Here is a 139,957-nt window from a genome sequence, read left to right on the forward strand (position 1 = left end):
GGATATCATAATGGCATTGATTCTAGCAGAAGATTAGATGGAAAAGGGCAATATTAGCATATATAAAATAAAAACTACTACTCTGAAAAGCTTAAACTGTCAGGAAATGAGATGCTTAATTAGATGTATAATTGAAACACAATGGAAGACATGCAGATTCTTCATGCTCTTTTGGTTTGTGGACAAGAATTGCATTCATTCTATTATTCACAGTTACTATTGATGATACTTATTTTCATTGTCAGATAATTTGAATACTAGAGGAGGAGGTAAGAATGGAGTACACTAGGAAATGAGGACTCCTTTCCATGCTACTAGAAATAAATATACTCGCTCTAGCATTGATTCTGGCACTTGCACTGTTAATTTTAAATGAAAATTTTTAATAGTAGCCTAGTTTGCTTTAATTTTCTTATGGGTCTTTGATTAACATAATTATTTGGGATTGGGCCATGCTTATCCTTATAGATCCAAATGAATGACCCAAATGGGCCTAAAGGAACTGTAGGCTGACTCAAGCAAAGCTTAGAGGATTGCTCCATTACTAGATAATCTTTTGGATGATTTTGTTCCCAATATAGATAAGTTTAATCATCATGAATCTATTCATTTTGGTATGCGTGATCTGTGTCATTATTTAATCATCATTACTTCATGCTTATGAGAAGTTCTTTGGAGAATATATCATCCAAAGAAGAGAACTAATTTGAGTGGGAAACAAATTTATCCCTCATTATTTCTACCTCTCTTTGGATCTCTCTCATATATATGTATATCATCTTGTGTTGTTTACCTTGTCACTATTACTACTCAAATCCTCCAACCACACCCTGATTCCTTGCTTAATATGTCGAAAATATAATAATAATACTCTTCTTATTATTCATGTGACAAGAGAGAGCAAGATCACCTCAAAAGATTTTGATGGATAAACTACAAAACACTGGAATATTTTTATCAGTATGACGCATATTTTCGAGGTTAACGAAGGGTAATTAACATGGGAAACGCCAATAACCTCCATCAAGGGAGAACTTTGTTAATTAATCACATGGACACATTTGGATTTATCTAGGCTGTTTGGGAAACATGGATTCATTATTTATTAAAATGAGGCCTCCATGGCTTGATTGCAAAGTTTAACACCATGCAGTGAACCAAGGGAGCATCCATGTCTCAAAATCCACAAGAATCCATATGAGAAATCCATAGATACTCGCTTATTATTATTTAAATAAATCAACACATGCATCAAAGTCTTTGAATTCTTTCTTATAATGTGAAAGATTACTTCTACCATACCATCGTTCTCTAACAGCTTAATGATATGTAGACTCAACGGCATTCACCGCTTTAAATAGTAATCTATTTGTTTAATGGAGATAAATAATGAACACTTAACCACATTATTATAAAAATAAGAAACAAACAAATGATTTAGAATCACATGCCAATAAGTAATTGCAACTCTATCAACATTCCGTTTAATGATAAATCTTCGATCAATTGCGCCGCTCTTGACCTAATTAATCTTGTATAAACTTGTGATTTTCCGTTTGATCTTATCCTTTTGTTTTTCCTATTCTCTCATGATTTTTTTGTCAAATTTGCCAGCCATTATTTTGTATAAGGCATGAGGATAAGGCAACTGTGGTTGTGATCAAACCTTGGATTTTATAATTTTTTTCTCAATTCATTCAACAATTTTGTACTTCATGTACTACTTTTTCCTTGTTATTAATTGTCTTGACATTGCAATGCCAACCATTCCTTTGAGAAGAAAGAGTTGATTTCTTTGTTCACAAGGGTCAAACTTTAATATAGTTGTTCATCTGAAATAATGCCTTCATTTTTTTTTCTTCTCTCTCAACCAAGCAGTTCTTTGTCTACTCTTGTTGCTATCATCATCATGCATTCAAAGGTCAACCACTAGCTTAGTTGGTTCCTTCATCTCCTTCCTTACATTGATCATCATAATAGATAACTCCATGTATGAATATGACTTTTACTAGGTAATTAATTAGAGTTTGTTTTTATCTATCCTATGTCAAAAGGATTTTACTATACCGATTTCGAGTAATTACACATAGACTCTTGAATTATCTATCACTCATTTTCACATAGATCTTCTAAATATATTTTCTGTTAGCCAAAGAAAATAAAGGGAAGTTTTGAGAGTAGGATGTTCATTTAACTTTTTCTTCATCTATATTGTCAAAGAGTGGGAAATAGATGAGGGGGAGTTTATATAAAAATAGGCATTATTTCACAAAGAACTCAAAAGCAAGTAATATTTTAGCAAATTATATTTTCAGAGAATCTCTTCAACTCCAAGAGAGAGATCCACACAATAGATAATACTAACTTGGGTCTGATGATTAATAATTTGCCTTCTTACTTAATTATGTTGATCAAATGTGCTTAATAAGCAATAGCTCTCTCTCTCTCTCTCTCTCTCTCTCTCTCTCTCTCTCTCTCTCTCTCTCTCTCTTTCTCTCTCTCTCCTTTTCTTGTTCTAATAAGCAACTTGAATTTGACTAGCAATTTGTGGACTATATCAAACTTTATCTTGTAGAACTCAAGTTATATTATGTTGAATTATATATATATAAATATATATATATTCTCAAGGATCATAAAATTCCACATAATATTATCTTATTTCAGCTCGATAAAGATGTCTGATATCAACCTGTCAGTGAATTAATTTTGATATATATGTCAAGTAACAATGTATATAAAAGTATATCATCTAAGAGCACAAAAACACCCCTTTATTTATTTTTCTCTTTATTATTATTCACACTCTACATTTTGCTTCAAAAATAAATTAAGTTAATTTTACATTAAAAAAATTAAGGAAATAAAGAAGTATTCTGCTGCTTTTAAAAATAAATTAATAGAAAAAATTAAAACACTCTTATTTGACTTTGAGAATCTAGTTCTCTATTTATCTTATCTTAACTTTAAAAAAAATTATTCAAGGGTAAACTAGTATTTATATGACATGGTGTGAATGATAATAATACAAAATATAAGATTAAAAATAGTTGGTGAATTATAGAATATTTCTCTATTATGCTGGTAAGATGTTATTTTCTCCATGATCACAAACATCTTATTAATATCATCATGCTCATAATTTTTGCTCTCTATCTCATATAGCTATTATTAATAATAAATAAGTTGATGATTTATATTACTAGGCTTAGTATTATTAAAGCCTTACTACCACTCATTATCATTTGACTAATCAAATTAAAGTTTTAAAAAGAAAGATGTCATGTATCCACAAGTAGTAAATAAAGAGTTTTTTTTTTCAATTTTGACTAAATTAGTCTTCTTCTAAATTTAATTTATTCCTCAAATAAAATACTATTATATTTTACTTACGACTATAATAAAAATTATTATTATTTAATTAAAATTTAAATATATTTTATTTTGGTAAAGAATCTTTAACAACTATTCCCAATGACTTTCTAAAACAGGAACATACATGGTCCCACATTTTTTTTATTGTATTATTATATTTTTCTATTAGACATGGTCCCACGTTGATGACCGGTGGTTTACGTTGGTACGCATTTAATGATATATATATATTAATATTCCGATGCATGACGTTTCCTAATTCCTAAATCATAATATTATAAATTATATTTGTTATTCTAAATTATTGATCATTTTCAGGCTGAACTATTACTAATCTTTTATGAAGGGGTTAAAATTATCATAAAAAGGATTTAATTAAAAAAAAAGAGGTTATAAAATATAATCAACCTTAAATAATAATATTATTCTCGTTCTTAATCACGAATATTAGGGGAAAAACAGAGGAATTATTGCGAGGGCCACCCACTAATCTATGCAGGCCAATCTGAGAGCATTAATATGTGGACATTGAAAGCCACGCGCTCCCTAATTTAATTGCTATTTTTGGGTGCCGGAAATCCCTTCTATTTCTGCGGCGCCTCCTCCCATCTTTTTGGGAAAGGTTTTCAGACAAGAGTTAACTGTATTAATATTAATTTTTAAATTTAAAATTTTTAAATTTTAAAAAATTTAAATTTTGGAAAGATTTTCTTCTCTGAAGAAAGGGAATCATAATCAGCAGTAACATTTGGAGACAGAGATATCATGAGCTCCTCTCACTTTCACTGACAAGAATTATTTTTGAACATCAATGCCACCAAGTTGCCAAATTGCCCAACTTGGTTTTAAGTCTGGGCCCCACTTCTATCTGCCCTTTTGTGGTTACCAGTTACTCTCTCATGCCAAGCTTTCAAGTCAATAACGTGGGCTAATCTAACACCCTTGCTATTAATGTCATAAATCTCAGGATCCAATAGCCTATTTATCTTCATATTTATATATATATATATATATTATATATATTAAATAACATTCTCTATATGTTAGTGAGCCTACTTAGAGCCTTTGAAAACCTTTGCAAATCTATCCACTAGCCCAAGTAAATACTATTTTATGTATAAAATTTATATATATATTGGTCATCTAGAACAAGAAACATTTGCAACAAAAGCCCTAATAAAAGAAGCCCACTTGCTCTTACCTTTTTTTTCTCTCTGACAAAGGTAATTAGAAGTCCATAATCCCGTCAAACACTATTATATCTTAATAATTTGGGATTAATTAGGTTAATCGCGACAAGTACACGTGTCGCTTTCGTCGTTTGGGAGATTACCTTTCGGACAACTACTCTTCGTATTTATTTGGATATATCTCTGTCCCTAATGTCGGGTGTCTGAATCTGGGCCGTTCAGTACCTCCCATATCGGGCAAATATCGTACATCGCCAGATTAATTAACTTGTCGTCTAGCTAATATTAAATCGGTATTAAATGGATACGTCCTTGGCTAATAAGTGGTGGTTATAAATAATTATCCAGCCTACTTTCACTTATCCGGGAATTATTTTGATTAAAAAAAAAAGAATATATTTATCCAAACTTCGTAACCACGTGGACGGCTACGATGAACTTGCACCGTATATTCCCAACATGCCTTTAAAGCTCGATCGACTCCCGAGGTTAGATATTTAATTTATGACTCCACTAATTATTATTAATTTTTTTTTAAAAAAAAGTAACTAATTAAAATGGAGGGAAACAATAAATTATTTCTTAACACGAGCCACGCACTTCATAATAATAATAATAATTATTATTATTATTTGGATCTTATGATCTCTTCGGATGCACGTAATTAACTAGAATACTTATTATAATTTCTCTCGTTAAATTAATTAATTTTAATTAAGCTAAGAAGAGGATTTGTGACGTGTCGAGCATTCGTACGGGTTACGTGGAGCCATAAGCTTACGTGGCAGAAATAGTAAAGAAGCACATGGGGGGGGGTGGGGGGCGATATCAGAATGCCCCTGCGGCGGCTACGGGTTTAAAAGCCGTCAAATTAAGGTACTTAATTGAAAATTTTATGGTATATTTACCTTTATACCCCTGGACTTTTATTATGCTGCACTCTTTTTAGTGGGCATAGTCAACTCCTTTATTCCCTAAGACTTAGGCTTAGAGTTAATTACAGTTTAAACCCTAAAACTTATGGACAGCTTGGATAATTAATGAGATTAGTAGGGAGAATGGGCTTTTATTAATTAAAAGGGACTTAAATTACTGTTTGTTGCGGCTTCTAACCGTGTGAATTAGTTTATATAAAGTAAGTAAATAATAATTAAAATGATTAATAAGAGTTTTAAGCAAGAAGGGAGGGGGGGCAAAAGTGGATTATAGTCTCCGATCTGAGCACCCTCCTGGAAGCCGGGCATTTATTTTTCTGGTCCACACGAGACGCGGGCGAATCCAACACTGCTTTGGATTTTACCGCTTCCCCACCTCCGCGGTTATATTACCGCGCTGGAAAGCAGCGTTGTAGTTCCAACTCCCTCATCGTCGTCCACCGATATTTACCCCTGGAGAGATCGCCTTTCACATGCCCAACTTCCACTAAGAGGGAGGAGGAGGACCACTTTGTAGCTTTTATATTATAACTTTATATCTCGCCCTGTTTCCAAGTGCCCACCCTCCATAACCTCTCTGCTCTCCTCTCTCTCCTCTCTCTCCTCTCCATCTTATCTGCTCTGTTGCACGAAAACTTGGCGAAGGTGGGAGCTTGAATGGAGTTGTAGCTCGAAGTTTGGAGGAGGAAGAAAAGAAAAGAAAAGAAAAGAAAAGAGGAGGTTTGTTAGCTTACTTTTTTTTTTCTTTCTTATCTCTCTCCTAAAAGCTGGCTTCTATTCTTGTAGACTTTTTTTTTCCCCGTCCTGCTGGTTCCTTTTCTGGATTTCAGTGCTTTTTTGGTGGCTATGCTTTGATCTCTGCTGCTGTTGCTTGTTCTTTTGTTGGGTTCCATCCTTTTTACCATTTGGGTTCTTTTGGGTTGGTTCGGGAGGTCGGTTGGGATGCTCTAATGGCGGCAGCCAGGAGAAAGGTGCTTGGGAATAGCCAGTAGAGGTGGATTTCGAGGTTTTTCTGATTGACCCAATTGGCATCAATGTTCCTTACACGTTTTAGTCAACGATTTGAGCTCAACTTCGATCTGGTTTCGTTGATTGAAAGACAGTTTCTGATGCTTTAAGACGTTTTCCTTCCCATTGGGTTTTGGGTGGAGCTTGGAGTACGCGTAGGTAGGAATCTGTCTTAATTACCTCCTAACTATTTCGGTCTTAGTGTTGGCTTATTTCCTTCCTTTTTTCACTTGGTTTTTGAGATCACAAACCTTGGTCCAAAACTTCTCTGTTTCATCACATCTATCAATGTTTGTTCTTAACCTCTGATCATGGAGTTTCTTATCAGATCTATGGCCTAATTTAGCTGCTGCAAAATTATTTATTTATTTATTTTGTGCCTAAATCTTGATTCCAGTGTTTGTTGGCGATGCTTTATTTCTACAGTACTACAAAATGTTATAAGTAGTTCATTTTCCAAGATGGGTCATGAAAATGTTGTCTGATTCTTTCCTTTTGTGCAACACTTCTTTCTTTCTATTTCTATATCTTCTTGTGATAAATGAAGTCTTGTCTTCCTTTCTTGGAATGCTAGTGTTGGTGGGTACGGAATAATATTAATGGAAGTGGTTTTGCTTCGCTATGTTTAGTTATTTCAGCTTCCATTTCTGATCAAATATTTGATTCCTATAGGAAACTGTTTTGGAATTTGTCCAACAACTTGTCTAATGCTTTATACTCCATGTGCCATGTTTGGAGTGATTAGTCCTTTTGCTTTAATTTCTGGGACATGACTCCCTTTTGCTGGATATAGATAGTATGCTAAGATTCAAAAGGATAACAGAGCTCCTTTTGCTGCTTAACTTTGGTGATTAGGGTCATTCCTTTTTTTCTTCGCACGTAGGTTTTATGAGATCAGACATGGGTATACGTTTCATGGATCCATCCCCTTGCTCTTTTAACATTCTTTGGTCTAGATAGTTAGGCGATGATCATTCGATTCGCATGAGTTGCAGATCCATCATAATACTAGTTTTCTGACGTGATACCTAGTTCCCTGTTTTTATCTTTCATTTCATAACTGTTCTACACTATATAAACAGAATGATCTCGACATAATTTTCTGGTTCAAATTTTATTTGCCCATTTTAAGACTTGAGCTACAACCAAACGGTCTTTGTATTAACTTCCTTTGGTTGTGTGAATCTGAATATATGTATTCAGCTATTAATGAAATTGTAGTAGTTAATACCTTTACCTCCTTTGAATTTATTTGGCATTTAATGGTACATAATGAATAAATGTTTGCTTTGCATACATGGCACCCTCTGAGTGTTCTCTGATATTCCAGTTGCAGGACAATACTATATCTGATTCTGATTCTGTGCATACAGACCTGATTGCTTGTGCTGTTAATAATGATGGGTGGTCTACTAATGGAGGGCATGGTCTATCCTGGAGGTCATAACTTTGTGCAATTTATGTCGCCCAACAACGAGAAAAATCTATGTTACAATCCTCTCCTGCATCAGCCCTCTGCTGGTGATTGTATCATGGGAGAGGGAGATCTGGTCGACCCTCCTCCGGAGAACTTTGCTGAGGCTGTTGACGAAGAGAGCGATGACGATATCGACATAGAAGAACTCGAGCGCCGCATGTGGAGGGACCGGATGCGGCTGAAGCGATTGAAAGAGCAGCAGCAAAACCGCAACAAGGACCAAGGGGATGCGTTGAAGCAGCGGCAGTCCCAAGAGCAGGCGCGCCGAAAGAAGATGTCCCGAGCTCAAGATGGGATACTCAAATACATGTTGAAGATGATGGAAGTCTGCAAGGCCCAAGGATTTGTTTATGGGATCATCCCGGAGAAGGGCAAGCCTGTCAGTGGTGCCTCGGATAACCTAAGAGCTTGGTGGAAAGAAAAGGTTCGGTTCGACCGCAATGGACCTGCAGCTATTGCCAAATACCAGGCTGATAATGCCATCCCTGGATCCAACAATGAGATGAACTCTGGAACTGCAAGTCCTCATTCACTGCAGGAACTGCAGGACACAACACTGGGCTCTCTCTTATCTGCTCTCATGCAGCACTGCGACCCTCCACAGCGAAGATTTCCTCTGGAGAAGGGAATTGCTCCACCATGGTGGCCTACTGGGAATGAGGAATGGTGGCCTCAATTGGGTATTACAAAAGACCAAGGTCCCCCGCCTTATAAGAAGCCTCATGATCTGAAGAAGGCTTGGAAGGTTAGTGTGCTGACTGCTGTTATCAAGCACATGTCCCCTGACATAGAGAAGATCCGAAGACTTGTGAGGCAGTCCAAATGCCTCCAGGACAAGATGACCGCCAAGGAGAGCTCAACATGGCTCGCAGTGGTCAAGCAAGAGGAGGACGCGTACATGAAGCTCCACCCGGATGCCTGCTTACTTCCATCCTCTGGGAGCGGACTCACAGGAGCCATATCTTTTAGCAGCAGCTGCAGTGAATATGATGTTGAAGGTTTTGATGAGAAGAGTGAGGATGAGGGCAATCACAAAAGAGCTGCTGCTGATGGAAATACTTACAACTTGGGTGTCACTGCAAAGAATGACAAATTTGTTGTATCAGCGCCAATGAAGGAAGAGACTGATGTGGAATTTGTCCAGAAAAGAAGTGCTATCGAGCCTGATCTGATGCTGAACAAGCGCATCTATACATGTGATAACAGTCAGTGCCCACACCATGATTTCCGCCTCGGTTTCTTGGACAGGAACGCGAGAAACAGCCATCAGTATATATGTAAGTATCAGAAATCCGGGCTACAGATGGCAGAGAATAAACCTGCTGTTTTCTCTGTTCCCTACAATCCCCAGGCAAATCAGAATATGCTTGGGTCCAGCAGCAATCCTATCAGTTTCTCAGATTTCGGTCTTCCTGTTGATGGGCAGAAATCGATCAATGATCTGATGAATTTGTATGATAGTAGTGTCAACGCCAACAAGAGCATGAACCAGGAGGGCGTGACGATTATGGATGGGTCTAGTCCTCTTCAGTCTAGAGTTCAAATGGATGACAATTTCTTTGGCCAGGGGACTGCGATTGGTGGCGGTATCTTTGAAGAAGTTAATAACTTGATCCAGCAACCGCAGTTCTTTGTTCGTGACAGTCTGATGCCACCCGAGCAACCATTTGCAAACGGAACCAACTGGTTCTACTGAAAGGTGCTAGATCATATGATCAGAAGTTTGATTGCCTATTACCCGAAGTAGAGAGAAGAACTAGCCAACTTTGTGCCTTGGGGAGATATATATCCTCTGCGCACTCGGTTATAATTTCTTCTTTCTTTTCTTTTACCCTTTAGAACATATGTGCTTATATTCTAGAGATAGCTCCCTGGGAGTTCTCATGAGAATTCTCCATGGATGCATCTCATAAGACTTGGTAAAAGTATAGGTTTGTTGGGTCGCAGTAGCTTTGCTAGGTGATGAATGTGTAGGTTATATATAGTCCAATCCACCGATGAACTTTCGTCGAATTGTAATGTTTAAACTCTCTATGATATGTTTAATTAAAGATCTACTGCTGTTTAAACTTGCGCCTTATTCTATCTGCACTGGATATGCGATCCTCGTCAACAATTCGATAAATGTATATATCTTTTGCTAATTAGTTCTTTTGCAAATTGTTTCTCATGTACTGTGTGATATGACTACAATTTATTCTTGCAAAGGAAAAAAAAGTTGGTTATGGATTTTGATAAGCTTCTCTGGTGGTGTGTACTCGGATGAAAACGTTGCAGATCAAAAGATCAAATAAAGTGCCTTTTTGGAGGCCTAAAAAGCTATTCTTGGTCACAGGTCCCTTCTCTTTATGCAGATGCATCTTCTCATCTGTAACTCCTCCCATTGCTCACACAGTCACACTGGGCACAAAATGGTCAAAAGTCATGAGACTTGGCAAAAGACTAATCCCTCAATTTCCACCTCTTATGACATCCAATTGCAGTCCAAAGGATAGCAACTATGAATATTTTCAGGAATATTCTTCTCTTCTCTTCTCTTCTCTTATCCTTTTCCTAACTCTGTCTGAATGAACTAGGGTAAACTTTTTCTAAATTATTTCAATTAGTACACATATGTAACACTTGAAGCTTTTTTCACAATTAAATGAAAAATGCAGTGTTACATGCAAAAAAAAAAAAAAAAAACAGAAAATCTTAGAAAAGAAAAGGAAAAAGTTTAAAACAAAAATGTGGCCATTGTTGTTGGCTCCAAATCCTCCAAGAGTTTCCACACTCTCTTATGTCTACATCTTATGAATTAATGAGCTACTTTGCGCCTATAAATATTCTTAAAAGCATGCAAGTGGAATGGATTGGTCCATGCTTGTCCTTTGGGTGTGTGGAGAGAGAGAAGTTATGGAGAAGAAAACAATTAAAGAGAAAGAGTACCTCTCACCTTGGTGAGGAATGAAGTGACTGAAAGTGTTAGACAAGGATTCTTATACTCGTTCTTTTACTTGATTTGCACATAATAATCCTCTTGGTCCAGACTTCAAAATAGAAGCAAATTTTTGTGCTAGACTAATTAAAATTGATCACCATCTCCAGTAGATGGAAAAAAGAAGAAAGAATTGATTTGATGTGTTTGATAAAGATAGAGGATAAGATAGAGATTGGAGCAGAGCAGGTCAAGATCAAGTATGAATGGAGTTTGACCCAATTGGGTGGAGTAGTGGTTTTGGTTCTTTTCAATTTGCTCTGCAGTAGAGTGACTTGGAATCTATCCAAACATTTAACATGGAATTGCAGGATGTTTTAATCTGATTGAGATTCGATGATGCAGGTTAGTGCAACAACACATCAATCGCTCGCATTCAATTAGGTTAGTTCTTTTCTAACTGCTCCAGGATCCAAAGAAAGCTGGTTAAGTACAATGCAACTCAAATTCATTCTGATGTAGTAGAGAAAGAATAATGCTGAACTACCACTTTAAATCTAGAAAAGGAAGAGTGCACCAACCAAGTTGCTGTGAGATGTGAAAGGTGGTTAGTTTCTCCCCTTTCCAATTAAAACTTTGGGTTGTAAAATTAATGGGTCTGGCAGCAGAAGTTGGTCAAGAACTCACAATGAGACATCCAACTGATCTCTGCAATTTATTGACAGGTTTTCTTTAAAGTCCCCAATTGAAGAACCTTTTAATCTCTCTCTCTCTCTCTCTCAATGAATTGGTTGGGAAAATCTTCTGGTGATTAGTTGGTAGTGAATCAGAATTTGCAAGAGAGACTTGTGATGCCATGGCATGCATGGCTTCACAAATTCTATGGTGGTCCAGTGCTTCATTTGAGATGTCATCCTCCTACAATTGGGCTATGATTGCATGATTGATTTGATTTAAGGTCTTATCTACTATTCTACCTTTATTTTTGTTGGACAACTTCTATCCAATTCTTTCTTTCTCCATTAACTATAGACCCTTTAAAGGAAAAATAAATCAATGTTTTATTCAAAAGAGGATACAAATAATTATCACCAAGTACAACTTAGCACTATCATATCTCAATTTAATTTGGTAGTCTGGATCACTTAATTCTTGTTAGTTGTTGATTTGCTTTCAGTTTTATGTAGATTGTAATTAGGCTGCTTTAAGATTTGATTAAGAGTAATATATATATATATATATATATATATATATATATATATATATATAATATATATATATATATATATTATGAGTGTTTTCTTATTCAAATTATGTTATGTTATTTTCAAGACTGTAAAATATAATTAGAATTAATGAGTAGGGTTATTTATAAATAAATAAATAAATAACAAAGTACAACCTGCATTGCATATCATCAGCTATCATTTCATTTGCGACTTAGGAACAAAATTGGCTTCATAATTATTCTATTATCAGTAACTAAAATTAGAGATTCGCAATAAGAGAAAATAAATCATCATTCACACTTGATGTCATGATACGTTTTATCTCTTTTGCCTTGCTAGAAATAATCTCCCCCAAATTTCTATAAAAAAGAAGGAAAAATAATCTATACCATCTTCACTTGACCAGAATCAATAAGAAGTCTCATGTTTAATGTCCTCTAGAAATTTTTAGAGATTAACCTTATTTATTTAATTTTTTAATTTTAACTTAGCAAATTACATAACCACTTTGAGAAAGGAAATCAAATTCTTATTAAGCACACAATTAGGTTTGCTGCGGATGTAGACTTGAGTTCACTCCTTTACAACAGTGTGTTGATACTGGATTGAAATTGGTGTGGGTTGATCATATTTGAGTTAGTTCAGGACATCGTCAAATGCATATCAATATATCAGTTATGTACATTCGACACTATGATTAAGCCCACACTCAAATCCTGTAACTCCTCCATCTAGTATTCGTTATTAAATGTGATTGAGAATGTCAAATGTATGCGATCTGTGTGCCAACGTAAATTTGACAATACATCAAGACTGATCCAAATGGGTTGGTACCCACTGAATCCTTGTCTCATGCTAATGATCCAGGTCGTATTTGACTAGCCAATTCTTTCTTAAATAAGGTCTAGTCTAGTCGGGTCTCGAACTACTTTCGAATTGAGTCAAAGCCTAATCTAGTGCTGCCCGTTTTCATATTTGAGCATATAGATGGGTCAATTGGGCCACCCGCCAGCGACTCTAAGGTTCATTATATAAGCAAATTTATGATATTAAATTTGCACGTAATTTTTTAAGATGTAATGTTTAGGTGTAATATTGTCTTAGTTAACAAAATTTTTTTTACCAAAAATGTATATAAATCAAGAGGCTAAATTCTCTAATAAATATTAGAATTTCCTAATAAATTTTCTTTCTATGTTGACAACTTCCATCTAAATAAACTTGTATAGACATTCAAAATTGTAAATTCCTACCATGAGCGAATACGCCAACATATACGAACTCTAATTAGACGATCCGAGAACTATGCTAGGCCGCTTTAGACCTCCTTACTCAAGTCAGTCCAATAGGCTTTTGAGTCAGGTCGAACTAGCCCAAGTGTGCTCAGGTTGAGTTTGGCCCAATTTTGTCAGGTTAGACATGAACGAGCTTCGAGCCGAGCCCGCTTTGGGCCTCCGAGCTTTTTGAGCAGCCCTACTTCCTCAAAGGTGATTCTCCTGTGGTTTCCCATGCATGCTTTTTAGGTTTTCCCATGACCATAACGACCCCCGATGGATCAGGGGATGATCAGCCCACCCAGTTAGACAATAAGACACTAGCAAATAATGGAAATTATTTTGTCTTTTGTCCCAGATCCATTCATTTTAGGTGGGACACAATTTGGTAGATGCTAAGTTTTATTGCACCATTCAAGATGTGTGGGGGGTCACAATGTCTGTATGCATGTACGTACGTACGTACGTACTTACGTATGTATGTATGTATGCATGCATGTAGGGCTATGAGCCAAATTATTTCTAGATCGAGTGTAGTCCAGGGGGATGTCACATGTCATGGGGTCATTATACGACATGGTAGCACTATCGCGAATCTCGAGGCAAGGACCAATCTTGAGCATGCAGATCTTTTGGGATATGAGAGTGCAGCCTTTTCTCCTCTGGGTTGGAATTTTGGATCTACTCGTATCTAACATCGGATACTGTTTTAGATTTGGGTCCATGGGGTAAAATATATTGAGGTAATATACGTCATAGAGCTAACAAAAGTGCCGCTGATTTGACCTACCTAATGTTAGTAAAGTTTTATATATATATATATATATATATATATATATATAGATTATAAGATAATTATAGGTTAATTAAAGATGCTGCTATTTGTTTGATGTTTAGATTATATAACAGAGTCAACCCTTAAAAAGAAATTGAGGTTAAATGAGTTGAAATCATAGTCATAGAGTGTAATAGAAAATTCACAGGTATGAAACCTATTACAACAACAAGTACATGCACGTACACTCTTACCCGGTCTACCTCATTTGAACCGGACGCCTAAGCCGGTCTGAGTTGGACCGGGCCACTTTCCTACTCTTTACCTTCCCAGGTTCGACTGCGTAAACCGCTGATGCCGGACTAGACCGGTCTGGTCCAGTACGAACCGGACTAGGCCCAACGTTTACTGCCTTCTCACACCGACAACTGAGCAGCGAACCGCCGCCGCCACGCCTCTTGGGGGCGGCGCCGCCTGTATCGCCGCAGCTGGATGCGGAGGTCGAGAAGTTCGCCACGCTTCCGCGGTCGAACCCCTCCGCTGTCGTTACGCTCCACTGCACGCTCACCTCGCTCGGCGCGTAGTTCAGCTCGCTCGGCGCCGAGTCTTCCACCACGTTCCACCGGAATGCGGCGCCGTAGCTCGCCGCGGCGCGCTCGAGGAGCTCGTCGATGGAGTCGCGGCGGCGGTAGCACGACGCCGTGGGGCACGAGGTGGAGAAGCTCTCGATCTCGAAGAGGTCGGAGCTCGCGTCGCTGCACTGGTCGTCGTCCTTTTGGCGGAATACCTCCAAGGAATCGCGTGGCGACTCTTCTTGCGGTGGTTTTAAGATGGGGAAGGAGAACCCATTTGGAATTTTGAGCGGCTTGCCGGTTTCCGCTGGGAAAGGCGTCTCCTTTAGGGAGAAGAGAGTGGAACCGCGGATAAAGTCGTCGCCTTCGGTATAATTCCCGGGAGTTATCCTCATCTTATTCACCTCCTCGATACCAACTTCGAGATTTATCTCTTTGGCTGCGGAGATTTGTATCCTTCTACTGACGCAAGCTTCCCCGGTTTCGTCCTTTGAGCCAATTGGGCTCTTGGGTTCGGAGTACTCCTCGACGTCGATGGATTTCTCGCCAGAACAGGGGCAATTACGTCCAAGTAGTCGCCGGCCGGTGGAATAGGTCCCCCTCGCATGGTCCTTTATAGATAAGCCTCTCACAGGTTTGCTGAGGAGGCCGGATTGGCTATTCCAACTCGCCTCAGAAGAAGAAATCGGAGTCCCAAAAGACCCAGTTGGGTAACATCTTCCGTACCCATCGGTGGAGGAGATGGAGGGGTCTCTCAGGCTGGTGGAAAGCTCGCACCTTTCCGCCGCCATTCCATGGAGGACTATGGTTCTCCTCATGGAGATGTCTCGGGAATCGTGCTTGTCGCTGAAGTAGCTCTCTGCTTCAAAGATGCTAAGCTCCGTGTCGTCGTTCCAACGGCTAATCCGACCGCAATTGTCAGAGATGGGGAGTTCTCGGACTTTGGTCTTTAGAGAGAGATGAGAAGGTAATCTGGATTGGAGTGGTGGCCTTGGTGGAAGGCCATTGTTGTAGCTCTGTGTTGCTCGTCTATATCTCTCCATCTCTCTCTCTCTCTCTCTATCTATCTATTAGGAATGAATGATGAAGAACATTAGAAATGCAGCTTCTCAGGTGTATAAGTAGTAGTTTGTCATCCTAACGCTGTAAACAATACGTACATGGTAAATAAGAAACAGAGGCTACTTCTCTACTACAAGATCCAGTATAGAGATCGCATTCTAACAAGGCAGTAGCTTTAAATGGTAAACAAGAAGGTCAAAAAGATAATTTATATGGCAAACAAGAAAGCATGAGATTATTGCCCAATTTTGTTTTCCCTGTATCAAGGGATATGCACTGCTCCATAGCATCTCCAGAAAGCTAAGTGCGCAGCTAAATGGGCAAAGAAATAAATTGATGTGGGCAATTCTACCTACTCTTATGTGCTCAAGTTGTCCCCAGCATTCATTTGTTCTGCAAGTATATGCCCTTAATCTAGGTGACTATATTGTTCCACGTTTATATATTTCTATGCAAGATCAATGCATTCATGACAGCAAAGCATATTTGGACCAATTGCAAAATGATAAAAAGAAAAAGATATAGAAATAAACATACACAAAATAGAGAAGAAGAAAAAAAAAAGAAGCTCATAGCAAAAACACAAATGCATGCAGTATCCCACACAAGAGAATCTCAAACCATCTACACACCTACAATAAAAAAAGATATCACCATTGCACATCAAAGCTTGTGGTGTTCTATGTTCTCTTGTGTTGTATGTCAGAAGTTGGACATAATATAAGCATGTGGGGAGATATGTCGTAGAGAAATATGAGTAACAAGCTTTGTCCATTTCTTGTAATACTATTAAGACATCAGGATCACCCAAAAAGAAATATTGATTGATACTTGTTTGTTCTTTTCCTTCCGTAGATCCCGAACCACGAGATCTCTTCCATGCTTATCCTAATGTGGCGTTCTTGTTTTCTCCACATCTCAATGCAAACATGTTTCATATTTAGGGACCCCTGCTGTTATTATAAATAATGGTGGAGAAGCTTTACCTTTGGTCTTCTAATTATCATATATAACCCCCAGAGAGATAATAACTATTAACAAAGAGGCACCAAATTAGTATCTCAGCTACTGTAGATTCTTGAAGAATAATACATCTAGATGGCATGTTCTTGTACAGTAGCATCAGTGTCGGATATGTTGCAGATTTGTACTATTGCTCATCCAATATGGTATGTACTTTTTTTTTTTTTTGAAGCAAAGGAGTTGAAATAGGATTTGTACTTTATCTACAAGATCTCTTTTTTATTTCCATGACCATGTCAACTTGGTGTCAAATAAGAACAGAGAAAAAGCCCTAATTTTTATCTTCAATACCATTGTCCAAAGTCCATCTTCCTGCAAAATTTTGTCAGCAAAATATAATGATGTGGAAGGCAAAGAACATCATGGATATCTTACCCCATTATGAGATGGTAGCAAATCTGTAGAATTTCAATGAAGACATCAGAAGCCTAGAGGAAGTGAAGTAATATAAGCTTCTTCTATCTTTAAAAGTTTTCAATGCAGTACAAAGTCTCTGGAAGAGGCCAAGATGTACATAGATCCTATCTCCATTTCTGGAGAAACTATTTCTATGATAAAAAACTTGCACCCATAGGATGAATAATTGTAGGTCTTAAGGTTATATTATGTGACATGATATGAGCACCTTCTTACTTATTCTCAATTCACCATAACATAATGCAGAATCTTGGGAGCACAATTTCCTAAAGGCATCATTTCAAAAGTTAACAGTCTTCCAGATATTAGCATTCACAAAATTTTGTGGGGGTCCAAATGTGCTCCTCATAAAGTAACACTTTATCTTTGAGTACCTTAAAAAGTACTTAACATAATCTCCAAGCACAACCACTCACCTTTCTTTTTCCTTTCAAGAAAGTCCAGACAATTCTTATTGAGATTTAAAGCTTCCATAAATCATTTGTCGCCCTAAACTTGGTCCCAATTCACTTCACATATGATAATATAGTATCATATTGTCAATGCTATAAAGATGGAAAAGGATTGCACAATAATTCATCAATTATCACCAGTTCTAAATAAAGATGGAAGAGAAATTTGCACAACAACATAATCACCAGTTTGAAGTGGTATTTCAATAGTTAGAACTGAAAACTGCAATTGTGGAAGGGCAAGCAATATGCTATTGAAAATTATTTTATGAGGCCACACACCACAAGTATTTAGACAATCCTTTTTCTCCCTTGTACTTGAAATAACATGAACCAAGTGGCTCCCTCTAATCAATCTAAAAAGAAGTCTGAGGGTATTATTGAGATTTAACAAAGAACTATATCCACGCAAAGATTATTTAACATGTATCTGCATCCAAATGCTAATACGGACCCATCAAACATAATTTGAGGGCTATCACATGAGAATCATTTTCTTTGAAACCTCTACCATAAATATTCAGATAAAGTACAGAATCTGCATGCTGTTATTTAATAGTCATATACTATTTGGAAGAACTGTTTGCATGTGAACTAAACCGAAAAGGTAGCATAGTAGATAACGCTTCGTATAGGTTTTGAATTATTGGGGGTAGTCAGCAACAGTGGTCATATGGGATTTGTTTGTACTCCAATTGCTCCATCACATATCTCATGCCCTCCAATCCTATTGTATTTTGGAACCTTATTTCACCCAGAAGGTTCAAATGACACAAAACAAATCAAACAACAAAACAATCTAAGAAAATTGTGATAGTATCTCAAGGATGATATAATATTAAAAGCTGAAGAAGGGAATAGGTATCTGCAGCTCTGGCTGCAGGAATTCCCTGAAGATGGGTTACTCTGCTGCCCCTATTGGCTGCAAATCATCACCAGTTAGAAGTAAATAATTATACCAACTTTGTAGCCGATCATAGGTCACAAAGTATTTTGACCCTAATAAATTCCTGAGGTTGAGGCTGCAGATGGTCCATTGCGAAAGATTAACACAAGAGATTCAGAGACAGAAATACATATCAATAAAGTACCAAAATATGGTTGTCCTCCTAATATGTATCAAAAGAGACAAACACAGTCAACAAGCCTACTATTTAATGCTTGTTTGTGAAGTTTCTTTGGATGGCCTTCATTGTGCAATGAAGCACAATGAGCAAACACTACTAACAATAGCCCACTATTAGGACTGTGTTATAGCAACTGAGAATAGCATCATTTGCAGATGCAATCAAGAACATATTTAAGATGGATCCAAATGTCAGCACGTCTTACATGGGCACGGGGGCATTCACATACCAGTAAGAAGTTTTCTAGCTTCAACTTGAAAGTGCCAGATTTAAGTGAAGACAGGAAATAAACTGTGAAACAGATGCTAAAAAGTTGGACATGATGACAACTAAATGGAAAAACAGGACTTCTAGCTGAGCCTGGAGAATGGAATGAACAGTCTGATTATTGTTGTTTAAGGATAAGAATGAATCAGCACACAGATTTGACAGTGAAAAAAGTTATAGCCATATTTACTTCTTTGCCTGATACCGTTAATAAACTATGTAATTTTATTTGTTTAATATGGAAAAAGATACAAATCTGGTGTTGGATATCCAATCTGACTTGTAAAGCATACACATGAATGTGACATAACTAAGATCTATAATTTCAACCTTCGTCACAATAGCCCCAACATCGTTCTATAGATGCATTGTGCCTATAGCCAGCCACAACGTGACTATTGTTCGGATGATATCAGTATCTATGCATGAGGGACCACTGACAAAGATCAGTACTCAAAGTAATGAAATAAAGATAGTGACTGATATCAGTCATATTACATGGAAAGAGCTAACAGATAATTGTTCATAGCATGCTTTATTAGAGCCTAATGTAAAGTCGATCCACAAGTTGCCAGCAGAGCACTTGCTCAATCCTATTACAGGAGAGTTGAAAAGAAAAAAAAACTATACCAACAAGCGTTTTTAAGTATTTTCATAAGGCCTCCCTATGAGTAACCTGATTGCTCCATTGATTAAGAACCTGGAAGTAATTCAAGACAATCACAATCTCCTGGTCAAACTTATGATCCATAATATCAGCTGAAGAACTCAAATGAACAGCACAGGACAGACATCACGAATTGGAAATTATGTAGGCCAATTGCAAGGAGACAGAATCAATCGCTGAAACAACTTGTAGCCATTGACACTTATGCACCATGTCAAAATCATGTCACGGTGAGTTAAGCTAAAGATGACGCCAAATCAGCAACTGACCAGTAATATCATAAGGGACTGCAACAGATGAAGATGACATCTAGGTAAAGATGTAGTAAACCAGTACTTTGTTATCGCTTGACCCATTGGAAGCTCTTCCTTGCTTTCGCCTTCCCAGGCTTCTTTCTTTCAACCACACGTGGGTCTCTTGTCAAGTATCCAGCTGCATCAAACCAAACACGCCATGTAAAACAATTCTAGTTCAACACCTAGTAGAGGAACTGATAAAAATCCCAGGTAAAAGTAACATAAGAATAATATTAGTACGATTGATCTAGTTTCTTGACTTTTACCTGATTTGAGATATGGCCGAAGCCCTGGTTCCCAGTTTTGCAAGGCCCTGCTGATTCCTAAACGAATTGCTCCCACCTGACCTGCAATTCAAAAGAAACAATCTCAAGACAAACTGCCTGACCATCATGCCACGGTTCAGCTTCTATGAACACTGCAGTCTTGATTAGCAAGGAAATAAACTGGTAAAATAAATAGTTATGGATCAGCTTGAAGATACTAGTTGGTAGGCTTAAAATCAGAGTTGAAAGAAACAAATGCAGAATTTTCAAATGGTGCCAACATTATCATCTGAGCTTTTTCCTCCACATCATGGTATCAACTTGAGGATAACACAAAGACGAAAAGTCTCCAAAGAGAACAGATTTTTAAAATGTCTGTTAACCTAAAATCAACCTCTAGAAATACATACCAAGCTTCCAACTGAAGAGAAATTAAATAATAGAGACTTACTGTAAAAGCTATAAGACAAGTTGATAGTTAGAATAGTTTCTTCCCACTCATGAACACAAACTAAAAACAGTAGAACTACATCACACCATTATTTACAGTAGAAAACTCATATATTACAACAACTTTCACAAATGTCATTCTACGGAAACCTAACATGAGTTTCTTGAGTATCTATTCTTACCTGAAAAACCACCACCTTTCACAGTACAGGTCACATTCCAAAGACCTAAAGTCTTTGTCTCTGTAAATGGACGGAGGAGTTCAGCTCGATGATCTATAATAGGGAAGTATATATCAAACTGCTTATCATTGACAATGAATTCTCCATTGCCAGGTTGAATCCAAACACGTGCTATACTGCATTTCCTTCTTCCAGTTCCATAAGCCCTTCCTTTTTCATCGACTTGTCTTACCCGTGCTTTCGCAATTTCCTCCTGTTTCTTCCGCTCAATTTCAGCTCTGCTTGATGTAGCATTCATTCTTGCTATAGCTTTATCTTCTATTTCTCGTAAAGGAGGCAATCCAGGAATATTTCTTACATCCTTTAAGAGGATCAAACTGTCAATCATATCCTCTGTGATTCCAGATGCTGCAATCAGATCTCCAAATGCTCGATTTGGACCTGCAATTATAAGATTGAATCCACAGAATATAAGATTGTACCTCTGCACATTGTAGTGAGAAAGCGAGATATATTACACTCTTTCAAAAGACACCAAGTATTGTTCATCTTCTTGATCATATTTAATCAGTTTGTATTCTAAAAGTCAGCTCTGTGATTGTTTGATAGATGAGGCTTACAAAGTTCTATAACCAAGTTCAGGTCTAAGAAGCACAGACACGGATACAGGACATGGATACAACACGATACGGATACGGGGATACGACAAATCCTAAAAAAACAGGACACGATACGTTTAGGACACGGCAAAATAAATAAATAAAAGCATTATATATATTATTGATACGTTTAAAGAAATATTTTTCTAAACTTATAGTATAAATACACGAGCATGCATAAATTATTCATGAGAGAAAAACAAAACGTATACAATACTACATAGCCAAAAATGATAATGCTAATACGTGATAATACAATTCTATATTATAAGAATAAATATCTAACTACCTGAGAATAAATAACTAACTACCATTATTTAACTACAGTGGATGGCATAGGCGAATCTGTGATTTTACAATAATTTGCATTAATATTAATTTTCTTGTATGTACTAACTTGTGATTGTTGCATTATATTTCTATAGCATATGCGGGAATTTTCTAAAATTGATAATTTATGTTATCAACTTTTATAGTATATGATAAATCTTATGTCCAAAAAGTTTTTCAAGGGTGTCTAAAAGTGTCTAAGGAGTGTCCGAATTTATTCTATAATTTTTTAAATATGGGATATGTTGTAGAAGTATCCGACACGTGTCCAATAAGTGTCCGACGAGTGTCGGTGTCCGACAAGTGTCGGACATGGACACGGCATGCTATTTGAAGTGTCCGTGTTTTATAGGTTCAGGTTTACAACTACTTAAGACGCTGTTAAAAACATACAAATAAAAATTGTATTACTAAAAAAAACTTCTTATAAACTTATTTAGGCAAGTTGCAACCAAATTACTTGCATCTTTTGGGGAAAAGTATTATAGATAATCAAGAAGGCAACTCCTAATAAAAAGAATTGCAAAGATGTTGCATCTTAGCGATACACAAATTAGAATAAAGAAAATAATCAAATATAGAATTGCAGAACAAGAAAACAAATAACCAGCATAAAGAACAATGCTCTACAAAATATCCTCAAATACAATAAGTACAAGTATCCCCGGCTTACCCACACTTCATAGTTCATATAGCATGATAGCTAGAAGTTTGTCAACGAGAATAATTTATAGAGAGAACATATCTGAAGGTCAGAATAAACTGAAAAGGAGCATGTGGAGAAGTTCTACAACAAAAATATATGATATCTTGTTTTCTTGAACGATGCCTATGAGGCCAAAGATCTGACCAATTGATCTTTGGCTTAATAAGACCAAATTCAATCATTTTATTCTCCATCCAGAAAAGGCAGGTCTACTGGTCTACCTAGAAACATGAAATGTTTATTAAAATAGCTACATTTCTTTGTAACAAGGCCAACATATAAGGCTACACTCTACAAGAACTTAATTGTTCGTTTGTCAGATTTAGGTGCCAGGTAACCAAGCCATGTTGTTACCATGTGTATGCTCAATAAGGACAGAATTCTTGTGATCTTCTGATTTAGGATAAAATAATATGTCCAATTATCAGGATACCAGATGTCAATATATTACTAATAGAATATAAATTGATTTGATAAAACCAAGAAAGAAACTCAGAAATACAAAGAAGCATGAATTTAGGCAAATTAACCACCATTACTAATCAAAGGATTCAAAAAGGAAAGTATGCACAAATTATCCAAGATAACCTAGAAAAGTAGCTCCTTTAAGTGTTCAACTTCCAATTGGATCCAATAAAATTTAGGTCTAATGCGCTTCTATGGTATTTCTCGTATTCCTTGCTTATATCCTAGTAGACCATGCTTCATCTTTTTCTATTCATATGGTGTTTCAGTTTAACAAATCAGAATTCAAGAAATCATAGAAACTTATATCTGTAAGATTTTATTACCTTTAAGCGTTTCTAAAAGCTCTTGCTCTTTCTTCTCTAACTGCTGCTTCTCATCAGCACTCTCCTTCTCCACATCCTCAACCTGGCCACTGCCGATCCCATCAATCCCTACCTCCCCCTCCTCTCCAGCACCAAAAAGATCAACTTTTTCCTCCGCCTCCCCCAAAGACCACGGCTTTTCCCCATCACCCGTTTCCCACTCTTCTCCTCCCTCGTTAGAAGCGAACTCCTTATCTATATCACCGAACACATCCCTCTTCCGCTCCGCAGTGGAATCCTCCTCCGTCCAGGGATCGCCTCCGGTGGCCACCGATCCCAAGGTGTCCTCCCCACCCTCCGCGATCCCGGCGAGGCCGCCGTCGTCCTCGCCGAAGACGGAGTCGACATCACCAGACTCCGGCGATATCTTCCAGATGCCACCGTCGTCATCCCCGCCGTCGCCGCGAGAGGTCGAGAAGCATCGGAGAGTCGTCGGGAGGAGGAAGCGACGACTGGGATCAAATGAGGAGAGGGGAAGAGGAGGAGGGAGTGGAGGGGGAGAGTAATGGGAACGAGAGGAGGTGGTTAGGGTGAGGGTCTGGAGGCGGAGGTGAAGATGGCGCGAGAAGAGGCGGCGGAGCATTCTTGGAGGAGGAAGGTGATGTGGAGATCCACTAGGGTTTTAGAGGGTTTTTTCCGATTAACATCCCGGATTTTGCCACCCAGCTCTCTCTTTCTCTTTTCTCCATAATTTTAATACGGCATGCCGAGTTAACTGAACTCATCGATCATTTTAGAGAAAAATATATTTTCATTTAAAGCCCTTGATTCATTAATTTTTTTTTACCCATATACACTCCTCCAGAACTTTTTATTACTTACATATACATCATTATAAAAATAATATTCACATATACCCCCCTTGAACTAAGATTTTTTTTTTTAATTATATACACTTTTAAACTAAAAAATTTAGTTAAAGAATATATGTAGTAAAAATATTTAGGAGGTAGAAGTGGCGTTATTTCTAAAAAATATATCAACTATATATAAGAATACTAGAGCTTAAGTATAATATTTGAAAAAGATAATTGTAGTTAGACCTCTAAGACTAAAATATCCTCTTGAGAAAGTAATAGTAACTTAGTAAACTAATTTTCTTTTTCATTTTATTAGGTTTTTATTTATTTTTTATTTATAAGTTAGCACGTACAAATCACATAAACAATTATATAATATTATGATCCTATATTCTCAGTTGATAGCCAAACCCCACCAAATATAGTATAACTACGATTAATATTTTTATGATATTACTGATATCATATATCTTTTATCTTTATTTTTTTATTCTAATTTAAGATGGAACATGGAAATATTCATCTATCCTAATATTGCAAGCAAACAAAAAAATTATACCTTTCCTCTAAATATGAGTAAAAAATAAGTATAATATTGTCTATGAATTACTCTATTCTTCAATTAACGAAAACTTATATTTTATGTTTGAGATATTTTTCAATGCTTTAGGAGTCTATGTGCTACCTAAAAAAAAATAAAAATAAAATCAAAAAATAAAAATAAAAATTAAAGGAGGTATGAGAAAATAGTTTTGATAGTCTTAATGGCAATTAATGCTCAAATTGGAATAGAATAGAGTAATTAAATCTAGAAAGATATTTTTTAATTTGGTGGTATAGATTAGGGTGTGATATAACTTTAAAAAGGTGAATCAACATTAGAAATGTTTCAAAACTATTTTAATAATTTAATCAATTACATAAATTATAAACTAGTATTAATGGTAATTAGTCAAAGTAATAGTAAGGTGTTATACTAAAATTACAGAGAAAAGAAAAGAGAATCTAACTATAAAATCTTCAAAATAGGGTGTTAATCCGAAAATAATAAAAATATAGGGTGTCAATTGAAAAATACTGATCAAATGGTAGTTGGATTTAAATATTTTTCTCTTGAATTATCAAAAATAAAAATTGCTAATATTTTTTTTTCCTCTTAACATGTGATTATTAAATAACTGTGTTGAGTTTGAATCGAGTCAAGAATAAGGGTATTTTTCAGTAAATTAGTAGGTGTGATTAAGTTAACCAAGAATTTAAGTTGAAATTGGATGCACGAATTAACCGAATACCTAGAAAAATATGGGTTCAATTTGCAAATAGTAGAAATTATGGCTCGAATGGCTTAATGCTGTGATTTTGGAAGTTATCACCGTGATCAATTGGTTAATTAGCTGATTAGATATGGCAACATATATAAACATGCTTAATCTAGGCTTAGGAAAGGCTTTGTGCAATGTATCAAATAATATATTTATACAAACATTTGCTGGTCATACTTTCAACAAAGGTTATTAAGTCAATTAATATTAAAACAAAACCACCGAAAAAGATGCAATTTTTATCTTGAATGAATCTGGAAGAGAGAGAGAGAGCAAGTAACAGACACAAAAGATCAGAAATTACACTGGAAGAACAGAAGAAGATTAACAATGTTTGTTGTTAGAGTTCACCAGTTCATCATACTTGATGATCACATCATCACATAACATTCACCAGTTGAGACTTAGAACCAATTGATGCATAGCGAATCTGCCTTATTCTAGGGGCACCTTCTTGTGTGCACCAATTCTCTATAGTTCTGCATCCACTCACAGAGAAGTGCAAGAGATTATTAGGCAGTATTTCCTCCATCCTTGAGCTCAGATTTGGAACATCATGAATTTCAAGGTGTTCGACGGATCCCAGATGTTTCAGGCAGCTCGGTAGATTTTTGAGGCGAACACATGAGTGCATTCGGAGGTATTTAAGTTTCGATGGCAGCCCCAACTCGGAAAATGAAATAAGTTCTGGGCATGAAGATATCTCTAGGCTTTCAAGAGAAGCAAGATCCTGCAAGCTTTCATTACCAGCCAGCGATAGAAGCTCGCGGAATTCATTAATCTTCAATCTTTTGAGAGAAGCCAATGGTCGTAGCGAGCTTCTGGTTATATGTCTGGTATCAGCAAAACGCGTCAAAGTTAGCATGCAAAGAGAGGTGAGGCAGCCAATCCATCTGATGATGTTCTCATTGCCCTCTTCAACAAATAAATCACGAAGGCGAGGAAGCCAAGGAAGAGAAGACAAGCTTTGACAGCTTTTTATCTCCAACTTAGCAAGTGTCGTTGGAAGGTGACTGAGTTCACACAACATGGGACAACGCAAAATGGAGAGAGCATGGAGTTTATGAATCTCGCCTTCTTCTGTATCAACGCATCTTGTAAGGTTAGGCATATCACATAAGATGAGAGTCTCTAGAGATTGAAAGCCTACAAGTTCTATGCTTCTCACTTCATGCATTCCTTCGACATGCAGATTCTTGAGCTGAGGTAGCTTACCCAGAAGAGGGAGACCACAATTTTTGCAGTAAGAGAGTCTTACAGTGTCTAGATCTGAGAAAGACTGGTCCTCTATCCATGCAGGAAATCTTCTGCCAGGGTAGTTGTCAATGCGGAGATACTTGAGCTTCTTAGGAGGGCGGAGCCATTCCATAATGCCCTCACTATCATTTGTACACGTACCATCACTCCATCGCAACATCAGATTGTTGATGTATTGCTTTCCATTCAATCTGGACTCTTTTACATTCTCCACATCAACTACATTTTCTAATTTCAAGATGCAAAGCTCTCCTTTAAGGTTCAGATCCTTCAGCTCATGTAAGTTGCAGTTGCTATCAGAGTTCACAATGAATCTAGAGAGTGTCCGAAGAGAAGTTAACTTGTTGATTCCATGTGGCATCGAAGTTAGATCAGTTACTCTCTCCCAGTCAAGATGCAAATCAAGATGCCTTAGGTTAACCAAGTTGCTCAATTTTTCTGGTAACTCCACAAGTTCATAGCACTCACTGAGCATCAATGTCTGCAAATTGCAGAGGTCACTCACTGATTCAGGAAGCCTTTTGATTCTGGTATTGGAAAGGCCAAGGTACCTAAGGTGTGTCAAATCACCAACTGAAACTGGCAACTCTTCTATTTCACTATGATTCAAATCCAATGTCTGCAAATTGAAGAGGTCACTCACTGATTCAGGAAGCCTTCTGATTCTGGTATTGGAAAGGCCAAGGTACCTAAGGTGTATCAAATCACCAACTGAACCTGGCAACACTACTATTTCACTATGATTTAAATCCAACACCCGCAAGCATCTTAGTTTGCAGAAAAGCTCTTTTGGAACTTGCTTTAGACGCAGGCAAAATTCACCACATATCTTCAAGGTCCTTAGATTCTCATATTGGTAAATCTTCTCAAATGCGAGCTTCTCATTGTTTTGACAGAACAAAGTTGCATATCGAGCTTGTGCAGGTTCAACATTTGAGGTGACTTGGTTGCCGCTTAGAAGTACATGTTCTGAAGTAAATCGGGCTAGATCATACATTAGGCGTGGCATTCGGAATTTCTCCTGCTTCTGGTAACCAGATCTCTCAATAAACGATTCCAATAGAAGATAATCAAAATGCCTACTACCTGTTGCTTCCAATCGGCTCCTCCCATTCAATTGAATCAAACCTTCTGCCATCCACAATCTGACCACCTCATCTTTGTTGAATTCATAACCACTAGGAAATATAGAACAGTAAGCGAAACACTGCTTTAGATCAAATGGCAAGTGATGGTAACTTATCTGTAAGCTAGGCAAGATATCATTTTTTGCTTGCTCAAGTACTATGATTTCGTTCAGTATGTTTGCCCACTCTTCTTCTTCTTCACAATCATACAAGAGGCCCCCGATTGATTTGGCAGCCATTGGAGAGCCTTCGAACTTTTGGACAATCCTCTTACCAATCTCCACCAAATTCTCATGCTCATCACACTTCCCTTCCTGGAAAGCTCGGTCTTGCAGCAGCAACCAACAATCGCTCTCCTCTAGACCCATCAAACGGAAAGGAGGTAGCAAATGGGTCATCCTCCTTAAGATGCTCTCATTCCTGGTAGTGATCAAAACCTTGCTCTCAATTTTCCCGGCAAGCAAAGGAACCCAGAGAACTTCCCAGAATTGGTAATTTTCAAGCCAGAAATCATCGAGAACTAGCAAGAACTTGTTCTTGCAAAGATGCTCAGCAAGACGACTCTGCAGTATGTCTAGGCTTAAATGATCACATCTTTTGCTTGTAATAGCTTCAATGATCAGCTTTGTTGCAATGCTCACATCAGAACAACCGGACAAACAAACCCAAATCATCAAATCAAAATATCCCATCACCTGGGTATCATGGTAGACTAGTCTTGCAAGTGTCGTCTTCCCAATTCCTGCGACGCCGTAAATGGGGAGAGCAGGAGCGACAATTCCCAAATCACAAGTCAACCGTTGCACGATCTCCTTCTTCTCCTCTGCTCGACCGACGATTCGGGTCCCCTGGTTACAAGCAGCAGAGCGAGAAAGGCGCTGCCTCTGACTCGATTCACTCCTCCTCCCGTCTTCAGACCTCCATCTAAAATTTTGGCGGGAATCAGCGATCTCCTTGAGCCTTTGATCGAGGTCTGCGATCTGGGTCGCGATTTTTCGACGTTTTAGAAGCTTCACGTCGAATTCGAGCCACGAACGCTTCCGTTTGCGAGATGGGTCACCATTGGTTTGCTTGGAAACGAGGAGGTGGGTTTGGTAGCGATCTATGAGCTCGTCAGCATCAAAGGCGACGCCTTTGAGCTCGCGAAGCCAGTGCATGACCGACTCGTCTTCAATTTGGCGGTTCTCTTCGGCGTCAGTGAGGAGGTTACGGATTCTGCGAGCTTGTCGCTTGAGCCTCTCGATATCTTCTTTGAGGCCGCGTAAGAGGGAGACCTCGTCGCGAAAGCGGGAGAGAACCAGATCGGCGACCTTATCGGAGAGGATTGGGATGGTAGCTGCTTTGTAGAGAACATTTTTAAGCTTATCCATAGCAAGAGGATGGAAGAGAGAACGGGACGGGGGAGAGAAGGGAGTTGACTTGGAGAAGAGAATTCACGTCGTTAGTTTGTAGTTTACCCGTTGTACGGAACCATTACGCTGCTCTGAGAATAACAGCGTGGATTTTGCACTATAATTCAGGTTGGGCTATCCGACCATGAGGAGAGAGAAAATTTACAAATTGCTTCTACAATGAAACTATTCTTCCTCCTATAGTTTAGACTATAATATAAAACTATTATCTTTTCCATCCGAAATAATAGAGAAGTATAAAAAAAAAGTTAAAATATCAACATAGAGAGTTTTCTCACCATAATAATTATTAAAATATCATAATTGTTTTTCTCCTTTTTATTAAATATTCAACATATTCTATTCTTCAAATTTAAAACAAAATGGACTTTCGACCTCTTTTATCTTCTCCAATCTAAGATTGCAACCCTCAAATTTTAGCTAATATCTAACTATCAATATTTTTTTTCTTTAAATATATAGTAGCAATAGGGATAACTGTATATGTCAAGTATAATTTGTACATATAAATTGGCAAATTATGTCTCAGACATAATTTTATCTATATAAAATGTCTAGATTTTATGTATTGGTTTTAACATAAGTTATGAGGTATTTGATAAAAAATCAATTTAGAGCACGTATAACAGACGTTCAAAAGCATGTACATATCAAGAATTTTCTAAAGGTTTGAGAGTAGTTTTGATATTTTATGGAGGAGATATGTAAAAACTTCATAAAATTACCCTAGGTTATCTCTTTAGTATTATTTGAGTATTCACTGAGTTTTGAAATCAATTATGAAAAGCTATGAAAAGCAATACATCTTAGATTTGAGCAAGTACGACCTTACAGATATAATCAGAAGTATTGACGAATGGTCTATAAGTGAACTGTTACATTTGGTTTAGTCATTGATACAGTCATAGATATGATCTATAGTTTTTTGCCCTAGTTTTAGAGGAATTTTCATGTAAAATATATGTATTTGAGATTGTCATTCTACACCTGTTATTTTACATTTATTATTAATAACATACAGCGGATTCAATCTCCTAGGGATTTTTTTTTTTTTCAATTGGTATTGGAGTTGGTCATCTTAGGATTAATCACTTTCATATTGGTTAAAATGGGTGAGATCTTATGTTGTGCTATCTTACTATTTTAGTTACTTGTATGCTATCTTGGTAAATTAATTTTGTGCAATCTCTATTTTAAATCTTGATTTTGTCGTCTTGATTCATGTTTTGTTTTCGAGCTATAGTTATGTTTATTTGTGTATGATTTAATAGATTTTTTTAATCTTTAATTAGGTTTTATTTGTACTTATGTAATTGACAAATTGTATTTCAAAACATAATTTGTAGTCCTTATTTTATGTATGAGCATATACATAAATTATAGTAAGACATGAGATATTTGCTGAAAGATATTTATGTGAAGATTAATTTTGAAGTCAAAATATTTGAAACGATACTAGAATTAATATTAAAGTGCTCAAACGATGTTATGATAGCTGAAAAAGTATAAAATATTATCCAATGACGCAGGAACAACCACTCTACATTTATTTGTCTTCTCTGCCGTTTGAAATGCGTTCAAACGCACTTTGGCACTATTTGAACACACCCTAGAATGTTTGCAGTGCATCCACACATACAAAGGAGCATTTTTGACCATTCGAACGCAGTCGTGGAACTTACAAATTTTATGGTTTTTGTGAGATCTAATTTGACTTAAATTTAGCTTTATCATTATAAGACATATAAAAGCTGGGATACCCTAACTCTAGAGAAGGTCGATCATTGATTAGAAGAGGTATTTATCTTATTTATAAAAGATATTTCTCTTGTCTAAGAGATATTTACTATATATTTAAGATATATTTATATTATCTCTAAGAGGTATATAAACGTGTTTAATCTAACCTTAGATTAAGGCCGTCAATTATTATTTTGAGATCATATTTTTAAAGTCATCTATCATTATTTGGAGATCATATTTTGAAGGTCATTGGAGATCATTTCTCTATTTTAGACGGAACGTGTTGAATTTAACTCATCTCAATACATTTATATCAGATCTAAAAAAACTATATTTTGAGAGTCACTGAGATGGAATGATCAACCTCGAGAGTCACTGATGTTTGAACCTATTTGGGAAGCAATATGTTGTAAGTCTAGAGAGCGAGGTTGATATAGATTGAGTTGTGGAAATTGACGAATAATCTATAAGCTTCTTATTAATTACTATAAATTTTAGTAATTGATTACCATCTGAGTTTAGATTTATGCTTTTTTACCCAGTTTGAGATTTTTCTACTTAAAAAGTTTTATGTTTGTGATATCTTTTTCACGCTTTATTTTTCGCATATTATTATAAATAGCGTATGATAAATCTAATCTCCTACGATGTTATTATGTTTTTCAATTTGTACCCTAGCATACTTAAAGATTTAGGTAAGTAAATCATTTTCTTTTCTCTTTTGCTTATATCATACTTGTTGATATAAATTTTTAAGTGCACATATACACTAAGTATATACCATGGAGTTCATATCTTTGTCTGGTTTTGGAGTGAATTCATTCAGTTACTTTGTTTGATCTGGTTGTTGTTTCTTATTTTTGATATCTTAGATTATTCTAGTCTCTATGTGTGATCTAATGTATGACAAATGTTTTTCATAATTCCTCATAGAATCTTATATCATTTTTGGCCCTCCTTTGGTTTCACATAAATTGTGATTTGAGCATAATTTAGTTTCTTTATTAGGTGCATTTATTTTGCATTTCTTTAAGCATTTGCTATGAACTTTTTGAAAATGTCATCTACCATGCTTTTAAAGATCATTTATCTTCCTTGACTAGTGTACAAGGTGAGTTATATTCAAATCTATGCAAAACTATGAGTACTAATCCAAATGAGTCCTTCAATGTGCAAGTTGCCTAAATAAAAATGAAAAGACTTAAGGGTCTTATACTGCTCTGCATTCATCCTTGTTACAATCAAATTATTCTTCTAAGATGTCACATGTAGATGAAGAGCAAAACTTAATTCACATGATGAAAGCTTCACGAATATTCAAACCGCCAACAATTTCTTGGTGATAGAATTTTGTGAATTGAAGAAGCCAAATTTGAAGCTTGCAGGCAAACTAAAGAGCTTGGAAAATGAAAATGTTGAGATGAAAGAGCAATGAGCTAAGTTGACCAAAAAAGTGGAGCGACTCAAAGAAGTAAAAGAAAAGTTCCAAAAGGATTTAAATATTCCTTTTATCTCTCATGATTTAGCTCTAACATTTCTTTTATCTCTCTCATGATTTAGCTCAATAGCATCAGTAGATTTGATCTCCTAGGATGTTATTTTTTTTCCGTATATTTTGTAGAACTTTGACAGATTAATATATTATAGAGGCACAAAAAAGAGTCAGATCCCATTATAGCCATTTCATATCAGAATGAACCTTTATTCATTTGGATCTAACTATATCTTTTACCAATTGTATGATAATACAAAGCATGCATAAAAGAATAATCCTCAAAAGAGAAAAATGCATAGCAGACTCAGCAACTTCCTTTATTTCTTTGAAATGTTGGTGACAATAAAGCCTCATCAGAGATTAATCAATGGCATCTCAAAATCCAATGCACAATTGTAGCACTTGTACAAAGGAAAACAAGAAGATAAAATAAAACAAAATTTTCACAAATGAAATGAAAAGGAGAAATTTTGCTACTCAAGTTATCAATCAGATAGCCGCTTCTTATTTTGCGGAGTCAGTTCTGGTTCTCAGCTGATTCAGCTACCACATATTAAATGAGGAATGTGTTGTACCTTATGCCAGTCAGCTCCATTTCTTTGGCAACTCAATTGTAGCAGTGGGCATCCGGTAATAGTCAGATGCCGGAGTGAGGCTGGAACTCCATCTGCAGGCAAGGATGTGACCAATGGAACAGTGTGAATTTCCAAATACTGAAGGAATGTCAATAAATGTAGTCCCTCAGGCAGCAAATCAATCTTGTTGCAAAATGAAAGCCGGAAGTCATTAATCCTGACAGGTAGTCCACCATGAAAAGATACAAGTTCTTGGCATGATGATATCTCTAAATATTCAAGATTAGTGAGATCTTGCAAGGCTAGAGAGATGAGCGTATCACATTCATGAATCTTCAGGGCCTTGAGAGATCTCAAGTCCCGAAAATGGTCTCCTTGCATGGCATTGAGATGTACAAATCGTGAAATGGTAAGTGATGATAGAGAGGTGAGGCTACCAATCCATGAGAACATTCTGACTTCACCGCCATCCACTACTAAATCTTGAAGGGACGGGAGCAAAGGACCAGTCAACACTCTCGGGCAGTTTTTGATGTCAAGCTTTTCAAGTGACCTTGTGAGATGAAACAGTTCATGTAACTGGGGGCAATCTGAGATGACAAGTGCCTTGAGGGAAGGCATTTCACCTTCTTCTACTTCATACCAACTCTCCAGATTACTCATGTCTGATATGAAAAGCTCCTCTAGTGATTGAAAATTCTTGACAGAACTGTTACTAGAGACCACATGACCCATATGCTTTACTTCATGTAGCCTTTCCAAGTAGACATATTTTAGTTTTGGCAATTTTCCGACAAGTGGGAGAGCTCCACATTGACTGCAGTTTGAGAGTCTCAGTGATTCTAAATATAAGAAAGATGGATCTTCCAGCCAATTTGGAAATCTGGTGCCACTGTAGTTCTCTATCCGTAAGTATCTGAGATTGGTATGAGGACGCAGGTTCTCGATTACATCCTCCACTCCACTTTGTGAGTTAGAGAAGCTCTGATCACTCCATCGCAGCATCATAGCATTAATATACCTTTTGTTCTTCAAATTGGCTAATTTGGCTTCTGTTGCATTACCTACATTTTCCAGCTTTGAGATGCAAAGTTCTCCTCGGAGATGCAAATCCTTTAATTCCCCAATCCCACAGCCACTCTCCAGTGAGATGCTAAACCTCGACAGTGTCCGAAGAGAAGTTAATTTGCCGATTCCTGGTGGCATGGAAATCAGATCAGTCCAACTTTGAGTGTCCCTCTTCCAGTCCAGATGCAACCCTAGATGCCGTAAGTGAACCAAATTTCTCATGCCTTTCGGTAGCTCAAGAAGCTTTGTGCACTCGCCAAGTTCTAGTACCTGCAGGTTATAGAGGTTACAGATTGATTCAGGCAACCTCTCTATTTGGGTACCACGAAGATTGAGGTACCGAAGGAGAATGAGATCACCAATGGAATCAGGCAATAACACCAACTCATTATCGCTCAGATCTAAGGCACGCAAACAACTCAGATTCAGAAACAGATCACGAGGGATCTGCACAGGGGGAACACCAAGTTTAGCACTCATTATTAAGGCTCTTAACCGTTTATGCTTGTAGATCATCTGATACGTTGCATGATCCACATTGCGTCGACATGCCAATGCATAACGAGCATTCTCTGGCTCATCCTTTGCTGCAGCACCATCCAATCTTAGACATTCATAGCTAGAAACTGACTGTGCTAACTCATGGATTAGGCCAGGCATTTTATATTTCTGTTTTCGGCTGTGATTACCATCAGAAATCTGGAAAAATGATCTCCAGAGCAGGTAATCAAAATACTTGGCACCAATGTTCTCCACTGACCTCACTCCCCTAGGCTTCACAAAACCTACTGCAATCCACAGCTTGACCAACTCATCTCTATCGAATTCATATCCACTAGGAAATATTGAACAGAATGTAAAACACTGCTTCAGATGCAATGGCAAGTAGTCATAACTCACCTTCAAAGGCAATAAGACTTTGTTCGCGTTGTCCTCTGGATTCGGCAGATCACTTAGCACACTTCTCCATTCCTCTTCATCCGTGATACCATGTAGCAATCCGCCAATGAATTTAGCTGCCAAAGGTGAGCGCGGACAATTGCGAATAATTGTCCGACCGATTAGCTCCAAGTGCGGATACAGATTCCAAGACTCCCCCTGTAATGCTTGTTGCCGAAAAATCAACCAGCAGTCATCCTCATTGAGACCAACTAAATGAACAGGCTGCGATATGCGCATGTTCTTGGAGACCAGATCACTCCTAGTAGTCACTAACACTATGCTTCCTTTTATTCCCTTCAGCAATGGAGCTCGCAATGCCTCCCAAAAGAACGGGCTCTCATTGCACAAATCATCAAGAACAAGTAAGAACTTCTTACCTGTAACGAGATTAGCGAGCATCTGCTGCAGCAAATCCCAGCTTTCAAGACCGCAACTTTTTCCCGTGATCCCTTCAATGATCTCCTTTGTGATCGTCTTCACGTTAGATCCACGAGAGACACTGACCCAAATTTTCGGTTTGAACCGTTCCTTTAACCCACCATCGCCAAAGACGGACCTTGCAAGCGCCGTCTTCCCCATTCCTCCAGCCCCAACAATGGAAACAACCCAAACACCATCACCTTGATCCAAACTCAACAACCCATAAACTCTTTCCCTCTCTGGAACTAAACCCACGAGTGGAAATTCAGTTCCGAGTGAACCCGCTTGAGGAGGAAACCATTCTTCTCTCCCTTGGACCTTCCGCTTCGCGTCCCCCTCCTTCAAGTGGAGCTTCTTCTTATCCATGGCAATCGCATCATACGTCTCTCTAATCTCCGCAATCCTCTTCGAAAGTATCCATCTTTGGGCGACCAAGTTTCTAGTGTCGGCTATATAGCACCATGCTCGCTTCCGCTTGCGAGATCGGTCGCCGGAGGCGACATCTTGGAGCAAATTGGAGGCGTTGACCCTGGTCTGGAACTTATCGAAGAGGTCGTCGGCGTCGAATGCAACGTCACGGAGCTGGCGGAGCCACAGGAGGACAGCGCCATCCTCGATATATCGGGTCTCCTCTGCGTCTTTGAGGAGTAATTTGATGCGGTTCGACGTATCCCGGAGCTTTTCGAGCTCGGCCTCGACGGTGAAGACTTGGTTGATGGATTCGTAGGCCAGCGCGGCGCCAGAAGCACCTGCTTCAAGGGCCTTGTCGAGGACCTTCTCGAGTAAAGGGTTGAGAAAGCCTGTGAGGCCAAAGAGGTCTTTGAGTAGTTTCCATAAACTCGCCATTAGCGCAAAGATTGGTGTGGGAGAAGAGAGAGAGAGAGAGAGAGAGAGAGACGCGAAACGAGAGACAAGAGGACGAGAAGCGTGTTGACTTTTCAAAGAGGGTATGTGGCAGACAATAACTGGCCGTTTGACCGGACGCAAATCCATTATCTCTCCTGTCGGATTTGGACCCGATAGGAGAGTGCAATAACGGGTCGGATTTTGACCCAAGTTCTATCCAAGTATTTACTTTTTACCCTCTCTTACTCTCCAAAGGATCTTACTACCTAAGCTAAAAATACCTCAATCTCTAATCCTGATTAATGTATTCTTTCATGCAGCATTTAATGGTCACTACATTTGATGACCAACCTCCTCATAAAGCCAAAAAAATTAAAGCTAGTTGCTATTAATGATTTCCCCCGGCTACAGCTATCACATTCACCTCTTTATTGAATTAATTAATAAAATCTACCAGTACCACCATGGTAGCTACTTGAAAACGGCGTAGATCTGGAACTTTCTCTTATTGATTTTAGGATTTAACTATTTTAAGGAGTTATAAATCGACGTCATGTCTGTTTCATTATATTAATTACTATCAGATCATGCACGGATCTAAGCCTCCCGTATATAATAAGATCACGTAGCTGGGACGAGTAGCCCTTCAGAGAACTAATCGTTCGTGTAGATTAGTTGGCTAATTATAATACAACTATTGGCTATAGTTGTACGTGGGATAGTTTTTTTTTTCTTTTTTTGATTTTTTATAATTGTTTGCCTCCGATTCTAACGAATTCTTTTATAACCTTGAAATTTAGTTTATAAAAAAAATTAGGAAAAAAAAAGATCACGTATGATACATAGTATGCTCTCTCTCTTTTTCCTTAACATTGTAGGGAATTATATGGCCATCTAATTAATAATAGAATACAACTTCATGCAAAGATTGAGAAATTCAAGATTGGATCTATCATGTAATTAGTTACTTATTACTATCTATAACTAGTTGAAGATGATGACATATAAATTGATGAATTCTGTCGTGAATTGTCGACATTTATTAGTTGATGAGTATATGACACCTCCCCTTACTAATATTACTGTGCAGTTCATTATCATATATTTTCTCCTATTTCATAAAATATTTAAAAAAACACTTTTTTATTAGGTTAACACTAATATCATCTGAGCATAATACATAACTTTTATTATTTTTTAGCCATAAATTACATAGCGAGAAGATGAATTTGGTATAGTACACTAAGGGTGTAAATGAGTCTAGCCTAAGCGAGCTGACTCCTGCTCAAGCTCGACTTGAAATTAAATTTGAGTCTCTTTATTAGGCTTAGGCTCAGCTCGTCTCAACTCGAGCTGGGCCTGATCGAGATCGAGCCGAGCCTGAATCTAAAATAAACCTATTATCAAGCTTGCCGAGCTGGCTCGAGCTGGACCGAGCCAATTCGAGCCCAAGTTGAGCCACAACTTATTTTAAGTGAAGGAGGGTGAGCCGGAGCTTATAGGACAAGGCGGCACCGTGGGTCCATGGCAGCTTGACGAGGTGGCACCACGGCAGCTTGGCGTCTTCTCGAAGGAGGAGGAGGATGCAGTGGTTGCTTGGAAAAGGAGGGTGAGGTGAAGCTTAGAGGACGAGGTCGCACCATGGCCGTGGATCCATGGCAGCTAGAGAGGCAGCACCACGCCAGTTTGGCGTCTCCTCAAAGTAGGAGGACACAATGGCTGCTTGGAGAAGGAGAGCGAGGCGAAGCTTAGAGGATGAGGTGGCATCGTGGCCGTGGGTCCGTAGCGGCTTGGCGTCTTCTCAAAAGAGGAGGAGGAGGAGTCGGCGGTAGCTCAAGGAGACGAGCTCAAGGGAATGTGGGGGTAGGATTAGATTTGGGAATTAAGGTTTCAAACTTTCAATGTATTATAAATTATCACCCATAACCGAGCCTATCGAGCTGCTCAGCTTGATATTAATTTCAAATCTCTATTAGCGACTTAGGCTCGGCTCACCTTTGACCGAGCTGAGTCGAACTCGAGCTTCAGTTGAGCTGAGCCCAAGCCGCTCTTCAAGCTTGACACCCCTATAGTACATTGTAAATGAAAGCGAGATAGTCCCAACCTTCATACCGTATTATTTGTCTTAATCTAACTTAGTCTGGGAGCTTGTTTATGTTAAAAAAATGTAAGACTGTTAAATGTAAATTTTCTCTACTTTTTGTGAATGAGACTTTGTGATACATGTGAGCAACAAAAGGGAAAGATAAAAGAAAAGGAGAAAAAAGACCTTGTTAAAAGAAAATATGTGCGTCAACAAGGTAGATGATAAATGAAAAGCAATTAATGACATTGGAGGTAGTCACAGTATATAAGTACTGAATCACATGTTAGTGAGACACCTGTGAACAACAGAGGCAAAGGTTTAGTCGTAGATAGGAAAAGGAGAGGAGGAGTTTTAATGTTTGAGATAGCCTAAATATTAGCTTAGTTAATTAGCAATGGGAAGGCCTCCTTGTTGTGATAAGCTTGGTGTTAAGAAAGGTCCATGGACTCCAGAAGAAGACATGAACTTGATATCCTACATCCAAGAGCATGGGCCTGGAAACTGGAGATCAGTCCCTCCGAACACAGGTAATGCCTTCAAATCTTTGTCCACTTCTTCTCTTATGTCTGCATGCATGGTTTTATGCCAAATTATTCCAATGTGCTTTTATTTGCGTAGGGTTGATGAGGTGTAGCAAGAGTTGCAGACTGAGATGGACTAACTATCTCAGGCCTGGAATTAAGAGAGGCAACTTTAATCTCCATGAAGAAGAGATGATCATCAACCTCCAAGCCATGCTTGGCAACAAGTAAGTAAGCTTGTTCCATTGATCATGGGTTTTAGTTTATATATGGAGCTCACCAGGGTTTTAATCATTCCATGCAGGTGGGCAGCCATAGCTTCCCACCTGCCACAAAGGACAGACAATGATATCAAGAACTACTGGAACACCCATCTCAAGAAGAAGGTCAGGAGGTTTCAGGAAACAAGCAGCAGTTGTACAACAACAACTTCCAACAACTCGAATATTATTCCAGCATGCCATAAATCCGTGTCAAATGGCAACGCCACCACCTACGCTTCGAGCACAGTGAACATCTCCAGACTCCTTGAAGGGTGGACGAGATCATCATCATCAACGACATCGTTGAAACAAGAAACTAGTGATCAAGCGAAGCGTAGTGCTCATGATGGTCACATCAACCGTGAAGAGCTCAACTCAGTGGTTCCATTCAGCGACAATGGTGGCACGGAGGAGGAGTCTCAACCTTCATTTTATATGCTAGAGAAGTGGCTGCTTGACGAGGCATCAGAGCAGATGGACGGGGTGCTCATGGAACTCTTTGCTGATGATATCACCGCAGACCAAATCTACTGAGTCTTACTCCATGCATGACAGCTTTCAACCTAGCTTGCTGTCAAATCCTAAGTTTCTGCTAATTATTTACAGTGTAATAATGAAAATTAGTTGTGAAGTTAAGAAAGTATAGGTTATTGCTTACATACCTTTTTCTTCTTCGCTTTTTTCAAGCTTTTTCTATGAAATATGTAAAGGAAATCTGGTGTTCAATTGTATATTTCTTTTCTAGTTTTATGTGTTTATGATTAGTTCCCTCTTTTGAGGGGAGTGAACAGTAGAGGATGAATCTGACAAGCAAATCCAAGAGAGCTCTAGGCACGAGAATGAAATGCTCCATTAAAGTTTGACAGCATTAATGCCTGGGCTCTGGCCATTAATTACAAGAAACTTGGTTTCCAGCCTTTTCTTTTCTAATTATGCAGGCATATCTCTGTGGAAGGGGACTCCCAAAAATAAGGACTACTACTAGCTTGCCCTCAGAGGTCACTCTATTTGTTGAATTGAAAGCTCAGATGGAAGACTAATTTAATTGCAGTAGTCTCCCAATAAACATCCCACAGTAGCATCACATTACATATAAACAATGTTAATAGTACAAAATCAAGTAAATATCATTGTTAAACCTGACCACTCAGCTATTGTCATGAGCTAGTAAAATCCGACCACTCAGCTATTGTCATGAGCTAGTAAAAACTTGACCACTCAGCTATTGTCGGCATGATTAAAAAATTTAAGTTAATAAAACATTTATTTCTCAAGGAATCAAGTTATATAAGGTTTATACTAATGTTAGAGAATTAGTAGACCTAAAGCTTAAGTTGTAAAGCCTGAACTCATGACACCTATAAAAATTAGCTTTAGTACTATAGTGTTAGATTTATGATATATAAATTATAGTTAGAATTTGCTTAAAATATTGTTCTTGAAGATCTTGTATGACAGTGATACAAATAAAGATAGTAATTAAGAAGTTCTTTTTCATTCAAGGTCTGCTCACCAAAACACTCTACCCAAAGTAAGTGAGTCCAAAACTTATTTATGAGTTTAGATTATTTATAATTAATAGTGGGTGCTATAGTGGGTGCATTGGAAGCTACGCCCAGGAAAAATACTTTGGAAGATAGTAATTTTATTTTATAAAAACTGCTAACTCGATGAAGTAAATTAGATGATTACATGTTATACAATTTACATATATCTTGTGGGTGCTTGACGGTCCTTTCAGGTAGTATCTTCAATATCTTAAGTTGTTCCAAAATCACTTTTATAGAGAAAGCAACTTATATTAAATAAATTGCTAACTTAGATAGCAATTTTTGTATATATATATATATATATGTATATATATATATGATTATTTTAAGTAGCATTTAATGTTTCGTTGTTTAGTGTGCAGACTAAAAATAATAAAAAGCTTCTACAGCAGTTTGAATTTTGAAAGGTTGGCCATCCAAGGCATCAACCTTTCAAACTACTGTAGAAGCTCCTTTCCAACAACTATCATTGATTAACAACCTTTAAACAGCATACTCGTTTTCCTTGCTTTTTCTGTGACACCTGTTTATTAATAGTACGTTGCAAAGAAGCATCAATCGCAGTTTGAAAGGTTGATACTTACCAACCAATTCTATTAGATCTTGTGGATACCTTACGACCAAGGATGCTTGTTACTAATGTGGTCATGAGTTTAACTTTAATCTTAGATAATATTACGGAGAATTATTTGATGGTTGGTAGTTTGATAGCTTAACTCAATTTGATTGATGGTTCGACAAAATAGTTTGGTAACGTAATAGCTTGGAGTAAGTCTCGACGGCGTTTAGTTTAAAGTAATTGTTCGACGATGCATATGGCTTGAAATCTAGATTAGACAGTTAAAAGCTCAGTGGAGCCTAAAGTGCCTCTATATCTAAGGAGGGTTGACCCTTTGTCTAACCCATATATAGCCTTCGGACTCATGAATGATAAAAAAAAATTAAGCCACCATCAAATTCCATCGAGGTTTAAAAAAAAAAAGAAGAAAGGTTGATGCTTTCGAGGGCCAACGAGTAGTAACTTTGCCTTTTTTTATTATTTATGAGTTCAAATACTAGATATAAATCGGACAAATGGCCAATCCTCTTTAGATACAGAGGCATTTAGGCCCCACCAAGCTTTTAGCTGCTTAATCTAAGTTTCAAACCATATACGTTGTCAAATAATTACTCTGAATCAAACGTCGTGAAGATATGCTCCAAATCGTCGTACTACCAAACTGTTATTCTAAATTAACCGCACTATTAAACTATCAATCAAATCGAGCTAAACTACAAAAACCACTAAATAATTTTTCCACGATACTGAGTCTCCTTTTTTTTTTTTGTTCATTTTACTCGTTTAATTGAATTTGAAATCTAAATACTTCTAGATGAGTTCTATTGTCCGACTGGGGATCTCCCAGCTTAGCAAAGTTGATGAATTAGATGAAGGTTTCTATTACTAAATTCCTCATCCAGTAGGTGAGTTATATAAAAATAACTTATTCTATAAGTAAAAGCAACTACGATAAGAATAAAAATGACTAAGAGGCTCTCTTACATAAGTAAATCACTAAGATTCAGCTATTTATAAAACACGTTAATCGAGGCAATGATTTATTAAGGAAAGAAATTTGCATATAAATTACCAATCGCTGACTGGATAAATGATTTACCAATAAAAATTTGCCATCTGGATGCCATCCAATCCGACATGGTAGAAACTCGTCTACTTTTATACTTATGGATCTATGTGTTATGTTGAATGTCACAAAGATGAGTAAATAAAATGAAAATATTAGAGCCAATTCTAACAATCACATTTATAATTCAGAAAAACCTATATATTAATCTCTTAGTTAGGTCTTAACTTATTTCACCCACTCTAATTTTATTTGTGACACTTTATCTTAAATTTAAAGATACTTATTAAAGATAAAGTTATAAATAATTAACTAAGGTTTTTAATGCATATAAAAGTACTAATGGAATTTCAAATAATAAATAATTAAACATATTTCTCTCTGCCTAATAATCTAATACTACGAAACTAAATCTCCTCCTCTGCTTACTATCTCTCACTCTCATTCAAGATTCTTTAATCTTCTATTAATAAAGAGTTAACCGTAGAGAAATAGAGGGAGAAAGAAAGTAACAGAGGAGCCAAAACAACGTATCAAGGAGAGAGAGAGAGAGAGAGAGTTTATTTCTTTATTTCATCGGTTACAGAGCAACAAGAAGACATGCTCTGAATCCATCGACGTCCTTTTGCATCCTTACACCAAACTAAAACCCCTCCTTTATTTCTTCCATCCTACCATCCTCGTTCTCTCTCTCTCTCTCCTTCTTTCTTCGCATGCTCTGTGAATAGAAAAAGGAGACCAACATCCTGTTTAGAAGAACAGAACGTCAGGTGTGATAATAGAAAATTAAAAAAATAGCTTCCAACTATCATCCATAAATAAAGAGAAAGAGAGTGGGGAAAAGAACATACTCTTTTTATATTTTTAACGTTACAAATATGCTCATATTCTACTATGCTGTCTACCTGAATTTTGAGATTTTATTAACAAATTTAAAGAAGAATAAATAAATATTTGATGTTGTAGTTTATGCCCGATATTATAGCTTAGTATATTATTTTTATTTACTTTAATCTTATAAATATTATAGATTGAATGTTATATTCTTTTTCATTTTTATTTTTATATTCTCTTTCGTCTAAACTGCAAAGGACGGAACGGCGGAGTAGGAGAAGCAGCAGTTCCAGTAGAGATCTCCAAAGCCTGCCATCATAGCAGAGAGAGATGATAGAAAAAAGACCAACTAGTTTAGGAATACTCTGTTTTAGCCGACCCACTTGGCAATTCCTCTCCTTTCGCTCCCTTCGGGAGATGCCCGGAGAAGGAGGGGAAGAAAGGTGAGAACTTTTTAAGATGACATGCAGGCGGCGGAGGAGATGTTGGTAGAGGTGCATGCACGACGACGAGGCCAACGTCGACACCGGCAACTATGAGCTAAGCTGCAAGATCTTCTCCATCCTACAACACCACAAGCTCTGAGTGTCCAAGGCTCACCCGGTCCGCCGACTGCAGCATTGCAGCGTTTGATCAAAAACCAGAGGGAGAAGGTATGCATCCTCTGCATCAATGGCGGATTTGAAAATGGACTCGTTTAAGACTTATGGCTTGGCTCTAGCTCAGTGGAGGCTCGGCTCATTTATGCATCCTATCTTGCAGTACCAAAAAAAATCAAGGGTGAAAATGTCTTATTATTATTTTTTTATTATCCTTATAGTCTTATTCTTTTTTCCTTTTCTTTTTTTAGTTGGCAATGAGACTCTTCAAGCCCGCTTCTATAGTTAGACCCGAACCTCCCGGATGATGGGGAGAAGCAATCAAAACCAAAGATCACCATCTTCTTCATCTTATCAACATTTAGATCGGAAGATCTATTTCCAAATTTGAGATTTTTTTTTTCTTCGTGGTTTTTTCCACGCATCTTTCTTGAATCCGAAATGGGTTATAATCTTTTAGCTCTTGTAGTTTGCTGATTGCTTCAAGGATCCTTGGAGAACCCGTAAGTTCCCCCCAACTTGGTTTGGGTTCTTATGGGAACAGCACCAAGATGGCAACCGCTTGCCGCAGACCCTTCTTTTGTCTCTTTGCCATTGCCGCGCTCTTGTTCTTCGTTTCTTGGTCCCTCCTCCTGGACTCAACCGGAACCTCGAACCCAGCCTTTGATGCGTTGCCCCACCAAAAAGTCGCCTCCTTTTTGGACACCAACTTAGCCCAGGTTAAAGAAATCGACAGGTGTGATCCTAAATATGCAATCTTGAAGGTTTTCATGTACGATTTGCCACCTGAATTCCACTTTGGGTTATTGGGTTGGAAGCCGGAAGGCGAGAGCGTGTGGCCGGAGTTAACCAACAAGATCCCGGACTACCCTGGTGGACTAAATTTGCAACATAGCATTGAGTACTGGCTCACGTTGGACCTTTTGTCATCGAGAGTTGCTGAGAGGACCAGCCCCTGCGCTGCCGTGAGGGTGATGGATTCCCGCAATGCTGATGTAGTGTTCGTGCCGTTCTTCTCGTCTTTGAGCTTTAATCGTTATTCGAAGGTTATCCCCCCTGCGAAGGTCAGCAGGAATAGGATGTTGCAGGATAAGCTTGTGGAGTTCTTGACTTCTAGAGAGGAATGGAGGAGGTCTGGTGGCCGAGACCATATAATCTTAGCGCATCATCCCAATAGTATGTTGGATGTGAGGTTGAAACTGTGGCCCTGCATGTTTATACTTTCGGATTTCGGGAGGTATCCGCCGACCGTGGCTAATGTAGAGAAAGATGTCATTGCTCCCTATAAGCATGTGATTGGGAATTTTGTGAATGATTCCTCCGGTTACGACGATCGTCCGACTCTGCTGTATTTCCAAGGAGCTATCTACAGGAAAGATGTAAGTGATCACCTTATCTTAATTTATCTTTTCTGTTGTTATGATAACTAACATAGATTTGATGTCATTTAAACTCAGTGTGAATGAAATATGTTGGACATGAGTTACTACATCATTAGGCAATCCGCTTAACAATAATCCAAATTTTCACATGAATGTTCACTCCCAGGATAGTCTGAAAGAGATCTATTGCTCTTTCTTATGTTCATGTAGTAATCTGCACTGTGCTATCCAACAAAAGAAGAATTTTTGGCTTATCACAGGTAAGCCGAAACGAATTCGCTTGATCAAGTTCAGTTTTACTTTTATTTGACTAAGAACTTACATATTTGCTGGCCTTCAATCTTTTACAAGGTTGTTAGTTAAGGCAAGTGTTTAGAGGAGTATATACAAGTAGTAGATGTTCTAGTTGGTAAACAGTTTTGTCTGTCATGGCCTTGCCATATACTCACATGCCATTCGGGTGAAAGAAAATTCTTACAAGGATCTATGCTCCTTCAGATATATTCCTCCAACTCCTTATTGCTTCAACAATGTAACTCTATGACATAATTTATAAACTTCTTATGAATTCCCTATCTACAGGGTGGGATTATTCGTCAAGAGCTGTATTATCTTCTTCGAAATGAGAAGGATGTGCATTTCTCATTTGGAAGCATTGTCGGGGATGGGATCAGGCAAGCAACAAAGGGAATGCACTCATCCAAATTCTGCCTTAACATTGCAGGCGACACACCATCTTCCAACCGCTTATTTGACGCCATAGCTAGCCACTGTGTTCCTGTCATCATTAGTAATGACATCGAACTCCCATTTGAGGATGTTCTTGACTACAGCAAGTTCTGCATCTTCGTGCGTGCGTCCGATGCAATCAAGGAGGGCTTCCTTATAAAGCTGATCAGAGGCATAAGCCGGGAGGAATGGACCAGTATGTGGAAAACGCTGAAGGAAATCGAGGGGCACTTTGAATTCAGATACCCGTCTCAGAAGGACGACGCTGTTCAGATGATTTGGCAGGCAGTGGCTAGAAAGGTACCTGCAGTTCGTTTGAAAATGAATAGATACAGAAGGTTCTTTCGGTTTCCACTCAAAGAAGGAAGAGAGACTTTTCCCGAGTCTTCTTCCTGGTTAAGGACTCAGACTCCCGATTTGTAGGATGTCAAACTTTGTTTTGGCTGGAATCTCGATCCTTTTCTTTTTTATCTCAAAAATTTTGTTGAAAGTACTCGCAGGAAATTGATAAATCCATTACACCCAACACCTATTGATATTTGCCAACCTTCAACATCTTCTACCTTTTCTTATTATCCCCAAGTTTCTATTTGAGCTTTTTTTGCAAAGCTGCAGCTCAGGAATGGTAAAAGTCATATTTTGTGTCTGCTTTTGCTTCATTGAGTGGACAAGGATAATGGCACAGTTGTTCTAAATGTTTTGCAGTCTCTGTTAGGAATCAACATTTTGGCTTCTTCTTTTGGTAAGTAATTCGAAGAATTTGTTTCATTCCTTGATGATTCTGACAGCTCCTAATATCAGCTGGCGTAGTATGATATTTGTTCTCTCTTTAGTGATCCTGATGTATATTACAATTAAAACAAGCATGGTAAGTGGATTGTTATTCTTGGAGTGAAGTTGAATAATGATTAGGGATGCCAAAATAAACTCGGGGTTGGCTTGGCAAGCACGGAGCTTTAGCTTTGTTTAAACGTTTGATTTTAATTTTAAGCTGAGCTTAATCCGGAGTCTGCTCGATAGGCTTGGCTTAAATATTATATATATATGCAGCTTGAATAATATGTTTGGTTCATTCTAACTTGGAAATAGCCTAGTTTCATATTTGGGCTCATCTCAAGCTCTGTCCGGCCGAGCCTAATCCCAAACTATGCTTAAAATCGATTTCAAGCCGAGCTAAGCTCGTTTACATCCCTAATAATGACCATGATAATCCATAATAAAGTATATCAAATATGATTAAGTTGTATTCTACCTAAATACAAGCACACACCGGGGCATTATGGCAGGCAAATTGCATGATTACATCTTGCTCGCCTTGACAGTTAGTAGTTTCTAAAATATTTTATAAATGTGTTGTGTATCAAATAAGTTCCTTCACAATCCAAGTCACTAAACTGGGTTCATTAATCATTTGGATGCAAAAACATATTGAATATATTCCAAAGACAGTCCACCTTGAAATGAGACCAAAACATAGGAATAGAACGAAGTCTAATCGCTTCTGAGAGTTGTTAAGTAGCTTCATAGCAATCTGAGCTTGGACCTATAAAAATTGTGGGAAAATTTCAACAGGATTGGGGGTCCAAATCATAACTTCAGCGCCAGTAGTATCGCCCCCTTTCTCCTCCCCTCCACTCGAAACTTAGGAAGAAGAAAAGAATCAGCAGTCTATAGATGGAAGGGGACATTCTCCCAGTAATATTAGCTTTCAAAAGAAAAGTGTTCCATTTATTGCCATGGTGGCCGGACTTCAAAAGCATCAATGGACAAGGGAAATGGGTTCTTTTATCAGACACGGATCCCAAGTTCGGACAATCCCACAAGCTTCTTTTCTAGCTTTCGTCTTTGATCTTTCAGTTCAGAAGCCATAGAAGCCACCTGAAAGAGACAAACATTAGGGGTAGAAATGCAGGGAAGATATTTTATGTGAATGAATGAATCACACTTGCCTCAGCTCGAAGCTCCAATGACTTTCTGCCAGGGATCGTCCGTAATTGATGCATTAAATCTACAATGTTTTCCCCAAATATTAATGAAGTCGGTACAAAAAGATCAACCAAGAAGCCAAGAAATACAAGCACTATAAAATACTCATTAAAGTTCAAGCTACCACAAGGTTGTTTTGTCTAACCATAAGTTTGATGTGAAAATCTCTAGACATTGTCAAGCCAAAAGAACATGGGGTCAATGTGAAGACCAAGCAAACAAGATTTTTCAAAACAAGCAAGTGAACTGAAAAGGAACAAGTACCTGCAGAGGTGGATTCGACCTTGTAGATGGAATTAACAAGCCGCTGGATTTCAAGTCCAGATGATCTGCAGAAATGTTTTCAACAATCAGCACTGGCATCCATTTACCATAAAGCCGAGAGAAAAATGAGACAGCTTAGCTCATCCAACCAAAAGAGTGGACAGGATTATTTGCAGATTACCTCATATTAGTGAGTCCCCGCTGCAAATGTTCTTCAGCAAACCCTGCTCTCACACGCGCATTCTTACCGTGTTTCTTCAGCATTTCAACAGAATCAGTGAACTCTTTCAAACTTGATTCAGCTTCAGAAAGAAGCTGCTGTATAATTACAACCAAAAAAAAAAAAAAATGTTTGATAAGTGCCTCAATAGAAGTGATACTAAGGAATCATGATGCATAATAGAGTCAAATGATATTAGTTGGAAGATGAAGCATGCATTGCAGTCATATTACAAATTAAACATACTCTGAAAAAGGAGAAGAATAGTGAAGAGACAAAACACAAACTTCTGGAACAATATGAAAGGACAGATACAATTGAATGAAAGGTTTGAAATTTGGTTTGCAGGATTACCCTTCTCATTTTATAATATGGTTTGAAGTTTAGAGAGGCAAGGGAACTGCAATGTGATGGTTACAAACTTTGGGGAAAAAAAATGTCATTCAGAAGGCATCATGATGAAGGCCTCAATATTCTAGAATTATATCTGACATGGTCAGATCTTCCAGTTGATCTTTATTACATATTACTATATTACTATATTACTATATTTCATGCATACAAGTTTTCAGTTAGTATCACCAGTAAACAAGGGCTAGACACTAGATATTAAAGTAACAATCAAGGCTTAGGAATCCAGTCTCTCTGTATATTTTCACAAAGTCGTGCCATTGAGGGCTGGAGGAATCCAAGGTTTTTCTAGATAATAGATACACAACAAAGTAAAAGAATAAACTACAAACTAGTGCCTGTACCTAGGAACATTTGTAGCACGGACCAAATGCAACAGTGCTGATCTTGCAACCAAAACAGCACAGGATCAATAGAATCACAATATAGGAGTGTTATATGAAACATTCAGCCTGATTTACAATTAACACACACAAGAACTTATGAAAATTAATTTTCTATAAAATATGATGATCAAGATACAAAATATGGAAAATTACCTCTCCAAAAGAGAAAAATCAGGTAATAAACATCAAACAGAGAATATGATATTTGTTCATTTAAGGAAAGTTACCTTCTCAGTTTTAAAGCGCCCTAAAGTATGACGGAGCAAAAATCGTCTAGGCCCTGAACCCACACAGAAAGAAAACATAAACATATGTATACACAACGGGAAGGGACACCGGAAACAATAAAGACATAAAAACAATGTTTTATTTCCTGGCCATGCTCTTCTACAGGTTTGAAGCAATTGAAATATTCAATAGATTTCTGATGCATCTAAAAGTTCTAGAGAAATCATATTTACATTAACATGCAATTGTAGCTTGATTTCTCTTTACAGGTGACAAACCCACTACTAGTGATATCTTTAAGGATGCATAATATGCAATTCACATTCTACCTGCAACACTAATCAACATAACTCACCTGTTATCCTCCACAGTTTGTTGTTTGGTGCATATGTAGAAAAACTAGAAACTTTGCTCAGGCACAGTGGTAGTCCTTTTGTAGTAAGATCTTTTGCTTTCTGCCTTTCCCTTCTTTATTTTGGTTAAATTTATAGGTTATAGTGGGCTTGCAAGACAGGCCATCCCACCACATTACAACTCTCGTTCAATAGGAAAACTGGAAAACCTTTGGGGATGGAATAATTTATGGTTCAGAACAGAAAAGGTAGAGATGACCGCGTCAAGCCTTTTCTTCTTCTTCTTTTTTTCTTTTTTACAATAATGGCATGAAGATTATGACTCAGAAAAACTTTCCAAAGATACACTACTGACCAGTAGGTAAATAGTACACAATATTTAGTTATGATAAACCATACCTCGCATGAGGATGATTCCTGCTCCTACAGCAAATCCACAAGCCTCAACAGGGTGTTCGCATGCAAGCAATATCTTATCTGAAAAGATAAAGAATTGAAAAGTGTTATTAACAATTAACAATAGAAAAATTCTGATCAGGAAACACATAAAATTAACACTGAGGATGTTGAAGACTTGAAGCACTCTCAAGTTTAGGAATAATAACGAGATGAGTATTTGCCTATTTGGTCATATTGCATGAGAATATGTTTCCTTTAGATGGAAGTTATTCACCTTTCACCTTCTCAACGACAGCATCTTCATAAACTCTGTACTGTGACCTCACTGTTGGCACTAAATTCTGTTGGACAGAAAAGTAGTTAGCGTTCAAGATATGTCATCAGAAAGTTGATGCTTACTGACTCAGGAATTAATGCGGTAGTTAGAAAAGTTACAACATAACATTTATGCATTTGTCCATCCATATGTATGTCAAAATTTAACCATATAACAAACCTACACTACTCCTACTATATTGTTAACAGGCTTAAAGTTCAGTCGCATCACCAAATCCATCTGGAAAAGGAACTTGCGCTCTTATGCCATGTTCTCTTTCTTCACTTTACAAGTGACATTAAACAATGAACGCAACCCTTGCAAAAATGTTCCCAAAGAAACTTTTAGAAGGAGAGGTTGTCATCCATCGCTCCTATCAAATACCTTATTCTATATTATTATTATTATTATTATTTTTACTTTCTCCTGAGATTTAATATTTGCAAATATTAATGAGAATTTCTCATAATTATTGCAATGATATGAATACACCATCTTTATCAAGCTTCAGATAAAAATATGAAAATTGTCCTCATGGTTCACCTTTTCTATTGTGCACTTCAAAGTCTATCATTAATTGGACGATGCGGAAAGTGTCAAACTTGAAGATCGAATAGAGTCGTTTAGAACTTTAGATATGTCAACATTTCAAGGAAGTATTGGAAACAGGTGTTTCAGATCTTCATTGTTCCTTCAACATACCTTTTATCTTCGTAGTAGTTCCTTCTCTTCCCATTCTTTCCTTACTCTGTTAGGCCCATTGCTTATTCTGTATGCAGTTTCGGTATCGCCATTAGCCATTAGTAATTTGTAGCTACTTGAAATTTATAGGGTTTATCTCCAGTTAGTTCGCCATTATCATGTCAATTTAATGTGAAGAAGGACAAGATTTTGGGGAGTATAAATTTTAGAAGAGGTTCTAATTAGTGCATATATAGAATTGCTATAATTGATAGCTCAGGTTAGGTTAGTAATTCCATATATTAATTGGTTAATACTACGGGAGTCAAATCCAACATTTATATATGGATTATGGAACAAATATCTCAAATAGAAACACACCCAAATGCCAAAAGACGAAATTTTACATAAGGAGAACAAAAAGATGAGATTTTGATGGGCGGAGAATACCTGCAGCTTCTGGAGGAGCCAAGAGGCGTCTTCTTGCGGAGATCGCGCGGATCTGAGAGCAATCCATGATTTCTGCCTCCCTTCTTGGCCCGATGAAGGCAAAGGAGAAGAACTAGGGTTAGGAGTGAAATTAGAGGATGCACCCGCCATCATCTCGCGTACTCTATGTCGGTGGCGATGATAGAATCAGAATTCAGAAGACGATCGAGAGCTACCAAGAATCCAAATATGAACGCAAGACAGTGAAGTTCGAGATAGAGGGGGGTTTTATATCTTAGAGAACCCTCGCTAATTTCTGAAAAGGTCCTCGGATTTATCATCTTGCTAAACAAATATGCGCTTTAAACCCCGCGTAGTTTACTATTTGCATATCACACCTTGCTATTTTAGATAATTGCCGATTTCAAAATATCATAATTGTCCTTCTATTCTTTACTAGAGTCGGTCGTTATAGTTAATTTTTATAAATTAACATAATATAAGTAACAAATTATTATTAAAGTTGATAAATATATACAAATGATTAAAATACCTCTTTTTAAGTTTAGGTTATAAAATATTTATCAATAAATCTCATCTCATATAAAATAAGATATGTTTTGTTATATTATGGTATTGGGTATAATATTGAATAGTTTCAAAATTATCTTTAATAATTTATACATAGGTAAGAGAGTCTTTTTCATATCTAAATTATATTTTAATTATGATTAATTAGATTTAACTACTAAAATTGTATTTTTATAAGAGCACAATGATTTCGGACTCAATTATGATATTCTGAAGAATGCATCACTCGTCTATTATTTCACTCTGCAAAACTATTTAATTATTGTTTTATTTACGGAATCCATAAATAGTAGATACAGAATTTATACGTAAAATAATAATAATCCTATGATGTACAGCTGAATTTATATGTAAAATAAACCCTGTTCCAGTTCAGTTTTATAAAAGCAAGACTAAATTTAATCTTCTCCAAAAATCCATCTTCCCAACCACTGCATATATCTTAATATAAGCATAGCTTCATTCAAGGACTGATGAGCCTGGAGATGGAGGTCCATTTCAGTGAAAGATACAGCTGCAGGGGATGTTTTCAAGTGGATCACCACCTAAATCAACATGACAATTGATCTTGCACAGAAACAACCAAGATAAGATCAGCACATGAAGAATGCCAATCTAAAAGAAAAGATACAAGATTATCAATTAAACTTCAACAATTCAAAAAAAACACACAAATAAGCAGCACTGGCAAAAACCTCATTGTATTACTGTTACTATTAATATTACCACCATCTAGACAACTAACAAAAAAAGGGATCTGGAAAGAGCCTAACAAAATTGTCCCTACAAAATTCTGTTTTTCAAATCATCTGATCTCACTTCACTGTCAGGATTTTAATAACAGAAGCAACACCGATTCGGTGCAATGCTACTATCGAATCTCCTGTCTTGCAGAGTTGTAAGGTCTTTGCATGCTCTAAGGCGAATTCAATTGCTTCCTCAGTGGATTCTGTATCAGATGCCTTTGCAGTGGCTCCACTCAGTACTGGAATCAAGCCTCTAACAATAAGGCTGTGCCTTGCGGGAGCCTCATCGCTGCAAGTCCAGTCGAAATTATCCGTCTTTAGCTCAGGAACAACTACTGATAATATCGGCATGGATGGCCTATACTTGGCCACTAGCCTTGCAGTGCTTCCACCCCTGGTGAGAACTAAGATAATTGATGCTTTAGCAGAGTTAGCAGTTCGGACTGCTGATGATGCAAGACTCTCTAATGGGCTCATAGGAACTGGCGCTGCTGCCATAAGTCCTTTAAAGACTGCTCCATAGTCCACATATGACTCTGCCTGCAAGCAAATCTTGGCCATTGTCTGCACTGCTAGCTCTGGATATGCACCTGCAGCAGTCTCTCCACTGAGCATTACACAATCAGTGCCATCCAGGACAGCATTAGCAACATCAGTTGCTTCGGCCCGAGTTGGGCGAGGAGACTTGATCATCGATTCTAACATCTGGGTGGCGGTCACGACAGGCTTCCCTTGTATGTTGCACTTAAAGATCATCACCTTCTGAGCGTAGAAGATCTTCTCGATAGGAATTTCCATCCCTAGATCTCCTCGTGCCACCATGAAGGCATCCGAGTTTGCAAGTATATCATCAAAGTTAGCTACCCCTTCTTGATTCTCAACCTGCGAGTAATGACAACAGTCGCTTAGAACAGGTAAAATTGAGAAAAAATTACTAGAGATTAACTGACCTTGGACATCAGGATGATTGACTTGGCATGGGCACCGAGAAGCTTTCTGACCTCAACAAGATCTGAACCTTTGCGTACAAAGGATAAAGCGATCATGTCAATCTTGTTTGGAACACCCCACTGTAGGATATCTTCCTTGTCCTTCTCTGTAAGTGTAGGTAGATCCACAACGACCCCAGGAAGGTTCACATTCTTCCTCTCACCAAGGACAGCAGAATTTTCGCATCGGCAGCAAACGGTGCCTTGCTCCTTATTGCAGGAAAGCACTGTGAGAGTGATAGTTCCATCGGCACATAGTATTACACTTCCTGGATTTAAATCATTAGCTAACTTTTTGTAGCTCATCGAGATGATATTCTCATCACCCTTTATAGTATAGTCTGTGGATATGGTGATTTCTTGACCCTTTTTCAGCTGGACGGATTTGCTATCTTTCAGAAACCCAGTTCGGATCTCTGGACCCTAAATGCCAAGCCATCCATCGAAAAAATAGAATCAGTGAATTATGCACCCCTAGTTACTGCAAATGCCTCCCCCTCCATGCAAGCATGGAAGACTCAAAGGTGATCCTTGAACTATTAGCAGAAAAACTATGTGCCAAAATAGATATACTGCAAGAAATTTACCACAAGAAAAGATATACTGCAAGAAGTACAATATGCAACCATCATTTCATGCAAATTGAGGCCCCAACTACTCTCTGAATCAGAAGATAAATCCTTTCTAAAACTTCACCTAATAAGGGAGATATTTTAGATTTTTCTTGCACTCATCAACATCATACTGACATGGTGCCCTTCTGCTCAGAGTATTCAAGCAATATCCATATCCTTTAATTTATACTTAACAAATTAAATAGCTGGTACTATCCAAGACGTATCTGACAAGTGTACTTATATAGTTATATGTATAAATATGTGTTGGACAGAGACAAGGATAATAAATTGCGATATGCACTTTTGTTAGCTATACATGGACCAGAAGATTGATTACAACTACTTTCTGTATTCCAGGAGCAAATCATTTTACATTTGACACACATTATTATCTTGCAAATCCAGAGAACAAGTCCAAGTAGAAAAACAAACTAACCTGTCTTACTAGCTAGAATAATCACTGTGCAGAATATGTTCTGTGTTCTACAAGATATATATATGTGTGTGTGTGTGTGTGCGTGCGTGTGTGTGTGTGAAAATAATCTTAAGGAATTAAGGATTTATTATAGAAAATTCAAACATATACAAACATGATAACTGTGAACCAGAAGCATACAAAACTAAGTGGCATAAAGAACTTGTATATCTGTTTGAAAATTGGATTTGCAGAGACAATGACAAAGTCCTTGACTACCCTCCTCTGTCAGAATGCTGTCTCATGCTCTCCATTAGATATCATGCAAGGTCACCCAATCATTTACTGACAAACAGATGCATTTATCTTTTTACACCGAATGCAACAAAAAGAACTAGTTTAGAAATTGTAATACTTTATACACTCGAAAGAAATTTGATTATCAACTTCAATAAGAACCACCAGCCAGAAGATGACGTTCTGTCCAGGTCGAGCCGGTCGGGCTAGAGCAGGTTAGGTCTAATAAACCCGTATCTCTTAAATTTTGAAGGACTATCCAAGTACTTAGCAATTTGTGATGCTATCAGTAAATAATGCATCGAAGTTAGTTGAACGCAATCACGTATATACCTAGGCATGTCCCGGGAATCATTCTTCTGGTCAAAAAGAAGGAAAGCGGATGCAATAATTTATACCATCTTAAAGATAGCATGCAACTTCAGTGATTTGAGGAGCAACTACACGACGACCATTAAAGATTCTACGAATAAATCTGCTAAAAAAGATCAAAGAGAAAACTTTCCTTCGAAAATCATCACACAGTAGCAAAAGGGACAAAAATTAAATAAACATACTATAATAAAGCTTGAACAAAGAAACAAATTGAAGGCACACAAGCAAAATAATAAAAGAAACAGAAACAGGAGACCCCAGAGAAAGAAACGAGAAAAAAAGAAAGAAACATTCGCCTATTCAACCCATTAAACAAACTCAAGGAAGAGGAAAAAAAGAACAACCTTGGTATCTAACATCACGGCGCTGAGGATCCCGGTGTTCTCCATTGCGGCCCGGAGATTGTCTAGGGTTTCTTGGTGGTACTCGTGAGACCCATGCGAGAAGTTGAACCGCGCCACGTTCATCCCAGCCCTAAGAAGCTTCTCAATCATTTCCACTGACCTCGACGCCGGCCCAAGAGTGCACACGATCTTGGTCTTTGGCCTCTGTTTCACTTCCTCCATCGCCATTGCAACTCCTTTCAATCCAAAACCCTATGCAAAGGATCGAGGAAACCAGTACCGATCGAAAGAGAAAACCCTAACGAGATAAACCAACAAAGATTTCGGCCGGAGAAGAAGAAGAGAAGGAGAAAAGAGTTGCCTTTGCGTTGGATATTAGAAACCGCGAGGATTTTATAATGTTATAGCGGGTTGCGTTAACATGCTCCTGCGGAGAAGCGTAAGTTCGGGGCTCTGTAGATTCGATGGAGGGCTACGAACCGTCGAAATTTTGGGATTGATGGATCTAACGGTTAAAAGAGCGAGTCTGGGTTAGAAGTAGGGTGTCCTGCGGAACAGTAGTACGTGAATACGAGCACGAAATAAGATTGGTTGAACGTGAAGCATGGGTATCGAATAAGATTTCCATTAAGATTTAAAACTTATCTACATATAAATAAACATATATTTATTTAATGAACGTAATTAAAAAAAAAAAATCCAAGGCCAAAACGTGAACAATAACCTTCAATGTGGATATGCTCATATAGAGTGATATACTATGGTCAAGTTGGTGATTCGATTAGCAAGAGCTAATCACCTTCGCAAAAAAAGAAAAAAAAAAGAAAATGAAAAGAAAATTATATTCTCTTATTTAAATTATATTTTTAGGAGAAAATTCGAGAGAAAAAGGGAGAGAAAAATAACATCTAACATCCACTTTTTCTTTTTCCTCTCTAAGAGTGAAGTGAAAAAAGAAATTATGGACTCTATTTTATTATACTATTTACTTGATCTTTTAAAATTCTATTAACAAATTTACTAGCATGTGCTGATTTATTTTAATAATTAAATATCAGATGAAGTGCATGATCTTAAACATGTTATTTTCTTAATATAGTTCTATAATCTCTTTCTCCACTAAGTAGACTGCTTTCCCGAGATTTATTTCTATCCTTTCATTTTAATATGTTTTTCTTGTATACAAAAGCATTCATTTTGAATAGATGCTTCTTTTTAAGGAGAAGTTTATTCTTGGAATATGTGATCATTGGGGGGGAACAAAGAGAAGAAAGGCACAATTGGTGGACAACACCAGTTGTTCCACAGGTGGAGAAGCAGAAAGCAAAGCACCATCTGCGTGAGTTGTAAGTTGAAGGCACATACACCCAGAATAGGTTCAAAGTGGAACCCCAGATTTAGGGTATCAAGAAGAGCATGAGAACCTCCTCATGAACTCTTCATGGCATTGGAAAAAGTTCTACAAAATATCATTCAGAATAATACACTAGTTTAAGATGGAGTAATAAGAATGTTGAAAAGTTCGATGTGTGTCCTTTTTCTTCAGGAGCTAATCTTCTACAAAAATATCATTCAAAATATAAGAGTCCATAAGAGTAGCGGTGTAAGCAAGCTGGCTTAGACTTGGCTCAAAATTAATTTCGAACCTTAAAATTAGGCTCAAGCTCAGCTCAGCTCAACTTGAGTCGAGCCCGAGCAAAACCAGACCGAGTTCAAGCCTAAAATGAGCCTATCAAACCTCATTTAAGCCGAACAAAATCAAGCCAGATCAAGTCCAAGCCGAACCGAAGGAGGAGGAGGAGGAGGAGGCGGGCTGGCGGGGCACCGCGGCTGCTTGCCGCTGCCGAAGGAGGAGGCGGCAGCCGCGGCACTACTGTTGTAGAAGAAGGAGGAAGAGGAGGCGAGACATCGCGGTGGCTTGCCGCTACCGAAAGAGGAGGTAGCAGCCGTGGCACCGTTGTTGTAAAAGAAGGAGGAGGAGACAGCCACAGCACCGTTGCTGCAGAAAAAGGAGGAGGAGGAGGCGGCACACTGCAGCAGAGGACGACGCGGCACCTTTACTGAGCCTATTGAGCCGAGCCTGAGCGAGCCAGCTCCCGCTCAAGCTCGGCTTAGCTCTGACTGAGCTGAGCCCAAACTGCTCATCAAGCTTAGCAGCCCTACCTAAGAGTGTTTTAGAAATATACCTAGGGTGGAAGATGAGAGAATTCAATCCTGCTTTTGTTCAATGCAATCACTCAACTACAGGAGAACAGTGCTCTGCTTTGATGAAAAATAATCAGAATATGGATGATTGAGATATAATACGTTTTGATCACAAAAAGACTTAAATAAGGCATTACAGTAGGTTTGTGATGTTCATCAGTACAAGCATTTCTGTTCCAAGCTTCACAAGTTTGTAATATTGCTTAGTAATCAACCCCTGGGCTGAAACTGCCCTGCTCTCAAGCTTGTTTAATTTTCAGTACTGTTCGAGTAGAATGAGTTAGAGACTTAGAGCTCAGCATGAGTTGAGAGCCAGGATTAAGCTATTCATCCAGTTTCTGCTGCAATTTCCTGTCATATCCACCAGAATTTGCTATAAATCAAACTGCAAGAAGGAAGGGCAATGGTGCACAGAAAGAGTACCTTTTCTTCTAGATGAAGCACAAGAGTTGATAGTAATAAATTAATAATAGCTACACGTCTCATGTTGGAAATCCTGGCATTTGTTTGGTTCATCAGCACCAGTTGACTAGTTGAGTTCATTAATATCAAACCACATTTAAGTCTATCCTGCATACGAATGTGGAATATTGAGAACCAGGAAATATCATTTAAAACTGGCGCAACCATGGCTGATGAGATGACAACCATCAAACAGTGTAAGATCTTCTACTTAGCAAAATATTATATAGAATTCTGAATATCCACCATGAGATGCATATGGATCCAAGATATGTTTGATGAGCCTAAAGATAGTACGAACGATCAAGTTTGGAGAAAATGCATGTTAGTTTATTACTTTATTGTTGATATTGAACAAATGTTGACCTAGATAACATTCAGTTGTAGGTAAGCCTTCTGTACTTATTATAATTCTCTTTTTCATTTCTTCTCTTCAAGTTTCAGACTGAAAGTTGCTTCAACTTGTTGAGCCAATCCGATGAAAGATTTCTAGACTCAATGGCCATCAAGATGTAATCTGTTATATGAATGAATTCCTGACTATGTGTCACTAAAATATTCGGCCACTCTAGCTGTAGAATTACAAGCACCATAATTGGATCAAACCAACTAGGTGGTGAACATGAGTATTGGATTCTAATGACTCCACAAGATAAAAGGAGGACGCAAAATCAATTTAAAACTCTAGAAAGAGCAATAGATATAGGATATTCTTCTATTCTAGTCTGATTACTTTAGCACAAGAACAAGACTTGAATGTGTGCGGCAGTAGAGAACATGAATATTGCATGACAAAACATTGGTTGAGAATAATTTTGTTATGATCCATAATAATGTTAATTGCAATAGGTTCAACCAACAGCAGCATGAGCATTTAAAGTATTTTGCTGCTTAGAATTTATACAAGCACCATCCATCACAAGCCCAGACATCTCCCATTAAACCTACTGTTCATCTGGACTTCGCAAGCAAGGCCAGGTCTACAAATTATCCTTTCGGCCTCAGAAATGGGGCTTGACTCTACAAAGTGAGACTCAGATCAAACTGCTTTTTAGGCCCACATCTCATTCTTTGGCAGGATGATTCTTCACATCTAGCTGAGTTGTGTGTGCATGTGTGAGAAAGAGTTACTGCCAAGATAACAATACCTTATAAAAAAGAGTGGGATAAGGGGAAAAAAAATGTTATTCTTTCCCATAAAAGTGTGGGAATATATCTTTGTTATATTTATAATTCCATTCATTTGGCTGAGATTGCATGTTGACATAAGCCATAATGACTACTTTGGAGAATAAACCATGCGATAAGAGCACTTAACAATTGGATGCAATCTTCAGAAAAGCTATTCTATGGCCAGCAAACATATTCTCCTAGGTATTGATGAGGCAAATTTTATAATGGAAGGAGAATCATTCTGCATGATAGCCTACCTACGTCAAAGAATCCAATTACAATTAGACATGATACATATGCAGCAATTGTCTCACTTGAAATGGTGAACAACGTATGGTTACCACATACCAGTTACATGTCACCGTTTTTTCTCTGTTAGTGATGTCTGAAAACATTTAAAAGGAGAAATTAGTACTTATTCCACAAGCAATACCTTAATAAAAAAAAAAACTCCAAGTATAAAAACTAGCATCCTAAATGTATTGTTCTCATTAAAAGAAAAAAAGTCAGTAGATAATTGATTGATATCATACTCCTCAACATGGATAATGAAGTTGCAGAGATTTTGCATAACAAGAGGGGATAACTAGTGACCAACAGAGAGTACAAAAAACAGAGTATCTCAATATACCATTATGGACAAGAGTACGGAGTTCTATTAAAACTTAAAAAAGTTCAATACCTGTGTGAGTTATTTAATTTTAGACAATAAGCATAATTAAAAAGTGATGAAAGAAGTATACGTAAGAATGATGTCATCATTAATCTGTCTTTGCAATTCTTGCCTTAGTCTTGTGTCAGCTTCACGCTTGAGATATCGAACCATCCTGCAGAATAATTAGTTGATGATATAAAGCTTGCCCACAATTGAGCACTACCTTCAACTAATGAATGCAACAGTTAATAGCCACATGCAAGAAATAGCTTTCAAGCATCTGGATTTCTGTGTAATTTGGTGAAGGAAAATAAAGTAACAAGAGATCAATGACCTTTAAATGTGGAAAATAAAACATTCCCTTCAGTTCCCTTTTTTATTTTTTCTCCCTGTGGAAAAAAAGTTGGCATTAAAGCATCAGCTTCATGCAGATAGATAGCCTCTGAGTTCCCCATCTGCTTTTCTTTCTTGATAGTTGAATAAGTGCCAAACTTAACAGAGGAGACAAAAGGGAATGATATGCTTATTCCGTATTCCAGTAACTTGCTTTCAAACAGTCCAAGGAGGCATCACATATAGATGGCATGGGTTCTTTCTTTTTCTGAAAAAGCTATAAGCAATTCTGCTTCTGAATGCAGCAGTCAAATGGAATTTTAAACTCTGTCCTTCTACCAACTTTAAACTTATACCGGTTGGAATAACTTCAGCTATATCTCACCTTCTAAGGAATAAGGTCTTCACGTGCAATGGGCCCGCAATGAGTTCTAATGAACAGTGCAGGTATCAGGAAATTCTCAAATTCTGAAGACAGTATTCAGCAGAGCTTGAGGACTTCAGGTCAGAAAGTTCCCCCAAGCATAAGATTCCTTCTTTTTCCTACATGGACAGATATATTAAGATGTAGAGGCTTCCCTTTATCCTCTTGCCATGTGACAAGTGAAAGCAGTGCCAAGTAAAGTTGCTAGTGCAGAATCAGAATGGAGTCTGGCCTCAGAATGGATGAAATAAAGTTGTAGCACTGGGTCCACATGTACGCAAAGAAAGAAGGATAATATCTCTTTTGAGTTGCTGTTAAGATTGGATCGAGTTTGAGCATTCATTCCAATGATTCCAAATTCCTCCACATTTCCATATAAGCTGGTTCTCTGCAACACTTCCTCACCATCATGAGAAGCAGGAGCTGAAGCTCAGTTCCCACAGAACAGGAACATTTGGATATATGATCGGCAAGTCTCATCTTTCCCGAAATAGTGGAACTGACAAAGCTGGAGCAAATCAGGCTGTCAGAATTTTAGTAAATGGATAATAGGACCTAAAGAAAGGAAGCTGAAAGAGGTAAGTACCAAGTGGATTCTCATGGTTTTTATTCTTCTTTTTTTTTCAAACTCTTTTCAAGTTGATCATAATTTGAAGCCTTTCCATACACAGAAGATGTATCATCACCATCATCATAGCCAAAACAACCTTCTTTCTTCCCGTTCAACCTTCTCTGCGGAGAGGCAATTACTTTTGCAAAGCGGAAATGCTCCAGGGGAGGCAGGACTAGTTCTCTCTACTGATGCAAAGCCTAGATTAAAATGGACAACAGAGCTCCATGAGCGTTTCGTAGAGGCAGTAAATCAACTCGGCGGAGCAGATAGTAAGTGTAATGATGTATAACTCAGCATTTTCTATAAGATATATGCAAAGGTATCAGCTAATATTAAACATCCTCATGCAGAAGCTACACCAAAATCAGTCATGAGGCTCATGGGCATTCCAGGACTAACTTTGTATCACCTTAAAAGCCATCTTCAGGTATTAATGAAATACAATTCTAGCCTGATTTATGCAAGCTTAAAATAGAAACTAAGTTGGCCTTTCTGATTCCTAGAAATACAGGCTTAGTAAGAATCTTCAAGCACAAGCTATTACTGGAAATATGAAAAATGGTAAGAGTAGTTCCATTTAAGTTCAAACTAGATTTTGAAAAAAGGTAAAGATTACAAATATACTTTATGTGCCGGTTACAGGTTGCACTTTGACAACAAATAGAACAACTGAAGCCAATGGATCATCAACGAGCCACTTGAACATCGCAAACCAGACAGACAAGTAAGAAACAGCAAAACTATGCCCCATCATTGCGCCATGGTATAATTTACTAATGACATGCTCATTTCAGAACCATGCAGATAAGTGAAGCGCTACAAATGCAAATTGAAGTGCAGAGGCAACTGCATGAACAGTTAGAGGTACCTAATAGAGCTCAATGTTAATATTGTTTAAGAAATTTGGTTTTTCATATTCATATATCCTTGGAAAGATATTAGAAGCTGAACAAAGTATGACATTCTTTTCTTGGGAAATATCATGCTAAAAATAAAGATCAAAGAGTCAGGAGTGCACTAATTTAAGATGCCAATAATATCTAGTAGTGACTGGTCAAATAGAAGTAAGAAATGAAATTAAAAGGTTAAAAGTTCACTTGTGAATTACTTGTATAGTTGAATAAAAAAGATGTTACAGGGAAATGCATAGATTTCCTAGAAAGAAGCAGCCATTCACCAAATTTTCAGATACTGATTACCTTGTATTTTTACCAAACAATATCACTGAGTTCTACTATTTCTGGACTGAATATTTTAATCTTAGAGTTCCGACTAAAAGATTGACAATATGAATTCAGTGAAGGCACCATTTTTTTTAAATTTTGTCAAGAAGAACAAAGTCATAAACGATCGTTAAGGTTCTGAAAAGTTACAGGTTACAATGAAAAATATTCTTATTACAACATCATATTTAAAGAAATGTTTAAATAATGTTCTAAGTGAAGATTATTCTGTTGGATTGGGTTTAGGTGCAGAGGCACTTACAACTCCGAATAGAAGCACAAGGGAAGTACCTACAATCAGTGCTGGAGAAGGCTCAAGACACTCTTGCAAAGCAAAACTTTGGTTCTGCCGGGCTAGAAGCTGCCAAACTGCAACTGTCTGATCTGGTATCAAAAGTCTCAACAGAATGTCTGCAAAACACATTTCCTAATTTTGAAGAGACTCATGCCTCACATACCCTACAAGGAAAGACAGCACAACTTGGTGATGGTTCAGTTGATAGCTGCTTGACCTCATGCGAAGGATTGCAAAAGGAACAAGACATATATATACACTGCAAACAACAAATGCATTTCAGGCTTGAGCAGACTCAACCTGAACTTTTCAGAGATTCAGATGAGCAGAAGCTTTTTTGTTCATCCATAGTGAGAGATCCAGACATGACAGATTACCAAATCCAGAAAGACTCTGGGATACTATCGATCGGCCTTAAGGCTCAAAAAGGGAAAGGAGTTAGAAGTAACATATTCGAGAAACTACAACACGAAAGAGATGGTGAGAATTTATTTCTTGATCAACCAAACAGCAGAAGACCTTCGAGCCAACAAGAAAGAAGGCTGCAATCAGAGAGCTTTGGGCTGCCATTTCTGACAACAAAACTAGATCTGAATGCCACTGATAAGGATGATACAGCTGAAAATTGCAAAAATTTTGACCTGAATGGCTTCAGCTGGACCTAAAAATATAAAGAAAAAGGCTCTTCTGCGAAGGATCACACCAGCTGCATGATCATCACTATATCATCTACATGGCAAGCAACAAAATCTATCTTATCGGCCATCAAAGTTCACTACAATAAATTTCTCTCACCAGTCATGTAAGAACGAGTATCAGGATAACATGGCAGCGACGATATGTTCAATGATTTTCTCCATATTGACACCATAACCATGTATTATATTAGAAACAAGCAGGAGAATGATATTTGACCTAGTTTTGCATAGCAAAATTGCAATTCGCCACATTACTGAATTTTAAAACTATTCTAGTTTGTGCTTAACACCACCATCACCATCACCAACAACAATAACAATGAGAGAACGAAAGGAGAGAGAAAGATCTTCTCACCAATGAAGGTATGAATGAATCTGGCGATCTCAAGTTGGAACACATAACAAAGTGAAAATTGCAAACTTACAAGGGATTATTAAACTAGATTTGCATTGACAGGAAATTTTCTGAACACAAGAATTGCAGAAACCTACCAATCTCAACTCCTAGATAAATAATAAGAATAGGGAATATATAGATCATAATTTCCAATTTCCCAAAGATTGCTTAGAAAACCCTGTAGACATCAAAAATTCTTGATCTTCTACAACCTTCCCTTTGCTTGTTAGAGAACGTAAAATTAAAGAAACAGAGAAGTAAAGAACAGACCAAGACGTCAGAGGATTCATCCGCACGAAGAGAAATTGTTGGTCGAGAAGAATTTTATCCTTTCGCTCCCATTCTTAGTTCTAAATTATCCAGAAACAAAACAGTAACATAATTAATTTGCTTATTTCACTACAATGAACTGTCTGTCCAAGAAATTGGATCCGAAATCCGTACAAATTTCTAGTGAAGGACAACAGTACCTATAAAAAAACAAATGGGTCTTAATTAATTGGTTTTAGTATGAGGAAAAAAGAATCTGACCAATATCCGATTAATATCTCTATCTGTTTCATTCGAATTCGTAATCGTATTCAGAGTAAAAAATATAAATCTGAGTGCGGTCAACTAATATATAATCCGTATCCTATTAGTTTTCACCCTATTTATAGTTTGTTTTCTGAAGGCTTTAGAGTAATCCAATGAGATGCGGATCCAATGACCACTTGATAAGTTATTATTTATCATTGTTTATTCTAAGTGACTAGCTTAGGGTTTTAGGGGTGTAACTGAGCCGAACTTGATTGTGACTATATTTGTGATTAAGTTTGAATTAAAATTAATTTTGAGTTTATATTTGTATTTAAATTTGAATTAAAATTATTTCAATTCAAGTTAATTATGAGCTATTTTTGAACTCGAGCATAAATAAGCTGATTAATAAATAATTTTAAGCCTTAAGCAATACAAGCTAAATTTTAAGCCCGATCAAACTTAAATTAAATTAAGTTTGATTTAGGCTTAAATCGAACTTAAAATAAGATCTAATTCAGAAATATAAACTAATAAAAATTAAAATTTAGAACTAGACTATATAAGATCAGACTACATAACAATCTACTTAAATAAATTTTAAAATATAATAAAATTATAGTATAATATATAGAATATTACTTATTTATAATCATTTCAAACTTTTTCAGTCTTAACAAGCTTATATGATCGAGCATGCTCACAATCAAATTTGATTTAAAATTATTTTTGAGCCTATTTTAAAAAATCAACCTCGGTCGTAACTTAGAATAAAAAAAAAAGAAACTTTGATTAGAATGAATAAAAAATTAGGAAAAATAACTGTACATCTTGTTTCTATTTTTTATTTTATTTCTCCTGTCAAGATAACATTCTACCAAGTCTAGTTGTTCTTAATTGGGAAAAAATTGTGCTCAAATACACTTCCTCCTAGTATGTTTCCCTTTCCATTTTACTTTTACTAAACCAATCTTGTGGTTCACTACTTTGTACAACTGCTCCCTGAGCTTTAGTTGTTACCGAAGGTATTCTTATGGTTTTCTAGAATTACTCTCTTGAGATTGCAAGTTTTTAAATTTTATTTTCTACCATTCAATCTTTGTGATTAGAGAGCAACCACAAAGAATAATTTTAAAAATTAATAATAAATTACATTGATTAATCATACATGTGACAAGAGATTGCAAAGGTTAAGGTTAAAGAAGAAAACAGCAAGTGTACATATGTTTCGATAAGAGTTAGTTCTTTTTATTTGACTGTGATTAGTCTATTAGCTGATAATCTATAAAATAAATAAATAAAAAGATTAAATATATTTAACCTGTTATGTATTTATATATCTAAAATTATTTTATTATCTATACTTACGACTAAAATAAGACTGTTAGTCTTTTGATCTAAATTAAAGAGCGTAACCAAAAAATTTTAAAAATTGAATGGACGATTTAAATTCCCCTCCATTTTTTATTTTTTTATAGACAAAAATATTAGACTCCTCATATATAATTATTCTTTTTTTTATAAAAAATACTCACATATTTTTTCTCTTACTTTATAAATTATGTCGCGTATAGGAAATTTTAAGATTAAATATATAATACCTCTCTATATTTATGCCTAAAATCACTTTACTTCTGTGTACTTAAAAAAGTCTTAAATCAATCCTTAAACTTACGACTAAAGTGAAATCATCAATTTTTTCGTTAAAACTAATGGAGCGTGACCAAATAACCAAAATGTCACTTCGTGTTTTTTAGGCTAAATAGATAGACTTTTAATCTAATTTTTTTTAATCCATATTTATCTTGTTCCTAGACGTGATATAATTATTAAATTTTATAAAATCTAGGTTTAATAAAATTTAGTATATATTTGACACAATCTAGAAAGTAAGATAAGAAAATATGTGGATATTTTTTAAAGAGAAAAAATTGCTTACATACGATGACGAGAGCATTTTTAACTATACAAAATTAAAAAATAGAGGGAATTCAACCCTCTATGTAATTTTTGAAATATTTTGGGTGTGCACAATTAATTTAGATGGATAGTCTCTCTCACTTTAGTCGTAAGTATAGAGACTGATGTAAAATTTTTTAAAATATATAAAAGTAAAGTAATTTTGAGCATACGTGGAGCGATCCCATAAATAATTTATAATAATCTTTTATGATAAAAGTAAAATGGGAGTATAGTTCTAAAGTACTAATGACTGCTTTTAGGTTTGAAGAGGCAACTTTAGAAAAAGAACCCAGTTGAAGCCACAGGAACTTTCAAGATTCTTTTATGAACTAGATTCTAAAAGAACCCTTGGAGAAAGATTAAACGGTATCACTGTCTTTTGCCTTTTACTTGTCCAAGATGATCTTTTCTTTTTCTACCCATTTTTTCCCACCCACAAATCTTCACATTGCCTTTAGATCCAAAGTACACTAACATCCAGATGACTACTACAGCCACTTAAAATCTAGCAACCCATTTAAAAGCACAAGGTTGAAGCTAGACAAAACATGTGGTTCAACACATGCCCACCTTTCTGTATATTGGACCTTAGCTCTTTTTGTCACAATTTTTTTTAAATAATTTAAATATATTTTATCCTTATATACTTACGTCTGTATATAAAACTACTCTTCTAGTAAAAAAAAATCCCATATTTTTTTTCCCGAAAGAAGGTCTGTGGACAGAAAAAAAGTCTTAGATTAGTCCTAGATTAGTCTCTAACTTTCTTATCCAACTTAATTTAAAATATATAAATTACTAAAATACTCCTTACTTTAACTCCTTCTGTTCTCTGTACCATCACCACTTCACCAGAAACCACCCGTCGGTCTCTCTCCTCCCTCTCCCTCTCCGTCTCCCTAATGGGAGGAAAGAGGAAGGAGGAAGGTGGTGAGAAGAATGAGATTGGAGAGAGGTGAGAAAAAAAGAGATTTTTTTCCTTTATTGTCAAGAGTATTTTGGTCCATAAAATAGAAAAAATTGAACATGTAAAATTCTATTACAAGATCTAAATAAATTTTTTCCATACCACTTCCTTTAAAAAGAGCATTTTAGTAAATTTGGTTACTACCGGGTTAGGTCAAGAAATGTCTTAGGGGTGTTTTTATAATTTCGTTCATAGATTTATCATCAGTATTATGGAAAAATAAATAAATCACAAATAGCTTAAATACAGGATGCCAATCATAAAAATTCACCAAAATGTAGGGTTTTACATTAAAAATAAAATAAAAATTTTCCTCCTACTTTTCTACCTGGAAGGCTGAGGAGGAGAACTACTAATCTCTTCTAGCCCCAAACTGGCTCTCTCTGTAGCCATTCATTGCTTGATATTATTATTATTATTATTTCCTCTCCTCCTGCCCTTGTGATTCAATTGCAACTCGCCACTATAATATGAAGCAGGGATATAAATTTGAGTGGTTGGTAATTCTTGGCAAGGGGATATATCTTTGGGGCCCATGAAACCAATCTATAGTTTAATTTGAGATAGGGACCACTTGCTTTCAAAATCTTCAATCTCTGGTGGAGAGAAAAGGGAAGGGAAGACTAGAAGGAGAGAAAGAAAGTTGTGATGCATTAAGTCCTTAGAGTTAGATCTCATTTGCCATGTCATCAAGGGACTTGGATTCTCTATAGTTTAGGTTTGTAGGATATTTTCAACCCTTAGGTATGTGGTATTGTGGTCCTGCCACCCACTAGATTATGTATTTGATTCTCTTAGTTAATACATCTTTCATTAGAGCGTTATATACGAATAGTTAGTAAAATTATGCGGCCTTCGTATTTAAAAGTTTAGAGTGAAACATGAGCATCCTTCATTTATTTTATAAATTTATTATTATTATTATTATTATTATTTGGAGAGTAAAGTCTCCATGAATGATATATGTTGAACAAATTTCATGGTAAGTGCTTTGACCGTCTTAAAGCATATCATAAGCATTAATCATCAATCACAAACCTTTTGTGACAAGGGTGACTTTGTGCCCTCTGATATTTATGGGTATCTATATTGGAATATATTAAAGTATATTAAAATCCCCCCCAAACCTGGTCTTGGAATCAAGCCAATGGTTTATTCTTTTAGGTGTACCTAAAATATTTTGTAAACTTAGTAGTTCCAATGAGATGAATTTGATGATATCTATGTAGAGTAAAACACTTCAAGCCATAATTATAGTATGGAGCATCAAAAATACAACACACTAATTGGCTCAACAGATACTTAGCTAAATGCTAAATATATGACTTAGGGATTATATTTCACTGTGGAAAAATTCACATAATCAGATGTGCGTGATCGCTGTAACGATGCCCTAAGTAAGTTTAGAGTTTTTGTCAATTATTTATAGTTTATGAATCAATGTGTACTTAAAAATAGAGTTAATTATATTTAGACCTCTTAAATAACCACTATTTTTTAGGCATGTCTCCTAAATATTTGGTGACACATAGATTCATTGAACTATTAAAAATATCTTAAATACTATTTACGATGATATTTGGTTATATATTTATTCTTATATATTTTAAAAGGAGAATAGAGAAATTTTTTAGTTTACTAAGATTTGTTAAATTGTATTCTGGTCTTCTCAGTTTTTCGTTCAATAATTCAGACTATGTATGAAAACAAAAATTCAGATAAAAGATATATGTAAAAAGTAATAGTTCAGATAATTATTCGATAATTAGTGAATGTGAATAAAATAGAAGATGAAATCCCAACTTTACCCCTCCTTAATAGTAGAGGTTTGACCCCCAAGGGTACGGACCTGCAAGAAACGGTGCACCGATGTGACTTGTTCCTTATCTATTTATGACAAAATGCGACTTATCCACTCACTTATCCGAGGGCATAAAGGTCAATAACGCACTCTCCTTTCCGAATAGAACGCCATATAAAAATAGCAAAAAGCGAAAGGGGCCGCTCCTTTTCCGCTACCCTTTTCGCAGGGGGCGCATCATTGGCTTCTCGCCCCAGGAGCTGACGTCGCCCACCGCGATCTCTAGCCACGAGAACTCGTGGCTCAGAATCGCCCTCTTCTGCTGACTCAGACGCCAGCTGGTCTCGCGGTCGACTCCACCGGCATCTCCCGGTCGCCCACCGGGCTCTTTTTTGTTTGATAAAATATATATAATCAATCCTCTTTCCTCTCCTCAATTTTCCTTTGTTATCTCACACTCCCTGGAGCCGAAGCGGAGGACATGCGATACGATACCATCGCCATCTCGGATTTGGTAGAGGAGATCGGCGGCGGAGAGATGTCTGAGATTAGGGATCCGGCGATCAAGCTCTTCGGGACGACCATACCGGTGGCGGAGACCCTGCCGCCTCCGGCGGAGGACGGCGGAGGTGTGGCTTCGCCGATGGACCCGGAAGGGGAGGTGGAAGAGGTGAGGAGTCGAAGCCCTCTCTTTGTTCTTGTTTAGGTTTCGATTTTTTTGGTTTCTTTTTGGAAGTTCGTAGAAATTGTATTTTTCTTGTCTTTTGGTTGGGGAGAAAAAAGGCGATCTTTTTGTTTTGCTTCCTTTGTTGGGATAACGCCTCCGGATGATTTGATGTATTGTGTGCTTACGCAGAGCTATTAAAGGTTTCCTTTAGGTTTTTGACCGTTTATCTCAGAGTTTCTAAGAGGAAAAATATAGATTATTTTTGGTTTTCTATATCTCTGATTTCATTCCCCGTCTTTTTTGTGGTTTTAGTATTTGTCGGATCGGGAAAAAATACTGAGGCTTTTGGATGTATTGAAATCTGCTTGTTTTCATGATTTTTGTTATTCCTTTTTGTTTCTTGATGGAATTTAGCAGTACAAATCTTGCATCTTTTTCGTTTCCTAGTTCTTGTATCGTCTAATGATGCTAAAACCCTAAGTCCAGTAGGGGATAATCTATCTCGGTATATGTCGGTAGTTTTCCGGGCTTTGAGTACTTTAAATCCATATCAAATCCGCTGTCATCAATATTTTGGACCCATTCTAGCTTTTCTTATTGTGAGGAAAGAAGCAGGAAAGGATTGAGATATTGTTGATGAGAAATTCTTTGGAAATGGGAACTAGAATTTTGAGCCTTATCCCAATATTGATATTGCATCTAAAAAGTCTTGATCTAAAGGATCGTTCGTGAAGCATGAAAATATTTTTCACACTTAAATGAATTATCTGACTGCATATTACCTAAAGAAATCTGATGCAATATGGAAGAAGAACAAAGTGTGGCAGAAAAAAGATTGTTTTAGAAAAGGATGGGGCTAGATTGTCCTGAGGAGGCTACTTATTCTGACTGGTCATGTGATAACTTATAGTTTGAAATCATAGGGGCTCTTTTAGCAGGATTTGACATTTATTCAGAGTTGCTAGATAAGCCCATGGAGTGGATGTTTTGGGATATGAAACTAGGGAAAGTACACATCACCAAAGATGTTAAGGAGAACAGGTTGAAAGAAGAAAAGGAAGTTACCAAAACGTTCCTAGTCCTTCATAAGGAAGTTGGCACAAATAAGTCAACAAAATAGATTATCATTGATGTGTTGGGAAAAACATAGCAGATTTCGTTTTTTATGCATTGGGAAGTATTCTCCAAACCTGTTAGCCCATATAACTGACATTCAAAAACCTATCAAACTGAGAACTTTAGGATGCAGATATATTCAGAATAGTAAAGTTTGCTGCATAAGTAGCAACCTTTTCCTGTCTGATGATCTAAATTTTCTTGTGATGCTAACAGTTGATTTTTGTGAAACTTGCTAGTTAACTAATTCTAATTTATTAAGATAAATTGTTTGATTTCAAATTTCAGGATTCATGCAAAGAAATTGAAGACATGGAAGTTAATGGTGCACAAGAAAATGCACCAGAAGAGGTGGACCATGCTGAACCAGATAGTTCTTCTGATATGAACAATGGCAATGAAAATCAAATATCCATCTGTGATGATAAAGTAGCAGCAGAATCAAAAGATGAGCAAGTTAAGACGGAGGGTGATAGACCAGGTCAGGAGAAGGTCCTCAAGAAGCCAGATAAGATTCTGCCATGTCCTCGGTGCAACAGTATGGATACCAAGTTCTGTTACTACAACAATTATAATGTTAACCAACCAAGACACTTCTGCAAGAATTGTCAGAGATATTGGACTGCAGGTGGAACAATGAGGAATGTCCCTGTGGGTGCTGGAAGGCGTAAAAATAAGCATTCTGCCTCACACTACCGTCACATAATGATGCCATCTGATGGTTTAGCAGCTGGCCGAGCAGATGCACCTGATACAACACATCATCAGGCTCTTTCATGTGGATCTTCTGTCCCTATAGGGCCTGCGGAAGTAAATGGGACAGTTATCAAATTTGGAGCTGAAGTGCCACTTTGCGAGTCTATGGCCTCTGTACTGAATATTGGAGAGCAGAAGAAGGATACTAAGTTTGTTTCTATGGCATGTGGTGAAAATATGGAAGAAGATTCTTCTTCATCTTTGGTAACACCCTCCAATCCTGTTGAAAATGGATTACCTGAAAGTGTACTTCACCATGAACAAAATGGGATGCAGGGGTATTATAATGGACTTACTCCTCTGCATCATCTACCTTGTTACCCTGGAGCTCCTATAATGTATCCCTGGGGTCCAGGATGGAACAGTATTGCTGCCATGGAAGCCAGTAGGTGCTCATCTGAGCTTGCTTATGGGTCAAAAAATGGAAGTTCAGGTCCTGTCTCATGGACGCCGCCCCCAATGATGGCGATTCCTGGATTCTCTGCACCAACCGTTCCTTTCCCTTTCATGCCAACTTCCTTTTGGGCATGCCTATCTGGATGGCCCAATGGAACGTCGAATGTACCGTGGCTTGGATCTGGTTGTGGCATATCACCATCTTCCACTACAAGCACTAACTCTTGTTCAGGCAACGGCTCTCCAACCTTGGGAAAACATTCCAGGGATTCTAATTCACAGGGTGAGGAAAAGATGGAGAAATCTTTATGGGTTCCTAAAACACTAAGAATTGATGATCCAGACGAGGCTGCAAAGAGTTCAATATGGGCTACCCTTGGTATTAAGCCTGGTGAAGGAGGTATCTTTAAACCATTCAAGTCCAAAGATGAGAGCAAAGTTCAGACATCAGATGCTACTCAAGTCTTGCAGGCAAATCCAGCAGCATTATCCCGCTCTCAATCCTTTCAAGAGAGCTCATAATAGTCCATCTCTAACTGTGAGTCTCTTGTGCAAGAGTTTTATAAGTTAAGACAGTACATCCTTAGCAGTTGTTCCTGAGTAGTGTGGAGCTGCTCATATCTTGTTGCTCCAATAGTATTTCATATGTAACTAAAGTAGAGGATTGTAAATTTGACGAAAAGCCAGTTGTAGAGCTAGCTAGTGTGCTTTTAGAGTCTCCTGGGCAGATGACCGGACCTGCCACTATATTTTTGATTGTTGAAGAATTGATTCTGTAAATAGTAGACAAAACATCACTGTCTATAACTTTTATAGCAGACTCAATGTTCAAGTGCTGCCTCTGCTGGTGGATTTGATGACAACAAGAACAGTGAATCAACACGGCGGGTGTGGCCTGTATGTATGGAACAAAAGCTGCTACTTTGGAAGCTAAAGGTCTGACTATCTGAATATTGTCCCTGTGAAATAAGGAAAGTAGCATTAAATGAGTCTTTAAATGCTCTTTTTTTTTTTGAAGTAGGACATCGTGTCTTGTCTGAAAGTGTTGCATGAAACTGTTTGCTAGTGAATATTTCTGAACTTTTCTTTATTCCGAGTTTTATCTCTTCTACTCTACTATATTCTTGCGCTGTTATTAGCTCATGCGATGATGAAAGGCTGCTCAGGATTTCCACCATAATCTGATAACTATTATGCGCCTTTCTTGATACTACTTTTTGACCGTTTTACTTGCTTTTATAGCACAACATTTTTCTGAATCATGCTAGTATCCTACTTTTGATGTAATATTTTGAGAGATAGAGTAACATCTTGTATAAAGATTCTATATTTGGTTGTGTCATAAGCTTTATTCTTTTATAGGACTTTGATGACCTAAGTTTGATGCATGCTGATCAAACTAAGAAAACATTATACTTTAGAATGCTAGGCTTGACTAACATTTTTGTTAGGTATCTCACTTTCACTTCTTTGCTTTAATCATTAGAGGTGATCAGACTTATTCAAGATATTGTCAACTGAGTACCTTTTTTTAAGTAATAGGCAGTTTCTTTCAATTATTCTGTTTAGTGCACATAATTTCCTTCCAGATATTGTTTTTATAGATGTTCTCTATCACTTGCAAATATAAGTTCATAATTGGAGATTTCTGCTTTTCAGTAGCCTGCGAATGGCATGCTAAGATTAGATCCAGACTTTGATCTAAATTCTTAAGGTAATCCTTATACCAGACATCATATGTTCAGCCCTGTTCTATCATTCTGCCCTAGTATGAAATATGGATAAAGATCCTGTACAGTAATATGATTTGTTATCCCAATATTAAAGATAAAACTGATCAATCTAGACTCCAGTATTTTTGCTTGGCCAGCTTCATGATTAAAGTCTAAGGCCAATAACTTGTGAGGTAAGAAATAGCAGGATTTGTAGCAGTAGCCAAACTTTCTAACCTTTATAATTGAACCATTTAGGGATTCAGGACAGTCTTTCAACTCTCACAGGACTTGTGAAACATGAAAGCAGAACCAGAACTTACTGATGACTAAAACTGCCCTGGCTGAACTGAAACCAGTATTTAGGATCTTGACTGTGACATGTTCCTCCTCTTTCCTTTTTGACTTCTTTCTTTTCATCCGATTAATGAAATAGCTCAAATTGATAGAGGTTGATGTATGAGGACAAACAATAACAGGTATAAATTTGCAAGAGTATGTTGTTCCTAGAGGACAAGATCTCATGGAACTTTATGTGACCATAGGAGAGTGCAAGGAGCTCTTGACTATCTCTCTGGCAGCAGCTGTTACTTGCTTCATCTTCTTGTTGCTGAATCTACTTGACATGGAGTCATTTTATCCTTCCTTAGCAGGAACTTGAATAGGCGAATATCATAATACTGTTGACAGTGGCAAACTTTAATATGTTTCTATGACTATTTCTTCAGCTGCTTTTATCCCCTGCTTTCCTCATGTTGATATATAACTTGTTGAATCAGTATAATGATTTTGCCCTTTACAAAACATAATTACTTTGGGACCTTTGAAGCTGGTAGAACTGAATCTTACTGGAGTGCACATAGAATTTAAGACAAACTATAACTCAGGTATATCAATTTCTAATCCTTTTTTAGCTGCTGGGGTATAAGTTTTGTAGACTCTCATTTGTGGTTTTCTTGATTTTGCCTGATATCTGCCTTGTGTTTGTATCATGTCATGTGAATCCCTGGTATCTTAGTTCTACTGGCTAGTGATCAATTTTGGCCCCCTTTTCTTTTGAGTTGAAAGAGAAGGCCTTGTCCTTGACCAGTTCATGGAGAACTTCTGTTTTCATGCATTTGTGCTGCTTGGTAAGCATTTTAGTGCATCTTCTTCTTAAATTCTACAAAGATTTTCCCTTCCTTTTGATACGGTCGCAGCGCCGCCGTATTTTATATGATGTTAAAATTCTTGTAGTGCCCCTTTTATCATTGAAAAACAAACAGGGGGTTGGTGGAGGGAACAAGTAGATGCCAGGGCATATGGCAATGTTTAAAGCTTAAGATGGAACAAGTTGGGTTTCATACCTAACCTTTTTCTGCATTCTCAATTAAAAAGAGCTTTTTGAGGGCATATTAGAGTGATAAAAGCTCTGTAATTATTATCCTCTAATATGCCATCTAACTCAAGTGGTATTAAGCCTAACTTATCCTATGCCATGGTCTGTCTTGGTCTTAATGGCTCAGGTTAGTGCATTAGTCGTGCATATAATGCTAGTAATCATGCCTTCAAAAAAATCTCAACCAATGTGCAAGGGTTGACCCATTTATGACTCATTTAAATTTTATTTAAAAATTAAATTATCGTGTTGAATTATTAGGTCAGGTTAATATTTTTACCGAACCATTTTTATTTTTAAAAAAAAGGCAACTCAATTTGTAACTGGAACGTTATATTTTACATAGTATAAGAGATAAATTATAGACTTTTATTCTGCTATTAGATCATAACATAATTAAACTTTTTTCTAAAAAAAAATCTATGGTGTCATATGCAAATTTCTTTTTCTTTGTTCTTGACCTAAATCCCTCTCCAGTAGCAGGAAGTCGGCAAGTTTAAAAACAATTTAAGTACGTATAGACTGCCATCTTTCTCTCCTCTCTCTTTTAGCGCATACACCTACTTGTTATTAGTTTAATCTTTACTCATTTATTTACAGATCCAAACATCTAAGCAAACTCTCTTGCTTAAATTAATGCTTTGTTAGAAGAAAAATGAAGTAAAAAGGAAAACGTTTGTCTTCCTCTGGGTTGGATAAATGGGCGGTGGGGGCTGCTCCAGATGTTCCATTTTTCTCTTACATCGATTTGGGAGTGCGTATGAACTCTACGAACCATCCGATTTGGAGCATTTCAAGGCATCGGTCATAAGGCTTCGCAGTGTTTGATTAAGTTTCCCAATGGAGTCTGGTGATGATTAAGTACAAGTAGTAGCAGTTTTATAGTGCCCATCTGCAAGGTTCCCGAGAGGAGGACGCATATATTTTGCATATTAAATCTCTTCCCAATCCGTTGCCTGCGGCCCATAAAAGGAAATATGCTTATGTAACCTTTTAGGGAAAGATCAAAACCTTCTTTCCTAGTTTCTTTGTTCTTTTACCGAACTAGGTCATTATGTATCAAACTAGGTTGGCTACTGCGGGGCTCGGTGATTGAGTTCTATCAGCTTGTGATTCAGAGAGTATGAGTTTGAATCTTTGATTGAATTAAAGTGTCCCAAACTGTATATATTATAAATGACTAACTGATAATTAGACTATAAAATATATAATCTATTAATAATAATAATAATTAAAAAAAAAGAATTGTATTAAAGTGTTGAAATTTACGTAAACCATACTAATCAACTACTTACATTTTATAACTTATCTTTGGCCGATTATGAATATCAAAAAAATTGCTGAGTTTGGACATCGATTTTAGTTGACACATCATTCATGATGCCTTCTTGGACTAGATAGCACTTACTCATGTAAATAGTTTTGGGACTGATCGATCAAACACCTACTTCGACACAAAACTCAACAGCCATCTACCTTCAAATGCTACATTCAAACTTCGGCTTCAGTTCACTCAAATATTGTCAAATCCAAATCCGAAAGATTACTATGTTTTAATTTGAGAACAAAATTTAACAGTGTCCCAATTAAAACGATGCTACTGAATTTAAACTTAAGAGTACTCCTATAATATGAGCCTCCATAACTAATATCTTAGCACCACGACTACATTGGGCCCAATAGGTTACCAGGTTGTGTGTGTGTGTGTGTGTATATATTAGATGAAATATATTGACAGAAAGATGGATAACTTGGCTGCAATAAAGATCCAGATTTGGAAGTGAGCAAAGTCAATGAGAGAATTTGAGCTGCTGTAATGGAAGTGACATGGGTACAGTAATTGGTTCTTAAATGTTTTGTCTCCTTAGAGCTACATTCTTGCGTAGGATTTGGATGAGTTCACATGCCTTAATAATAATTTAACTCACATGCACATCCATGACCATAGCCCACCCTAGACAAGTATGACATTCTGAAGTAAGGCAATGTCGTCAATATTAAACTTTTGGAAGGAGCTGGCAGCCAGTGATTGAGAGATTGACACATCTTCAATCACCATGAAACACCACTTAGCCGCTCTCTGATTTGTACTTTTGTATCTATAATTTTTATTTTCGAAGACTGATTTATATATATATATATATATATATTTGTTTTATAATAAGAACTGGGATGAAGACGACTCAAAAGAAAAAGGGAAAAACTATCCTGCATCCTGTCAGTATGTTGTTGGTATATATATATATATACTATCAAATACATCTGTTCTTTTTTTTAAAAAGAATTTATGATCAGCTATCAAGATTTGGTATTTGAGAATTTAATTTCACGTCTCAGAATGAGGGAGATCCTATAAGTTTTCACCAGGTCCCTCTGTCATTCAGTTCTGAGTTCTGACAACATAATTTTTAATTGCTGATAGAGAATAAAAATATTACACAAGTTTCTAGTGTTCAATATTTAGTTATATTAAAAAATCTCGCATTATATATCAACTTGTTGAGACTAATATTCACCTTATCTGTAACAATGAATCTTTCTACATTGGCTTCATTAATAGTTTACTGCCAACATATTTCGGAATATCGACATGATCAAATTTTAAATCTTTTCTTCAGTCGGAATCCCGAATGCTTCTTTGTTAACATTCCATGTTTAATTTCGAAAGAGAAAGGCATTATTAGAACCCTCAAAAGACATTCACATATCATCTCTTGTTGTTCTAAATTTTCACACTGAAAATTTTTCAACTAGTTATGCCATAGCAAAAGATAGAAGACCAAAAAAGAGAAATATATTGCCATTGTTTTCAATTATTTATCCACCCATTATACAGTAAGAATGTACAGGGATAGGAAGTTAGTTTCATAACTTTGCAATAACGAAAAGTTCACTTGCATGCAGTTATAGAACTTCTGGAAGGTGAAAAAGAATTTTGAGAAATATTATAACTATTTCTGAGGATCAACAGTTGGAAGGATAATTATTTAGAAGTCTAATGCCACTAAACAATACGGGAAAACAATTTTAATATTTTTTTGTTTTCAAAAATATTTTAAATTTCTTGAAAGGTTTTTGCTGATAAGCATGAAGGCTACTCTATAACTTGATAAGTTACAACTCATGAATCAAAGAACAGCTAATCTTAACAGACATGGATCGGCAAGCATGCAAGCTTGCTTCTTACAAAGATCGAAAAGCTACACACCCATTTTATTCCATCTTTTGAATTGTGGACAATCTTGATCAAATGTTGCTTATAAGGAGCTCTGAAATTAAGTTGATCTTGAAACCTATTGCGAAGAAAAGAGAAAAAGAAACATTGGTGATTCTGTAAAAGAAGCAGAATATTGATCAGGAGAGAGAGAGAGAGAGAGAGAGCAATTGGAATTGTAATCTAGCTAAGTTACCAAGAAGTAGCTTTCACCCATTTGCAGGCTCTGCATTAGACTTCCATACTCATTGACAGGAAGAAGCTCCCCAGAGGAATGAACAAGCATCACATCTTGACCAAACATAGCTCGCAAGTCGATCGGACCCCTCGGAACTTCCGAAGGCACACCATTGATGAACACAGTGATAGTTTCTGCACTCATGCATTCTAGAAGTTTAGCAAATTAATTAAGGACATAAAAGAAGTTAAGAAAAAATTTCATGCAAGAAGTACTAGTGATATGCGGACTACTGAATTAATTGGCACGGGTGTTGAATAAATTTTGTTGGACAAATAACTAATGACAAGGAAATATAAAGGATCAAGAGTGAGCAAGCATGGAAATGTCCGCAATAGAGAAAAGAAATTTAGGAGAAAACTGAAAATTGAAGAAGTTTTGAACAAATCTTTGTGGAAGAGTTATATCTCACTTGCAAAAAATTGAATTGGTGATGTTCGTATGGGGTTTGATGCCTAGATCTACTAGAAGAATTAACAAATTAGGACGACCCAGATCATATGATATCTTGGCATCCATTCCTGAACAAATGAAGAAATTAAGGAGCATCATCACTTAGCCATCCATGCACTTACCAGGTGGGTAGTGTAACTGGGGGGCATCTGAAGAACTCGAAAATGGAGCTTGATTACTCTCCACAAAGCCCATCTGACGAGAGATAGCAAAGAGATCATCCCCACCATCATCCCTTATAAAGCTAGAGGAAGAACAACAACCAGCAGCAGCAGCAGAAGAAGATGAACAAGGAAAGAATCCTCCATTAAAAGAATTATTCGACGAAGAGGAACTGGAAGAACTAGAGGAAGTAGGCTCATATGGAATTGCACCACCGCCGCCACCACCACCACCCACCCTAGGATCACCAAGTAGGCCTGCCTGCATCTGCCTTTGCCGGCGTCGGGACCTCGACCGCCGGTTTTGGAACCAGTAGAACACGTTGGCGTCGCCGACTGGGCCAAACTTCTCGAGGAGCTTTCGGATCCTCACCGTCTCGTCCTTGGGGGGGTTCACCATGCCACTGTTGAAGATGGACTCAAGTATGAGGATCTGCTCCGGTTTCGGGGTCCACCGGGACCGGGCAGGCTCGGTCGCGGCCCGGTCCTGATTGTTGTTATTATTATTTTCTGCGTGCTGGTCATCCATCGCGCAGAAGGGGGAAAAAAAAGAAGGAATTGGAGTTTGCTTAGGAAGGAGAGACGAAGAAGGAGACCAAAGTCAATGGCATGAGTGTAGGCGAAGGAAGTTAGGGTGCAAAATGCAAAGAAGGAGAGAGAGAGAGAGAGAGAGAGAGAAAAGAGATTACAAGATTTCCATATCCATAGGCAAATTAACAATAAGAAGATCTAGTGACTTGCACCCAAGACAATATGTTTTCACACATGCGTGTGTGTGGGGTTGTACTTATAGGCCCCCGTGTGGAAGAATTAATGTCTTCACTCAAGAAATTAAGCTCGTGGGTTAGCCCCATGATAATGACTAACCTACCCCTTGCAGTTATTTCCAATGGAATGTTAATTATAGTACGAGAGTGACATTGTCGGTGATAATACAGTGTGTTTATGTATATTTATATAAGTAGTAATACATAGAACACACACACATATATATATATATATATATTTATTGGATATACTTAAGCTAACTTAAAAACTCAAAACTAGTATACATCATTGCCTTTAATAGCGATAAAGTAACTGAGATGCGTTAGATAGTAAAGACCAACTTCTAAGCCACCAACTAAGTCCAAGTTACTTGAACACTAAGGGGGGACAAGTGGGGGCCCAACTTTTGGCAAGATTGACCTTAGGATGAGGTGGTGGGTTTCTTATGTATCTCGGTTAAGAGCAAAGCACACTCATGTGAAGGAGAGGAGAAGCTCCAAAAGCACTAGCAGAGGCATGTGAGGGTTTGGGGAGGTGCATGGGGAGATGGGTCCCTTATGCAGAACAAAAGGAGGGCATAATTTAGAAGGTAGCTTCAGGAACCATCCAAGAAGTGGTCAAAAAAAACGCACACCTAATTTACTAGGGCTGACGTAGTATGAACGTTGGATAAGCAGCACATCTCGTAATATTATAAATAATGCAGTACTGTAAAGTTAGAGAGAGAGGCTCAAAGGGAATTGGCTAAGTGTTCGGTTAGGTTTGCCTTTTATTCACAGAAGAAGTGGACAAACGCGGATACTGCGGAAGTTATCGGGGTTTATTATACTTCTTCTGGGAAGCATGCACCTCTGTCCCCTTCCTTTCCACCTAAAGGGTTAAGGTAGTCCCTCTTTAACCTGACAAATATATTTCACTATATATCTATATATACAGTATATAACTTTTACTTATAAAAATAAAACTTACCAGAATTTAGATCTCTCATGCATCATCATTTTATTTATAACACCCATTACATTGCAAACATATACAAGAAAAGTATTTCTTCACAGTTTACAGTGTAGGTAGCAGTTTTTTTTATCCCTAAGATATATGTACACACACATATATATATATATATATATTCTTCTTCAAGAATAACAAAAGCACTAAATCTTTCACTTCATTGTACTACGATCCAACATAGATGAAGTTTATTTACTTTTCTGTAATTAATAGGAGGATGCAGCTGGTGACAAACTTGCGTCGTCTTGGACGATCAGATCGGATTGATCAGGTTGAGCAATGTCTTCAGGAGGGAGGCAGAAGGGCAAATGCATGTACGTACAGATGAACTTTTTTTTTTCTAAGAGAGATGTACGTACAGATGCATGAATTGTTTCGCCTATTATAGCCACAGTTCTGCTATGTATTGTAATTATATGTGATTCCAATCTCTACCATGAACTTTTCTTTTGTTCTTATTCTCTCATGTTTGCTATTTCTAATAGGCTATCATAGGCGGCAATTCTCGCACTATACTCCATGTACTAATTTTCGCTATAATGTTTTAATTCTTTTTCGACTTTCATTTCGAGGAGGACAAAAGCTTTAGGGCTAGTATGAAATTACTATTCTCAAATCATAACTATATTTACGTGATTATTTCTTCTCAAAATTTAGACTAAAATCATTCTCTTTTAAAACACTCGAGCACGTATTATATCCATGAGGTAATAAGTTTTTGCATAAAAACAACCCTCTCTTTAGATAAATTGACTAACTAAATTAGTTAATTATCTTCAGATATTTGGAATAGTAGTAGGTGAATAATAACTGATAGGTTCTTAACTAATTAAGAGATTTAAATATAGATTGTTGGAACTTGGAATGTTCGGTTTTAATTAATTATACTGAATAGATTAGAATGTTCCCTTTCGTGAAAAAAGAATGGTTTGTATATTAATTGATCCTTTTTAAAGAGCATTACTTTCTTGTAGAAGAGATATAATTATCCGCAACACCGACAAAGACATAGATCAACGGATAACTCTAAAGCTAAGACCTTCTCATGTCGTCTATATCTCCACTAGCTTGTAATTTGTTTGAATCAAGACAGAGATGTTTTCTCTCAGAATATCTAGTTTCCAATGGTTACAAAGAAGCATTTTATTTAGAAGATACAAGAACAAATTAATCCCCATAAACTGTCGATTCTGGCACTCGTGTCAACCTTCATGTATTTGATCTATATCACTTTTGGCACCCACCTAATGTATAATGATTTGAAGTAAATGGCTGCAGCTTTTATTTGATTTCAAAGGAAATAATCAAAGATTATCCATAATTAATTTCTATAATTAAGTTGACCTCATTTTTACTACGTGTGTTTTGATTTGGTTGATTTAACCAAAAGGAAACTAGTCAGCAGTAAAATTAATAAGATAGCTTCGATCTTACTTAACTTCTACGACCAGAGATGCTCTTAGCTACATAAAATAATCTGATCACTGCAAATAAGTCCAAATGAAACCGCCAAATTTCTAACTGTTGACTGCCATGTTGTCCATTTGTACCTTGATAATGGAAAAGGGTGATGATAAACTAATGGAAACAGTGACATCTAGTGGTTTTGTAACTGATCTATAAAAGGTCCCATGTAATGTTATGATTAAGATAAATTAATTATATACATTTATATTGCTTATAAATTAAGCAATATAAATATTGAGGCTTACATAAAAGGTCTTAAAATGAATACAATAACATCATCCTATATCTAGTGCACACACACACACACACAAAAGAGAGAGAGAGAGAGAGAGAGAGAGAAATTTGAAGATTTGTTTAAACTCTAGGACTACAAATTAACACTGCCTGCAATAATGTTGTCACTTATCATCCAACAAATCAATGGAGAGAATCCATGTCCTAGCTAGTTGCCAATAGTTTACATTAGCTTCCATTCAAAAAAAGGAATTAATGTTTGTAATCCCTTTAACATATGGGCCCTCCATGTGGCTATGCTTTTCAGTGTAAGTCGACTTAAAACTCTCTCCTTTTTTTTCAAAAAAAAAAGAAGAAAAAAAAAAACTTCAATGTGGTTGTCATAGCTTTGAAAGCCTTCTTTAACTGTTCATCTTTCTTCTTTTCCTCTAGCTAGTTCTAATAAAGACTGGGCATGTGTGCATTTCATGTTCTTTATCCTCTCCACTCCAATGCCACGATCTTATCACTCACCAACTAAATGTAAAAAAGTAATAACTAGATGGTAGCATGGATTTAGTTAAACCATCCACTTTAGGATTTATATATCTTCCCAACTTTTCTTTTGCCAAGGGAATGTTGATACATACCCACGTTTAACACTTCACAAATTATTGAGTAGGAGTAGAAGCTTTTGGCTGCATGTCGGAGGTTGATTGATACTGGAGTGTTTCTAGACAACCAAAAAGTATGTCACTTGTAGCACTTTAGGGTTCAATGCATCACCAAACTCTAGCATATAGTTAATTAGCTAGCATACATTTCTTATCTATGCTACTACTCAAATGCCCCTATAGCCCACTTCCTCATTTAATAGTGAATTGCTTGTGTCGATTGATTAAACTGGTTATGCCTTTCTAATTGATTCTAAAATCATCATTTGCGTTAGTAGTCTTTGCCTTTCAATCTTAACATTAATAAAATTTCATCTAATGGGGCTAACCCATAAGAACAAACTAGCTACTAAGAAAAAGACATTTTTAAAGGCTTATTGTATAATGGCTAGCTAGCAAAGTGCCAAATTAGACGAGATTATGAGCAATCATATGGAGCAAGGAGAGGAAGATAATGCTTATGTCACATAGAGAATAGAAGTACACATCCTTAATAAAGATTACTTGGGTAATGATTTCAGATTTTTGAGATGCTCTTGTTCTTCCCTACCTTTCTCCGCAAATGAAGCATCTCTAGTTTAAAACGGGACCAATGACTTCAGAAATTTAGGTTTGGTGGAGTCTTCCCTATAACCATTCTTTACTCCAATGCATGTGCCCAAATAGCAAAAACCATACTTCTCTTTGTGGTTGGTGTCTCTCAACAACTATATATATATATATATATATAGGGTTTATTTTATATAGATCAAGTATTTTAGGCTAATCATAAATTAGATATAAAGACTAACTCTCATCATCAATGTATAAGTTTGGACGTCGACGAACCAACTCTCTTAGAAAATAGGCTATCATAAACCATAATGGACCCATGAAAGCGTACATGGACATAATCTAAATCACAGGTTTATACATCTCCGCTACTAAGTTTGAATCCAAATGAAATTAATCAATATTTATATTCCACTTAGGTACCTACTGCATCTACAATTGCGTGGAACTGGTGGAAAAAGTTATTTAAAGTTTATGCCTAATTTCCTGAGTCCACGAATTTAGCAGCCTTTGATTGGCTTCCAGATCACCATTATATATATTATATTGTTCAAAGTACAACTTTGTCAACAAAAAGGAAGAAGAAATTAATAGATAGACAAATCTAGGACAATTATCTTTTCGATGCCAAACATAAAGCTAATTACTGATTAGCATCTGAGTTAGGTGTGGCCCTAAAATGCTACAAAGAATGCTTCGTTTAAGAAAATATATTAACGTTATATGGTTAGTTTTCTTAAGTAGAAGAATACCAGAAAGACAAGTTACAAATAAAATGCTGGGAATTTAACGATTAATATCCATACGAGACGAAGGGTATGAATAATAATTAAAAGAAAAAAAATACTAGATCGCCAACTATAACGAAAAAAAAGATGAGTTTATTACCCTTCGTTTTCTTTTAATTTATTTTTAGTTCTTAAAGAAAAGCATATAAAAATAGAGAACAAACAGATGTGACGCATAGGCATAGTAGTAAATAGAAAATGCATGCAATCATATAAATATCATTGCATATGGCACAAGATCCATGAGTTACTTTTGAGATGGACGAAGAACATGGAGAGGTGGGAGAACTAAACTTTTCCCGGATTCCAAAATGGAAGCATGCATCCAAGAATGGATGAAAGAAATGAATGATACGATAGAAAAGAAGATATAATTAGAACGTTCAACTTCGATCCCTTCCTTGATTGAGGGGGTGGGAGGACCGATAAGACTCCTGGCGTCATGGAAGGTTGGGGTAGCAGTCGACCAACGGGGACCATCCGTACCACTCCTCCAACAAGCACCATAGCTTAGAGTTTTTTTTCTTTTCTTTCTTCTTCTCTTTTTGATTATTATTATTATTATTATTATTTTAGGGTTTTGGTATTGGGAGGGGTTGTCCCCAACCTAGAACCAACAAGTGAACAAACCCTAGGTTGGATCCATTTTGGAAGGCCTCCTTGGGACCTAACAGATGTGACACCAACTGTTTGGGTGAGGGGGTTCACTTTACCATAAAGTTAGATCTTCAAATTCCACCTCAAACTATGTCGATCATTCATGTCTGTGATTGATATCAGCCCAGTGTGGCATAATAGAGCATGGTAAGACTTGGCATCCTCTAAGGAGACAAGCTAATGTGCAATGGTAGAAGGCTTTCTTTTTCTTTTTTTTTTCTTTTTCTCTTTTCTTTTCTTTTCTTTTCTTTTCGTTTTTGAGAGACAGAATGAGTGAGAAGATCCCATTAGTATAATTTACAAAGTATACAGAAAGATCCAAGGGGAAGATAACAAAACACTTTGATGGATAAAATAATTCTCACGGTTTCTAATTGACTCTACGAATACTCCAAAGTCCTGTGGTCGTAATGCCTGTCTTCTTTTCGATAAACTCTCTGGATCTCTTTCTTTTTCTTTCCTTCCAGATGTGCATGGTAAGTAAGTAGAGGCTTGTCATCCAATTTGAACAAAACTGAGAGAGATAGACGAAGGTTTTTTCTTTGTCCATTTCAGATTCGTTGGATCCATCTTGGTGTTTGTCATTAATCAATCATTTGGTTTATAAATGGATTTCTTGAGCATTTCAAGCCATTAGTTTCTTATCCTATGGTAGCAAAATTTTATACTAAATAATAGGGGGTTCATACACCCACTTGTTTACTGTCATCAATGCCCGCTCCACTCTCAGGATCCACAGGATCCATGCAAGTTGTTAGATTTAGAGGAGAGGAATTTTGGGGGCTAATTCATCATTTGGCATAGTTTAATCATTAATCTCACAGGTTAGCATCAGGCAAGTGGTAGTTTGAAAGAGAGAAACTTCAAGCTGTATGACATCCACAAGATAAAATGGTAAAAATACGACATCTTTATATTAGGTTCGATAGGAGATAAATGATAAAAAATATTTGATGGATAACATAACGAAGAACAAAATGGCATAAAAATGATGTGCTGCTCATCATTCCAGATAATGAAGTCAGAAGGTTTCCATTTGAACAATATTACTTTTCATTTCATTTGCTTTAATTTAAAATGAATTATATATAGATATATATGCAACTCTGGGACTACAAATCTACCCCCTTTGGATAGGTAAGAAACACGAACGCAGCAAGACAACGGTCTCACAGCTGAAAGAATCGAGTAAATTATGCACACAGAAAAGAAGAACTTGTATCAAATAACCAAAAAAAAATCACCGGTATAGAACCCCTTTACTAAGGTTGTGAAAATGTTCTCATGGGAATATTTGTTGGCGTGGCGCCGTTCACATTCCCAAACTTCTCTAATTCTCTGGCTATTTGAATGTCACTGGGCATAACATACTCTGTAAAAGCTTTTGTGGCAAAATGAGGAATCATGCCGACTACCATGATGCTGAGCAAGCACAACCAAAACAAGCCAGTACCCATTATGTGATAGATTGCCCTGAAATATAAAGAGATATCAGCAACTCTTTTCAAGATATAATTGTATATCGCGAGAATGCATATAATAACATTTCCTTATTCTATGTTCTGCTGCACTAGTATAAGAGTTAAGAAAGGTACTTCTAAGCATCAAAAATGCCAACAGATAAAGCTATGCCATCCAAAATGTAGTGTGGGGGTTAAGGAAAAAGGACATACCAGTATCCAGGTAGTAACCATATAGAGTCAATGATGATGACACAAATGGCTGTTGCAACAATACAGCCCCATACTGATGCATGTGTGATCCAATTCCACCGGATTATGTCCATCGCTAAGTGGATGTTTACCAGAATGACCACAGCAAGGGTCCATAGGTCTCCTAGACTGGATCCATCAATGGTGCTGTGTCTATATGCAAGATAGGGAATGAAAAAGATAGCTAGACTCTGCCAAACGGTGTCTAGCATAGTTAAGATAAACAACTTCAGGTTGTACTTCTCCTCCCTCTGTCCGGCTCCGTAGAGCGCGGGATACTCCAGCAATGTCTTCCTACTAAGATCCTTATCCAGAATTCCAACCACAATTGTTGGGGCAGCAGTATAGATCACAGAAAATAACACGCTGCTCCATTCAGTGACGGCAGTGGTCAAGGAGAAAGCTGTGTAAAGTACATACCTGCAAATGGTCAAAGGTTATTGTTAGGCACTTAAATTATTGTATTCTCAATAAAAATTCCAAAGAGAACAATAATAATTCTAGCTCAGGATATGGCCACTAAATTACGATCACTGTAGCTGTAGACATAGATTTCTCCAAGCCTCTATCAGGTAATCTTTATCGTTCATTACTGAAGACAGTTACCATCTAAAGAACAAAGACCTTTACATTTGTCAAGAACTAGCAGATGATTTTATCATTTATTGGAGGAAAGACAGGTAATTCCATAATGCTACACACTTGAACTACAGGTTTTGAGCATAATCTTTCCAGTCAAAACAGTGAGTGATTAATCAAATGAAAAATACTACAAAAATTTATCCATTTATGCCAAGCAAAAGAGTAAGTACAAGCATTTCTAACAGCTTAAAATATCCAATCCTATTGAGCATTATTTAATTTGTTATTAAACACAACAGTGCCAATAGTTTTTGCCTTTTTGGGACCCCAACAAAGATCAAGAAATGAACATAGTGTTTTATCATGTTCAAATGCAACAAAAATGCCAAATGATGTAAGTCACAAAAACTATGGTTTTGCTTTTCATTTTAGGGCAACCTCCTTGCAGCCTCTAGTCATATTATGCCAGCAATAATTGGAATGCTAGCATGCACAAATATGGGGGAACAGGATTTGGTTTTCAACAACAAACATATTTAGCATAGCAAAGTACAGAACTACCACATGCCTGAGAGTGATGGAGATGGAGAGAGTGTTGTTGTGCAAGGTCAGAAAGAAGTATTGACTTAGCTTTAACTTGACTACTAAAAGAGTAATCTGAAAATAGACTGACATATCAAAAGGTTAACTAATATTCAAAAAACTAATAAGTCAATGCTTTCTCAACCATCATATTAAAGAAGATCATTTCCTGCTTACTAGTCCTTGATGAGAGAACTTCTTGGGCATCCATACTATCTCAGGCATGGGATTCAGAAAGACGTGTGATCTTCAACTTATAATTAAAAACTGCCTTGCAAATGTGGCCCTTAACAACTCACCTACCACAGGAACTTACACAGGAAGGGAAGAGACCCAAAGGAATGACCACTAAATGTGCCTTTCAACCTTACGATCAGAATTTTCTGAAGGTTACCAATGTGTAATTATACTCCGTCATTATGATCTTAAATGATCACACACCTATTTCCTTCATAATAACAGAACAGATAGCTTTATTGTGCTAAACGTTGGCAAGTGAACAGACAACAGAAGCATGAAAGATTGTGGTTCTGCATGAATACTTACATTAATTAAGTTCTCTTATCTAACAAACTTACTATTTCCCCGTCAACAGTACAAAGCAATCCACCTTTGTTATGATTAAGATCAAAATTCCAATCAAGCTGATTTTTTTTCTATGATGCCACCAACTAGTGCCTAGCCTCCACTAATGACAATAAAATATGCCAAAGGGAAAGATTTTATCAAATATTCAGAAATTCATGATAAGCAGTACATAGTGGGTTTCAAATGGTTTATCAGTTGTTTCACAAACAGTACTTGCTAGATTTGCAAAATGCGTGGTTGTAACAATTGCTTCATGCAATTAACAGTGCATCTAATAATAATACCGTCGTCTTCTTTCAAGAATATAAATTCTCTTATAGATTGTACCTAACAATACATCATCTTCTTCAAGAAAATGAATTTTCAAGCCATCATGTTTGGACAACTCAACCTCAATAACTAGCCATTAAGTTGATGGATATGTCATTTGTTGTATGGCAGCCATACGTCTACTGGTTTTTACTTAGTGTAGACTAATAGTGAATTTGACCACCAGTGAGAGTTGGAGGAGTATTCCCAACATACCATAGTTCCAATTCAAGGTTTTGTACTTCTGTTGTTGAGATTGATATTCCAATTGTAGGGCTAAGTTGAGGAAATAAAGCTAATTATGATATTTCCATAGTAGATGTTAAGGGAAGCAAAGAATACAAGACCTGATAGAAACGTAAATTGTAGGCCTCATTCACTTTGAGTGAGATTAAGAAAAATCTAACATAGCTATTCTAGATTCTTATTCCTAAAATTATACGTCTAATTTAGAGTAGGATATTCTAATGTTTACTTGTAATTTAAAATAGTATAGTAATTACTTTTGACATGACACATCATTACAGTAAAGTACAAATAAGAAGTTAACTTTAATCAAATCAAGGGTAAAATCGCAATTGGACTTACATGTGGAATAATTTGAACAACGTTTCTAATTTAGAATAGTGGTAATTTGATGTTTAATTTCTAATCTAGAATAGTATTCCCTAATCTAGATTAGGAAAAAAGATAATCCAGAATGGAGGCTAAAGTACTTCTGTTTGTGCAAAATGAAATTGAAGTGTCCATAGCTAGTGTCCCCAAACAGAAGCAATAATCATGTCTAATATCAAATGATCATAAGGGGAAGAACAAAGGAACAAAGTCAAAAACCATGGATAATAAGAAATTCACGAAAATATAGAGCATATCATATCATAAAAATTTGAGCGCATCTTAGTAGATTTACAAACATTTAGCACACCCAATGAAGAATAATGGGAAAATAAACAGAAACGTATGCCTCTGCAAGATTTTTGAAAAACAATTTAACTCAAGCACAACCATTAGAGAAAATTCTTACCAGAAAAGCACAAAGACAAACACTGCATTTCTGTAAAAGTTGTATAGGATCATATAGCCCATTCTTTGGTAATTCCAATGACCATGGACCAATAGAAGGGGTACTAAGAATCTGAATTGCCCCATCGCAAAATCCGAGGCCATAACTGCTTGCCGTCCCTCCTGACCACTGATGCCTATCCCAACATCAGCCATTTGAATCATGGAAACATCATTTGCACCTGGACAACATATATTGCTCAAACTTAGCTCACATTATGGGGCTCAAAATTAATATAGTTAACAACTTAAGATAAACTTATCAATCAAATCAAAACAGAGTGATTTACCATCTCCAATAGCAAGCGTCATGTCATCTGTTCGGTTCTTGATAAGTGCAACTATTCCAGCTTTCTGGAGTGGTGCCACTCGGCAACATAAGACAACATTACACCCTGTGGCTACTCTAAATAGCTGCAGAATTTTAAACGAAAAAAGAGCCAAGTGAGCATAAAATAATGAAAAGACTACTCATGTCATTCTAAATTAATCATGCACAGTACCTCTTTTTCTAACTCTGTCTCAAGAATGTATACAAGGCTGTTGCCATCAATGATCAAAGCAAGAGAAACCGCATCATTCTGTGAAGCAGGAGATATTGTTGAAAATTTGTTACACATGGCAATTGCATCCTCTAGATTTTTCCTACAAGACTCCTTTGAGTGACTGTTTATTACTATTTGTGTCATCTCATTTGATAAGAGCTTACAAGAATAGCCAATGGAAATGGCAGTTTCTTGCTTATCCCCTGTTAAAACCCAAACCTTGATCCCTGCTTGCCTCAGTGACTCTATTGCTTCAGGTACCCCTTGTTGCAGCTTATCTTCAATTCCTGAGGCGCCTAGTATGTGGAGATTGCATTCAATATTAGTTGCAACGGCTCGTAGTAAGCCCGCTCTTCCAAATAATGCTGTACTAGCTCTTTCATAGGTTGATTGCCACTCTTCAAACTCTATCTTACTCAATTCTCGCATGCCAATAACCAATGTTCTCAGACCCAATGACGAGTAATTATGGAGATGTGTCTCAGTTGCACGGACAATGTCCAAATTTAAGGATTTGTTGATGACTCCAAACATTGAGCTGTCTGCACCTTTCACAAATAGCTTGACTGTTTTATCAGGACAGCCAATTATGACAGACATCCTCTTACGGTCACTATCAAACTCATGAAGACCTAGTACATCGAATCTGCACATCCAACAACATCACAAAGCAAAAGGACCAGAAGTTAGACAAACTGAAATGCTCTTCGTGTGAAACTCTCAAGTGATGCAAAATTTGAAATAATATAAAATGCCATTTCGAAATACAACCAACAAAAGCAAATAAAATAAGAAAATTATCATTGCAAGAATAAGTATTACTCTCTTAAACTAGCAAAAACAGCACAAAAAAAGTAATGAAACTAAATATTTATAGCTCCAAGTATGAATTCCATAACTACTAAGAGCATTGTCCACCTCTAGAAGCAAAAGATGAATGCATTCTGCTTGGAGATCATCACCAGAAGTACAATAAGCTACCCATCACCATAAATACCTAATACCACATAACTAGTTAAGGAAGGTGGCGAGATGGTCCGCCATCACCAGGGGAAGATTTTCAGCAAGTATTAATACTATAGCCACAAACAAAGGAATGAATGAATGATTACCATCATCACCACAAAAGCTACAACTACTGATTAAACTATTCAGAACCTTGCAACAGCAAACACCAGCAACCATGTCAGCTGCAAACTATAAATCTGCTGATGAAAAAATATTCTTGCTATTAGTCCTGGCAAATGCTATGCAATTAGAAGATGTATCTTCTTCTGAAACAAACTCTTTGTCCTTTACAATAACTACTAGCACATAATAGCATAGTACCTTAAAGAAACTATGATAACAGTTCACTACTGATCTTCACTGCTAGCAAAAAATAATGGATTAACTGTGTAAGCATATAGTAGCTAATAGTTAGTTAAGCAAAAAAAAATCACGGTACCTCTGTCTATCCCCAAGAACATCAATGACTATATGCCCTGAAGTTCGTTCAATTAGTACAAAGCCATATGCTGCTGCAGCGTAAACCAGTGCCTGCTCATCTGGAGACTCACCCTGATAATCAATCAACCTCTTTTTAGGGTCCGGAGTCTCAACAACCAAAGGCACAATGGTATTGCAGGCAGCCAGAGCCAGGAAAAAATCATGGCAACTTTTCCCTTCCTTCGTTTTTCCACCATCTCTCAATGACCTCACAAGCTCAGGGTCAGTCTTAATAGGCATCTTTGGAATCCAAACTTGATCGTCGACTGTTGCCGGAATGATACAAGAAAAAAAGAAAAGAAAAACTCAACCCTCTTAAGCAGGCCATGTAACAAAATAAAAAATCACAAACGAATACTCGGAAGACTAAGAAGTTGAATGAAGGTTATCCTACCTTTAATGGGTTTGTTTGTCGTATCACCTAGCTCAGCAGCTTTTCCATCACTATAATCAACTCCTAAGATACTTGCACACTGGAACTCCATCTTGTTCTCTGTCAGAGTCCCAGTTTTATCCGAAAAAATATACTTAATCTGACCCAAATCCTCATTTATATTCAAAGCTCTACACTGAAACCTCGAATTTGAAGCCTCATCATACAAATTAGTATCCCTGATCATGAAATAAGCCTGCCCCAACCTGACAAGTTCCATCGAGATATAGAGCGATATGGGGATCATAATCTGAAACACGATAACCGACATGAGGAAGGTGAAGAACACCTGCGACCCAAGCCCGTAGTAATTATACCTGCTCTCATCTCCGCCCGAGTAATCATTCTTCCTAAAGAACTGTGCCAGGTCCAACTCGTCCCCATGATTGCCCAGCCAAATTCCAGCTAAAATAGATACAATGGAACACATCCCAATCAAGATTGCAGACAGGAGCAGTGTTTCTCTATTCATATGGGTCTCCAATCTGCTCCTCTTCGAAGGAGCCCCAGAGCTATTGAGCATGACCTTAGTGTCCCTCCCTGCGTACACAACCACCCCAATCGCCCACACCGTGTTCTTAATCTCACAACCCCTGAGAATTATATTGGATGGGCCTAGCGAGACCCGCCGCCCATCAACCTCCAAATTGGCATGGAAGCCATATATATTGCGATTCGGACGCTCACACCGGATAATTCCGGCAATCCCATTGACCTCTGAAGCCCACGAAATAGTCTCTTGCTTCGCATACCGCGTCTTTAGATTGGATTCGCCATCCAAATTGATGGTCTGCACATAGGCCACTCCGGTGGGGTCAGAGGTGGCAAGCAGGACCATGTCTGCTGGAAGGGTCTCGTTAGCTAACAACTTAACTACATCCCCCACGCACACATCCTTCCACCTCTTGGGCAAGAATTGGGCGCTGTCGGCCAGCACGTTCGCGATCCGGTTGTTCTCGATTCGATCCGAGCGGTGGCGGCGCCAGTCTTCATAGGCATCCTTGACGGCCGTGACAAGAAGGACGAAGGCGAGGGGAAGGATCGAAGCCCCACGGCCGAAGACCGCAAGCTGGGGGAGCTGGTTGAGGATGGCGATGATGAGGAAGTAGATGTAGGCGACACGGTGGAATTGCTCGAACAGGTTGCGGGGGAGGAAGGTGAGAACCGAGTACTTGCCGGTGCGGATCGAATTGCCCGCGAATTCAAACCGCTCGTTGGTCCGCGTGGGGTCGTTGACGAAGACGATGCGGGCATCGTCGTCGGCGATGTCCCTCTGCGATGCGGCGAGGCGCTCGGACTCGGCGCGCGAGCCGTGGCGGACGTGGACTGGAGGTTCGGCGAAGGAGATGCGATCGAGAGAGGCACGGGAGCGGGAAGAGCGCTGCGAGGAGTGGAAGGGGGCGTGGTCGTGGCGTAGAGGAGGATCCGAGATGGGTTTTGGGAGGTCGGTTAATGGTGGCGGAGATGGATTTGGGGGAAAAGAGGAAGGTGGCCACTCGGAGGTCATGGGAAGAGGGTGCTAGAGAGGTACCAGAGACATGGATTTGCTCAAAGATTAGATTTTTAGAGATGAGAACGGAGAAGAAAGTCAAAAGCTTCAAGATTGGATTTTTAGAGAGGAGAAGGGATGATGAGGAAGACAGGCTAGAAGAAGGTCAAAAGCTTACAAGATTGGATCTTTGAAGTAAAGAAAGGGTGGAGGACGAAGACCCACTTGGGGAAAGTTAAGAACGCGTTGGGGTTTATGGAGGAAAGGGAAAGGATGGAGGAAAAGACAAAGTTAGAAGAGGAGGAGGAGGAGGAGGGAGAAGACTGAGCAAGGTCAAAGGAGGAGGCTCGGAGCTTGGAAGGAAGAAAGGAAGGAGCTTTGTTGGTAGTTGAGTTGAGACTTGGATGCTTGAGTAAAAGGGAAACGAAAAGAGTTGTCTGGGTATTAAAAGCCCAGTGGGAAAGTCCTAACAAGAAGAGAGAGAGAGAGAGGGAAAAGAAAAGGAAGCAAACAAAGGTGAGATTTTTAAATGAAGCAGGACGTCTGGACGGGATTGGCATTGGCTACTATGGATTGAGACTTTATATCTGGAGATATGTTCTTTTTATCCATGATGATCAAATTGAGAAGAGAACAAAGATAAAGGAGGGGGGAGAGAGAGAGAGAGAGAGAGAGAGAGAGAGTTTAAAATTTAAATGCCAAGTAGAGATGTAGAGAGAGAACTCAGAAGATAGATAGGTCTCTTTCTTCTAGAAGGATTCTATTTGATTTGAGTGGGTTTGGGTTTGTGATCTAGAAAGGCTAAGGTGCCAAATTGGAGTCCAGTAGGTACAAGATTTGAGTCAGGGCATGATGAGTAATGATGGCTTTGGATTTAGTTGTGAGTCACGTGGTTTCATTCATGGTGGATGCCTCTTGCTACGCCTTGGAATCTTATCTTTGTATCCATCGATTAGGCGTGCAATTATATAGTTGGGATTCTCTTTGAGCATACATCAAACATATTAATCGTCACTAATTGACGATTTTAATTTAATTTCTCCATTAATTCATAGCGACTATTACTAATCCAACTCTATAATCCAAAAGGCTAAACACTATTGATTCTTTTGTGCCCATTGCCAGCATATAAAGTTGTCATAAAATATTAGCCGGCAAACCTCTCTCTCTCTCTCTCTCTCTCTCTCTCTCTCCCATAATATCTGAAACATTGAACCGAATTATTCTAATCATTCAATTCAACACGTTATTATGGACACTTAATACTTATTCTTCTCCCCTTCCACGCTATACCACCCAGCCTGCCTCGTGTACATTATAAGCAAGTGGGTCCCCCTCCTAGATTAAATTCCTCCATCGAAGGGTGCATCCAATAACTTGTAGATCACGGAAGGATCTCGACCGTACGATTGACGGAGCTCGATTATACAATATAGATGGGTCAAAGTCAAAGATGGCTATCACGTCCAAAGGTGTCAGTCATCCTATTCTATTACGATGGCTTGGAAAGAAGACTTGAATAAGATATTGTGGCATTCCTTATATTATAGGTGTCAAACTTGGCTTCTTAGTCCACGTAATAGCTAACAAAGATGATGATGATGTCAAAGAAGAGTGTCACGAATATTTTTCCTTCATTGAATCATGAAATTCTAGATGGAATCACGAGGAAAACACCTGGATCATAATTTTTGTGTGCAGATAAACCTACCAACTTCTACATAGAAATATTTATGGAGACGTAAATTGTATAGATTGAATACGTCGACTCTCACTAACCAACTGGATAAATTTATCGGAATACAAATATAAATTTGGATATAAAGAAGGATAAGTAAATCTAGCGAGATATCATCAAAAAATTCCACCTCTAGATTCTTATTCCGTGAGGATCCATAAAGCTCTCTCTACTTTCGTCACTAGTCGAGGTGACATGAGAAGGTTTACTTAATTTTACGTTTAAATATTTTCCATATGAAACTAAACTTAATTAATTTCTCCAATCTTTCTCTTCTTGTCTATCATATTTCCTTTGAATCTTTCTTTATGTCACAATCAATATCACACAAACATGAAGGTTTATCCACTACGTCCAAAAGTAGTATCTTTCCTGAGTAACAAACTTGCTTTCATTTTCCAAATCCACGTCATCAAATTAGAAGTCCTTGTAAAAAACTAATGATGACACTTGGCAGATTGAGTAGTTGTATTGATATATTGAATAAAGGTGTTTAAAGTTAAGTGACGTCGAGGATCCCAACTAAACCTCAATTAGATAATATTATAAGATAAGTCCACGGAAAGCCATTCATTCCCCTTACAAGTACTTTCATATATAAGTATATCTAATTTTGTTGGTGGAATTGATAAACTATTGATGCCAGAATGTTAAATAGGCAAATTATATAGGTTCATTTTTAATGCGCAATTCTCGGATCTAGCGTTTGAACTCGTTGCCGTAAGGAATTTAATACAACAACAACAACTAATCAACCACTTCATCTTCATGCAGATGAGGTGGAGGAGTACTAGATTAAACTAATAGGAGGACAAAAATCTAAAGTCAAATTCTTTCTCCTACTCTTATGATCATTCCTAGAAGGATAAGAGATCTTACTACTAAATTTAATCTAACAGCCGTTAACGAAGTACATACACAAAGGCAAATTAAAACAAAATGTCTAATATTTTTGAGACACTAAAAGCAAATTTCATACTAAGCTTTTCTTACTTAGAAGGCATATTAAAACGGAATAAGAAACAAGAGTTGAATTATAGAAAGATGGAGGAGGTAATTAGGATTTAGGAGTACCTTTGCTTGTCACCAAAGACATCAATGATGATGTGGCCAGAAGTCCTCTCTATGAGCATGAAGCCATAAGCAGCAGCAGCATAGACCAATGCTTGCTCATCTGGGGACTCACCTTGGTAGTCTATCAGCTTCATCTCTTGCTCAGGGGTGTCCACCAAAATTGGCACAATCGTATTGCAAGTAGCTAAGGCGAGGAAGAAATCACGAGCTCCATCTGCCTTTCTTCCAACCCCATCTCTTAGTAAACTTTGTAGCTCTGGATCAACCTTGATATTTGTCTTTGGTCTCAAGGTTACACCATCCACTGTTACAAAGAGACATCCATGGAATCTTTGGTAAGGACTAAGGACTTGGGAGGATTAACAACAATATGCCAAATTTAACTATACCAACTATGTTTAGCGCCATATATTCTGCATTACTTAGTAATACAAAATATTTTGGCATTTTTACATTTATTGCCACTGAGAATATTTAAAATATCATAATTACTACCGAATTATTGAACTATTTTTTTAAAAAAAGAAAACTAGTTTGCAGCCGTGTTAATAATTGCTTAAAAATAATTCTAAAGCTATCTAATATTATTCTATGTCATAGTACAAGAAAAAAAAATTAAGGGTTAAATTGAAAATAGTGAAAATATAAGGTGTGAAATGCAATGCAACATACCAGTAACAGGAGGCCGCTCGATAACATCGCCATCTATCCCGTTGCTGTAATCCGTCCCACACACAGTAGCACACTTGAACTCCATCTTATTCTCGGTTAAAGTCCCCGTCTTATCCGAGAATACGTACTTTATCTGCCCCAAATCCTCGTTTATGTTCAGCGCCCGACACTGGAACCTGGAATTAGTCCTCTCATCAAACATACCCTTATCCTGCACCATGAAGAAAGCCTGCCCCAATCTCACCAATTCCATGGATATGTACAAAGATATCGGGATCATTATCTGGAAAAGTATCACCGAGCTCATAAAACTGAACACTACCCCCCACCCCTCCCCATACCACTTGTAATTATCCTTATCCGGGCCCGAATAGTCCTTCTTCCTATAGTACGGCATTTCGTCGAGCGCATCGCGGTGGCGATGCAACCACAGCCCGGCGAGGAGGGAAACGATCGAGCACAAGAGGGCGAGAGCAATGGCGAGCAAGATGGTCTCCCGATTCATGTGGGCTTCGAGCCGGCTTCGCTTGGATGGAGCTCCGGAGTTATTGAGCATGACCTTGGTGTCTTTGCCAGTGTAGACTGCGACCCCGATGACCCACCTCGTGTTCTTGATCTCGCAGCCGCGGAGGACGATGTTCGACGGCCCAAGCGAGAATCTTTTCCGGTCTACTTCGATGTTGGCTTGGAAGCCGTAGATATTTCTGTTGGGCTTCTCGCATTTGATCAATCCGGACATGGATTGGGGAGGAATCGAGAGAGTTTCTTGCTTGGCGTACCGAGTTTTGAGGTTGGATTCGCCGTCGAGGTTGATGGTCTGGATGTAGGCGACGCCGGTGGGGTCGCTGGTAGCGAGGAGGACCATGTCGCAGGGGAGGGTCTCGTTCGCGGTGACGCGGATGAGCTCCCCGACTTGGATATCCTTCCAACGCTTGTGCTTGAATTCGCCGTCGATAAGTACGGCCGCTCCGCGGCTGTTCTCGGTGCTGTCCGACTGGTGTCGCCGCCAGTCCTCGTACGCGTCCTTCACCGCCGTGACGCCGAGGACGAAGGCTAACGGAAGGACGGAGGCGACCGGGGAGAAGACGCCGAGCTGGGGGACTTGGTTCAGCGCGGCGAGGACGAGGAAGTAGACATAGGCGACGCGGTGGAACTGTTCGAATAAATTCCTAGGAAGGAAAGTGAGGATGGAGTACTTGGTTGTCCGGATTGAATTGTTCGGGAACTTGACCGGACCATTGGTTCTCGACACATCATTGATGTAGATAAACCGCGCTTCCTCGTCGGCGATCTCTTTTTGCGAGCCGAGCCGCTCGGAGTTCGACCGCCTGGAATTCTTGCGGTCCGAATTCTCGACGGAGAAGCCTCTCTTCGAGCTCGACATCAACTCCGCTAGCGACGGCAACGCGTCCCGGGACGACATACTTCTTCTCTGAGATGGAAATGATCTCAGGATCGGGGACGGGATCGGGTCCGGCAATTTGGCGTCTTCGGGCGCTGTCGGCTGGTCCGGCGGCGGGGATGGGATCAAGAGAGGACGGTTGGAAGCCATGAATAATAGGACAGTTGGATAAATGATTAATTAGAAGAGTAGAGTATATGAAAGCATAGTAACTATAAGACAGAGAGGAAGATGGTAATGTGAATGGAGAAAAATGGGATTATGGAAAGACAAAAGTCGAGAGAGAGAGAGAGAGAGAGAGAGAGAGAGAGAGAGAGAAGGAAATGTATGAAAGTCTTCTCCATGGAGTCAAGAACTTCTAGATAAAGAGATCTCGGGCTAGTTTGGGTGGCATTTGGCATTGGATGTTATTAGCATTTCTAAGAAGCTGCTTTGAATTGGAAATTCCTTAATAACATCATGCCGTTCGTCAGCGGACAAACATATGTTTCAAAATAATACGGCAGTCTTCTTCTGCTTCTTCTTCTTCATGGAATTTCCTAAAAGCCGGCTAAGTCTAATGGATACTCAAAGATGACTTCTCTTCAGATGTTTCTAGTGATCGATCATATGGACTAACTGGAGGTAAATATCCGTTCTAAAATTGTCCTTAGAGATGATTTGATGTCTTTGGGTTTCCTAATCCTGTAATTCCATGTTTAATTTTACGTTCTCGATGATTGGGAAAGATCAAACTTCCCAAAGAATTACCGGTATCAAACTTTAATGGGAACACATTTAATGCTCGCATTCAAGTATATTGGGTGGATATAGCCAAACCATATATATATATATATATATGGTCTTCTAGAATAGTTGATTTCATAAAGATGGGATCATGGGAGAATAACTGCGTAATGGGAATCTAACTCTTATAAATCTTGCCATTTGGTATTAACTAACACCCTGAAATGGAGGCGGGTCATGAGTTGTATTTGCCGCAGTTAATGGGGAGGACAGTTAGGCACACTTAAATGTGGATTTATTCATCTAGATGCAATTAATTAGTGTGGGTGGATTTAGTATTTGTATGGGTCCAATCTTGTTATTAGTAGACTCTTACGGGCCGAGCCGAAGCATAACCTGGGCTATATCGCGATTACTGTTGTTTCTCAATGTTACGGTTTATTATAGGGATAATTACATTTAAACCCCGTTCCCCATTTTTGTATTATACGGCTCTCTTAGGGATGGGGTAAAGGCCAATTCTAATTCTTACATTCCTTCTTAGTTGCTTGGCCATGTTTGAACACTGTCAAATCAGGTATGCAACATTAAACCTCCTTATTTATTTTTTCACTCTCACTGCTCTTAACTATAACACTTTTTTGTCGCATTATATATATTTGAACTTGTATCCATCGAAAAATTAAAATTGGATTTGACCCGTGCGTGCGAACCAAATCAGACAGCGCGCACGTAGGAGTTAAATTGCATAGTAATATTTACCCACAAAATATATACCCATTTTAGGGCGCAAAGCCCATAAGAAGTTTGTTAATTATATACCATACTAATATTTCTCAAATATCCAATATGATACTAAATTCACTTTTATTTATTTTTTATTACCATAATACCAACTTAGGAGCTAATTTTCATTCACTTCTCTCCATAGATTTGACTAAGTGAATATATGACAATAAAGTACTATTTAAGCTAAATTAATTTCACTATTAAACTATCGTTAATAATATGTAGGTCTTATTTAAAACTTAGCTCAAATTAATAAAAAATTTATGTCAAATACATAAAATTACCAACATTTCCTCTTGCAGTGATTAAGAAAAGGGAGACTCTTTATCTTGTTTTCCCTCGTCCTAGCTCTATCATCCATCATTTTTTTCATTTCATCTCCTCCAACCTAAAATCCCTTGGCATCTCGGCTTCACTATGGGCCCTTGTCTTCCTACGCCTCCTTCCTGATTATTTTCCTTGTCCTGTTGTTGCTGTTCTTCGTCGTTAAACTCATTCCTAGTCCATGCCTTTCGATAATCCTTGTTTCGGCATCCTGAGTTATTTGGACAATGCCTAGCCTGTTCTCACTCCTCGCCTTTGTCACCGCCTTGGGTCACTGGCCACAATGTCACCACTTCCCATCGTCCGCCTAGTTGCAACCCCATCTTCGTTGCCTCGAATGTTGTTATCATACCTAAATTTTGGGATTTTTGTTCTATCTCTTTTTCCTTAGCATGGTGGAGGTTTGGGGTCTGGGTTTTCTATAGTTTTGGATGGAGTCAAATGATGTCAATTCTCTTATGCTTGCCTTCTTCCTCTAAGCCTTGTGCTATGCTTCTCCGTGGTGCTGTCGATATTGAATAAGAGAGAGGCTTACTTCTAGGAGCGAAGAATTCTTTGCATATATTCTTATTTCTATTGTTAGTTGCTTGTTGCTTCTCTTTATTATGGTTCAGTTTGCATTTAGCTAAGTGTAAAACTTGTCTCCACCATGTAGCCCTACCTCCCTATATATTTTAGTGCATGTTGTATTGTTTACTTGAAGCTTAATGAGTTTATAACTTTCTTCCATAACGACTGGATTGCCCACTTTTGGGATTTGATATATAATATTAAATTTTAATGCAATGTTAAGGACTTCTTTGAAAATAAATAAATGTTAGCAAACATTACGCATATCTTGCGTCATTTTACAAATCTTGCACAAATTCTCCAACTCGCAATTTCTGTATAAACTTAGTAACACAGTTAACTCGGAAGAAAATAAAGCTACAATTCAAATTCAATTCAAATTTGTAAAATTAGAACATCTAATCTCTAACCTTTCCAATCCTAAGAAAAATTGGAAACGTAACCACCTTGACAGCGCTCCCATCGCCACCCCACGCCTTCAAGAAATCACCCACCGTCCGTTCGGTCAGCAGCTCCACCCCCTTCTCCTGAGCCGTCTGATACGCCGACCACGACCGGACGTACGTCAGAAACGTCTCCAAGTCCATCGCGCTCTCCGCCGCGAAATTCACCGGCCCCGTTCCCTCCTCCCCGTCCACCGGATCGAACGGGAAATCGATGCCCCTGTACTCATCCTCCACCGTCCGCCTCTCCGGGGCCCAGTAGGGCTCCGCACAAGTGTACACCCGACGGAAGACCGAGTCCACGGCGGGGTCCACCTCGGCGAGGGTGTAACACCAAACAGCGAGGACGCCCACGTGGCACTTGAGGAGGGAGCGGGCCTGGGCGTAGAAGGTGGGGAGGTCGAACCAGTGGAGGGCCTGGGCCACCGTGATGAGATCCACGGTGGATGGGTCCGCCACGTGGAGGTCAGAGAGGGAGTGGGTGGGATCTGGGGTGTGGATGTAGGTGACGTTGGGGAGTTTGGGTGCGTGGGAGAGCTGCTCTTCGCTCGTGTCGGTGGCCACGACGTTCTTGTACATCTTGGCTAGCTGTGGGCGATTAGGATTAACAAAAGGATTTATAGCAAATTTAATTAGTAAAGAGTAAGATTAAAGATTGTCTTACGGAAACGGCAGCCTGCCCGCTGCCGGTGCCGACATCCCAAGCTAAGTCGTGGTTTGGCGTCTTGGACGCGATATACTGGAAGAGCTCCGGTGGATAACTCGGCCGAGTTGCCGCATACTTATCCGCCTGCTTGCAGAATAGATTTGCCATTTCCTTCTATCTATGTAATCTATCTATCTATCTATCTATCTATGGAAGAGATATATAGGAGAAGAGTACTGAAGGAATCTGACTTCTGACCCAACTAAACATTGACCACAATTGTCGATTACAATGTTAACTTTCTTCATAAGCTACCGTATAACTAAAGTATTTTTACCCAATTGCCCTAAAAATATCTCTCTTGTATAAATTGCTTAGAATGATTCTAAAGCTATCTAGTATTAAAAATAAAAGTCTTATATTTTGCAGGCTGAATTATCTCATATAACGTAAGGAGATCCAAAGAGAAAGAAAAAAAAGAAAAAAAAGAAAAAAAAAAGACAAAAAACTAGATTGCTCGACCGGTCAAAGATGAAATCTGTCACTAGCCATCATAACTAAAGAAGTCATAGATTCGATTCTAACCCTAAATAATATTATGAAAAAAATTATTTGGTGGTTTGATGACTTGGCTTGATTCGGTTGATGGCTCGGCAGTACGGTTAGTTTGGAGGAATAGCTCGACAGTGCGATGACTTGGAGCAGATCTTGATGGCGTTTGGTTCGGAGCAATTATTTAGCGACCCATATGACTTGAAGCCTAGACTAGACAGCTAAAAAACTTGGCCTATTTTTATAGTTTAATCATCAAATAGATATTATTAGACTCGATGGATCGATCTTATTAATAATTAATATTTTCAACCTGACATTAGCATTAGATTGTTGGTTTGAGTTACATGCTCTCACCTTAACAAACTCAATTTGCTAAACTATAACAGTAAGATGATCACATTCAATTCCACCATCAATGCTATCCCTAGTTATAACTTGAGTAATTATGTGATCCCTCTCAAGATCATTGATGACATTGATAAGCGCTTTAGGTTCTTCGTTTGGGTTAATAGAGACCAAAAAGGCTGTCACTTGATTAATTGGAATACTATTAACTTGCCTAAAGATAGAGGGGGTCTAAGTATCCTCAACCTCAGGTTGGCTCATTTGGCCTTCATGAACCCCATCATCTCAAACTTATTCAATGCTGGCTCCCTTCGTTGGGTTTAGCTCGTGACAAGCAAATATGGGAGATTCAATCCATGGGGTAGGAAGGCTCGGAAAAGAGGCACTTCTGGCATGTATAATCACATTTCTAATGCGGCCTCTAGTCTTAAAGATGACCTCAATAAAAATATCAGTGATGGTAGAAATACCTCCATTATGCTCGAACCTTGGCTCTTTCTATGCCACTGTCTTTTAAGTCCATTTACCTCAACATGAATGTAAGCCTGGGAAAAAAAAAGTGGCTAGATTAATGCATAGGGGCATGTGGCATACCGAAAGAATTTCACAATGGTTTGGTCAGAATATGTGTGATATTATCTAGAACATTAAGCTCCCCCGCTACCCTTCCAATGACACCTAGGTTTGGGCCGATGACCCTCGAGGTCTGGCCACCTTAAGAATGCTTATAATTTCCTTATTTCCAAATTCCATCCTTACAATATGGTTGACCTAAAATGAAAACTTATTTGGAACTTGCCTATAGCTCCTCGTATCAATACCTTTCTTTGGAAGCTCACTTGGAATCGCTTGCCTACCAAAGCTAGGCTCCTAAAGCAAGGTATGCATATGGACCCCCTGTGCGACATTTGTGGCAAGGATATTGAAATTGCCAACCACATTTTTCTTGATTGTAATATTCATATTGGGTATCCACCTGTCTTTCAATGGCAGTTGGCTTGAGGGAGATTGGCTTAAAGAGGGAGGAAACTTACTTAAGGACCAAACAGATTTTATTCTTGCACTTATTGCTAATTCTTTTTTGCAACTCTGGAAACACAGAAATGCTACAAATTGTAACTCTCTTCCTTACCCCGCCTAGACTAGTTAGCGCACCACTATGACTATGACTATGGAATATCTCCAATTGAACAACAAGTTTCAGCAAAAACACATTCCTCCACCACGCATCCAATGGTCGTCGCCCTCATAGTTATGGGTTAAGCTCAACTGTGATGGCTCTTTCAACTTGACCAATGGTGAAGATGGAAGAGGGTGTCTTTTCAGAGATCTGATGCAGATATTATTTTGGCAAAGAGAGCACCCGTCAAATGTGATTCTGCAATATTTGCTGAAGATTGGGCAGCTTGGGAGGTGCTGGTACAAGCTCAAAGTCTTAACATCCAGAATTTGATGATTAAGACAGACTCAAAACATCTAATCTTATTAATTGAGAAGGGGGTGGAAATCAGACCATCAGGAACCCCAAAGATATTCAACACTTGATTAGCTATTTTAAAAGAGTGAAGATTAACCACATTTTTAGGAAAGCTAATTCTGCTGCTAACTAGCTCGCTAAGTACTCTAGGATAACTGCATTGCCTTTTTTGTGGGATGGCTCAGGTGTGTCTGAGTTTACATCCATATTATGTTTTAATGCTGCTGGCATCTTGCTCTAGTTAGGCAGCAGAGTGTAATCATTTTAGGTCGTCTTGCCTTCTTAGTTTAATGCAATTTTAATCACAAAAAAAAAAATCCATTTTGTCAAACCAATTAACACTAGGAAGAAGGTTAATAAATAAATAAATAAATGAATAAGAGGGCAATTTTAAAAGAGAAACCCATCACAACACATTCCATTTTATGGCATTTTAGATCATTTTCTTTTGTGTTTTAATCCACCATTATAATTTTAGGTTTTTGTTCATTTATTATCTCGATTGGCGAGCTATCGCTATTCTTTTTTTCTGAGATTTATGAGGCTGTATGACTACTAGTTTAATAAAACTTGTAAGACTCGAGATTTTTTATTCTTGTGAATTTGTGAGGCTACACTCTACTCTTAATTTTTTATGTGTGCTCTTGAACTTCATTCTCTACATTAATATAATATTATTTACTATAGGCCAAGTATAAGGCTTGTATTAAAAGTCATCACTTAATTCCTTTATACCGTAAATTAGACTACATTGATGTATTCTTAAAAATTAATAAATTATTCCAACTTACAACCTTTTCCTTAAAAAACTAAACTATACCGGCTACATATAAATCAATCTCCACTGAATTGAATTATTGATTGAAATTTTATTAATAAATACCAAATTTGGGTTTTCAATAAATATTCTACCAAATTTTAAAAATGCAAAAAAGAAAAATAATCAAATTGTCATATAATTGGTTGGCTTCATGTTATTGACACGACAATCTATAATGATACAGTATATTTCAAGTAGATGTTTCAGTTACACAATAATTCTCAGTATTGTGTTTAGGATGCAAAATAAAATCTAAGCAATTCATGTATAAGATTCTCAATAATTTTATACATATATTTTAAATAAAAATTATATATATATATATATATATATATATATATATATATATATATATTGTATTTTTTTTATTTTTTTGTTTGGTTGAAAAGTATAATAATTATCTTAATTAATTTTATTAAAAATTTATATTTAATTATTTAAATATAATAAAAAAATTTACTTAAAAAATATGCATAATTTTATCACACTATTAATCTGTAATAAGATTTTGTGCATAACTTATACGTAATTTGATCAAAACATACATAAACAATATTTAATCATAGATTTATATTTTTTTAAATACCTAATTTATAAATAGTTACTCTTCATGTACAAACCAATCACCACCTTACTAAAGGGATAGCTATTTGGTCAGTTTGCGGTCAGTTTGCATCAAAGTAAAGATGGAAAGAAAGAAAGGAATCGAACTATACTATATGCCTGCCTCCGCCCAAAAGAAGAAGAATAGGATCCAATTCCAGTTGTATTATGACACCCTTCAGTTTAATTACCTCTGTTTCAAGTCATTCTTCTCTATGGTATTTATTTGCTTTCTTTGCTTTGGAGTTCTAAGAGATCTAATCGTTCTAGAAATGGCTCTAGTAATGGCGGGAGAACATCTTGTTTCTGTCGTTGTGGACGGGCTAGTTAGCAAGTTAGGCTCCGGGCTATGGTCGGAGCTTGGACTGGTATGGAATTTTAAGAATGACCTCGATGACATGAAGAAGACCTTGATCTCCATTCAAGCAGTCCTCAACGATGCTGAGAAGCAATCTATCAAAAATGAGTCTGTGCGCCTTTGGTTGAAGAGGCTCAAAGCTGCAGCCTACGACATTGAAGACATGTTGGACCAATTCCAGTTCCAGACCCAAAACCAGTCAAAGGATACCAAGGTATTGAAGTACTTCTCCTGCTCCAAGTCATTTTTTTCTATGAGCCTCCCAATTATGGGTCACAAATTGAAGAGCATGAAAGAGAGACTACAGAGAATTGCAGAAGAAAGAAGCAATTATAGTCTGAAAGAGGAGTCTATCACTAATCCACAAGAAGTAATTGAGGGTCGCACGACCTTCTCCGCAGTGAACAAAGATGAAGTTTTAGGGAGGGGTGAAGAAGCGACAGAGATAATAAACAGGTTGCTGTCTCCCAGTGACGCTGTCTCTATTATTTCTATAGTCGGCATTGGGGGATTGGGGAAGACGACGCTTGCCAAACTAATCTTTAACGATGGCAGGATAAAGGGGGTCTTTAAGCCGAAGATATGGGTTCATGCTATGGACTTAAAACTGGAAAAATTGGTAGACAATGTTCTGTCATCATTGGGAACTGAAAATAGTAATATCCTTCGCAATTTGGAGGCCAAAATCAAAAGAGCCAAAGAGATTCTAGACGGGAAGAGATACTTGATTGTCTTGGACGACTGGTGGAATGACGATCCGCAAAAATGGAATGACTTCAAGCAGGTGCTACAAGATGGTAAAGGAGATAGCAAAATAATAGTGACTACGCGGAATGAACGAGTTTCTTCAATCATGAGCGATGAAGCCCCACATAAGTTGAAGTTCTTGTCCGATGATGTTTGCTCAAAGTTGTTCCAGCAAAGGGCATTCGGGTCAGATGGTGCGAGAGATCAAAATCTAGTATCAATTGGAGAGAAAATAGTAGAGAAATGTCAAGGTGTACCTTTGACAGCTAATGCTCTTGGAGGCATGCTCCGCTTTAAGAGTGGGGAAGATGCATGGAAGGAAGTATTACATAGTGAACTTTGGGAATTGAAGAAAGAGGAAGGTGGACGACAGTCAGAGAATGAAATCATATCCTCTCTAAAGTTAAGCTATCAATATATGCCCTCCCCATTGAAATTATGCTTCGTTTATTGCTCCTTGTATCCCAAAGCCTTTGAGCTAGACAAGGACATGCTGATTCAGCAATGGATTGCTCAAAGGTTTATTCAGAAGGAACATGTTGGTGATTATTATGTCAACTACCTGCTGGCCATTTCATTTCTTGAAGAAACTAAAGAAGAAACTTACAAGATGCACGACTTGGTGTACGATCTAGCAACATCTATTGCTGGGGATGAAGTTTCAGTCTTAGAAGCTGGAAAGAGCCCAAAAATTAATCCCGAGGAGTGTCGCTATGCATCAATGATCGAATATCATCAACCATCGGAGCTCCAGAGAGATTTACCGCGAAAGGTTAGAGCACTACACTTCCAAGAATGCAGGTATCTTCCTAAGGATATCTTCTCATACACTAAATATCTTAGAGTCTTAGAATTCAGTTATTTTTCCGAAGATCAGCTACCGACTTCAATATACAAGTTGAAACAACTAAGGTGTCTCAAAATTTCGGGCAACTTTGAAGCAGTAGATACAAGGATAGGAAAACTTTGGACCTTAGAGACACTGATAATATCACGCAATTGGATTATCGGAAGTCTTCCTAACTCCGTAGGGAGCCTCCAAAAACTAAATACTTTAAAAATAGATGATTGCCCTTGTTTTACAAGCCTACCTGAATCTTTGGGCAATCTTGTGAATTTGAAGACATTGAACATCGAAGTCTGCTATTGTCTTACAAGTCTACCACAATCTATAGGCAATCTTGTGAATTTGAAGACATTGGACATCAAAGAGTGCGATAATCTTGAACGTCTACCTGAATCTCTAGGCAATCTTATGAATCTAAAGACATTGAGCATCAAAGACTGCTATGATATTGGAAGGTTACCTGAATCTTTGGGCAAACTTGTGAATTTGGAGATATTAAACATCAGTGGTTGTTCTAATATTCGTGCTCTTCCTTTATCTATCAGAAAACTTACTAATTTGCTGCACCTCAACCTCTCCTTTTCTAGAAACCTTTGGGAAATTCCTTACTCGATTGGGAGACTCCAAAAGCTACATTCATTGAACTTATGTGGTTGTATAAATCTCAAAAGTTTACCTGAATCGATGGGTAATCATATGGAATTGAGAATACTAGACATTCAGAGGTGTGGAATGCTTATTGAGTCACCAAAAGCTATTCGTGACATGACACATCTAAAGATCAAAAGCAGTGAGCCACTAGAATTTGGACCTAATACAGACATACAACTTTACCTTATCGATGGTCCACGTGATGCATCACATGTGGTGTGCAACATCGCTCATGCTGAGAGAACAAATTTAAAAGAGAGAGGAGGGAGTATCAAATCGCTAACATACAGGTGTTGGAATGGGGAAGGAGGGGACGCAAAGGCCATGCTAGAAGCACTCCAACCACACCAGAATTTGCAGGAATTATTTGTCAGGTCTTACAGTGGCACAATGTTCCCTACTTGGATGTGGAGTCAGATGGAGTTATTTCTCCCAAATCTAGTCAGGATCTTTCTTTATAGAATCTCTAATTGTGAACTCTTGCCCATGCTAGGGCAGCTGCCTAAGCTTGAGAAGATAGATATTATGTTTATGCCAAAAATAAGGAGAATAAGTGAGGAATTCTGTGTGGCCAGAAATACTGCAGGTACATCATTCTCCTCACTGAAAACACTAGGGCTCTGTGATATGGCGGAGCTCGAAGAATGGGTAACGGCTGCAGCGGCAGGGGATGGAGAAAGAGGAACATCCTTGTTCCCTTGCCTTGAAAAGTTGAAAATCTCTGGTTGTCCGAAGCTACGAGTACGACCAGGTATTCCACCATCAGTTGAGACATTGAATCTAGGAAGGTCAATGCTACCACTTCTTACGGGGCTACATGTTTGTGATGAAATGTCCCTAAAACACTTGACCATCAAGCGGGTTGAAGATACGATCAGTTTGCCAGAGAGCATCCGACACCTCCTCACCTCTCTCGAAAGCTTGGAAATTGATCGTTGCAAATCACTTGCCACACTTCCAGAATGGTTGGGAGAACTCTGCTCGTTGCGGTCCTTGGAGATCAAAGGTTGCCGACTCATCGATCATTTGCCTGAGAGCATTCAACGCCTCACAGCATTGGAGACATTACATATCAGGCAATGCAGTGAAAGCTTAGAGAAATGCACTGAGAAAGAGACGGGTGAAGACTGGGATAAGATATCTCACATTCCGAATATCAGAATATCAACAAGTATGTAACCATACCATCCGTTAATTAATTTGTCGCCTAATATGTTTTCTTAGTCACGTTTCTTCTTTGCTAGCTAGCTGATAATCTCCTCTCATATTTGTTGCATTAGGTTACCCTTGGGAGTTGTGAGAAGATTAATGCCAGCAGCCAAATGAGTATAAAATCATATTCCATTATTTATATATCTATTTTCCTTTACCTTTGAGCTGACTGTTTTAACATTACTCGCTCTGTCTCCAGGCCTTGCCATCAGGCATCTTCCCTCCCTCCAAATCCAAATTACTTTGGTCATCACATCCTAAAGGAAACGGAGTTCCTCAATCTGGCATGGCGATTTACTTCGACATAATAAAGAAAACAGGATCAAAGCACCTTTCTTCTGCTATCATGTGTTTGTCTAATTGGCAAAATAAATACTAGTATATATTGTGTATCAAAATTATACAGTTTGATGTTTCTTCAGTGTGTTTACATTTCAATCTCTACTTATTGTGTAAGTTTGCAATGTAATAAAGTTTGTTCATCCCTATTTGTAATAAGAGTGAAGCAAGCATTCTATTGTTATCGTAACTGCTTTATGTTAGCTTTAAATTGCTGGTTAGGATGGTTATTTCTAATCTGTCTCATTTTTCTCAGCAGGGGAAACAAGTTCCTGGATTGTCGCTTCTACTTACAGCAACAGTCTAACGCAACAGAATAATCTGGCATACAATTAACTTGTCAATAGACAGATTATTCTGGAGCCTTTAATGGAGATCACAATCACTTTGCTGGCACCGCCGACGTTGGTGTCACTACCAGCTTGAAGTATGCATGGCCATTAATGGTGAGCTGTACCAGAAGAATTACCAGAAATGATGTTAATTATGCTTCTTACCTTCTATACTAGACCCAGGAAGACACCATGCATTGTCATCGGCACATCTGATCTCAAAGTAAGCTCCACACTTCTGCCCATTGTTGAACAGACCAGTGCTTAGTGCTGCTGTGTTACTCCCATATCCTTCACTGTAGAGGACATGGAGGTTCATGAATTTGGATCTTTGTAGTACTCTCCTCCAGGAAATCTGCATGAAAGACATGTGCATGGAAGAACTGCCGCTATAGACATATCACTACTTCTAACAATCCTGTTTGAACTCCAAGGGGACTTCTGCCATAGTAATCTCTCATACAACCCATATTTCTTATATCTTACTAAATTAGTAGAGAATATTTGAGATTCTATGCCAATGTCCTCCGTGATGTTAATGGTTTTTCATTTTCATCTTTTTCTTTACCTTCGAGATGACTATTTTAAGACTGCTCATTTTCTCCACGCCTTGTCGTGAGGATTCGTCCCTAGTCCAAGTTAGTTTGGTCATCACATCTTACCGAAATGTGTTAAAATTTGGCTCAAATTCAAATTATAGTATTTTCTAGACTTGCTATGTTAAGGTGTTCAAATGGACCTTAGGGCATTCGAACAAAAAAGCTCAAAAGTAATTGCTTTTACAGATGTTCGAATAGCCCACAGGTGTTCGAACGCAACTCGTGAGTAATTATATTTGCAGGTGTTCGAACGTCATTCTGCGTTTCGAATCAGAATTTCGGGGGTATTCGAATGGGCCCCGCGAGCGTTCTAACGTCCCGCGAGATTTTCTAACTTAAGTCAGCCCTATAAATTCTGAAACGTAATTTTAAGGCTTTGATGTTTAAGAAAAATATCAAAAGAGCTAGCTGCCATTATATTAAGAGAGATTAGAATCAAGAAACTCTTTATAATTAAAGATTTACATAGTAAATACAGATTAGTTTATTATTATTATTATTATTATTATTATTATTATTATTATTATTATTATTATTATTATTATTATTATTATTATTATTATTATCTTTTTATCTTTACCTTGGAGATGACTGCTTTAAGACTGCTCATTCTGTCTCCATGCCTTGCCTTCTTCCCTCCGAGTCGAAATTATTTTAGTCATCACATCCTACAGGAAACGGAGTTCGTCAATCTAGCATGCCAATTTACTTCGACAAAATAAAGAAAAGGGAATGAAAGCATGCTATCATGTGTTTGTTTATATAATTGGCAAAATAAATACTAGTATATATTGTGCATCAGAATTGTTGCAGGGATCATATATAATGAGATATTTCTTCAGTGTCTTTCTATTTCAATCTCTACTTATTGTGTAAGTTTGCAATGTAATAAATTCTGTTGGAACCCTATTTAGAATAAGATTGAAGCTTGCGTACTAAACTATAATTTTATTTCCCACGATAATTCTATTGTGAAAGTTTGCAATATACAAGAGTGTGAGCAAGCATTATATTATTATTGTGACTGCTTTATGTTAGCTTTAAGTTGTTGGTTGGAATTGCTGTTTTTAAACTGTCTCATTTTTCTCTGCAGGGGAAAGAAGTAGTTGGATTGTTGCTTCTACTTACAGCAACAGTATAATCTGGCATACAATTAACTTGCTAATTGACAGAAGTGATGCTTATAAGTAGGTCCTTTGCAGGCATGCCCTTTAGAAACCATTGCTTTTCATGTGTATACCCGAAGTTTAAATATACGTATATTAAAATGTAATAGGTATATAAACTTCAAAGCTTATCTTTCTACTTCCAGCCCTTGCATACGGGCATATAACTGAATAAGAGATTGGACCTTATTTGTAATAAGATTGAAGTTTGTGTATTATAAATAAATCTTGTTCAGCTCCCTTGTTATTTCTGACAATAATTTTGTGCTTGAAGAAGTATATCAGATTGTTCATTAGGGTGAAGACATATTTGGAGTGCTGCTTCTATAGTCTAAGGCAACAGTATCATTTGGCGTACAATTAACTTGTCAATTTGTGGAAGTGATGCCTCTGATTATAGTTTAATTAAATCGATAAGATTAGATTATATTGATCTGAGTCATCAATATCTGCGGCCTTTTATCGAACACCTAGAAACCCGAACTAAATCTAGTGCAAACACGGCCATTTGGAGTTACTCAAATTTTATCGTATAAAATAAGTAATCCAATAGAGAAGAAAATGCCAAATTTAATCTTCTATTATACTGTGGTTGATAATTTATTTCAGATTAAATTATTCATTCTTAGGTTAAAGAATAGAATAATTAGGTAAATTTGGAAGCGGAAAAAGAAATGAACAACCTAATTGATTTATAGAAATCTGTTCAAGTTGCATGGTTGTTAATACGGAGCAAGTGGCCGCAAGATAATTAAATCAAATTTTGGTTGTTGTTGTTTGGTTTAGCTTACAAGCGGCAACAAATTTTCATTGGCTGAAGAACAATATGCCTTTCTCCAAAGAAATTAAAAGAACAAACAACCAGAGAGTAAATTCAAATAATAAATCGCTGGCCATATCTCCACATCATAGCCAGAGATTTGTTAGTCAACCACAACATCATTCATCTCTCTGCTATCCAATTTCCTTTCTTCACTTTGGAGTCCTACAAGATCTAGCCGGTTTGATGATGGCGGGAGAACTTCTTGCATCTGCTGTTGTGAAGGAGCTACTTAGCAAGTTGGGCTCCGGGCTGTGGTCGGAACCTGGACTGCTGTTACTGAACTTCAAGAAGGAACTAGAAGACATGAAGACAACCCTGCACTCAATTCAAGCAGTCCTTGATGATGCCCAGAATCGATCTCTCAAGGAAATATCTGTTTGCCTCTGGTTGAAGAGGCTCAAAGCTGCAGCTTACGACATTGAGGACGTGTTGGACCAACTCCACATCCATAACCAATCAAAGGATGCGAAGGTATTAAACTGCTTCTCCAGCTCCAAGTCATTTTTTTCTCTGGACCTCCCAATCATGGCTCACAAATTGAAGGGCATAAAAAAGAGACTCGACAATATCGCAGCAGAAAGAAGCAAATACAGTCTGAGAGAGGATTCCATCACTAATCCAAAAGAAATAATTGAGGGTCGCACGACCTTCTCCGCAGTGAACCCAGATGATGTTTTAGGGAGGGGTGAAGAAGCGACAGAGATAATAAACAGGTTGCTGTCTCCAAGTGACGCTCTCTCTATTATTCCTATAGTTGGCATTGGGGGCCTGGGGAAGACGACGCTCGCCAAACTAATCTTTAACGATGACAGGATAAAGAAGGTCTTCGAACCCAGGATATGGATTCATGCTATGGACTTCAAAGTGGGAAAATTGGTTGAAGATATACTATTGTCATCGGGAACTGAAAATAGGAATAGCCTTGGCAATTCAGAGTCCAACATGGAAAAAGTACAACGAATTCTCAATGGTAGGAGGTACTTAATTGTTTTGGATGATGTGTGGAATGAAGACGGGCAAAAATGGGAGGACTTCAAGCAAGTGCTACAAGGTGGTAAAGGAGATAGCAAAATAATAGTGACTACCCGCAGTGAACGAGTTCCTTTAATCATGAGCGCTGAAACCCCACATAAGTTGCAGCGCTTGTCAGATGATGCTTGCTTGAAACTATTCGAGCAAAGGGCATTGTTGACAGGTGCTGCGAAAGATAACCTAGTATTAATTGGAGAGAGAATAGCAATGAAATGTCAAGGTGTACCTTTGATAGCTAAGTCTCTTGGAGGCATGCTTTGCTTTATGAGTGAGGAAGACGCCTGGAAGGTAGTATTAGATAATGAATTCTGGGATTTGAAGAAAGAAGAAGCTGGACACTCGTCAGAGAATGAAGTCATATCATCTTTAAAGTTAAGCTATCAATATATGCCCTCTGCATTGAAATTATGCTTCGTTTACTGCTCCTTGTATCCCAAAGCCTTTGAGCTAGACAAGGACATGCTGATTCAACAATGGATTGCTCAAAGGTTCATTCAGAAGCAACATGTTGGTGATGACTATGTCAACTACCTGCTGGCAATTTCATTTCTTGAAGAAACTGGAGTAAAATATTACAAGATGCACGACTTGGTGTATGACCTTGCAAGATCAGTTGCTGGGGATGAAGTTTCAGTCTTAGACAGTAGAGTGAGCGCAATAACTAATGCGACGGAGTGCCTCTATGCATCAATGATCCAATACCATCAACCATCGAAGCTCCAGAAAGATTTACCACGGAAGGTAAGAGCATTACACTTCCAAAACTGCAGTTCTCTTCCTGAGGATATCTTCTCATGCACTAAATGTCTTAGAGTCCTAGAGTTCAGCGGTCCTTTCTTTGATAAGCTACCGACTTCAATGTACAAGTTGAAACAACTAAGGTATCTCAATCTTTCGGGCGATCTTCGAGAAGTAGATGAAAGGATAGGAAAACTTTGGACCTTAGAGAGGTTGATAATATCAGACAATTGGTTTATCCGTACTCTTCCTGACTCCATTGGAAGTCTCCAAAAATTAAGTAATTTAAAACTAAATGGTTGCACCGATCTTATAAACCTACCTGAATCTCTAGGCAATCTTACAAATTTGGAGACATTAAGCATCACTGATTGTCATGATCTTCAAAACCTACCTGAATGTCTGGGCAATCTTGTAAAGTTAGAGACATTGAATATCAATAATTGTTCCATTATTCGTGGTCTTCCTGTATCTATCGGCAAACTCAACAATTTGATCTACATTGATCTTTCCTTTTCTAGAGGACTTTTGAAACTTCCCGACTCAATTGGGAGCCTCCAAAATCTACATTCATTGAACTTAAATAGTTGTCTAAATCTTAGAATTCTACCTAAATCTCTCGGCAATCTCATGAACTTGAGTATATTAGACATTCGGGGGTGTGCAATGCTCGATGAGTTGCCCAAAGATATCTATAATATTACACATCTAAAGATCCAAAGAGAGGAGCCACTGGAACTTGGGCCCGATAGTGATAGTGATGTAGAACTTCACCTTTTTGATGGTCCACCTACAGGAAATATAGTGCGCAACATCCGTGATGCTAAGAGAATAAATTTAAATGAGAGAGAGGGTATCAAATCGTTAAGTTATGAGTGTATGCGGAAAGAAGGATGGGATGGAGAGGCCATGCTAGGTGCACTCCAACCGCACCAAAATTTGCAAAAATTGTGCATCCGACGCTATCAAGGCTTAATGTTCCCTAGTTGGATGAGAAGCCAGATGGACTCATTTCTCCCGAATATAATCAAGATCAAACTTTTTAGTATTTATGATTCTGAAGATCTGCCCGTGTTGGGGCAGCTGCCTAAGCTTGAGGTGATAGTTGTTGATAATATGCCAAAGGTAAGGAGAATAAGTGAGGAGTTCTGTGGGCAAAGAAACGCAGCAGGTATATCATTCCCCTCGTTGAAAAGATTAACGCTTACAAATATGTGGGAGCTTGAAGAATGGGTGACTGCTGTGGTGGCAGGGGACGGAGAAAGAGGAACATCCCTGTTCCCTTGCCTTGAAGAGTTGTGCATCTCTGATTGTCCCAAGCTACGAGTACGAACAGGTATTCCACCATCAGTTAAGACATTGGATTTAGAAAGTTCAGTGCTACCACTTCTTACGGGGCTGGATGGTTGTCAAATGTCTCTAAAACACTTGAGCATCAACGATCTCGAAGAATGGATCAGTTTGCCAGAGAGCATTCGACACCTTAGCTCCCTTGAGACCTTGAGAATAGAAGAATGTGAATCGCTAGCCACACTTCCAGAATGGTTGGGGGACCTCTCCTCATTGCGATCCTTGGAGATCCGTGATTGCCCACTCATCGATTATTTGCCTGAGAGCATTCGACATCTTACTGCACTGAAGACATTAGATATCACGGCTTGCAGCGAAAGCTTATGAAAATACACTGAGAAAGAAATAGGTAAAGACTAGCATAATATATCTCACATCCAGAATAAAAGAATATACAAAGGTACGCAATATGCTTTTCTTCTCCGGTAGCTACCTGATAACTTCCTTTCGTATTTGTTGTATTATATTAGGTTACCCTATGGATTGTGAAAAGATTAATGCCGGCAACCAAGTGAGTATAAAAGCATATTCCTTTTTCTTTACCTTTGAGCTGACCGCTTTAACAATGCTTGTTCTGTCTCCAGGCCTTGTTGTGAGACTTCTTCCCTCCAAGTACAAATTATTTTGGTCATCACATCCTACCGGAAACGGAGTTCCTTAATCTTGCAAAACAATTTACTTCGAGGAACTAAAGAAAAAAGGAGGCAAAGCACCTTTCTTATGTTATCATGTGGTTATCTAATTGGCAAATTAAATAGTAATATATGTTGTATGACCAGAACTATTGCTGCAGTTGTGATCTTGCTTAATTGCAGGAACCATATATAGTGCGATGTTTCTTCAGTGTGTTTATATTTCAATCTCCACGTACTGTCAGTTTTTGTAACGTAATAAAGTTTGTAGAACCCTATTGTAATAAGATTGAAGCTTGTGTACATAATTCTATTTACCATTGTTGTTGTGATTGCTTTATGTTAGCTTTAAATTGCTAGCTAGAATGGTTGTTTCTAACATACAAGAAGGAAGAAGAAGAAGAATCTTAGTTTATATTAAGCTTCCAAAATCCAAACTGGCCAATAGTTTCTATTGGGATCCACTTCCAGATGTTTCCTGTCGTCAGGCACTACTAAATTCAATTAAATATCCGCAGTGATGCCTTTCACGTTGCAGCCGGAGACCTCAAAAGTCAAACCAAATGCTCAGCTCTATTGCTAATCACTCATCTGTTTGGCATCCTAATTGTTTATAAGCTCTATTGTCGGAGGTGATATAGTGGAACACAAAAAGGAAAGAAGGAATCTAACTATTTTATTGAGCAACTGGCAACAGGATAACTCGATCAAATCTTAGATCTTTGGTTTCGGAGGACTTTGATTAAGCTTTTCCAAACTGGCCAACAGTTTCTATGGGCTGATAAGGAATATAATTTTCTCAAAATGAAATTATAAAAAAAAACAGAGAAGGTTGGTATGCACTTCCAGATGTCTTCTGTCGTTAGGCAATACTAAATTCAAGTAAATCTCCCCGCCAGTTGTAATAACCCAAAATTTTGAAATAGAAGGTCAGAGATAATCTATATTGTACAACAAATATATTTCATTTTATTTTTTTTATATATTTTAAGGTTTAGATTAGATCAAAATCTTTTATATATATTATATCTCTCTAAATAAACAATATGTAAAAATCCTAAGACTATCTTTTTATCTATAAAAGGGGGAGAGAGGAGGAAAGAGAAAAAGAATAAAAAGGAGAGGCTTCGGTTACTGTAGCTGCTAGAAGAGAGAGAGAAGTGAGGGATCCGGTGCAAGAAAGAAGGGAGAGGAACGAGAAAGGAGAAGAGAGAAAAACAGAAGTGGAGAGGGGAGATCGAACCAGATTATTTGAGATTAAACAATCAAGGTAAATTTCAATTCATATATTTTATCATTGTATTCAATAATATTCTATTAGATTTACTTTACAATGTCCAAATTAATGACATGAGGATTTTGATATGGATGATGTTAGATATGCTATATGCATAAGAGGTTAAGAAGTTCATTATTTAAATATTATGATGTCTTTATATTTCTGAGAGGCTGAAAATATTTTAATTGAAGGAGATTTTGGATTTCTGCAAATATTTATCTATATATATAATATGTACAGGAAAAAATAGAAGATACTTTATTTGTAAAAAATAAAATAGAAGAGATATTTATTTGTTATATCTTTATAAACAGAAATTTGTATATAACACCCTGACTTTTAGCTAAATTTATATTTACACCCTACGTTTTTACTATTTGCAGATCGAGCCCTTTGATTAAATTAATATTTGCAGAAAACACCCTACTGATAGTTGAGCTCATTGATGTTGACATTAATTCTTTTGAGAGTTACATTAAAAGTAAATTTAAGCTCATTGATTAGCTAATAGGTATGCCATTTCTAAAATCCATACTTTAACATTTCAAATAGGATGTAGGTTTAGGATTTGATCAGTAAAACCCAAGCTGTGTTATTTCCAAAAATCGAAACTATACCATTTCTCAAATCTAAAGCTAAATCTAAAGAAAATATCAAACCCAAGATAAAAGAGGAGAAGAGAGAGTTGTTAGAAGAGAAAATCTTACATTTTCTTGATCGAAAAAAGTTATAGGGTTATGCCCTAAAAGAGAGGAAGAGAGAAGAAGTAGAAATAGGGAGGAAGAAGTATAAAGGTATTTTTATCATTTAAGAAAATTAATTGTAAATTTGATGAAATATTCCTATCTGCCCAAATGGTGTTGGTTAAAATCTAACACATGATGTTTTCTGCAAATATTAATTGAATCACAGGGCTCAATCTGCAAATAGTAATAATGTAGGATGTAAATACAAATTTAACTAAAAGATAGGGTGTTATATACAAATTTTCCTTGTTTTTCTTACCGCATGTATTATCTCAACAACTGCTTTTTTCTTTTCATTTCTTTTCTTCAACTATGATCGTCTTCCTTCTTCCTTTCTTTCTTCTTCTTCTCACTTGAGTACGGCCAAATTATGCCGTCATCCCTATAATACTTTCTCTCTCTCACACTATTTTCTAGGTTTTTCTTTCGGTTAATCATATCATGATCTTCTCAACTATCACTGTATCACTTTCATTTTCTCAGAAAAAAATATATACCTCTTAAACTATTTAAATATATTGTTAAGCCTCCTTTATTAATATTTTATAAAAAACTTTGATAGAAATAATCCTAAAATTTTAATTAACCTAATAAATATATAGAAATACTCGTCTTCCAATGGCACAATTTTCTCCTTTAGTAGCATACAATCTATTTATAATAAGAGGGAAAGAGAAAGTAACAATATATTTATCTATCTAATTAGTGGTAAATTTTAATATAAATTTTAGTAGAGAGGTTTAGTGATACGATTAGATAATTCAGCGAGTGTATGTGTCCACTTTTTCTCTCTCTTGAGAGTGAAAGTGATAAAAACTGGTAGTTAGAGTCAAAATATAATTAACACTTTTCTTCTCCCTATTTTATGAATATGGTACCCTAAATCTCACTCCCTTTTATTGGTGATACCATTTAATATTTTATTTTTATTAGGAGTTAGAAATTTAGAGAAGTCCAATTACCATGCTCCGATTTGAGAACATGATGATTGTGAATTTCAAGGATAAAACTAGAAAATCATAAAAACTCAAATGATGATCAAATCTTAGGTGAAGGTGGCACTACAAAAAAATATACTCGGTCCTCAAAATCCTTTATAGTCGGCTTCTTAGTTTCCTACAATATGACAAATACTCATAAGCTTGACGCTAAACAAATAGCCCACTCTACTAGAAATATATCTAATGATAAAAATCAATACATGATACATATAGTAGTAGAAAATAAATGATAATGATATATACAAGTGTCTTAGTAAATTAATATTTTTTTTGCCACTTACTTTCATTCATAACATCTCATATTAAATAAATAAATATAACAAGAATTGATGTCTATTAAAAGAGAATTGATGTCTATTAAAAGTATACTGGTGTGGTAACCATGAAAATGGATATATTTCATATTATCTCATCAATAATTATTTTGACCTATGGCCGCATCGCATTACTATTCACGATCAAGTTAGCACTCAAGATTTTTTTTTTGAGATAGTTGATCCAATTAAAATTACAGAAAGTACCTCTATAATACCTTAATGACTTTTCTAATAGTAGTTGAGTAAGATCAAAGTCATCACGGATGAAAATTAAAATTTTATTTTTTAATTTCGATAGAGTCACTTAGAGTGCATGTTGTAATGCCACATTCTAATTTTTTTTTTGAATTTATCTTCTTAAAAAATCTAGATTTTGAATTTCACTTTTATCGATATTCATTTATACTGATTTATTTTAAATTTCAAATATCGTAATTCCCTTATCATCAATATTCTTGATTCTTCTTAATACAATTTAAGCATGAATTATCTATAAATTAGGATATTAATATTTTTAAAAATATATATTTCAATTCTTCTTACATTAGAAACTATTAATAAATGATACTATTGTATTTGATCCCATAAAAATTCTCATCCCATAAATAATATTTTTTAAAAGGATCTTTTTCTACAAATAAAATATATGAGAAGATATATTTTTTATATGTTATATTTGAAAATAAAGATAAAATATTAAATAATTCCATAAATCTAAAATTCTATTTAATCCAGATATTTCTAATCTAGTAGAAATATAAAGACATCACAATCTCTTTTTATTGTGAAAATATAGTAAAACTGAATTTTTTTTATAAATCTCTTACTCTTCGATGAAAACTCTTAAAAAATAAATTTCTTAACCTCTTGCACATGTAGTATAAATAATATTATTTGTATTAAAATTCTGATAAAATAACCTTTACTCAATTTGATATTATTTAAAAATGATAAAAAAATTTATTTTGCTTATCTTTTTTGATTGATTTTCTATTTGAAAATTTAGATAGTTAAAAGAAGCACCAAGCAATAAAATTGAAAATATATTAACAGGATAACTATTTGAAGGAAAGAAGGAATCCAATAAATATTTTATGGAGGAAGGGCCGAAGGGTAATAAGATAAGTCATAAGTCAGATCAAATTCTAGTTGTGTCCGGTTTTGGAAGACATTCATTAAGTTTTCAGTTGAACTAGCCAACAGTTTGTATTGGGATCCACTTTCGGATGTCTTCTTTCATCAGGCAATTGATGATGTCGTTCACGTGGCAGCCAGAGACTTCAAAAGTCAATCTTCTCCCTTTCAAAATAATAATAATAATAATAATAATAATATATATTTTTATAAATCATACCTTATATTTTATCTATTTTGTGATTCATACTTTGTTTTTGAGAATTTTATAATTTGATCCCTCATTTTTCCTTATAATTATCATTTAACACTTTGATGTTATTTTGACTAACTAGACCAAATTACAAAACTATCATCATCATTTCATCTCATTTTTTATATCTATTCATTATCTTTCCGACCTACCTTCTCCACTGTAGTCATCGTTGTTGTCATTGTGGTCGTCATTGTTGTCATTGTTGCCACCGTCACCAACTTTCCTAATCTTCCTTCCTCCCCCTCCTCCCTCCTCCTTTTCTTCTTCTTCTTCTTTTTGGGAAAAGAAAAAAAGGATGAAGAAGATAGGGATAATTTAGGTATTTATAAATTACTTTGTATATTATAATAGAATATTTTTTTAATACTGTCTAAGTTAACTTAGGATGTTAAATGAGATTTACAGAGAAAATAAGTCGAGTTATAAAATCCTTGAAGACGGAGTGTGAATCACAAAATAGAGAAATGTACGGTGTGATTTATCAAAATCTATAATAATAATAATAATAAGAGCAATAATTCAATTAGTTATTAAAAATAATTTTTATCCTTTATAAATTAAAGGGTATATAAGACATTTTACATATGTGATTAGATTAATTTATAAAATATTAAAATTTAAGTATTTTCTTATTGCTTATTCTTATTAATATTTCCTTACTATTAGGAATATCGACTTCTACCAATTTATTATTATTTTTATTTTTTATAAAAAAATAGATAGCTAAGAGAAATAAAATATAACTAATTTACTTTTATAATTTAAAAAAGTGACCGATACTTTTGATTAATTTTATTTAGTATTATTTAATCAGAGTGAAATTAATACTTCTCGTTGAATCATTTAACTAATAATAATAATAATAATAATAATAATAATAATAATAATAATAATAATCATCATCATCATCATCATCATTCAAAAGACAACCAAAAGCTTAGCTATATTGATAATCGTTCCTCTCTCTCTAGCATCCAATTTCCTTTCTTCACTTTGGAGTTGTACGAGATCTAGTCGGTATGGTGATTGTGGGAGAACTTCTTGCATCTGCCGTCGTGAAGGAGCTAGTTAGCAAGTTGAGCTCCGGGCTATGGTCGGAGATTAAACTGCTACCGAACTTCAAGAAGGACCTCGAAGACATGAAGAACACCCTGGAATTAATTCAAGCAGTCCTCAATGATGCCGAGAAGCAATCTCTCGAGAACGAAGCCGTGCGCCTCTGGTTGAAGAGCCTCAAAGCTGCGGCCTATGATGTTGAGGACATGTTGAACGAATTCCAAACCAAATCAACGTTTTCAACCCCAATTATGGCTTGCAGATTAAAAGGGATGAGGAAGAGATTAGAGAAGATTGCAGCAAAAAGAAGCACATACAATCTCAGGGAGGAGGCCCCCACCACTTATCAACAAGAAGTAATTGAGAGCCGCAAGACCATCTCCGTTGTGAACAGAGATGATGTTTTAGGGAGAGGGGAAGAGGCGACAGAGATAATAAACAGGTTGTTGTTTCCAAGTGATGCTATCTCTATTATTCCAATAGTCGGCATTGGGGGCCTGGGGAAGACGACGCTTGCCAAACTAATCTTTAACGATGACAGGATAAAGAATACCTTTGACCCGAAGATATGGGTTCATGCTATGGACTTCAAACTGGAAAAGTTAGTTGAAGCTATGCTATTATCATCGGGAACTGAAAATAGGAATAGCCTTGGCGATTTCGATTTCAATGCGAAAAGAGTCAAAGAAATTCTAGATAATAAGCGCTACTTGATTGTTTTGGATGATGTGTGGAATGAAGACCATCAAAAATGGGAAGAATTGAAGCAAATATTACCAGCAGGTGGTAAAGGAGAGAGCAAAATAATAGTGACTACACGCAGTGATCGAGTTCCTCTAATCATGAGCACTGAAACCCCACATAAGTTGAAGCGCTTGTCAGATGATGTTTGCTTGAAGCTGTTCAAGCAAAGGGCATTCTCGTCAGCTAGTGAAAAAAATAAACATATGCTAGTATCAATTGGAGATAAAAAAATAGCAAATAAATGTCAAGGTGTACCTTTGATAGCAAAGGCTCTTGGAGGCATGCTCTGCTTTAAGAGCGGGGAAGACGCATGGAAGGAAGTATTAGATAGTGAATTTTGGAAATTGAAGAAAGAGGGAGGTGGAAACCCGTCAGAGAATGAAATCATATCCTCTCTAAAGTTGAGCTATCAATATATGCCCTCCTCCGCATTGAAATTATGCTTCGTTTATTGCTCCTTGTATCCCAAAGCCTTTAGGCTAGACAAAGACATGCTGATTCAGCAATGGATTGCTCAAAGGTTCATTCAGAAACAACATGTTGGTGATTATTATGTCAACTACCTGCTGGCAATTTCATTTCTTGAAGAATGTGGAGCAAAATACTACAAGATGCACGACTTGGTGTACGATCTTGCAAGATCTATTGCTGGCGATGAAGTTTCAGTCTTAGAAGTTGGAAAGAGCCCAAAAATTAATCTCGAGGAGTGCCGTTATGCATCAATAATCGGATACCATCAACCATCGGAGTTCCGGGTAGATTTACTGCGCAAGGTAAGAGCATTATACTTCCAACAATGCTGGTACCTTCCTGAGGAAATATTCTCATACACTAAGTGTCTTAAAGTCTTAGATTTGAGTGATCGTTCCATTTACAATCTATCGACTTCAACGTACAAGTTGAAACAACTAAGGTATCTCAAACTTTCGGGCAGTTTTCTTCAACTAGATGAAAGGATAGGAAAACTTTGCACCTTAGAGAGGTTGATAATATTAGACAATTTGGTTATGCGTACTCTTCCTGACTCTATTGGGAACCTCCGAAAACTAAATTATTTAAAACTTGCTGACTGCATTTTCCTTTCAACTCTACCTGGATCTCTTGGTAATCTTGTGAATTTGGAGACATTAAACATTGAAGACTGTTTTCATCTTAAAAGTTTACCTGAATCTCTGGGCAATCTTATGAATTTGGAGATAGTGAACATCAAAGGCTGTGGTAATCTTATAAGTCTACCTATATCTCTAGGCAGTCTTGTGAATTTGAAGACATTGAATTTCGAAAATTGTAGTAATCTTAGAAGTCTACCTATATCTTTGGGCAGTCTTGTGAATTTGAAGACATTGAGCTTCGAAGACTGTCGTTGCATTGAAAGCCTACCTGAATCTCTAGGCAATCTTGTGAATTTGGAGATATTAAAAATCAGTGGTTGTTCTAATATCCATGCTCTTCCTGTATCTATCGACAAACTTACTAATTTGATGCACCTCGATCTCTCCTTTTCTAGAGGACTTTGGGGACTTCCTGACTCAATTGGGAGCCTCCAAAAACTACGTTCATTGAATTTACAAGGTTGTCTAAATCTTAAAAATGTACCTAAAACTCTAGATAATCTCATGGAGTTGAGAACACTAGACATTGAGAGGTGTAGAATGCTTATTGAGTCACTGAAAGCTATTTGTGAGATGAGACATCTAAAGATCCAAAGAAGTGAGCCACTAGAACTTGGGCCTGATACATATGTAGCGTCCAACATTGCTGATGCATAGAGAACAAATTTAAACGAGAGAGGAGGGAGTATCAAATCGCTAATATATGAGTGTGAGAATGGGAAAGGAGGGGTTGCAGAGGCCATGCTAGAAGCACTCCAACCACATCAGAATTTGCAGAAATTACACATCTGGAATTACAATGGCACAATGTTCCCTAGTTGGATGAGGACTCAAATGGAGTCATTTCTCCCAAATCTAGTCAGGATCGATCTTTTTGAAATCTGTGTTTGTGAACTCTTGCCCGTGCTAGGGCAGCTGCCTAACTAACCTTGAGATGATAAATATTTTGGATATGCCAAAAATAAGGAGAATAAGTGAGGAATTCTGTGGGGCCAGAAATACTGCAGGTACATCATTCTCCTCACTGAAAACACTAGGGCTCCGTAATATGCCGGAGCTCGAAGAATGGGTAACGGCTGCAGTGGCAGGGGATGGAGAAAGAGGAGCATCCCTGTTCCCTTGCCTTGAAAAGTTGAAAATCTCTGATTGTCCCAAGCTACGAGTACGACCAGGTATTCCACCATCAGTTGAGACATTGAATCTAGGAAGGAAGCTCAATGCTACCACTTCTTACGGGGCTAGATTTTTGTGATGGAATGTCCCTAAAACACTTGAGCATTGGCTGGCTTGAAGATATGATCAATTTGCCATGGAGCATCCGACACCTCCTCACCTCTCTCGAAACCTTGGAAATTAGTTATTGCAAATCACTTGCCACATTTCCAGAATGGTTGGGGGAACTCTCCTCGTTGCGATCCTTGAAGATCGAAGGTTGCCAGCTCATCGATCGTTTACCTAAGAGCATTCAACATCTCACTGCACTGGAGATATTAGATATCGAGCTATGCACCGAAAGCTAAAAGAAACGCACTGAGAAAGAGACGGGTAAAGATTGGGATAAGATATCTTACATTCCGAATATCAGAATATCAAAAGGTATGTAATATGTCGCATGTTAATTAATTTGTCGCCTAACACGTTTTCTTAGTCACGTTTCTTCTTTGCTAAGCTAGCTGATAATCTCCTCTCATATTTCTTGCATTAGGTTACCCTTTTCCTTGGGAGTTGCGAGAAGATTAATGCCAGCAGCCAAATGAGTATAAAATCATATTCCTTTATTTATTTCCTTTGCTTTGAGCTGACCGCGTAAACATTGCTCGCTCTGTCTCCCGGCCTTGCCATCAGGCTTTCTTCCCTCTCTCCAAATCCAAATTACTTTGGTCATCACATCCTAAAGGAAACGGAGTTCCTCAATCTGGCATGACGATTTACTTCGACATAATAAAGAAAACGGGATCAATGCACCTTTCTTCTGCTATCATGTGTTTGTCTAATTGGCAAAATAAATACTAGTATATATTGTGTATCAAAATTATATTGTTTGATGTTTCTTCAGCACAGTGTGTTCATACTTCAATCTCTATTTATTCTGTAAGTTTGCAATGTAATAAAGTTTGTTTATCCCTTATTTGTAATAAGATTGAAGCTTGCCATTGTTATTTCCCCATTTAATTTTATTGTGTAAATTTGCAATATACAGAGTGGGAAGCAAGCATTCTATTGTTATTGTAACTGCTTTATGTTAGCTTTAAATTGCTGGTTTAGAATGACTGTTTCTAATCTGTCTCATTTTTCTCAGCAGGGGAAACAAGTACTTGGATTGTTGCTTCTACTTACAGCAACAGTCTAATGCAACAGAATAATCTGGCATACAATTAACTTGTCAATAGACAGATTATTCTGGAGCCTTTAATGGAGATCGCAATCACTTTGCCGGCACCGCCGACGTTGGTGATCAGTACTAGCTTGAATTATGCATGGCCATTAATGGTGAGCTGTACCAGAAGAATTACCAGAAATGATGTTAACTATGCTTCTTACCTTCTATACTAGTCCCAGGAAGGCACCATCCATTGTCATCGGCACATCTGATCTCAAAGTAAGCTCCACACCTCTGCCCATTGTTGAACAGACCAGTGCTTAGTGCTGCTGTGTTACTCCCATATCCTTTCACTGTAGATGTTTCCATATCCACAAGCTCCTCCTAGAGAAGAAAGAAGAGAAGAGTACCTCAATGAGAGATGTAATTAGAGAGAAAGGTACTGGAGCAGAGTAGTTCTGACTAACTGAAAACTCAACTGTTACCAGTACTAGAGAACATCTATCTTTTTCTATGCCTTACTTGTCTGTTTTTTCTAATAATTAACTAGTTTTACAAAATAAAGCAGTTTGCTCGTGGAATTGTTATGTTACACTTTCTTCAATGCATCTAAACACACGGATTACGGGCTCCTAATATGAATTTAATCATGCTTAATTTAAGAAAATTGATCTCTTTGCTGGAAATTGATGCTTGACGTCTAAATGGCTAGGATTTAAAGAGTAGAGTTCTAAATTAGCTATTGACCACAAATTCCGGATCCAATAAGACTAATATATGCAAAAGTAATCAACTTTGAAGCTGTTTCTTGTGAAAACGTTTCAAATATCATAATTACCATCAAAATAATTGAGTCCTCTTAAAACTATCATTTCTTCAATTAAATCTAAACATAATTAAAACTGAACTAAGATTAAGACAAAATTGTTTTGCTCTTATATAAATTTCTTAAAATGGTATGAAAGTTATCTAATATTATCCTCATTAGAAACAAAATCGCTGAGGATTAGAGACTTTTTAACTCATCTAAAGTAAAACTAATTGAATTTTACATGACAAACATATAACGAAAGCATATATATTATCATATCTTTGTTATTTGAAATATAATCGTTATTATTTTGTATGTGTCGGAAAGCTTATCCAATTTTTTATGACTTTTATCTCTAATGAGAATTTTTGAATTCAAAATTTTAGTTGGATTAAATATGATGAAAAAAATAATGGCCGAAGATTATAAAGAGATTAAATATTTAAACTAAAAAGATATGAGCTAAAGTGCAATATCCTTTAATTTTACTAGTAAAATTTTTTTATTAGAAGGTAAACCGGTAATCAAATTATAAATTTGGATAATTATTTATCCTAAAGAGTAATCTTATAGATCTTATATCTTTTGTTGATTTATTTAATAATTAAATAAATAAATGGTATAATAGTAAATAGGTTAGTCTCTTTTTATCTCTCCTCTCTTGCCATTGGAAGAAGAGCATCAGGTACCAATGGTGATGGGTCTGCCTACTTCTTGGTGGACAACACTAATTGGAACTCGTTAGGTTTAGACATTGGGTTTGGAAGTATTGTCATCTTTAAAGAGAGTTGATCGGTTTGGATAGCAAGTGAAACTGATGAGGAAATAAATACCTTCTAAAATAATCAAAGTAGTCATACCTAGATATTTTGTTAAGCTAATCTTTCTCTATGAGATAGTTAAGAATGGGAAAGTAATAAAAACAACAAAAGATTGCAAGCAAAAGAGTTAAATACTATATATTAATTTTAAATAGCAATCACATGAGAAGGTAGAAAATCTTCACAAATTCCTTATTTTAGGTTCTACGAAACAATCAAACAATGATCAACAGTTGCCAATCCAAATTTCCCCAGCATAACTTTCACCTCACCCAGGAAATTGGTAGGTACGATTTATTACAAAACAAAATCCATCCTCATATTTTCCATGTGATCTATAAAAAAAACCATGAGATATTTAATATACAACAAAAAGAACGCAGTATTGATGCCTGCCATGGAAAATAAGCAGTGTACAACGAACTAGTCTTTAGAAGGTTCTATGACTAAATCTTCAGCCTCTAGAGTAGAATGTACATGGACTGCTGTGGACCCATAAAATACAAGGACATCTGGATGCTTTACCCTGTTATCGCATTCCATCTATCTTTTAAGGATCACCCAGATTGATCACGGTTATCTTGCCGTGGCAAAGATGATGACGATGCTGATGATCCAAACTTCTTAAAAACTTTCGCACTGAAGAGATCCTTCCCGATCTTCCGCTTAGATGCAAACTGCTTCTTGAAATGACTCCTCATCAGAGAGCCCCCGCGTCTCAATAGTGGAAGAGACTGATTTCTCTTTGAGGAGTCCTCATTCCGAGGGGAGTTTACATTGCTGGTCCCGCTAACGCTACTAGAAGCAATGTTAGGACCTTGAAGCCTGCGAACAGATCTTAGAGCCACCTGAAGAGGTTCGGAGAATGATACAGTTCGATCATCATTAGCAACTCTCAGACACAAAGGGCATGGAGGTTCATGAATTTGGATCTTTGGAGTAGTCTCCTCTAGGCAATCTGCATGAAAGACATGTCCGCATGGAAGAACCCCAGCTATTGGCATATCGCTACTTCTAACAATCCTGTTTGAACTCCAAGGGGACTTCTGCCACAGTAATCTCTCACATAACCCACATTTCTCATATCTTACTGAATTAGTAGGGAATCTTTGGGATTCCATACCAATGTCCTCTGTGATGTCAATGGCATCTCCATCATACCCAAAGTCAAAACTACTAGAGTTACTCCATCTAAAACCTTCCCTCCTTGAACTTGTACTAGGTTCTGGAGAATCCTCCATTTTTCGGAGTTCAGTCAGGGCCTTATGAAGCTTGAGCTCTGGGCTCATTAGGCTCTCATGGGAAGCAGGTGAAGCCAAACTATCAGGACCAGCTGTCAACCTCCCATCATTACTAGTTTCAGGCATTCCACCAGCTTCAGCTTCTGAAACAGGATTTCGGAACACTAGGGGGTAAACTGGTTTTGACATGAATGAACGCCTGCCTGAATAATTACGAGATGGCAGGAAGATTGGACGCTTGCTAGTGGACGCCCACTGACTGGACTCCACAAATGGGGATGCAGAACTTGCAGTAGTGAAATGCCTCTGCAACCACAAGTAGAATAATTTCAAAGAGTGTCCATAAGCAACATTTTTTCAACTTCCAGAGAAAGCACACCGCCGAATGAACATATATTTACAATTTAGTAGGTTATCAATGTCTCGATGAACTGGGAGAAGATATTTTACCTCACTAGACCAGGGGTAAACAGAAGTCTCCGGCCTTGCTCCTGAAGCAAATAGAAAGAACTGAAGATTAGTTCAATCACACTCAAAGAAATATAAGGAGGTTTGCTAACCACATTAAATGATTATCGCACCATAAATTTTCTACAAAAAGAAAATGATTCTGAAACTTTTAATCTCTAATGTCATTGGCATATATATGCAGTATTGCAGTTCATGTACATATATCGAGGGTATCATCATCACAAAAAAAAAAAAAAAAAAAAAAGGAAAAAAGGAAAACCTCTTGGAAGCTCATCTGAGCAAGTTAATACTTCAGTATAGTTGAAGTGAAAGCTTTGATTTGATCAAACAGAAGCTTTTCAACTGGAAAGTCAATATTTCCACTTTATATCGATGACAACTATAGTGGGTAATGATATGATCAACTAATACAATGTAACAAAGGCAAGAAAAAGAAAGGGAGTAGATTGATGGCATAACAGAAGTTCTGACCTTGTTCTACAAACATGAGACTAAATATCAACTAAATGCGAGATCAATCTGATTAATAGGTGAAAATACTTTGCGATGAAGCCAAAAGATCCTATAGCCTCCAACTGAACAGTTTTGACTCCAAATAGTCTATCATGTTTCCTAATTTGGAAAGCATTAGATAAATTTTTCAATTTGAGGTCAGAAACTTAACTTTACAGAACAAGAAATAAATAAATAAACTTCTCCTATGTTGCTCAGAACTTATAACTTTTTCCATTCTCGGCCAACATATGTTTATTTAGTACATAACTAGCACATATGAAAGTTATATCACTATGATTACTTATATTAGACACCGCAACCCACATCCCTAGTATACAAGTTCCGGTCTCCGCCGCTGCTGTTGATTAGCACTTGCCAGCACAAAAACTCCAATGTAATCTACTCCCTCCATAATATTGCAACAATCATAGAAAGACTATCTATGTTAGATATCTCAACAACAACTTTATAAGACCTAAGTCTGCATTCTCCTCCAATATGCAAACTCAACAATTTTTTTTCTTTTTAATTTACTTATAGAGGTTCATATGCATGTCTGAGAAGCACTTTCATGCCTAGGCTTTTGGTGGCTGGTCTACAGGGTGGGGCACCTGAAGTGCAACGGAGCAATTTCATACATGTTCGAAGTGTCGACAAAAGATTACAAATAGTCCTCCTCTGGTTGCCCTTTTCCTTACTTAATCCCCCTTAAAAACTCTCACATTCTTACAGAGGAGGACTACTTCAATCCTACATAGAATGGGATATGCTAAGATTCATCAAAACTCCCACTCCTAGAGAGAGCAGAATGTTTACTCCTTGAAGCCGAGATTTAGCTAGAGATTTTAGCACATAAGGACGAGATAAAGCCTTATCTTATCAGGCAACAACGTCTTACAGACTTTCTGGGCTAAACCTAGAAAAACAAAAAAACCTACTGTCTTCTAACTTTTTTTTTCTTGTCTAAAATCTAAGTGACCTTGTGAGTTTACTTAGCTCACCTCAACTTTAAAATGATTACCATAACATATATTTAATGGCCTTATTTACTTTTAAAAAAAACAAATAACACTATCTTAGAAACCAGTTATGGGCTTAAAAAATCAAGGTCATGTAAAAGAAAAACATAGGTACGCAAAGACATCAAACAGCTGTAACTACTTATCCCAATATATCTATCAATTACCTCCTGATGGAGTAGAAAACTCTCCAAGATCGAATCTTTGCAGCGAAGGAGTCCACCGAGGAGGAGCATGCAGATTCTCAGCTGGGCTCCCTAAATCAGAGAGTGCCCCATCAGAAATAGAATGATGATGATGATCACTGCCGAACCTCCTCCTACTTCCTTTACTCTGTGATGATACTGATGAACCATACAATTGCGCGTCATGAATCCTATGAGGTAAACCATCCGACTGGTACCTGCAGTCCCATCTTCGCGGCGCGGGAGGCGAAAAGCTCGAGTTCACTCGCCAACGAGGCTCACTAGGATCCATGGAGCAGTCTCTACTGGAAGGATTAGACTTCGCTCCATGTGGCCTAGCGGCCACGCAACAGAGAGCACCCGTCTTGGCTATTCTTGTATGACAGCATTCAAAATAAAAAGCTTTCCACCCAAATTCCCAGGAACTAAGCACAAAGCCAGAATCTTGCGAACCATCCAATTGAACCCTAGATAACAAAATCCAATAAGGGCGAGGGAACGGGAAACTGAATCAGATCAAGAAGGACCAGAACTTTGACGAAAGCCAAGAAAGATCGAGGAAGAAGCGGGCACCTGATGGTGCAGGGGGAGGAGAGCGGCCGATCGAGATCGCGGGGTCGGCGGCGGAGAAGAAGGGCGAAAAGGGGTAGGAAAGAGGGGGAAAAGGTGCGACCTTTGGCGATAAGGGCCGGAGGGAAAGGGGAAAAAAGGGCAAAAGGAGACGACTTTCTCCACAAATAGCCAAAACAACAACGACGAATGGCACGCCAGCTTCCCCCCCACTATAGATTCTGGCCGCCGTACTTGGGAACGGAGATCGTCACGTGGGACTCACGTGACTTATTATTTCACAGGAATTAAATAAATATCTTTAATTTTTTTTAAGTATAATTACACTAAGATCCCAAGAACTATTATTTATTTATTTCTTTCTATATGCATCACCTTATTATTTTTTTGTTCATCTAAAAAGACTTAAAATTAATTATGTGACACGTACATGTTACTTTTAATAAAAATCTAATAAAAATTAATAAAATAGATACTTGTAAAAAATTATAATTAAAAGGATTAATGTATTAAAAATTAGCAATGGCTCAAAATAGTTGAATTTAATTCAGCTTCTTATGCTTTAATATCAGTTAACATTGAATGGTTGTTGACAAGTTTTAAACCACTTTTATCATGTCATATTATATTATTCTCATATCAGTTAAGTTTTAACTATAATTAATTAGATTAAACTAACAAAAATATTTACCAAAAAATAAACAAAATGTCATTATTTTAAAGAACATAATTAATTTAATGGATAATTCCATTTAGTATGATACTCTGAACTACTATTTTTTTTTTAAATCAAAAAATATTCAGAGCACGTATTTAAAAAATAGTGATAGTTTAAAATAGAAGATGATATAAAAACTAGAAAAATGGTATGATGTAAGAGACATTATATTAATAAGATAAGGTGTGAAATGGAAGAAAAAATCCCAATTATGTGTCCTTGAAAATATGAAGCCAACTCTTCCAATAAAAGGACCAATTGGTTAATATCATATTAGCATCCACAGTGACATTATTTATTAAGACTAATGGAAAAGGATTAGACGTGGGACCCGAAAGAGACAAGAATTTGGCCTCTACCTTTTGGCTTAATCGAGTGTGCAGGAGGGTTAGGTGATAGTGTCCATGATCTCGATGCGATGGACGACTACTTTAATAAAATTTCAGAAGAAAAAGAGGAGAAGAGAGAGACTACTTTAATTACTGGATTCCTTTTTGTTGGTTTGTGGTCAATTAATTGTTTAATTAAGTGGCATTACTTAGGTTATCTAATGACGTATCTGTTAATTAAATTTTGTTATTAACCTTGATTTCCGGATAAGTGAACGGTCGTTAGGAATGGTTAGCATGAAGCCATTATGGCCATCATATCTCTTTGATTAGTGGTTAATAAATGTTAGATTCTTGTAATTATGATAAGGACGTGGCTATGATTTGTTGATTACAATTAGCTAGCCGTAAGCTACAATTCGTTCGTTTTCAAATAAAAGATTAGTAGTCTTAATAAAAAAAAAAGATAATTCATAAATTTAAAAGTAGGGAATCTTATAAATTATATTTATATTTTATCTATTTTGTTATTCACATCACGTCCTTGAGGTTTTTATAACCCAACACTTATTTTTTCCTTATAATTTTTATTTAATACCCTCCATACGAACAAAAAAATATTTCGTTATAATATATAAAATATTTTTTAAATATCTAAATTACTCATGCCTTCTTTAGAGATGAGCAGAGAGAGAAAAAATAGTGGTGGTGATGTTATTTTAGTTATTTGGTCGATATTACTTAGTTAAAATAACGTCGAAGTGTTAAACGAAAATTATAGAGAAAAAAGTGGGTCGAATTATAAAATCGTCAAAAACGGGGTGTGAATCATAAAATAGATAAAATATAAGGTGTGTTTTCTAAACTACCCTTAAAAGTAATATCTCGAAACTATAATAATTCATAAAATTAAATTTCAATAGAGATTTAGTGTGGGCTAATCTAATTAATATTATAATGGTTGGACCTTATTTTTTTAGGATCTCCAACTACAAAATGGGCATAGCAAGATCCGGCCCATTTGCTTATTCTAAACCCTTATTGGTTCACAGATATCCATCTTACGCTCAAGATCCAATAACAACAGTGCTTGATCACTTCTCGAAGAATGGCATGGAAGAACCACAGAAGTGCCAAATATGGGAGTTTTGTTCAACAAAATTGTTTTTAGCCTCAATTCGCAGCTAGGGTTTTTCAAGTTATCGTCTTAATCTCTTCTATTTGGTTTATATCCACTGCCACATCTTGAGCTTCCTCGAATCGATTCTTGGGTTTACTTGCATTTCCTTTGCTTAAGAAAACTTGGTAGAGGAGTAAATTCACTTCTTGAATTAGCATACTAGCCGCTTGATTTGTTTTAGTAGGAGGTTTGATATATCTAGATTTTTATAATATTATATATATTTTGTAAATTAATGGAAGAACTTAAATTACCTCCTATATTTACAATTAATAAGTTTTCTATGCGTAGCAGTACTTATCTCATTATTTAATAGTTGCATTTTTTTCAAAAATAAAATAAAATTGCAGTACTTGATCTAAAATTTGCGGTTAATAACTTTTAAATTGCATTTATTTTAATCTGTAGTTACTTATTTCTCTTGCATTGTGATCAACTGTGAGGGGGTGGCTTTCTTTCGTTAGGACTAAGACTAGCTTACCTTGTTTCTTTCTTAAAAGGAAGAGACATTTTTCCTGTATGGAAATAAGCTAGTATAACTTACAGTGACTTTGATGTACTGATGTCTTCATCTTAATTTTATTTGATATTATTGCAAATATATATATGTATGGAGATTCCAGAATAGTTTGACTAGTCTGTGCAATTCACATCACAGGGCAGATATTCCATGTTTGTCTGCCTGTGATAACTAAACAACTTATTGCACTAGAATAATTCTCACTGCCAACTTAAAGCACTAGTCCCTGGATAAGTTTGACGTGCTAAAAAGTATCTCAGTTGGTCATCGCTACTTTTTTGCTGTATGTGAATTAAAAGCACAAAGAAAACCCCCTACCTATGGTTTATGAGAGTCGTTATTTTTTATACCTTTCAACTTGATTTATGTAATTAACTTCATATTTTGATGCACCAATTTCACTTGAGTTACATGGGGGCTGCATGTAGTTCTGATTGATGAAGTGGGTGACTGTCTTGCAGTATGAACATCTCATGTTTGTTACTCCCTGTATTAGTATTAACCCAATAGTTTCCTAATAAGAGAGCAAGCTTTTGACAATACTTTTCATTTTTCTAACAAAATAATTAGCCTTTATGAGTTAAAGAGGGTACCACAATGTGCTGATTGATGTTTGGTTTTCCTTTCCCCCAATCACTGTTCTTCCTATAGACATTATTTGGCTGATATTCCCATGGTAATTGTATGGCAATCTTGTGCTAATGTGGATTCTCTTCCCTCCTTTTTATTTTCATTAATTTCAGTTTGATATTCTTCTGCTTCTCTTCTTTGTCTTATTGTGCCACAATGATGAAATAGATAAACATCAGTTGCTAAAGATCCTAAAATTTTGCCTTTTGAATTGAAACTCCTATCTCATAACAAAAGAAAGAACTGTTCTAGATATCTAGACAAATTTAGGTTTTCATGCTCTCAGAGTGACTACAACCTGCTAAAGGAGTCCTTTTTTTTCTTCTATTGCTGAAAATTTCACATCTTTGGAACAGATTGTATAGCAATCTTTGTTCCTTTTTCATTCCTTTGATTTTGCTGCCTCAGTCACTGTCAGAAACTGCAATTTATATTGTTCATGATGGAGGCCGAATTAGTGAATTGTTGCTGTGGATGTGTTGAATTTCAGGACCAAGCCCTGCTGCTTTAATGGTGCTGAGGTATACCCCGGGAAGGGTGTAAGATTTGTATGAGATGATTTCTGGAGAGGCATAATTTAGTTTTTCACATATGGTATCTTCACTTTCTTTATGGAAATTTTCAGTTGGGTCTTTCTTTTTGCTATTTGAATGGAGTTTTGATCAAACTAGCCCTGTTTCAAACTTAATTTACTAATGTAGACCGTTCCGTAAACTTATTACTAAAAGGAGTCTATTGCAATATAACCTATAAAAAACGCTAAATTCGTGAGCGTTTTATCTCTAGGATAATCATTTTTATATAAAAGTAAAGTTTTAATTTAAGCAACTGAAACACTAATTTAAACAGAATCTTATAAATAAAACACTAAACAGTTCAGTATTTAGGCATAAGATAAAAACACGGAACTAGCAATTGAGTTAAAACATAAAACGCTTATAAGTTCAGCTTTTTTTAGGTATTGTTATAATAAAAAAAAACTGTTTTAGTAATAAGTTTGAGAAGTAATTTATTTTGATAAATAAAATTTAAAATAAGGCTAGTTTGATCGATCACTCGTTTAAATGCAAGAGAGATACTTCCATAACTGCCTGAACTCTGCCAAGCTTACCTGGCAGCAACGCACAGGAAGCAGCACAAGAAGGCATGTTGCTGAGATGCGTTTTTTTTTTTGGCAAGTTCGAGGCAAATCTTTAAATGGTTATAGGACATCATAGCAGGAGGACTCTGCAAAGGTCCACTAATTAACACTTACAGATAGAAGTTCTCTTGGGGGAAGTGTGGCACCTCCAATGCCGGTCCTGTAATATGTCCAAGAATTATGCTTCTTGAGTTCTTTCTTTGTACAAGGATACTATATCTGGGTTTAAATGTGTTGAGGCTGACATCAGTGAATTATGAGGACCTTTTACAGTATTGGTGGAACTGCTACAGTTCACCTCTATGTACTTGGTATATTTATTACCTCAGATAAATGCTGGGTAGGGGAATGAGAAGTGAAATAATTAGTAGATTATCTAGTAGTTCCATACCTGTATAGATGCATTTGGCATTCCTTTCTTTCCTTTAAACTTATCATGAATTATCGCGACATGGACTCCATTTTGATTTCATAGGAAACAATTACTCATTTAGATCAGAAATCGAAAATTCGATGCAAACAATCTCATTTAGAAGACTACGATTTAAAGCATCTACGCATGCCTATATAATGGTCAGACCTTAACAGCACTTGTTTGCTTTTGTAGTGAGATCAAGGAGCAGGAAAAGAAAACCAAGAATGAGAAGAAAGCTAAGAAAGCTGAGCTGATGGCGGCCAGGCATAACAAAACCATTCCCAAGGATCTGAAAGTTCTTAACATTGGTGGTGGTGGAATTGGTTGAAAGGGATGAGCAAACTTATATGCCCAAGACTCAGAAAGCTTCAAAGCTTAGTGGCGGTAGTAAGCAATGAGCACTACCTGTTGCATCGTATATGCAAGCATCACTTCTGCTTATACGACGAAAGATTACAAGCTTCATACGAAATAGTTGCTTGTAAAATTGACCTTCTTATGTATTTTTTCGGTGTTCTAAATTTCTTCCGAGTTGCTGTTGATTACAACTTACCGACATCTTTTCCAATTTTTCTTTTTTTTGGGAGGGTGCTATTAACTACTTGTGATAGTTATCTCAATGGAAACCACCCAAATTCTGGGTTTCTGCAGTTGAAGTTCATGGTATTGGAGCAATATGTCTTGATGCATTTCTCTGAGGCCAATTTTGCTCCCCCCTTGTTTAGAATAAATCTATTTTTATGTTACAATTTGACAACAAATGACTTGATGCATTTCTCTCGCCTGCAGCCTCACTTCAATAAAACCATCACCTATGCATCACACCCTAAAAACGAACTATTCTACAGGTTCAATGTACTTGTTCACTAACCAGATTGGACTCTCTTTCTATCAGCTAGATTCTCAAACATGCTAAAAGATTGAAAGAATAAATGGATAAGGACAGCACAGTGCAACTTGTGGTGATCAGGAACAGCAAAGTTGAGGAGAGGTAATCAGAACTTTACCTGACATTTGCCACAATCAGCAGCAGAATATCTACACAGTTTTCAGAGGTAGCAGCCTTTATTGTATTACTGTTCTCCTGCCTGCTCGTTTCTTGCTTTATAATTAACGTGCTTAGATTCTCGCTCCAATAATTTGACTGCATAACCCCACATTCTTTATCGTCTTGTTCATTGTTCATCGTATCTAAGATTTAGTGAGTGCTCTCTGACCCTTTTCCTTTTTCTATCTCTATCAAATAAGTGGGAAAAAAAAATGTATATGATACAAGCCTTTCTCTTTTCAATGGAGAACAGAAGTTATTACTGTGGTCATTCCACACAAGCCCACTTGTATTTCTGAAGTTTTAATGAAGACCAACCGACCACGACGTTGTATGTATAGCCTCATATTCACTCTCTATTTCATAGTTCTTTTTCTTCTTCTTCTTCTTCTTCTTCTTCTTCTTCTTTTGACTTCTTCTGAAAATTATCATCTTTGACATGTTTTCCACCCTTCTTCTTTCTAAGTATGTCGGCAGAATTAGCCTTCAGTTTATTAATGTTTTCGATTAAATATTCTTCGTGG

At 37.1% G+C, this 139,957-nt stretch overlaps 18 protein-coding genes and 1 long non-coding RNA gene across 36 annotated transcripts; 8 read left to right on the plus strand and 11 right to left on the minus strand.

Moving 5' to 3' along the window:
* The first annotated feature begins 5,955 nt into the window (after positions 1-5,955).
* Positions 5,956-10,058, plus strand: LOC140775557 (protein ETHYLENE-INSENSITIVE 3-like 1a). Of its 4 annotated transcripts, none has more exons than XM_073118934.1 (3): positions 5,956-6,220; positions 6,287-6,667; positions 7,882-10,058. In XM_073118934.1, exon 3 carries the CDS (start codon positions 7,906-7,908, stop codon positions 9,679-9,681), a length of 1,776 nt encoding a protein of 591 aa, XP_072975035.1. In that variant the 5' UTR covers positions 5,956-6,220; positions 6,287-6,667; positions 7,882-7,905; the 3' UTR covers positions 9,682-10,058. The 4 variants fall into 4 exon arrangements, with proteins under 4 accessions (XP_072975035.1, XP_072975033.1, XP_072975031.1 ...); XM_073118932.1 differs by having other exon boundaries at positions 5,957-6,220; positions 7,839-10,058; XM_073118930.1 differs by lacking the exon at positions 6,287-6,667 and having other exon boundaries at positions 5,957-6,220; positions 7,839-10,058.
* Positions 10,059-14,344: 4,286 nt separating this feature from the next.
* Positions 14,345-16,379, minus strand: LOC140776079 (protein PHYTOCHROME KINASE SUBSTRATE 4-like). The gene is made up of 2 exons (XM_073119640.1): positions 15,913-16,379; positions 14,345-15,819 (listed from the first exon to the last, which is right to left on the minus strand). Exon 2 carries the CDS (start codon positions 15,793-15,795, stop codon positions 14,440-14,442), a length of 1,356 nt encoding a protein of 451 aa, XP_072975741.1. The 5' UTR covers positions 15,796-15,819; positions 15,913-16,379; the 3' UTR covers positions 14,345-14,439.
* A 3,230-nt stretch (positions 16,380-19,609) lies between these two features.
* LOC140776607 (small ribosomal subunit protein uS9m) lies at positions 19,610-24,186 on the minus strand. The gene is made up of 4 exons (XM_073120358.1): positions 23,448-24,186; positions 20,962-21,402; positions 20,330-20,410; positions 19,610-20,199 (listed from the first exon to the last, which is right to left on the minus strand). Exons 1-4 carry the CDS (start codon positions 24,067-24,069, stop codon positions 20,108-20,110), a joined length of 1,236 nt encoding a protein of 411 aa, XP_072976459.1. The 5' UTR covers positions 24,070-24,186; the 3' UTR covers positions 19,610-20,107.
* Positions 24,187-25,799: 1,613 nt separating this feature from the next.
* LOC140776431 (putative disease resistance protein RGA3) lies at positions 25,800-29,393 on the minus strand. Its single transcript, XM_073120142.1, has one exon. It carries the CDS (start codon positions 29,360-29,362, stop codon positions 25,988-25,990), a length of 3,375 nt encoding a protein of 1,124 aa, XP_072976243.1. The 5' UTR covers positions 29,363-29,393; the 3' UTR covers positions 25,800-25,987.
* A 3,542-nt stretch (positions 29,394-32,935) lies between these two features.
* On the minus strand, positions 32,936-36,537 carry LOC140776049 (putative disease resistance protein RGA3). Its single transcript, XM_073119598.1, has one exon. The coding sequence runs from the start codon at positions 36,491-36,493 to the stop codon at positions 33,182-33,184; it is 3,312 nt and encodes a 1,103-aa protein (XP_072975699.1). The 5' UTR covers positions 36,494-36,537; the 3' UTR covers positions 32,936-33,181.
* A 2,353-nt stretch (positions 36,538-38,890) lies between these two features.
* LOC140776316 (transcription factor MYB60-like) lies at positions 38,891-40,108 on the plus strand. Its single transcript, XM_073119979.1, has 3 exons — positions 38,891-39,106; positions 39,198-39,327; positions 39,405-40,108. The coding sequence occupies exons 1-3, from the start codon at positions 38,974-38,976 to the stop codon at positions 39,895-39,897; spliced, it is 756 nt and encodes a 251-aa protein (XP_072976080.1). The 5' UTR covers positions 38,891-38,973; the 3' UTR covers positions 39,898-40,108.
* A 3,030-nt stretch (positions 40,109-43,138) lies between these two features.
* On the plus strand, positions 43,139-46,635 carry LOC140776148 (probable arabinosyltransferase ARAD1). Its single transcript, XM_073119748.1, has 4 exons — positions 43,139-43,308; positions 43,630-44,025; positions 44,223-45,350; positions 45,936-46,635. The coding sequence occupies exons 3-4, from the start codon at positions 44,523-44,525 to the stop codon at positions 46,503-46,505; spliced, it is 1,398 nt and encodes a 465-aa protein (XP_072975849.1). The 5' UTR covers positions 43,139-43,308; positions 43,630-44,025; positions 44,223-44,522; the 3' UTR covers positions 46,506-46,635.
* Positions 46,636-47,455: 820 nt separating this feature from the next.
* Positions 47,456-52,048, minus strand: LOC140776709 (RGS1-HXK1-interacting protein 1). Of its 2 annotated transcripts, none has more exons than XM_073120522.1 (8): positions 51,777-52,048; positions 50,604-50,670; positions 50,330-50,407; positions 49,577-49,629; positions 48,514-48,647; positions 48,333-48,397; positions 48,032-48,090; positions 47,456-47,960 (listed from the first exon to the last, which is right to left on the minus strand). In XM_073120522.1, exons 1-8 carry the CDS (start codon positions 51,927-51,929, stop codon positions 47,871-47,873), a joined length of 699 nt encoding a protein of 232 aa, XP_072976623.1. In that variant the 5' UTR covers positions 51,930-52,048; the 3' UTR covers positions 47,456-47,870. The 2 variants fall into 2 exon arrangements, with proteins under 2 accessions (XP_072976623.1, XP_072976622.1); XM_073120521.1 differs by having other exon boundaries at positions 48,514-48,650.
* Positions 52,049-52,987: 939 nt separating this feature from the next.
* LOC140776133 (pyruvate kinase, cytosolic isozyme-like) lies at positions 52,988-56,488 on the minus strand. Its single transcript, XM_073119720.1, has 3 exons — positions 56,130-56,488; positions 54,043-54,504; positions 52,988-53,974 (listed from the first exon to the last, which is right to left on the minus strand). Exons 1-3 carry the CDS (start codon positions 56,355-56,357, stop codon positions 53,162-53,164), a joined length of 1,503 nt encoding a protein of 500 aa, XP_072975821.1. The 5' UTR covers positions 56,358-56,488; the 3' UTR covers positions 52,988-53,161.
* A 1,918-nt stretch (positions 56,489-58,406) lies between these two features.
* LOC140776347 (uncharacterized) lies at positions 58,407-65,094 on the minus strand. 8 transcript variants are annotated; one of them, XR_012106869.1, is made up of 9 exons: positions 64,878-65,089; positions 63,509-63,676; positions 61,968-62,191; positions 61,343-61,889; positions 60,959-61,013; positions 60,713-60,796; positions 60,318-60,354; positions 58,758-58,904; positions 58,407-58,685 (listed from the first exon to the last, which is right to left on the minus strand). It is a non-coding gene; the product is annotated as an uncharacterized lncRNA (long non-coding RNA). The 8 variants fall into 8 exon arrangements; XR_012106870.1 differs by having other exon boundaries at positions 60,959-61,889; positions 63,480-63,676; positions 64,878-65,094; XR_012106867.1 differs by having other exon boundaries at positions 60,227-60,354; positions 60,959-61,889; positions 64,878-65,092.
* LOC140776346 (myb-related protein 2-like) lies at positions 61,819-64,870 on the plus strand. 2 transcript variants are annotated; one of them, XM_073120010.1, is made up of 7 exons: positions 61,819-61,959; positions 62,053-62,263; positions 62,345-62,421; positions 62,498-62,555; positions 62,637-62,718; positions 62,789-62,858; positions 63,464-64,870. In XM_073120010.1, exons 2-7 carry the CDS (start codon positions 62,056-62,058, stop codon positions 64,175-64,177), a joined length of 1,209 nt encoding a protein of 402 aa, XP_072976111.1. In that variant the 5' UTR covers positions 61,819-61,959; positions 62,053-62,055; the 3' UTR covers positions 64,178-64,870. The 2 variants fall into 2 exon arrangements, with proteins under 2 accessions (XP_072976111.1, XP_072976110.1); XM_073120009.1 differs by lacking the exon at positions 61,819-61,959 and having other exon boundaries at positions 61,981-62,263.
* Positions 65,095-70,150: 5,056 nt separating the features above from the next.
* LOC140776545 (cyclic dof factor 1-like) lies at positions 70,151-73,881 on the plus strand. The gene is made up of 3 exons (XM_073120282.1): positions 70,151-70,526; positions 71,928-73,329; positions 73,611-73,881. Exons 1-2 carry the CDS (start codon positions 70,338-70,340, stop codon positions 73,311-73,313), a joined length of 1,575 nt encoding a protein of 524 aa, XP_072976383.1. The 5' UTR covers positions 70,151-70,337; the 3' UTR covers positions 73,314-73,329; positions 73,611-73,881.
* Positions 73,882-79,076: 5,195 nt separating this feature from the next.
* LOC140776242 (WUSCHEL-related homeobox 11-like) lies at positions 79,077-80,678 on the minus strand. The gene is made up of 3 exons (XM_073119878.1): positions 79,909-80,678; positions 79,292-79,467; positions 79,077-79,174 (listed from the first exon to the last, which is right to left on the minus strand). Exons 1-3 carry the CDS (start codon positions 80,474-80,476, stop codon positions 79,157-79,159), a joined length of 762 nt encoding a protein of 253 aa, XP_072975979.1. The 5' UTR covers positions 80,477-80,678; the 3' UTR covers positions 79,077-79,156.
* A 6,385-nt stretch (positions 80,679-87,063) lies between these two features.
* Positions 87,064-100,284, minus strand: LOC140775349 (phospholipid-transporting ATPase 1). Of its 2 annotated transcripts, none has more exons than XM_073118590.1 (7): positions 98,349-100,284; positions 97,677-97,980; positions 91,413-92,100; positions 91,200-91,323; positions 90,872-91,091; positions 87,748-88,206; positions 87,064-87,547 (listed from the first exon to the last, which is right to left on the minus strand). In XM_073118590.1, exons 1-7 carry the CDS (start codon positions 99,898-99,900, stop codon positions 87,337-87,339), a joined length of 3,558 nt encoding a protein of 1,185 aa, XP_072974691.1. In that variant the 5' UTR covers positions 99,901-100,284; the 3' UTR covers positions 87,064-87,336. The 2 variants fall into 2 exon arrangements, with proteins under 2 accessions (XP_072974691.1, XP_072974692.1); XM_073118591.1 differs by lacking the exons at positions 97,677-97,980; positions 98,349-100,284 and adding exons at positions 92,902-93,208; positions 93,337-95,499 and having other exon boundaries at positions 87,068-87,547.
* A 2,080-nt stretch (positions 100,285-102,364) lies between these two features.
* Positions 102,365-103,465, minus strand: LOC140775350 (uncharacterized). Its single transcript, XM_073118592.1, has 2 exons — positions 103,267-103,465; positions 102,365-103,190 (listed from the first exon to the last, which is right to left on the minus strand). Exons 1-2 carry the CDS (start codon positions 103,414-103,416, stop codon positions 102,558-102,560), a joined length of 783 nt encoding a protein of 260 aa, XP_072974693.1. The 5' UTR covers positions 103,417-103,465; the 3' UTR covers positions 102,365-102,557.
* A 3,625-nt stretch (positions 103,466-107,090) lies between these two features.
* On the plus strand, positions 107,091-113,476 carry LOC140775348 (disease resistance protein RGA2-like). 4 transcript variants are annotated; one of them, XM_073118587.1, is made up of 5 exons: positions 107,091-108,954; positions 109,588-110,822; positions 110,932-110,977; positions 111,063-111,983; positions 113,227-113,476. In XM_073118587.1, exons 1-3 carry the CDS (start codon positions 107,132-107,134, stop codon positions 110,949-110,951), a joined length of 3,078 nt encoding a protein of 1,025 aa, XP_072974688.1. In that variant the 5' UTR covers positions 107,091-107,131; the 3' UTR covers positions 110,952-110,977; positions 111,063-111,983; positions 113,227-113,476. The 4 variants fall into 4 exon arrangements, with proteins under 4 accessions (XP_072974688.1, XP_072974690.1, XP_072974686.1 ...); XM_073118589.1 differs by having other exon boundaries at positions 110,227-110,822; XM_073118585.1 differs by having other exon boundaries at positions 107,091-110,822.
* Positions 113,477-114,239: 763 nt separating this feature from the next.
* LOC140775351 (putative disease resistance protein RGA3) lies at positions 114,240-118,102 on the plus strand. Of its 2 annotated transcripts, none has more exons than XM_073118593.1 (3): positions 114,240-114,593; positions 117,713-117,753; positions 117,827-118,102. In XM_073118593.1, the coding sequence occupies exons 1-3, from the start codon at positions 114,306-114,308 to the stop codon at positions 118,068-118,070; spliced, it is 573 nt and encodes a 190-aa protein (XP_072974694.1). In that variant the 5' UTR covers positions 114,240-114,305; the 3' UTR covers positions 118,071-118,102. The 2 variants fall into 2 exon arrangements, 1 of the variants encoding a protein (XP_072974694.1); XR_012106736.1 differs by lacking the exon at positions 114,240-114,593 and adding an exon at positions 115,786-115,895.
* Positions 118,103-123,620: 5,518 nt separating this feature from the next.
* Positions 123,621-128,409, plus strand: LOC140775642 (disease resistance protein RGA2-like). Its single transcript, XM_073119026.1, has 3 exons — positions 123,621-127,115; positions 127,225-127,276; positions 127,819-128,409. The coding sequence occupies exon 1, from the start codon at positions 123,627-123,629 to the stop codon at positions 126,174-126,176; it is 2,550 nt and encodes an 849-aa protein (XP_072975127.1). The 5' UTR covers positions 123,621-123,626; the 3' UTR covers positions 126,177-127,115; positions 127,225-127,276; positions 127,819-128,409.
* Positions 128,410-129,704: 1,295 nt separating this feature from the next.
* LOC140776071 (uncharacterized) lies at positions 129,705-133,629 on the minus strand. Its single transcript, XM_073119629.1, has 4 exons — positions 133,456-133,629; positions 132,865-133,349; positions 131,163-131,203; positions 129,705-131,018 (listed from the first exon to the last, which is right to left on the minus strand). Exons 2-4 carry the CDS (start codon positions 133,172-133,174, stop codon positions 130,029-130,031), a joined length of 1,341 nt encoding a protein of 446 aa, XP_072975730.1. The 5' UTR covers positions 133,175-133,349; positions 133,456-133,629; the 3' UTR covers positions 129,705-130,028.
* Positions 133,630-139,957: the final 6,328 nt, after the last annotated feature.

The sequence above is a fragment of the Typha angustifolia genome, chromosome 14 (genome assembly GCF_048772165.1).
Source record: "Typha angustifolia cultivar Huaian chromosome 14, ASM4877216v1, whole genome shotgun sequence".
In the NCBI taxonomy this organism is placed as follows: Eukaryota; Viridiplantae; Streptophyta; class Magnoliopsida; order Poales; family Typhaceae; genus Typha; species Typha angustifolia.

Bases quoted from the DNA above. Each gene is read 5' to 3' on its own strand.
- LOC140776709 (XM_073120521.1), bottom strand. From the start codon at position 51,929: ATGATGGCGGGTGCATCCTCTAATTTCACTCCTAACCCTAGTTCTTCT. The intron at 48,651-49,576 runs GTAACTTTCCTT...GTAATTATACAG, and splicing joins GGCGCTTTAAAACTGAGAAG to CAGCTTCTTTCTGAAGCTGA. The intron at 48,091-48,332 runs GTACTTGTTCCT...AAAACATTGTAG, and splicing joins GGTCGAATCCACCTCTGCAG to ATTTAATGCATCAATTACGG.
- LOC140776079 (XM_073119640.1), bottom strand. From the start codon at position 15,795: ATGGAGAGATATAGACGAGCAACACAGAGCTACAACAATGGCCTTCCA.
- LOC140775557 (XM_073118934.1), top strand. From the start codon at position 7,906: ATGATGGGTGGTCTACTAATGGAGGGCATGGTCTATCCTGGAGGTCAT.
- LOC140776607 (XM_073120358.1), bottom strand. From the start codon at position 24,069: ATGCTCCGCCGCCTCTTCTCGCGCCATCTTCACCTCCGCCTCCAGACC. The intron at 21,403-23,447 runs GTAATAAAATCT...TTATAATTGCAG, and splicing joins GCTTTTAGAAACGCTTAAAG to GTCCAAATCGAGCATTTGGA. The intron at 20,200-20,329 runs GTAAAAGTCAAG...GGTTTGATGCAG, and splicing joins TCGGCCATATCTCAAATCAG to CTGGATACTTGACAAGAGAC.
- LOC140776346 (XM_073120009.1), top strand. From the start codon at position 61,981: ATGGTTTTTATTCTTCTTTTTTTTTCAAACTCTTTTCAAGTTGATCAT. The intron at 62,264-62,344 runs GTAAGTGTAATG...ATCCTCATGCAG, and splicing joins TCAACTCGGCGGAGCAGATA to AAGCTACACCAAAATCAGTC. The intron at 62,422-62,497 runs GTATTAATGAAA...TCTGATTCCTAG, and splicing joins ACCTTAAAAGCCATCTTCAG to AAATACAGGCTTAGTAAGAA.
- LOC140776049 (XM_073119598.1), bottom strand. From the start codon at position 36,493: ATGGCGAGTTTATGGAAACTACTCAAAGACCTCTTTGGCCTCACAGGC.
- LOC140775351 (XM_073118593.1), top strand. From the start codon at position 114,306: ATGATGGCGGGAGAACTTCTTGCATCTGCTGTTGTGAAGGAGCTACTT. The intron at 114,594-117,712 runs GTATTAAACTGC...GTATTATATTAG, and splicing joins ACCAATCAAAGGATGCGAAG to GTTACCCTATGGATTGTGAA. The intron at 117,754-117,826 runs GTGAGTATAAAA...TTCTGTCTCCAG, and splicing joins AGATTAATGCCGGCAACCAA to GCCTTGTTGTGAGACTTCTT.
- LOC140776071 (XM_073119629.1), bottom strand. From the start codon at position 133,174: ATGGATCCTAGTGAGCCTCGTTGGCGAGTGAACTCGAGCTTTTCGCCT. The intron at 131,204-132,864 runs GTAATTGATAGA...TATTTGCTTCAG, and splicing joins GTTTTCTACTCCATCAGGAG to GAGCAAGGCCGGAGACTTCT. The intron at 131,019-131,162 runs GTAAAATATCTT...TTGTGGTTGCAG, and splicing joins TTTACCCCTGGTCTAGTGAG to AGGCATTTCACTACTGCAAG.
- LOC140775642 (XM_073119026.1), top strand. From the start codon at position 123,627: ATGGTGATTGTGGGAGAACTTCTTGCATCTGCCGTCGTGAAGGAGCTA.
- LOC140776242 (XM_073119878.1), bottom strand. From the start codon at position 80,476: ATGGATGACCAGCACGCAGAAAATAATAATAACAACAATCAGGACCGG. The intron at 79,468-79,908 runs GTAAGTGCATGG...GCATGAGTGCAG, and splicing joins CCAGTTACACTACCCACCTG to AAACTATCACTGTGTTCATC.
- LOC140776545 (XM_073120282.1), top strand. From the start codon at position 70,338: ATGCGATACGATACCATCGCCATCTCGGATTTGGTAGAGGAGATCGGC. The intron at 70,527-71,927 runs GTGAGGAGTCGA...TTCAAATTTCAG, and splicing joins CGGAAGGGGAGGTGGAAGAG to GATTCATGCAAAGAAATTGA.
- LOC140775350 (XM_073118592.1), bottom strand. From the start codon at position 103,416: ATGGCAAATCTATTCTGCAAGCAGGCGGATAAGTATGCGGCAACTCGG. The intron at 103,191-103,266 runs GTAAGACAATCT...AATCGCCCACAG, and splicing joins GCGGGCAGGCTGCCGTTTCC to CTAGCCAAGATGTACAAGAA.
- LOC140775348 (XM_073118585.1), top strand. From the start codon at position 107,132: ATGGAAAGAAAGAAAGGAATCGAACTATACTATATGCCTGCCTCCGCC. The intron at 110,823-110,931 runs GTATGTAACCAT...TTGTTGCATTAG, and splicing joins GAATATCAGAATATCAACAA to GTTACCCTTGGGAGTTGTGA.
- LOC140776133 (XM_073119720.1), bottom strand. From the start codon at position 56,357: ATGGCGATGGAGGAAGTGAAACAGAGGCCAAAGACCAAGATCGTGTGC. The intron at 54,505-56,129 runs GTTGTTCTTTTT...CTTGGCATTTAG, and splicing joins CCGTGATGTTAGATACCAAG to GGTCCAGAGATCCGAACTGG. The intron at 53,975-54,042 runs GTCAGTTAATCT...CATTACTCGCAG, and splicing joins CAATCATCCTGATGTCCAAG to GTTGAGAATCAAGAAGGGGT.
- LOC140776316 (XM_073119979.1), top strand. From the start codon at position 38,974: ATGGGAAGGCCTCCTTGTTGTGATAAGCTTGGTGTTAAGAAAGGTCCA. The intron at 39,107-39,197 runs GTAATGCCTTCA...TTATTTGCGTAG, and splicing joins ATCAGTCCCTCCGAACACAG to GGTTGATGAGGTGTAGCAAG. The intron at 39,328-39,404 runs GTAAGTAAGCTT...CATTCCATGCAG, and splicing joins CAAGCCATGCTTGGCAACAA to GTGGGCAGCCATAGCTTCCC.
- LOC140776148 (XM_073119748.1), top strand. From the start codon at position 44,523: ATGGCAACCGCTTGCCGCAGACCCTTCTTTTGTCTCTTTGCCATTGCC. The intron at 45,351-45,935 runs GTAAGTGATCAC...CCCTATCTACAG, and splicing joins GAGCTATCTACAGGAAAGAT to GGTGGGATTATTCGTCAAGA.
- LOC140775349 (XM_073118590.1), bottom strand. From the start codon at position 99,900: ATGGCTTCCAACCGTCCTCTCTTGATCCCATCCCCGCCGCCGGACCAG. The intron at 92,101-97,676 runs GTACTCCTAAAT...TTGGATGTGCAG, and splicing joins GTCTTTGGTGACAAGCAAAG to ATTCGATGTACTAGGTCTTC. The intron at 91,092-91,199 runs GTAAATCACTCT...TATGTTGTCCAG, and splicing joins GACGCTTGCTATTGGAGATG to GTGCAAATGATGTTTCCATG.
- LOC140776431 (XM_073120142.1), bottom strand. From the start codon at position 29,362: ATGGATAAGCTTAAAAATGTTCTCTACAAAGCAGCTACCATCCCAATC.